This window comes from Triturus cristatus, chromosome 10 (assembly GCF_964204655.1).
Source record: "Triturus cristatus chromosome 10, aTriCri1.1, whole genome shotgun sequence".
In the NCBI taxonomy this organism is placed as follows: Eukaryota; Metazoa; Chordata; class Amphibia; order Caudata; family Salamandridae; genus Triturus; species Triturus cristatus.
In genome coordinates this window covers 1160305002-1160425119 of record NC_140593.1, presented here as the reverse complement: position 1 = coordinate 1160425119, position 120118 = coordinate 1160305002, and the positions used below count along the sequence as shown (strand labels likewise).

The following is a 120118-nucleotide window of genomic DNA, read 5'->3' as shown; positions in this document are numbered from 1 at the left end:
GGCCCGACGCACAATCATATCTTGCTTTTTAACTAACAGGCTGTAATTCACAAATCGACGCCCCCCCCCCAACACCACCACAGCTGAACGTGTGTAAAACCTGTGATGATGCGTGGCCATTCTGACAACGCCTGTGAAAGTTGCTTCGACACGTGGTGCACCCTCTTACACACATGCCGGTGGCAGAAGGTGAGCAGAGATGCTTCTTTCCACAGCAGCGGGCAGTCACGTCCGGGCGGTGTGAGTGGATAGTGTGCAGCAGCCTAGGCGCACAAGAGCGCACAGACACCCTGAGCAGTGGGAGTGGATGGGCTGCAGCAGCCTGAGTGCGCATTGCCGAAACAGAGAATTAGGCGTATGCAGTTGTATGTACTCTGCAATTACTGATTCTATACTATCTTTCAGATGACTAAACTTGAGGGTGCACTATGTCCCGGCATGTGTTTGGAGACACACCGGTGGAGAGCTGCGAAGATTTTCTCCAGTGTCAACATTCCCTCTCCATCTCTTCCTTTCTCTCTCTCACACTTTCTCTCTTTCTCTGTTTCTTCCTCTCTCTCATTCTTTCTTTCTCTCTATTCCTCTCTCTCTCTTCCTCTCTCTCACTCTTTCGCTCTCTCTCTTCCTCTCTCACACTGTTTCTCTCTGTCTCTTTTCCTTGTATCTTACTCTTTCTCTCTTTCTCTCGCTCACTCTTTCTCTCTTTCTCTGTCTTCCTCTCTCTCGCACTCTTTATTTGTCTTCCTCTCTCTCACTCTTTCTGTCTCTCTTACTCTCTCTCTCTTTCTCTCTCTCTCCTTTCTCTCTCTCACTCTTTCTCTCTCTCTCTTCCTCTCTCCCACACTGCTTCTCTCTTTCTATCTTCCTTGTATCTCACTCTTTCTCTCTCTCTCACTCTTTCTTTCTTTGTCTTCCTCTCTCTCTCACTCTTTCTTTGTTTCTCTCTCTCTCTCTCCCTCACTCTTTCTCTCTTTCTCCTTTGCTGGACGCATGACGTACCATCTATGTGGGAAGGGTATGCCCAGACGTGGGTCCGGTGCTCACTAAGACACTGGAGTCAAGCTATCCTGGCTGAAGAGGGGTGAAACTCCGAAACTGGTCCTAGGATGCTTGATTCTGGTCCAGGGAAGACATGGCTTGACAGTTCGGGCTTGACTGTTCCCATGAGGCACAGGGTCAAGATTGATTTGCATATGGCCATGTCTGAACTGGGGTGGCGTGGTGAGCAAAATAACGATGGACTAAAGCCAGATCTGTGACTGGGGGCGAATGTTTTGCCAATGTGCAACATTCCTTCCATCATCTTGTGTGTTTTGCTGTTCGCCCTATGTGGGAAAGGTATGCCCAGACGTGGGTCCCGTGCTCACTACGCCACTGGAGTCAAGCTATCCTGACTTAAGAGGGGTGAAACTCCGAAACCGGTCCTAGGATGCTTGATTCCGGTCCAGGGAAGACATGGCTTGGCAGTTCGGGCTGGACTGTTCCCATGAGGCACAGGGTCAAGACTGATTTGCATATGACCATGTCTAAACTGGGGTGGCATGGTGAGCAAAATAACGATGGATTAAACCCAGATCTGTGACTGGGGGTGAATGTTTTGCCAATGTGCAACATTCCGTCCTTCATCTTGTGTGTTTTGCTGTTTCTGTGGGTGGCACAATCCAGTGCTGCAGCCACTAGCAGCATTTGATTTACAGGCCCTGGCACACTCAGTGCACTTTACTAGGGATTGACACGTAAATCAACTACGCCAATCATGGAAACACCAATCCATAACACAATTCACAACAGGAGCTCTTGCATTTTAACACTGATCATCAGTGTTTTAGCGGCAGAAAACTGCCGCTAAAGCGGCGATAATGGGCTTGATAATATGCCGCAGAGAATTCCCATAGAAGCCCATGTTGACACCAGAACATGGGCTTCTATGGGAATTTTCAAGGGCATATTATCAAGCCCATTATCGCCTCTTTAGCGGCAGTTTTCTGCTACTAAAGCACCGATAATTTTAACGCTGTTTCTTGATAATATGCCCCCAAGTTTTTATAGTGAGCTGAGACTCTATCTCTTTTTAAAGTAATGCCTCTGACCGCAATGCGTGCCGCAGCCTCTCCAAAGGCTCGCCCAATCCTGCCGTCCTGTCTGCGGTGGCATGAGTCCGCGAGTCTGTTGGGCTTAGGCAGCTTGGATTGGTTTGCGGCCTCTCAAACCTCGTACAGACTCGGTCGGATCTCCACGTGGGACAGAGCGAGCGGCCTGCAGCCCTGATGCCCCTCTGCTGCGTTTAGTTTGATTGCGAGGGAGCAGTCAGAGACCCAGTGAGTTGGCGTGCTATGCTGGTTTAAGCTGGCAGGATCCATTGTTTATGGTGCAATTTCTGATATTTATATATTTCCCTCGTCTTCATTGCATAATTTTGCTCATGAGAAAGTGTCACTCATAGTTGTTGAAATGTCACTCATAATTACAGGGAAATTAGGAAAATGTAACATAGCAATCTGAAACCTTGGCAGCTATGTGGAGGCACCTGTTCGACCTCTCGGGAATAATTCCCTTCCAGCAGGTAAAAGGAGACTATGGGGTGCCAGAGTCGGGACGGTTTAGGTACATGCAAATCCGGCACTGGGTGCTTAAACCTGAGGTGTGTCCCCAGGCCGGCCGCCAGTTGAGACGCTACGAGAACACACAACGACAAAGGACTGATATCACACCTCTATGATCTGATCAGACGTCCCCCACACCCTGACAGTGTACCCAGCCAGAAGAGATGGGGAAAAGAGCTAGGGACAGACCTAACGCAGAAAGACTGGGAGGGGATTTACTATAGGGCACAGCACACAGCCCGTAACGTGCCCAGTATCGAAACAGCTATGAAGATAGCCACGTATTGGTATCTTACGCCGGTCCGCCTCCATAGGGGTAACCCGGACAGGAGCCCTCCCTGCTGGAGGGGTTGTGATGAGGATGGAACACTACTACATTTATTATGGGAATGCCCAATATTAACTGCATACTGGGCCAAAATCTAAGACGAGCTAGATCAGTTATACCTCACTTTCTGGCGTATGTGGTCCTAGGTCTTCCCAATCCCATCCGTATCCACTCAAACGCATCAGGGGACGACAGATGGAGTAGGTACTGGGGGCAGCGCCTCAAAATATCCTGACGTATTGGGGGACATCTACCGCTCCCACTTTCGTAGGGTGGCTACATAAGCTGTGGTCTATCCTGGGTATGGAGCGTATCTCGTCCTCCTTGAGCAATTCCGAGGACTCGTTCCGAACAGTTTGGAAACCATACTTAACGCTACTAGCATCGGGGTTCAATGAAATTACCCAGCATAAGTATTTGAGAGTGTTACGCTTGACGTAACTGGGAGGCGATAGCCATCCTCCCGCAAATGCTTGATTTCCCGCCGAACCTGTACCATGTACAACGCTATGACTACAGGGCGGGGGGGGGGGGGTACGTTAATGGTTGTTTTATGAAAATGGTACTGAGATGCGAAGCCGAGCTTCATCTTGCGAGGTTGTCACGAGGTAGACTATTGAATGTAGATTATACTGTAAACAAACAAGTATTCGATTGTATATTGAATGTGTAGCAGATATTAGCTACTGTTTATGATAACGTCTTGCCTTTCATATTGATACTTCTAATAAACAGATTTAAACATAAAATAATAATATATTTGCAAACACTACCTCCCAGCTGAAGTCGGCGCGTGGTGCGGTCCTATGGGTTGCGTTGCCCTAAAAGCTATCTCACATTCTGAGAGATCAGTTTCTGTCTTTGGTTTGATGCTGTCAAGAACGCGGGTACATTATTTTAATTGCATAATTTTTAGCAGGCGCACGTTCTTCACGTTTTGTAATTTGCATCGCAAGAAATGCATAATCACGCCAGTGAGCTTTTAAAAGGACAACCTCACAGAGTTGCAGCTCGATTTGCCTGACTGGGGCTACTTTATTGATCAACCGGGCACGCTTAAAACAATTCTAAGGAAACAAGTAAGAACACTATCATATCAGGACGACATAGCGACTATAAATTCCTCCAGCAGCAATATTAGGATACTAGTGAGTTCTTACAAGGACAAACTAAGGCAGCGTTACCTTGACTCAGCTCTGAACAAACCAATATTAAAGCAAATCCTTTCAGTCAGACTCATGGTCGTGCCAATAAAAGGAATATGTGATGTTACATCACAGTCTTCACACCGCGATACCTTTACAACGCAGGCATTACAATGCAGGTCGTACAACGACCTGCGCTGGAGGGCGCTGGACTTAGGAATAGTATGATTTACTATTCCAGCTCCAGCCTACGTTACAGTAGGGAAGGTGTTGGAGTCGTAAATCATACTATTCCTTAGCTTAGAGCGCCATCCAGTGCAAGTCATTGTAATGACTTGGGTTGTAATGCCTGCGTTGTAAAGGTATTGCGGTGTGAAGACCACGATGTAACCGATGTTTCCCCAATAAAAGACATTAATACTCTCTGGAAATCACAGGAGGCAGTCACTTCCTGTAGACTCTGTCATCAGCTGGAGGAGTCTTTGGTACATCTACTCTGCATTTGCCCTGACCTGAGTCACACACGCCACACTTTATTAAAGCCCTTGTTTTTAAAATACGGCATCCGTACTTGCACAAACGCAATGAGGCTTCTTTTTAATTTAGAGATCCCCATGGAATTGGCCAGATTAGCTAAATTTTCACAAAAACTCACGGAGCTTTAAAGTAAAGATCGAGCCTTGGCTTAACATAAGACTCTCAATCCAAAGCCGTGAGCATATATCCGTATCCATGGTCCTCTATTTTTATTTTTGATACTGCTCAGAAATGTATGAAATTATATTGTTTTATTAATTTTCGATATGGTTCTGAAATGTATAAAATTTATTGAAATTACATTGTTTTTATCAACGGTGGAAGAAGGATCTTGGAAGTACCCATTACGCATGGTCTTTTGTAACAATTTTTATTAATTGAAACAATAAAATGATACATATAAATACTCTTCAGAGTCAAAGACACGCTAAGAAGGTTTTTATCAACTGCGCGTCATCTCTAGGAAGCGCGCACAGTTAGTGACCTACAAAGAGATCCATTCTGGAGTGGTACCGGGTGGTGCACGGACCCCAGGCAGCTTGACATTGGAGTCAATGCCCAGGTTACCTGATGAGCCTCTATGGAGAACCGTCCGGGTCTGTCCTTGAGCACTTCTTGTAATCTTGGGGCAATCACTTCTCTCTGTCTGGATCCCATTTGTTTGCCGAGAGGTGAACATTTAGCAAGCCCTAGATCAGTGACTGCACATTACATTTTATAATTAAACGTACTCTACGTAATCTTGCTGAGTCAACGTGTAAGTCCCCCTTTTAAGACTTTATTTGAAGTGCTCTTTAGAAGTGCACTCTAAGTTAGCAAAACTGTCTGCAACTGTTGCTTTTTTGTCAAGTTGCCAATGTTTTTTGGAATAATTGTGTTTCTAAAGGAAGCCATCAGCATTTGAGTGAGCAGGAGGCGTGTGATGCCCCTGAAAGAGTGCTTGTATTGCACTTTATTCCTGGTTGTAAAGGGAGAGGAGTTGGCCTAACGGCTAGGGCGCTTGACCTAGGAACTGGGTTCGAGTCTCGGCAAGGACGCTGAACTTCCTGTGATTCTGGGCAAATCACTTAATCTCCCCGTGCCCAACAAAAAAAATGAATGTGTCCACATGTAACGCAACTGGTGCTATGTAAAGCGCTCTGATAGCTGATTGGAATCGGGTCAAGTTTGCGCTATATAAAACTCTGCAAAAATAAAAATATATATATGCTCAATGCCTCAGGACCAGTTGACTCTGGTCGCAAGCCAGTGAGCAAGGCCTGCTTTGCTTATTGTGAAAAGTTAACAAATGCTGGCTCATTTACTGTGAAAAGCATTTGTGGATTGTTAGCACACTGTATTACTGGTTGTACACTGGTATTTTGTTACGTGAAATCTTCAAAATACCTGTAGTAAGCGAGGGATTTGCCTCTGACAAACGATTGGTTGGGAGATGGGGTAGACTTTTCCATTGTGATAATTCTCGTTAGGTCCCTTTAATCTTATAAGTGTGCATGATGTTTGCCAGTTTAGGCGCGCTTCAGTAAGCCTGTGTTAGTTCATTGGAAAAAGGTTTGCCAGATTCCTTAGGTTCAATCTGTTTATTATGAAAGCTCATGGCAGCTCCAATTGTGAGAAGCATGTGCTAAAGGCAGTAGGCTTTTAGAGTAAATGATTACACTGTGTTGAAGCCAGTAGGAACGTATTATATTATGTGAAATCTCTCCGATTAAAATAGTAGGCATGGTGGATCAGTGAGCCACTCTCATAAACCGTAGAAATAGATTTGCATTATGATAATCCTTGCTAGAACTCAAGAGGGATTTTATTTTGTTGCATGCACTATGGTTATCCTTACTAGAACTCAAGAGGGGTTTTTATTTTGTTGCATGCACTATGGTAATCCTTACTAGAGCTCAAGAGGGATTTTATTTTGTTGCATGCACTATGGTAATCCTTACTAGAACTCGAGGGATTTTATTTTGTTGCATGCACTATGATAATCCTTACTAGAACTCAAGAGGGATTTTATTTTGTTGCATGCACTATGGTAATCCTTACTAGAACTCGAGGGATTTTATTTTGTTGCATGCACTATGATAATCCTCACTAGAACTCGAGGGATTTTATTTTGTTGTATGCACTATGATAATCCTCACTAGAACTCAAGAGAGATTTTATTTTGTTGTATGCACTATGATAATCCCCACTAGAACTCGAGGGATTTTATTTTGTTGTATGCACTATGATAATCCTCACTAGAACTCAAGAGGGATTTTATTTTGTTGCATGCTCTATGGTAATCATTACTAGAACTCAAGAGGGATTTTATTTTGTTGTGTGCACTATGATAATCCTTACTAGAACTCAAGAGGGATTTAATTTTGTTGTGTGCACTATGATAATCCTCACTAGAACTCGAGGGATTTTATTTTGTTGTATGCACTATGATAATCCTCACTAGAACTCGAGGGATTTTATTTTGTTGTAACTGTAATTTTGAATATTGTAATTTTACTATAGTAAGCCTAATTGTCGCCTTTTGGGAAAGCTTATGCTCCGTAGAGCACAGCTGAGTTGGTTTTGGTGGCAATGATCATGGCTATAGGCTTGATCTGTTAATTATAAAATGATACAAGAAAAGCAGATGGCCTGACATATTTATTGTGAAAAGAATATGTTAAAATCAACAGGCATTCAAGAGTGGATTGTTATTGCTCTGCGTGCATCGAGGTACAGTGTTACATGGAATCTCGCAGATTTTACATGGTAGGTGTTGGTTTTGGTGAAGGTTACCCAACCCCCTAACCCGTCACCAAGATTGAAGATTTATACTGTGACAATCCTTGTTAGACCCTCTTAGTAGAGATTGGATTTTGCTTTGCTAACTGTTATTCTGTATACATTTGCAATATTTGTAATTCTATAAGTGTTTGCCTTATGGCTGCCTTGTAGGAAAGTTTATGCACAATACAGTAGGTCTTAGCTATGGTGACAAGCGAGCGGTGAAGGCTATAAGCTTGACTGCTTCACTGGGAAAAGTTACTTCTGATATCATAGGTCTGAACTTTTTAATATGAAAAATCACAACAAAGTCAGTAGGCCTGATTTATTTATGACATATATGTTACAGCTAATAGGTATTTAAGGGTGAACTGGTACTACACCATGTTAAAGTCTGCAACCATGATTTTCTTACATGAAATCTCACATTTGTAAGCAAGGATTTTGGTTATGATTGTCAAATAGGATAAACACTAGGGGGATAATCTCAATAACGTGTGATAACCATAGCAAAAGTAACCTAACGCAACACTCAACATCACAGTCTATCGCTGGAAAATTACGCCGTATTAACTAAGTATTCACAACATGGCAGTACCATGCGATAGTCTCCAGATAACGTGTCAAATGATGACGATAAAATCAACGCCACGCCGCAAAAATGCGAAACATGAACGCAAATAAAGTTGCGATGAGGCTAATCGTCATACAAAAACCAGCGAAAACCAGCGAAGGCCTGCAAATCCCACGCGTCTGGCACTATAAAAGCTACAAAAAGAACACATCATAAACAATCCAATATGCGTAGCAACATGGATGCACCCTGACCGAGCGCAGAGGCCAACGCGAACCCCAAAAGCCCCATAAACCACTAGCAAGGAACAATGGGGTCGGGGAAGGCCAAGGAGAAGAGGGAGATGAAGACGGGGTGCAGTCCGCAGGAAAACAGAACAGCGTCACGGAGGTGACAGAACACTACCATCAACTGACCCACAATTAGACTACCTTGAATGCAGTTGGGGTGTCGAGGAGGCCAATGGAGGAGGCCAAGAGGCGCTGGCATGATGTGAAAACCCTAACCAGGCACAAAGCCGATGCCAACAGGAAGGCAGCAATGGCGACAGGAGGTTGGAGTCCTGCGCCACAGGAGGAGCTGGAGGAAATGGAGGCCACAGTCATTAGTGTGGAGACGGTGCAAGGAGTTTAGAGTCCGGACACAGCTCGGGAGGACAACAACAACAGTGTGAGTAGCGACCAGGGACTGGGGGGACTAGGGGAGATGGGCACAATGGAACACATGCTCAACGATGTGTAGCACACTGCACACCCACAATTACCCAGGATCATGCCCCTGATCCCCGTGGCACACTTCAGCACACACACATAGCAATCACAGCACATCCCATGACAATGTGGCACAAAGTGCAACACCGACACTGCAGAACAGGGGACACAACTGGGTCCGCTCATGCGCAGAAACAGGCCAATCACATTGGACAGAGCGGGAAACTGTGAGATGCATATGTACGTGTACAACCTCACATCCGTCACGTAGTCCAAATATCCACTGCCCCCCCTCAAATTGCCAGCACCGCCCAAACAGTCACAATATACATTAACACACAGCCTGCATGTCAACAAGAACAATGCGCCAACATAAATGTCAACACAATGTCAACATGCATCTCCCCTTCAGATTGCAGAGGGACAAGCAACACCTCCAGCAGAGCAGACAAGACAACCGATCAGTGACGCTGGAGGCGACCACCACACCTTCGACACCGACGCCCTACAACAGCTCATGGACATCTCAGGCAACCCACCCCCAGGAGCAGGGCAGCCAAGCTACATAGAGGAGACCCCAGCCCCTGCACAGACCACACAGTAGGAAGCACCCGCCACCACAGCTGGCTCCAAACACTTCACCGTGGCACGCATCGCATTCCAATGCCAGGTGTCAGAATGCCAAAGGAGGTATCCAAACAGGTTGCGGGTGGGCTCAGAGCTCATGGAAGCCTAACTACATCACATACGGGGTGTCGAAGTCCAATCAGGGACCACCTACACCCCACAAAGAAGACCCACACTGCGAAAGAGACACATGCATGTGGCACATTTCCTGTACTGAACTATGCCCAGAGCCCCAGAATTACCATCCACACACCCACGCTGGTCCTCTGTACGATGGCCCAGTACACCCCTCTTACGTATCGAGTGGCTGACGACAATGCTACATCTCCAAGCTCTTATCCGCTGCCTGCGATGACATGGTTTGCGTCCGCTGTACACAGAACAATGTAATGTTGTAGTGCCCGGGGCCCACATGCACACATCATGACCACACGGACACACGCAGATAGTTGTTGCAACTGTCTACGGGCACGTGTGCCCGGCCCCTTTATTTGCAGGGTCACATGTACAGTGATGCCTGTGCTGGATGTGTGTGGGGTGAGTGTAAGCCAGCCCTCAGGGAGTTGCTAGTGCTGTCAATAAATACAACAGTGAACACTATGAATACGGAAACAGATAACACCATCATTGCAGAGACAACTGTACTGGGGTGAATGTATGACATTGTTCTGCATTCTGTCCATCAACTGTTGTTTTTGCATTTGTCACCCCGAGTGGGAAGGGTATACCCAGACGTGGGTCCCGTGCTCTCCATGCCACTGGAATCAAGCTATCCTGGCTGAAGAGGGGTGAAACCCCGAAACAGGTCCTAAGATGCTTGTTTCCAGTCCAGGGAGGACCTGGCTTGGCAGTTCGGGCTGGACCGTTCCCATGAGGCACAGGGTCAAGAGTGATTTGCATATGTCTGGGTTCAAACTGGAACGGCATGGTGAGGAAAAAAACGATGGATTTAGGCCCAGATCTCTGTACTGGGGTGAATGTATGACATTATTCTGCATTCTGTCCATCAACTGTTGTTTTTGCGTTTGTCACCCCGAGTGGGAAGGGTATACCCAGACGTGGGTCCCGTGCTCCCCATGCCACTGGAATCAAGCTATTCTGGCTGAAGAGGGGTGAAACTCCGAAACCGGTCCTAAGATGCTTGTTTCCAGTCCAGGGAGGACCTGGCTTGGCAGTTCGGGCTGGACTGTTCCCATGAGGCACAGGGTCAAGACTGATTTGCATATGGCTGGGTTCAAACTGGAACTGCATGGTGAGCAAAAAAACGATGGATTTAGGCCCAGATCTCTGTACTGGGGTGAATGTATGACATTGTTCTGCATTCTGTCCATCAACTGTTGTTTTTGCGTTTGTCACCCCGAGTGGGAAGGGTATACCCAGACGTGGGTCCCATGCTCTCCATGCCACTGGAATCAAGCTATCCTGGCTGAAGAGGGGTGAAACCCCAAAACCGGTCCTAAGATGCTTGTTTCCAGTCCAGGGAGGACCTGGCTTGGCAGTTCGGGCTGGACTGTTCCCATGAGGCACAGGGTCAAGACTGATTTGCATATGACTGGGTTCAAACTGGAACGGCATGGTGAGCAAAAAAACGATGGATTTAGGCCCAGATCTCTGTACTGGGGTGAATGTATGACATTGTTCTGCATTCTGTCCATCAATTGTTGTTTTTGCGTTTGTCACCCCGAGTGGGAAATGTATACCCAGACGTGGGTCCCGTGCTCTCCATGCCACTGGAATAAAGCTATCCTGGCTGAAGAGGGGAGAAACCCCGAAACGGGTCCTAAGATGCTTGTTTCCAGTCCAGGGAGGACCTGGCTTGGCAGTTCGGGCTGGACTGTTCCCATGAGGCACAGGGTCAAGACTGATTTGCATATGGCTGGGTTCAAACTGGAACAGCATGGTGAGCAAAACAATGATGGATTTAGGCCCAGATCTCTGTACTGGGGTGAATGTATGACATTGTTTTGCATTCTGTCCATCAACTGTTGTTTTTGCGTATTCACTGAATGGCACTCCATTTCGCAATTATCGACAGATATGTCTTGAATCCTGACGTATCTGTCAGCGCTAAAGTCACGCATTGCAGCATTTGTGTCACAAGCATGATTCAACTCCAGCAATGCATCAGGTCAGCCTATCCCTTTGGCACTGCATCACCCTTATGCATGGCGTGAGGCAGGCATAAGGTTCTGATGCCGAGGCGTCCTAGAATTGTCGCAGTGAAATCGGGTGGATTCACTGCGCGACTCCTATGAGGCCTGGTTGCTTGCAAATGCCCACCCTGCATACATCATGCCTGAAAAAGGTCACGCATATGCCTAGATGCGTCACTTTTTAAATACAGCGAAACGTGATGCATAATTAACGCTGCAAGTATGTGAAGAAAATGACGCACTAGTGGCTTTAAACTGTCGGACCCTGTATTTTTTTCCGTCATTGACGCACAATGGCTGCCATGCGCCAACGTAGGCACCCTTGCGCCATGGTATTGAGGAGTTGATTGATGTTGTGCAGGAAGGGACACCTACCTGCACAAAACCTATCAATCCAGGGGATTTCGTCTTCCTCTGTGTGGTGTGCTTTGACGATGGATTTCAAGGTTGTGTGAGTTTCAGGGGTATTGTTGTCTTCTCGAGATGTCTGCAGGTGCGTCTGGACTAGTGCAGGGTGGGAGTGAACCACTTGGCCTTCTTGGAGTGTTGTTTGCCTGGTCTTTTCTTGAGGGGTGCTAGGGTGTCCGCGCAGTTGGAGATCCATTGGTGGAGGTTGCGCACTGCGGTGTTGCCGTCTGTAAGCATTGGCGGAGTGGTGGAGCTGAGGGAGTTGACCAGAAGTTCTTCGGGGTCCTTGATCCAGCTGCAACGGTGGGCGGTGATGGCGGTGGTGTACGGTGGGCATGGTGAAGGCGTGATGTATACAATGATGGTTGATCCAGGAGAGTTTGGTGGTGTGGCTGTAGTTTATGTTCCCGCTGGAGGAGAACTAGTGCTCATGCGTGTGTCTGGCTATGTGGGTTGATGTGGCGACTAGCCGAGGGTGCCGCAGAGGGTGGTATTGGTGTTGGTCCGGATCTGGAAGTGGAGGTGTTCCATGGTCACCGCTGGGTCATTCGAGTGCGTGGTCAGTCGGAGTGTGTTTTTGCAGACAATGGCAAAGAGTCCTCCTGGATGGTTGGGGTGGCCTTAAGGGTGATTTTGCAGCCATCAGGGATGGCGATGGTGATGTCCGGTCCAGAGCAGAGGTTGGTCCAGGTTTTGATGAAGAAGGCCATGTCCGAAGAGGTGGCGTCGAGGAGGTCCCAGATGTCTGTGGTGTATTTGTGGAGGGACCGCACATTGAGGAGGAAGCAGCTGAGCCAGTAGGGCGCGCTGTTGGTCGGCTGGGTGACAAGAGGCGCTGGTGTGCTGATGTGGCAGGAGGTGCGTTTGCAGTTTTGACAGGTGCAGGGTGCAAGGGTATTCTTCGGTGATGCTAGGTGGCAGGCGGAGTGGCATCCAGGGTTGAGGGCGAGAAGGGTGCTGGCATTGTAGTGGTGGAATTTCAGAGAGGCAGGGTCCCTGGTGCTGGGCACAGTACAGGGGCGGACGGACGCAGACGGGCTTGCCTTTTGCTTCCCTTCGGCGCACCAGTGGCACGCCCGCTGCGCATGGCCGAACAGCGTCCGCCATTAAGTAGTGCTACAGGGGGGCTGGACAGCTGGGAGGTGGGAAACGCTGGAGAGAACACTGGAGGGGGCGGGGGATCGCAACGGCAACAAGGGAGAGGATAGGGAAAAAGTAAGTGCAAAAAAGCATATGAGAAAAAAAAACCAAACAAAGCAAAGATAAAAAAAAAGACTAAGGTAGAAAGGCAACGGAGAAGAACAGAAATATGAACAGAAACAGCAGAAAAGAGGGACAGGAGGGCAGTCAAGCTGCAGAGCAGTGACACTCTACCACTGGACCACCAGGGATGAGGTGCAGGCAGGAGCCTGCAGGGGGAGTAGGGACTCAAACACTTGGCCTCCGGGTCAGAGGAACCAGCAGCAGCAGATGGGGACAGCAGCAGTAGCAACCAGACGGCCAGCGCTGTGGGAAGAGGAAGTCTGCTAAGTTTAGTCCCCCGTACACCCAAAAGCAAACTATCAGGGGGCAAGGAAATGCAGCACCACCTGGTTGCCTCTTCCGATCTGACAGTGGCTAGCTGTTACTATCGTCATGTAGCAACATATTGTAAATACATCGCTAACAGGGCGATAGTTTTCAGTGATAGGCAGCGTTAAGAAAACTGCTGCTAGCTAACGCTAGTTAGTGGCAGTACTCGTACATATAACCCCCCAGTGTTTTGATATCCTCCCACTTACTCCTTACAGTACACTAATTAGCATTTGCTCTGCCTTCTCTTGAGGGGCATTACCGAGACCCCAATAGGGCGAGTTACTGGCCACAGTGTATGTTATCTTGTGATGTGGTTTCCCTCTATTCGTCACATGTTTATTTGAAGGTGTTGTTTTCATAATGTGTGTTTCACAGTGCTTGTTGCATGTGCACCAGCAGGGGAATGTTATTACAAAGTTGCGCATGCCTCACTTGCAAGGGTTTGTTGCCACTTGTGATACGCAAGTTGCATAACTTATTTTCTCTGTTATAGGTCATTTTTTATCTACATTAAGGTATTACTGTATACCACATATGGGTTACCAGATCATTAGTGACTTTAGTTTGCAAGAAACATGATCTACTGAGCTACCAAAGATCATTGCCTCTATTGATAGGGACCACAATTTTTATGAGACAAGTTGGCTCATTTATTAAAATTCACATGAGGACCATTTAGTCTATTTTAACACACACTTTTCTTTCACACATACACACATTTCTACACTAGTCTACACTACCAGCCCCATAGCCACACTTCACATACAGCATTTCTATACAAAGATCTCAGCCAAAGAGCCCCTTTGTTGGTGCCCATCGGACATTGCAGCATCGGCCTGATGAGGAGAATGCCCGATGATGAAGCATGACACCCTTTTCGGTCTGTAAGGGCTCTTGCTCCTGAGGGATCAGACCCACTTGTCTGATTCCTCAGTTCATAACCATACCTTTTTCCTTTAAACTTAAGGGCCGATTACAATGATGATGAGACCGAGACCAACAGCCTGTCAGTGGCGGTCTCACCGCCATCGTGTGCATGTTTTCCGCCCGCCATATAATAATGGTGGGCGGAATGATGGCGGTTGGAAAGCCCGACTGCCATGCATCTGATGGGCTCAAGGAGCCACTTGGTGCATCAGAAGTAGCCATAATCCCTACAATTGTGGCAGTGCCTGTCAGGCACCGCCGTAGGGATTATGATGTCCGTCCTGAAAAGGCTAACAGAAAGGGACATTGGGGGCTCATAGCGGGCCCCCCTTCCCTCCTGACCCTTGGATGTGGGTGTTGGGGGCAACTACGGTGCCCCCCTACATATCCTTGCACCATGTGGCAGGCACTGCATGGTGCCTGCCCCGTAGTGCAGGGATATGTTTCCTGTCTATTTTTTGTATTGCGGCGTGGGCTGCAGCATGCAGTACCCACCGCAATACAAAAGATAGACAGTTCAACAGCCTTGGAGGTGGTCGCATTGTAATCACACTGACGGGATCGCCGACAGCAAGTCGGGCAGTCCTGTTGTCTGATAGGGTGCGCCATACTAATCAACCCCTTATTCTTTTCTAAAAAGGAACTGCATACCCTTGTTGTGAAATCTTGTATAGTAAGAGCATAAATGCTGAACCTAGAAGTGCTCCTGGTCCCTCCCCTTTTGATATAGTATTAAAACTAGTAGCCAGAAGTTCACTGGCATTAGAGCGTCTGGCTTTAGTGTGTCACAAGATTTATTAGCATGTTTCAGTCTTTAGAAATTGTAAAGCAGTTCTGCATTTTGAATGCAGTTCTACTCAGGCCATTCATAAGCACTTAGAGCATAGCTATCATGATGCATAGTCCAACTAAAAGGGGATTTCAGGTCAAGGCAACCACAGAAAGTGGTGCACAACAAGGAGACTCTAATCTGCCAACTGTCTTTCCGTAGCTGTTCATTTTCATCATAATCTCTGGGGCCATGGCATGAATTCCATGACTGGTGACTAACCTGTGGCTCTGATGTACGATATTCTATCACAATAATGGACACAATTCCCAAGTAAAATGATTGAGCTATTTGATAACTTTCCATAGTACACATTCATGAACAATCCACACAGCATTCACCTATTCTGCCCTGAAGGTAAAAGTAATTTCACAGCACAAATAAAAAACATAATAATGAGTTGTTTAATAACAGGGTGGTGTTTGGGAGTCTGTCTGTCTATCTGTCTGTCTATCTATTTATCTTTCTTTTACCTAATGGAAATCGGCACTTGGTAGTTATAGTTAGGATCATGTTTCCATACGAAATGTATTTATTGTGTTGCTAATAACTTTAGCACCGTTTGATAAATCTCTACAGAACTTTCCAAAAAAGTGCTACTTTTTGATGAGTTGTTGCATGGGAAGTTTTGGGGTGATCCATCAAGCAGCGGCCATGAAAAAGGAGGGGGTGGGGTGTTCCAAATTTGGCAGAAAGGTAGATCTTGGTCCACAATTAATGTTTTTTGCATTTTGGTGTAAATCCATCAAGTAGTTTTGGAGAAATTAAGGTTCACAAAAATTGTATATATAATGCCGTGAAGGATCTGCGGAGACGGTAGGTCTGAAACCGAGATCTGATTGACTGCCACTACGTCAACCAGGACGTGGTGGCAGCCATCTGAAGACTCAGACTGATTCCTGTGTCCTAAATTTTTTTTTTTAAAACGTATTAAAAAACACACAGGGGGTCATGGTACCTATAGCCTGACCACCTACGCCTGCTGATGTAGTCCTAAATATGTCATTTGAGATGTCATCATTGATGCCATAAATTATGTCGAAGAACATGTAATGAGTGATGTAACATGTGAGGTCATAAGCAGTGCATGGGAGGCGCAAGTCATAGTTAGTTCTGCTAACTGTAACTGGTAAATTTCAGGTTTTTTATTTTTGTTCAAAATGTTAATGCTGTCACTGAAAAAATTCACTTAACTATACCGTTACTTTAACCTTTGTTTTTTACGGTGAATTTCTGAGTTTTTTTACAAAAACAGATCTTTTTTTGCACCTAACTATACCCTAACTTTAACCTTTGGGTTTTTCACTGAATTTCAAATTTTTTTCAATATAAAGTAATCTTTTATTACCATAGGTAAAGCCAACCCCCAACCATGCATGGCCTAAGGGTTGGCCACAGGACTCAATATTTTTTATGGTGGGGGGCATGTGGCCCCCCTCCCCAAGCCTAATTAAGACCACTAGGCCGAAGGACTCCAGGGGGGTCAAGTGGTCCCCCTCACCAAGCCTTATTAATCCCTGGGTACCCTATCCCCCAGGACAGCTTCTTTAATTAAAGGGGAGGGTGGCCACATGGCCCCCCTCCTTGAGTCTCTTTAGGGCCTGGAGACCCCATCCCCCATGGCCATACATATAAGTTAAAAGGGGAGGGGGCGGGTGTCCCACCTCCCAGGCCTCTTTAGGCCCTCGGGACCCCATCCCATAAGATGAGTTCTTCTTGGTAAAGAAAAGTCAGTTTTCCCTTCATAATTTTTCGAAAAGCATCATTATTGGAACTTGGTGACTTTGTCCACTTGGAAAAATATGCAAGTGTATCTTTACAAGGGAACCCAGTCCACAGAAGAGCTGCTTCCTCCTCAAAACTTAAACAAGTTGACTTTAGTATTCCAGGACTCCAGCTGACTTGGAATCCATTGGAATCCATCCACACGACCTACTAGCATAGGTTCCCAGTAGAAAAACACATTTTCACCAGGAAACACAGGTCTTGACATCTATGGAGTGCAAGTTATTGCCACTGACAGGTTCCAGCCTTGGGGCCCGAATCACAAAGGGACTTAAAACACTTATTGATATGAGTGCAGAATCTCGGCTCTAGTGGTGGAAATCTCCACACTGAGTCCTGCAGTGTATCGATCCCGCCCTGAGAGCAGAGATTCCACCACAAGTGTGGAGATTCCACCCTGAGTGCGAAGACTCTGCATTCATAAGTTTACGTGTTGTAGCTCCCTTTGTTAACTGGTTCCTGGGTGTCTTTTGCAGCAGACAAACACAGGTGGGCTGGTTTGAGCAATTCAATTCCCAATTGTTTACTCCCAACGTCTAAAGGAATTTCTTCACCTGGACGCCTAGTTTTCAGGTCTTGAATACCTGAAATCTGGCTGTGCCTAAAGATGGCCCAATGATAAGCCATTCCAATTAGTTAGAAACAAGCAAAAACTGCTCTTCATCACAGTGTCCATAAATCAAAGACAAGCTGCAGGAGTAGTATTAGGGCAAAGAGGAGTGGCCCAGCTCAGTCCAGTCACGGACGAGTGGAGACGGGTCCGCTCCTCACCCGGTGGTGGGCCAGGCATGTGTACTAGTGCATTCCGAACCACAGGTTTCGGTGCTAGCATTTGAGCTCCCACTCAGTGGCCCCATCTCTTCCAGGTCAGCTGAATTGTGGGGCATGGAGTCCTTACCCCAGGAGGGTCTCTGAATATGTCCTGTGCCACAGGTTTAGGTGCTGGTATTTGAGCTTCCTACTCAGCGGCCGTTCCTCTTCAAGGCTAGCGTTGTTGTGAGGGATGGAGTCCTCACTCCCTGTCTCTATATGTATCCCGAGCCACAGATTTAGGAACTGGTATTTGAGATCCTGTCCAGCAGCCCCGCCTCTTCCAGGCCAGCAGAGTTGTGGGGGATGGAGTCCTTACCCACAGGAGGGCCTCTGAATCAGTCATTGTGTTATTTATTTAGTCTAAATGAAGAGTTTTCCTATATTAAATTTGCATTCTGAAAGTTATCGGAACATTTCTACTGTATTTTCACTTGCCGGTTTAATTGTATCTGCATTCCTTTTGCAGATGATCACATAACTCACAAAGGCTTGAGTTTTACATTCATGTTGTATGACAATTGGGTACTTAGGGCATCATTTAAGTCACGGCATTGCCATGGCAAGCTATCTAGCTGAGAAGAGGCCCTACATCTGACCTTTAGTGAAGGACCACCCATCATAATAAAGAGCTGTGTCAGCCTGGCGGAGATCTCCTTGCTGAAAGTTCATCCTATAATGAGGGAGATGCAGTTTCAGCAAAACAGAATGTGGAGAGGACCATCGTGTTTTCTCAGCTTACTTGTCACTTGGTTTTCCTTTTCAGAAACACACCCACAAAGAACAAGTTTGTTTCTGAAAAATAACAAAAAAATCAGTTGGTCTGATTTGCAGGAAATGTTTGCCCTGCACATGGGAGCCAGTGAATGTGTTACCCATCTGGGTCCCCATCCTCTTACGGCAGACCCAAGACCTACTAACCTTCAGGAAGCTTCTCAAGACCTGCCTACTCGAGCAGTAGCAGCACCCCCCCCCCCCCCAGCGCCTTGAGACCCTCATGAGTAAGTAGTGCACTCTACAAATGCCCTGAATTATTGATTGATTGAAGGTGGACCGAGGCAGGAAAGTCAGTGGCAGGAGACTGGCATAAATAAGGTGGTGCTAGCACCGCTGTGACCTGCCTGCCTTATGACATATTTGCAGCAAGGCCAAGGACTCCCAGCCTGGTTCCAGCAGACATTCTGCTATTCCAAACCCAGCAGTTCAATGACTCTAAAAGAGGTAAAGGAAAAAGAGTTTGGTGGGATGAGAGCACTGCCAATTTATGATGGTGGTCTTTTCCCATCAAACTCAAAATGAGTCCCTACATTCTTTTATTAGCTACTGTGTTATTAGTGAATGACTTGTGTACATGCAAACACATTATCTTGTCCTTATTTCAATACAGAAGGCCCTTCAAAAAGATATGAGCAGCCATATGCTATTTCCATTTGAAGATTCAGAAGCCTCAGCCACCTTTAGCTGGCAATCTTCACAGAACGGCTACAGATGTCAAATGTCCCCTTCATGCCCACTCTGTGTCTAAAATCTCACTCCCTGATTCTCATTGTTGGTAGGCACATGACTGAAAAGATTAGCCATTGTGTTTAAGTTTTCTACCAGTCACACATCTGTATTGAAACTCATATCCGGGGAGTGAGACAAGCCGCTAACATCGTTTCATGAATCTTTGCATCTGCTTTCAGATGTGTGATTGGCTGGTTAGATATAATAATTTGTTTATGGTTCTTCCTTTTTATAGAAAGAATGGGACTGGATGTATGTTGTGTCGATGACTGAATCCAGCATCTAGTTGGCACCCTAAGCTAACATTATAGGACTTTGATTATATAAAGGAAAATCAAGGTGTGGCTCATTGAAAATTTGTGACTCGTGTTTTGGGTATAAACCTAAAACAATGGAGAGAGATTATTTGATTTCAAATTTATCAGCCATAATGACATCAAAGTGTTTTTGTGATATTTTAATTGGTTTACTAAACACAAGAGTAGCAGTGCTTTAGAGGGCATCCAAAAGTGAAGCCCCCACATATGTCCTTGTACTACAGAGAGGCATCCCAGAGAAATTGAGGATCAGGTCAAAGTCACGGATATGTTAGATAGCAGCCCCTTCACAATAAACATAATTTTCACAACTTAAAAGTGTTTGCAAGTATTTCACTTTTCAAACGAAATGCATGCATTTTGGACATATGTGTTCCGCTTAAGGGTTGGCACCGTTAAATATTTGCTGTGCTTCCCCACAGCCTTTCAACCTAACCTTTATTCTTCGCCTTGCTCGGGTTATTGGAAATCTGGACAATGTTTAGTGCATTTATTCTTCTTCTTTAGTTTTTATCTTATGTATACAAAGCTTATTGTACTCCCCCTATTTAGAAGGTGCTCTGTTACTACAGGTTATATGGCAGCTTTTAGCATGCTGCTCAAAATTAATGACGAAGAGACAATTTTTCATATTGGGGCTTTTATGAGAGCCCCTGTCTGTGCCCGCATTTCAATGAACACTGTATGAATTTGAATTGTCCCAATCACGGTTGCCATGGCCTGAAATCTAATTGTGTGTGTTTTTATGACTGTGTTAAATATTAATATATTTCATTGTCTTTTACCATGTGCTACCATTGTGTGGGTTTGTACTTTTATGGTTGCTTCGTATCCGAATAAAGATGAATTGAATTGATATGTGTAAACATTTTGTTAAATTATAAATAAAAAGGTCATATAACAAAAGTATATACATTAAGTAAAGAAACAAGCAGTATTATTACATATGCTATATGTGTGTGAATTTCTATATTTCCCAGTCAGATCCATATTTATGTGAATGAAAAGTGTGTTGCTGTGAGTCGACACCGCAGGGGATCAATGAGCCGTTGGCTTGCCAGAGGTAAAACAACTGTTGGAGGAATGTCATTTGGCATAATCATAACCAAGGTAATGCAGTTTGCATAGGACAACCGTCTTCCAATGAATGATTTTTCAGGGATTCTTTAAACCAGTAAAATTGTTTTATTTTTTTAGTTTTATTGTGCAAACAGAGTCCCAAACGTTTGTACATATCAACAGGAGAGATTGCCAACAATTGAGGATAGAGAGACATGTATGTTCATCAATTGAGGATTAGAATTCAGAATACAGAAGGGAATACAGAAAGGATCAAAAACAGAGAATGATTCTGTAAAGGACAGAGGCATAGTCCCGTGTTTTTCTGGAACCGTAATTCTCCATCGTCTTCAGAAGGGTTCTCTAAAGTTGGTTATTGAGGGCCCGATCCATGCCAGATTTAACATATCTAAATGTGAATATGCTAAAACTCTGGCATGGAACCAGCCCTCCAGGGCCAACTTTGGAGAACCCTGCACTACAGGCTACACTGCAGGCAACTCTACTTATTTGGTTCAGTAGTTGTCACCCACAGGGTGGATGGCAGAGAAGGGACTCTATTGATCCACTGGTTCTTGTATAGTGAGACTGCTTCTCTACTCAATTTTCTTCCACTTGCAGGTGGTGCTCTTGAAGGGGACACAGACCAGGTTCTTCAGCTGGTTTTCAGCATCACCACCTATATATTCATCTATTGTGCATGTCTTCTGTGCCGTTGAACAAGGCTTGGAAGAGCAGTAGATGATCTGAAGAAGAAAATTAAAAAAAATAAGCTGTTTACCATGAAGATACGGAAATAGCTTCCAGGTGTGTTAATGCTTTCACATGTACATTTCAGCAAAGTGATGCAGAAACTTGCTGAAATGTACTTTCAAAATTGATTTAAGTAAAATAATTGTGAACATTTGTTAAATAAAAATGATAAGTCACTGGGACAATTTAATTACTTTACAATTATTAAATCAATAGACAGTGATGGTTCAGAGTATTTTGAAAATGTAGAATAATGTAGGCCGACTGCATGAAATAAAGCTATTTAAAGGTCAGATGCTCTCATGACCAGTAGTCTTCAGAAGGAGTGCTCCGAAATGATGGCTTTAAACATAATTTAAAATTCCATAAAGATTTGCACAGGAAAAAATGTAATACAGATAGCACCAGCGCACCGCTTTTTCTCTCTCCTGGTTAACTTCCTTGCATGATCTATCCTAGCACGCCATCAGCCCAATCTGAGTCCAGGCTACTGCCCTCCATGGAACCTATCCCACCCAACCCATTCAACTTCTCTTTGCGCACGTCCCATCCCCACACATATGCCACCTCACCCTCCCTCATCCCCAGCTCCTCTCTCCACGCTAATTGGTACTCCACAAAACCTCATTGACTCACTCGCTCCCCCTGACTATTTCAATGCCGCCTCGGACGCTTCAGCTATCCCTCGAGTCCGCACCACTCCGCAGGAACTCTCCCCATAACCCCTAACCAACAACCAACACTCAGACTGGGCTGCTTGACTTGTCGAGAACTTTATCCACCTGCGCCTTCTTACGGATGAACTCCAGGAATTGAAAGCCATCACTATCGAACATCTTCCCCTGCTCAGAACTTTTAGTACCCTAGGGACATGACCCATTGTCCTTACTGGCACAGTTCCTGCTCTTGACACGAACACCTTTCTCCATACCTCAAAAACTTTACCCCTATCTAATGTCTCCTCATGCCCCAGAAGATCTATCGACCAGCTATATCCGTGATCTACTCCTCTCTTGTCTCACCCTTTAGACACAGACAAGACCCTACTGGGTCAAATCCAAGCCATTCACGCTAACCCATACAGAGAACCCTCCCACAACCTCAAAGGTATAAATAGTGACAACCTCAAGCGCGTTAACATCCTTCAGATTCCTACCTCCCACTGGACTGACCAATTGAAAAGTGTACTATGCAACTGCAGATCAGCTAGTAAACACCCCCCCGATATCTATGATCTCATCCTAACTAACGAGCTTAATAACATTATCCTCACGGAAACCTGGCTAAATTGCTCTTCCTCCCCTATCCTTGACCTTCTAGTCTTGCTTAGCCAGGACACAATTCGTCTGGACAGGTTTATGAAACAGGGTAGAGGAATAGCTTGTATACGCCAAAATACAGTCTCGGTTTCACAATCAGAAGCCACCAGTCCGACCTTCAGCAAATAGCTTTACATCAACATTTCTAGCAAAAACTTCCCTGTCTGCAAACTACACACAGTCTACCACCCCCCTGGAGACAATCTTTTCTTCATTGAGCATTTAATGGAAATCATCTCAACCAATGATGACCCTCTAGTGTCCCAAATCTTCATGGAAGACTTCAACCGTATGCCACCGCACACTACGCGCACGCCTCCATGCCGCAGGGATCCGACACAAGGCTCTGGAATTGACCACCTCCTTCCTCTCTGGCAGAAACCAGAGCGTCTGCCTCCCCCCATTCCGTTTCAAAGCCTCCGAGATCATCTGCGGTGTACCCCAGTGATCCTCCCTCAGCCTGACACTGTTCAACATTTACATGGCCCCGCTCGCATACGTCGCCCGACAGCACGACCTCAACATAACCTCCTACGAGGACGACACTCAACTGATCCTCTCCCTCACCAAGGACCCCATCACTGCCAAAGCCAACCTCCATGAAGGAATGAAGGCTGTCGCCGACTGGATGAAGATCAGCCGCCTGAAGCTGAAATTGGACAAGACGGAGGTCCTCATCCTCGGCTCCAACCCCTCAGCCTGGGATGACTCCTTGTGGCCGACGGCACTGGGGCAGCCCCGACACCCACCGACCACGCACACAACCTGGGAATCTCCGCCGACCTCTCACTCGCCACCGTCCCGTGCACCAAGACATGGAGCACCCTCCCACTGAGCCTACGACAGACCCAAGACCTGCTGACCTTCAGGAGGATACTCAAGACCTAGCTGTTCGATCAGTAGCGCCCCCCCCCAGCGCCTTGAGACCCTCGTGGGTATGTAGTGCGCTTTACAAATGTTTGATTTATCGATTGATTGAACCTCCACAAGTCTAACCCAAACGATTACTCAGTGAACTGTCTAAAATCCTTCCTATTGGATCATGAGCTGACACAATTCTGTGACAGCCCAACTCATAACAAGGATGAAACTCTGGACCTCATCATATTCAAAGGAAACACCATCACACTGGATTCCATTATCTATTGTGACTGGTCCGACCACTACTGCATCTTCTTCTTTATTAACAGGGAGGTGTCCCTGAAGAGGGACCAACATAAGAAAACGAAGCAATGGAAAAGGAACCTCAGAAACATTAACACTGAATAGCTAGCAACCAATTGTAAAAATGCCTTGACTTGACAAGCAGACATTAAAGATGTTCATGTCCTCACAGATTTCTATCATTCCTCCTCTGGTATCCTGGGCTCTATGGCCTCTTTACAACCAAAAATGCCTTCTTCAAAATCTCCAAACCTTGGTTCAATGACAACCTAAACTCAGAATACAGTAACCTAAGGGCAGCAGAAAGGTCATGGAGATCCATACCCTCCACCAAACATCTAAACCACCTTAGATCTGTTAGGAACTCTTACAATAAAAATATCAAGATTGCAAAGGCTGAATTCTTCAGAACCCAAATTAATCGAGGCAAAAAATGGCCCAAGAAACATTTTGAAATTGTTAACCAACAATCGGTCATGGCACCCAACTGCCGTGACCTTAGTGACGGCTTTCCAACATGCAACAAATTGGCCGCCTTCTTTGCTGAGAAAACAAAAAGCATCAATATTGACCTAGAATCAAAGAGGGCCCTTCTTCAACGTTACGGGATCGCTGCTCCTCTTGCCCACCAGGAGCGGCAACACCTCTTGGCACACCTTTACTCCTCTCAGTGAAAGCAACATCTACAACACTCTTCTTGCAATCAAAGAATCTAACCACTTCAGCTACCCTCTAACACCTCCCATCTTCAAAGAAATTAAGGCTGCCATTCTCCCCATATGGGCAAAGAATGTCAACGCTTCACTATTGCAAGGCACGATCCCCCACTGCATAAAAGCAGCTCAGGAATCCCCCATTCTAAAAAAGCCTAAAGCAGACAGCTCTGATCTTAATAACTTCCATCTATCTCCAACATCCCCACGCTGGCCAAAGTTCTAGAAAAGTGAGTGCAAACGCAACTTTGCTTACACTTGAGAAATTCCAACTTTTCGATCAACATCAATCTGGCTTTCGGAGAGGTCAAACCAGGGAATCTGCACACATTTTAAAATTGCTAAACCAAAATGAATCATGCCTCCTGATTCTCCCTGACCTATCTTCTGCCTTTGACACTGTTAATCATGACAAACTACTATCCATTCTAGAACATGAGATGGGCCTATCAGGGCCGGCATTGCAATGGTTTGCTTCTTTCCTCCACAAAAGATCCCAAAGAGTCAAGGTGAATCAATCCCTCTCTCAGCCCTCTACAGTAACTATGGGGGTTCCACAAGGGTTCGCCCTTTCACCCATACTCTTCAATTTATTCTTGGAACCATTAGCAAATGCTCTGAACTCCGTGAACGTTCTTTTTCATATGTATGTGGATGACACTCAACTATATTTGAAAGCCACCTCCCCTGAAGACTTCATTTCACTTAACTCCACCCTGTTGAACACAGAAAACTGGCTCACTGAGAACCACCTCATGCTCAACACCTCAAAAACAGAATTCCTTCTCATCGCTCCCCCTAATCACACAGCCAAGATTGACCTCTAGATGGAACATCTTACAGCCTTTAACTGCACTCCCCACATGATTGAGTCACCTAAATCACTCGGAATTGCACTAGACATGCACTTGAGCATGCAGAATCCTATCAGCAATGCAGCCAAGGGAGCTAAACACCAGATGAGTATACTAAGGAATCTCAAACCATACCTTCCACAGGAAGACATTAAGTTAGCGGTACAAGCCCTTTTACTGCCAAGGGTAGACTACGGTAGCTCCACACCCTGTGGTCTTCCCAAACATAACTAGGGCCCCACCAAGGGCTTCCATTAATGCCGCAGCCAGAATGATTACTAGTACAAAAAGAAACATTCACATATCCTCAGCCCTAAAATCCCTAGGGTGCCATACAAAGCAAGAATACAGCTAAAGATTGCCTGCATGACTCACAAAGCCCTACATCTCAAGACCCCCAGTTATCTGTCTCAAAAACTGGAATTCTCAGGGGGTTGCAGACCGTCACGAAGTGCAAGTTCACTGCTCCTGAAACCACAGATTTTCCACAAAAAGAGAACGAGTCACAGAGCTTTCTCAGGCATTGACCCAAATATTTGGAACTCTCTTCCACCGGAAGTCCATCGAATCTCACCCACCGCTTCTTTCAAATGGAAGTGAAAAAAATCCTAATGATCAAGTTTCTGCCCTAAAAGGCCTTGGCTCCACTGCTGAATTACTGCCCTCTATTCTGATGCCCTGATTGTCTACTACATTGTTTTACACCAGGTAATCCCAGTGTTAGCATGCTATGCACATATATGTATCGAATGTTCTTTTCCTACTACTGTATCTGTCGTACCCTAAATGTGAAGGGCTCTGATACCCGCCTGGGCCATGTTCATGCCATGCACATATATGTAACAAATGTTCTTTTCCCACTATTGTATCCTATCTACCGTATTTGTGAAGCGCTCTGATATCCGCCTGGCTCATGTTCGCGCTATACAAAACTTTATCAATAAAAAATTATAAATAAAAATATGGGCCACATGCATCAAGCAGAGGAATTGCGATTCCTTAATAGCGATTATTAAGGAATCGCTATTAAGGAATCACAATTCCTTATGCATGTAGGTTTTGCTGAAAAAATAGCGATTCCTACACATTCCCTAATAGCAAAACGCAAATCGCGATTCGCTGTTAGGGAATGGTGTCCCATTAATTTCCCATTAATTCCTATAGGCCTAGGGCCCCATAGGAATGAATGGGAAAACTTTCACACTTTGCGATTACCAAATAGGTAATCGCAAATTGCAAATGCAATTTCAAGGGTGCTAGGGGACCAAAAGGCCACCCTGATGCACCCCCAAAAATGGTATGCGTGCACATGTGGCACACATATGCGCCGCATGGCACTTAGAAAAAAGCAATTTTGGGCATTTTTGTAAGGAATTGCAAATTACCATCAACTTGAAGTTGATGTTAATTTGTGATTCCTTGATGCAAAGTCGCATTCTGAGAATGCTTCTTGCATTGCATTTAGGGAATCGCAAATTGCGATTCCCTAACTCCATTCGCAAAATAGGTAATCACAAAAATTGCGATTACCTATTTTGCGAATGCCTTTGGGGTTGATGCATGTGCCCCATAGACTGCAAGTGCTATCATAAGAAGATGTTCCCTCGAGGGAAACACTTTGCTCCTTTGCCATTTGAGGGTATAAGTTTAATTTACACAACCACACGGCTTGGACAGGTATTCCGCGGTCTCTCCTGCTAAATTACGATCTGACCGCAGTGGAGGCGGTCGGAAACATGCCTCTTTGCTGTGAGGCTTGTGCTGCGGCCTGGAAAAGGCTGCAGCACAAACCCCAATGCCAAAAGGCGTGTTTGTAAATGTTTGTAAACATCCCTGCCCCCAGTGGCAGACACCATGCGGTGCTTGCCGCAGGATGCAGGGATGTTAGGGGGGTAGCATAGCGGAGGGCCACGGGGGACAGGGGTTCTGTTAGGGACCCCAAAAAAGCCTTTCCGCCAGTCTTTCATGTCAGAAGTACCGACGTGAAGTAACTGGCGGAAAGGGAGATCATACTCCCGACGGAAGTGCATGAGAAGGTACTGCCTACACTGTGGGCAATGGAATTGGACCAACCACCCAACTGGCTCCTTGAGCCCTTCAGAAGCTGCGGGTCGGTCCCTGGGCCAATGCGGTCTGACCGACCGTATCCTAATGCGGCGATCTGACTGTGGTTAGAGATGTCGGTGGGATGGACACCGCCGACACGTCGGTGTCGTACACACCGATATCGTAAATGATCCGCATATGGAAAGCCCTTAGCATTCAAGAACATGGGGATTATTGAGGCATTCTCAGGAGTACCCTGGGAAACCTTCAAATGTTCCAAGTTTCCAGTACTATAAGAACAATTTGTGAATTCCTGATGCTTGTAAATCTGCACTCATGAACGGGTGTAAAGCCATTATTCAGTTCCTCTTGATGTTGTGCCCGCTAGTTTGCCCCACTCCCTGATGACTTCTCTTTCCCCCAGGACCCAGCTCCTCAGGCATACTTACATCACAAGTACATCCTTTGTTGTAGGCCCCTAGGACACCCTTCTTCTGATTAATGGACAGCTTGCTCCATGGGGCAGTGTAGCTGCAACTGCTCACAGAGACACTTCCGTTGTTGTTGGAACCTGCTAATGGACAGTGGAGAAAGAAACACATTCCCATTAGCATGTGTTACCCTACCCTCTCGCACTAAGTGCATCATTTGAAAAACCTTAGTTCTGCACGGTATGTTTTAGATTCAAGGTGGAATTAGGTAGATTAAGACGAATTCCAGGGAAATACCATGATACATTGATTACAAGGATTAGTACTGAACCCCTCCATTATCTGGGAGACTCTCTTCCTGCATGTGTAAGGATGGGCATCTGGATTCCTGGTGGCATCTCCTGAAAGTCCCAGAGGGACTGGCTTAGATTGGTGGCCAATAACTATGGGGGAGACAAGTGCAAGGTCGGTGCTGTCAATGTACCGACTCAACCTCCAACTTGTCAACCTCCAGTGATGGCCAATACTCCTATGAACTCTGACTCTGTAAGCTGGCAGGAGGAAAGAGCAGATTACACTCTATCCAGGCAATGATCACACAAACAAACACACAAGACAATGTTCCTTAAAAAACAACCCTGTTCACAGCAGGTGAATACAATCAGCATAATGTAGCCCACCTCTTGTCCTTTCGGTCTTTAAATTCACTGATGCTCTCCAACTCTATCGTTGGGTCTTGTACAACCTTTCCTCTGATTTGTTGTCATAAGTCATCTCTATTGTTAAGTATCAACTGTCAGACCAAATCCCATGACCTAAAGGCAGAAACTGTGCAAGCAAGTGTGCTAAATTAGTCAAAATTTTGGATTGCAAGCAATCCAAAGTCTACACATGTAGTAGTAGTCTGATAAAGGCTGCTGCAAAGGTGAGGAGAAGGCAGGGCGAGGGGTACATTTACTCAAATGTTGCTCCGTGTTTCAATTGTTTTTTACCTAATTTACTTTCCAGTGCAAAATGTATTTTGCGTTGGAAATTCACTTAAAGGAGCACATAGTGCAGCTTTGCATTTTTTAGCACCAAGGGAGCACAAAACCGGATCTACTAAAAAAGTAGACAGGGTTTTGCGTAAAAAAATTCCACGCCTTTCAAATAGGAGCTATCAAGGAGAAATGCTTTTATTTCTCCTGTCTTGTCTGACTTTGCATGTGTGCTGCACTGTACGGCACACATACAAAGCATAGTATTTTGTACTGGAAGTGTATCCTTCTAGCACAAAATCTACGCTAGACTCAATCCGACACCCTAGGACTATGGTGCAAAGGTGTGCGTGTGGCGCACGGCTACCTGATTGAGCGGCAGCACTATTATAAAGGGGAGCAGCATACCATATCTCTGTAAATATGGTGCCATTCTGCTCTCTTTTTTGGCGGCTACGTTGCGTGACAATGTAGTAATTCTGAATATATGATGTTACAACGCATACATTTACAGCGCATGCCTTTACAGCGCAGTTTTTACATCGTAACATCCTTTACAATGCATTCTTTTACATTGCATGCCATTACATCGCATTTTTAGAAACTACCTTTACAGTGCATCCCATTACATCACATTATACCATTACAACGCATACCATTACAATGCATACCATGACATCGCATTTAAGTTAAGTGTTGGATAGTGTAGGGGTAATAATTACTATATTAACTCCAGTGAGTGCAACAGTAGGGTAAGTGTTGGAAAGTGTAGGGGTAAAAATTACTATTCTAACTCCAGTGAGTGCAACCGTAGGGTAAGTGTCAGATAGTGTAAGGGTACTATGCGTTGTAATGGTATGCATTGTAATGACTTGCGATGTAAGGCCTGCGTTGTAGTGACATGCGTTGTAATGACATGCGTTGTAGTGACATGCGATGTAATGGCTGCGTTGTAATCACATGCGATGTAAAGGATGTTGCGATGTAATGACTGCGTTGTAAAGGTAGTGTGATGTAATGACTGCGTTGTAAAGGTTGTTTCCCAGTAAATCTGGGTCTGAATGTTGCCAGCATCCACCATGAAGTGATAGCTCTTCATAATTGCTGTGGTGATAGATACAGTGGTAAGAAGAGAAACCAAGAATCCATCCGGACTCGAGCACGCCGCAGCTATGGCGGTTGTGCCGGTCTCCTGGGAGACAAGGGGCGGGGCGTGTGCCTCTCGCCCTGATTGGGCGCAACAGGGTTTAACCCGGAAGCACTCACATGCTGCCGGTGGACAAAGGCGGGGCAAGCTAATAGACTTCTGCTTTGAGCGTCTGTGGGGCATGAGTTGTGCATAATGGTGCTAAAGGCACGGAAGGGCAAAAAGCGCTCTCATATGGAGGAATTCATGGAAACGATGCAAAAAATGGAGGATATGAGACAGTCTTTAGCGGATTTGAAGAGCTGAGTGGACGGGCCGGAAGGGGCAGAGGAGAGGCCAGACAGGCAGGAGTGGCCCCTAGGGCCATTCCTTCCGGTGCCAAAGAGGTCTAGAGCCAAACAGGTGAGGGGAAGTACCCTGTTCCCCCCCCGAGGGCTTTAGAGACTGAGGCAGCAGGGCCTTTGGTGCCAGCAGTGGAAGTACCAATGAATGGGGGCACTTATTTCATCAGGAGCCACTGGGGGCAGTCAACCAACTACAGTGGTGTCACAGACCAACCCTGTGGCACCGATTCTGGTAATACCGTTGGTTGGTGAGGGTCCTTTTGGTTATGCACCTGGGCATCCAGTTTGGCAGCGGTACTTCCCTGGTTAGCAAAGGTGGGAACTTGGACCCCAGCAGTGGGCTGTGGGGCTTTGTTGGACGAGGGTAGTGCGCTAGAGAAGGCCAGGAAGTTGGTGGCACTATTTGAAGGGTCAAAATCAGTGGAAGGGCAGAATGTGCCTGTAGGGACTGCAGCAGCTAGTGGTGCAGCAGCTAAGGCGACCGGACAAGATCCTCCCAAAACAAGTCCACCATCGGAGGAGGACAAAGCCAAGAAGCAGGAGGTGGCAGTATCAGGTATGGTGCAGGCATTACCAAGCCTAGGTTTGGGCGAATTGCGCTCCTCCGGGGAACGGTTGGGGAGGCATATCTCACAGGAGGTGAGAGAGAAGATTTGGAAAGGGGAGTATTTAAATATGTTTGCTTTGTTAATTGATAATGCAGATAAACAAGAGGCAAAAAAGAACAAAGAGTGGGTGCACCCCAGGCAATGGGCTAGTTGGTCCCGCAAGAAAAAGATTGAGGTTAACTCTGGTTAACTGGTTCAAAGTTTTCTCGAATTATCAGGCAATAATGGCTAAATGTTTCCTGGGTCTGGGATGGTATGTTACCAAAATATGTGCTCTTGTGCTCATGACAAGTCTGGTGGTGTGGGGTGATAAGAGTACGATAAAGAGTTCAGGAGGGCAAAAGCAACTGACCCTGGTCTCACTTCAGCTCAAATCGACGTCATCATGTGGCTGCGACACATGAAGTCCGTGCAACACGACAACGCATGAGGGCAGTCCATTCGTACAGCTCCCACCAGTTAACATGAGAGGGGGGAAAGAAGGGGGTGTGTTGGGATTTTAACAAGCAAACCTTCACTACAGCAGCAGGCACATACAAATTGAAACATGCCTGCTCATTCTGTGGTCACACCTCACATCCAGAGTCCAAATGTTTAACAAAATCAAAAGACAAAGGAGGTAAGAAGCAGGACTGAGGGTGAAACGCTCACCAAGGCCCACTCCCCAATCATAACAAGTGCTCTAATCCCATAGTTAAATAAGTACAGCTGCCCCAATTCAGGGGAGATCCTATTGGAATGTTTCAGGGACGGCTTTAGAATTTCCGCACCTGGTTATGTAGGGGTTACGCATTGAGGCAACCAATTATCTGTGAGATCCAATAAAGGGATTGCAGCAGCAAAAATAGCAAAAGAATTGAGGCTAGAGAGAGTGACTGGCCCATTTGATGAAATTCCGGTGAAGGGATTTGTCTGCTCACCTTTGGGAGTGATGCCCAAGAAGGAACCGGGGGAGTTCTGTTTAATTCATAACTTGTCCACTCCCAGGGGTCAGTCATTGAAAGACGCCATCGAAGGGGACTTGTGCATGGTCAGATACGCATCTTTTGATCAGGCAATTGAAATGCTGTGAGGGCTGGGACCGGGCGCATTGCTAGCAAAGCTTGACATTGAATCAGCTTTTGGCCGACTACCAGTGCACCCACAGGACTACAGTTTGCTGGGTTTCCAGCTGCAAGGGAGATAATATATGGACAAATGCATGCCCATTGGGTGCACTGTTTCCTGCTCTTACTTTGAGAAATTAAGCTCCTTTCTTGAATGGGTTTTAAGGCAGGTGACGGGGCACCAGTCAGTATTGCATTAACTGGATGACTTCCTTTTCTTGGGAGCGCCAGGCTCTCAGGAATGTGGCAGGGCATTGTAGGGGTTTTGTACACTCGCATTGAGAATTCGGTGCCCCTTTGGCACAAGACAAAACAGTAGGGCCGACCACTGAGATTGAATTCCTGGGCATAGAGCTGGATTCAGTGAACGGGGTGTCATGACTCCCGCGGCAAATAAATGTAGCTTTCACTCTAGCATTGCAGGAACGTTTGAACAAAGTGAAGGTTACCTTGCACCAACTGCAAAAAATCGTGGGACAGAAGAATTTTGCATTAAAAATCGTTCCCATGGCACGCTCATTCTCGCGCACCATCGCACAGTCAATGTGAGGTCTCAAGGAAAAGCATCACCACACCAGGTTGTTCGGCGAGGTCCAACAGGATGTGCGGATTTGGATGGAATTCCTCCGTGATTTCAATGGCAATGTATTGTGGCCCAGACCAGCTAGATCCAGCCCAGAGATGGGCCGAATGACTGATGCTGCAGGTAGCGAGGATTTTGGTGGCATTCTTGGCCCGGCGTGGTTTACTCAGCGTTGGCTAGCATGGTGGGTGTAGTCCGGTCTGACAGGTAACATTGGGTTCTTTGAATTGTCCCCTATCCTATTGGCGTTATCCATTTGGCCGGAACAGCTGTGAAACCAATTTGTGGTCTTGTGTTCTGACATGTCAGTAGTGGAGTGCATTAACCATCAATCAGCTAAATGTAAAATGATGCTGCAGCTGTTAAAAGAAATAATACTCATGTGCATGAAGATGAATGTGCTGTTTAAGGCAAAACATGTCCCAGATGTGTTGAATCATCCTGCTGATGCGCTATCTCGCTTTAAGATACAGGTTTTCAGGTCCCACAACCCTGGAGCAGCAGAGAACTCAACGCCTTTCCCAGACCAGCTTTGGCAACTTGGTGCCCCCAACTTTCGGATCTTGTGGCAGCTAGCCTAGCACCCAGGACCAGGCGGGACTATGAGGGGGCCTTTGGTGCCTATTGCAATTTTTGGGGGGAAGAATGGGAGGTGGCATGGCATGAGTCATCAGCAGTGGTTTCATTTCTGAGTGCAATGAGGGATGGAGGGCGCTCTGTGGCATGCGTGAGGCATACGTGAGGCACCTCAAGTCAGTGGTTTCCTTCTTTGCACAATCCCACCAGCACCTTCATAGTGCAAAGAGCTCTACAGGGGTGGCAGAGCTTGTAAGGTCCCCAACCAGACGTCAGGTGCCCAATTGGCATTGACACCTTGTCAGCATTACTCGGGGCATTGGAGCAGGTTTGTAAATCTTCAGGGGAAGTGCTTCTTTTTAGAGCAGCCTTTACTCTGGCTTTCTACGACGCTTTCAGGGTGGGGGAACTGGTGGCAAGAAATAAGGAAGACTGGCTGCAATTTGACCATGTGAGGGTGCATGGAGGGTCGCTGTTTGTATCTATCCCTAGGTCTAAGACCGATCAGAACTGCAGAGGGGACCAAATGATACTGCAAAAAGCACAGGGGAGTGTTTGCTGTCCCATTAGCAACCTTGAATCGTTCCCCACATACAGACCACGGGCACGTAGGGTCCCCTATTAATCAATGGCGATGGGACCCCGCTCACTAAATTTCAGTGTGGTAGAGTCATGAATTTGGCTCTCAGGGCGGCTGGTTTGGACCCATCAAAGTTTGGTACACACTCTTTTAGGAGCGGGCCACAACTGAGGCCACGGCCAGAGGCCTGTCGGGGCATGCGGTTCAGAGGATTGGTGGGTGGTCCTCAGGCTGTTACAATCTCTTGTGCGTTTACACATGCTTTAAAGGATGCTATTAGTTACTGACAGTGTTTTTGTCATTTTGGTTTGGTTTTGCAGTTTCCATGTCCTGTCCCACAGGGAGGAAGCTCACCACGGTTTATCGGTCGTCTGAGTCAAGCGCAGCCCAGGTACCTGCCTGGGGCGAAGAGAAGTGGAAGTATGGATAGTTGGTCACTCATACATGAACAGATTGAAGCAATTTTTCTTTATAGGCCGTGGGGGGTAATGTTTAGGCCAATTAAGGGATATGTTGGAGATTTTACTGGATAAGACTCACATGCCCCTGCAGCAGTAATTTTGCATCTGGGGGCAATGATTTGGTACACCTTGGGCAAAAGGGCGTGGTGGAGGAGCAGATTACCGAGGTGGGTTGACTGGCAAAGAAATGCCCGCGTGCAGTGTTGACTTGGTCGCACATCATCCCCAGATCCCAATGGTGGGGGGTGAGTCATTATGGGCACTGAACCACTCAGTGAAGAGAATCAATAGGCAGATTGATAAATTGTTTCGATCCCCAAAATTGCAGACTATTGTGCATGGGTGCATCAGGGGGGAAATGTTTTTTCTGCAGGATGGCATTCATCTCTCCAAGATTGGTAATGAAATCTTTCTGGAAAACTTGCTAGCCTGGCTAGAAGAGGGCAGGGAGCAGGGCATGACCTTAGGGTGCAAGGGAGGGGCCAGATAGTCGGTCAACTATGCTGGCTTGTGGCAGTAAGGTCATGATTGGTGGGTATCTTTTACAGCCCTTGATAGACATCACCATTGTCAAAAGAGGATGCCTGGGGGGGGGACAGTTGGTGCAAAAACTTGGCATAACAACACAGCCCCTTGGAGATAATATTGACAGCGTAGGGGGTGCACGGGGGAGATAACCTTCTGGGGAACTGGGCCTCCAGCACAAGATCACTCCGGTAGGAGGGTGGGACCTAGCAGGTTCTTGGACCAGTCATGGCCTTGCCGTAGGCTCGTGTAGCGATACGCAGGAAAGGAATAATGTTGATCATTATGTTTTAGGACAGGAATGGCTATGTATTAGAATCATGTTAAGGTTATCCATCTGGAATACTGTATATATTAATGTAAACGGACGAGACTTTTTCTGCGGATTGTAAATATGAGAATTTAATGTTTTTGTTATGTTATGAATATATTAGGCCAGGATTTTTATGACCCTTAACCCAAGACACGGTGTTGATGTACAATTTATGCCTTGGGGGAACGTGGAAGGGTTTGTGATCCCATAGGGCAACAGGTGTTTGGAAGAATGGAATGCTTCAGGGAGGGGGACACGGCAATGCCTGGCCACATCAGCCTAGTGTTCTGTGTGATTTTTATTACACTCTATAAGCGTCTGAACCTTAATCCTAGCTACAGAACAGAAGCTCAGCCAAAGGACTGTAATTAGACAATTCTACTGTGTCAGATGTGATGGTGACTTCCTTCAGATCTGGGTGACTATCTCCCAGCCACAGAAAATAGTCACTAGTGATTACTAACAAGTGGAGTCGCTGCAGGATCAAGATGATCTCCTTTGAGGCTCTTGATGGACAGCAATCAAGGCAACCCCCTTTGATTTTACTGTCCTGTCTGTGTGAAATGAGAACATGTGGGTCTGACAATCACGTTGTCAGATGAAAAATCAACAGTGTAGAGTTTGTCACACTTCACATTTATTCCAGCATCTATTTTGTCTTAATTTAAGGTGAAAAAGTCAGTAATTTGTCTGCGTGCTGGAATGGATGATTTGATTTACATGACAAGTTCAGAGTTCCTCAAATGTTTTTCAGGATTCTGCCTGGGGGCATGAAACAGAAGCTGAATGGATACCACAAAATCCTACTATCTCCTTAATATTAGGAGGTTTGTGGTAATTGCAGTACAGCCTTTCTGTAAAAGAGCCTTTTTGCTTGATTTAGGGATGGAATATTATGATTGGACTTTGGGAGTTGGACAATGACTAGAAAAGCCCAAAAGGTTTTACCTTTTCCTCATCCCAGTGTGCCAATGGTGCATCCTTTGCGGTGTATACTTTGTGACCATGCGGTGTTCCTGTATGTAAGTCAAGCCTGGGAGGATCTAAGTGGTAGCAGGCCAACCAACTGTCTGGGAACAGGGAGCACATACCTGGGTCAGGCAACCAGGCGCTACTCAAGAGGACAATAGGAAATGAAGAACGAATGCCCAAGAGAATCGTGGGGAAGCTGAGGACCAATTGCAACAAACCAAAACACAATGCAATACCTTTTAAAAAACAGTTTGAATAAGTCTAAGGGAGATGCCTAACAATAACCAGGGTGGAAGGTATGGACATTATTTTTATTTTCTCTGGGGATCCAGCATTAGCTGGTCATGTGGCATTCACATATGTGCATCACAATGCCCTGATACATTTCAATTCTTAAGAGCCATGTCTCATTTACAATGTTTTGATGTATATAGCACAATTAATAAATATATAATCAAAGTTGCTAAATTGTTTGACTCTGTATGCATACAGCTTTTAACTTATTTTGACACAGACCTTTACTTAAGATATTTGGGGTTAAAAACATTTTTGTTATGGTACGAGAAGGCATGGATAAACATTTCAAATCAGCAGGCTATGATACATTTGCAAATGGACATTCTGGAAATGAACATGTGTTCTGAACATCATTCTCTGGTGATCTTCAATTAAAGGGCTCTGAAAAAAGGATCACCTGTGTGGTGTGAAGCCATTTTTCAAGGTGCTGAGAAGTCTGTGGTCAAACCATAGTGAGCACAGAAATTGCTGTTTTCTACTAGTGTACAAGTGACTTAGAAACCATTTCACTCCAGTTCGATATGCGGAATACTACCTTTGTACAACTGGCCCTCCTAGGGTAGTGAGGTTGATCACTGAAGGCTTAATTCAATATTGTAATTGCATATAGTGTTTACTACCACAGAGGAGGCTTTGAAACACTTTTCAATCAGTAGCACGCTACTCCGAAACCAAAGGTCAGAGGTAAGGAACTAGTAAAAGTGTTTCTTTCCTTGTGGATTAGTTGTTGTAAGTGTGTTAAGTTAGTGCTCGCTAACATCTCTGGCATCTACCGTATTGTTTTGAAAAGGGATGAGCTAATTGATGATACATTCGTAGGTTTGTACAACAATCATCATCATCAAATTTAGTAACCAGTTGTAGCTATGTCTTCTAACTACAATATGATTTTGTTTATGTATAAATAAAGACGACCAAGTAAAAATAAGTATACATTAAAAGAACACCTTATGGGACCAATATTTAATAATGTCAAGCACTTATGTGTAAGGGTTCTATAAATCAAAACAACATCTTAGTGTTTGAGCAATACTATCACGTCTGCCATAGATCACAAGTCATGGCCAATCCCAGAAGTCTTCCTATCTCAGTTCTTTACCTGTAACAATATTTCTCAATAACTCCATATGCCCGGAAGAATGTTACAGCTGAATCAAGTGCGTTATGACATGTCCGTGTCCCATTTTATCAATTGGTCTTTCTCAACTTGGTGGGAAGTTGAGTCAGCTGTGCCAAGGCATCTGAGTATTTGCAAGATTGCAAAGAAAATCTCCAAAATCAACACACAAAAGTGAACGGGGATTACTAACCAACAATGATTTGTGTTTGGATATGAAGGCACAGATCTGGTCATGAGCTTGTTGTATAAGCTTTAGTGAACCTGCCTTAAGAACAGAGGGACAGCTCTAGAAGTGAAGACTTTACTTTCCAAATCTTCTCAAATCCTGATGAATTTCTCGATTTCATAAAGGAGTATGCAGTCTTTTCAGAATATTCTATGTATGTATGTATTTGTATGTATATATTTGTATGTATATGGTATTTCTATAGGGTGAACTCAGCTCTGTATGTAGAATATTAAAACCCAATGCTAGTTGGTAAATACATGTATATAGCAGCGCTGGCAAACCATGTATCTTCCCTTCTTTGTTGCATATTCACACGAATAACAGCAAAACAGCTCGTGGAGCTTACCACCTCTAGTCGCCTCTGCGCCCCTTAATGAACTCCACTGGTGCACTCTAGCTCAGAGAATTCAGTTCAAATCATTATTCATTGTTTTCAAGGCCCTTCATGGACTTGGATCATTGCCACTGCAGAAACTATTTGTCTGGCATTCTCTCGTAAGAAATCTTCGATCTTCCACAGCTCATCTGGTCTGTACTGTCAGAATCAGAACCTCTAGGTTTCGAGGGAGAGTGTTTAGCTGTGCGGCCACTCATCTGTCGAACAATCTTCCGCACAACATCAGGCAATTAGAAGAGATCCTTGCGTTTAGGAAGAAGCTTAAAACCTATCTCTTCCCTAGGATGTAGTGCAGGATAATGCAACCGGTGGGTAAATATGTACATGTAGGGGACCCCTTGTTATTATCAGTGCCAGAATACCCGTCGGGTGTTAGTGCGCTTTAGAAATCCTTTTTACAATACATTACATTACAACATTTTTGCAGCTCAGATTCCTACTGTCTCCAGTTCTTGCATCTAATGTCTTTAAATTAGCTAGCTTTGTTGTTTAAAGTGTCTAGAATCCTTGTTGAAAGTTAGCACTATGAAACACATCCCTTGTGATTATCAAAACACATCCCTTATGATTATCAACAACCAAATGTTTTTTCACATGAGAGTGTATGCCATGGGGGAACTGGGTCAGGGGGCTCACATAGTGCATATACAGAGTTTGGGGAAGTAGGATAGGGGGCTGAAGGGGTATATGTGAAAAAGTGGAGGAAGTAGTGCGGAGGCTCACATAGTGCATGTACATATTTGTAGGAAGTGGGGGGCCTCAAATAGTGGATGTACAGATATCACAGTGATTGTCCATGGGCCACAGTGATACTATATCATGATGAATACCCAATATCTCCCACTTGAACTGCATAAAGCTGTCTTCTCCATAAACACCCCCAGAGGTGGCTTACCTGCGATCAAGTAATCCTTGTGGAAGTCGGTAGAAGAATGAAAGTAGCCACAAGAGGATCCAGACATTGTATCGATGAACGTCAGTGACTTCAGTGTCACTTTACCTTTGAATACCTAGCATAAGACGTGAATAATAATGTGTGGCATTAGGAGAGCATCAAGACAAAATAAGCTATTACCTCATGGGTTCAGAGCTGAAGTGCCCTATGGACAGACCTTTACCCTACCCCCTTCTTTCACTGGTATTACAGAGACAGGTGAACAAGTGAAGATCACTTGAGATAAAAGGCAATGTTTGCTAAACTGCTGGTGACTGAACAACAGTATTCTATGCACTTGAGACTATAAATAGGGGAGGGATTTTAAATAAAATGAATTATTTGAACTTAACAGTAAATAAAAACTTCCAGTTCCATCCAATCAGCACTTTTCCTAACAAACAGAATGTAATTTGTTATGTCGTATTTTTTTAGCAACTTCCTTTTCCCTCCCTGCACACCATACATTGCCAATTCTTTCCAGGTTTTTGAGGCCCCTGTGAGGAGGACCTACCTTAGAGTGTGCAGTGAATAGAGGAGAGGACCGTGCTGCCATTGATGGCGCGCTGAGCTCCTTCCCCCTTCTTCGCATGCAGAAGTATGGAGGGCGATTATGGGAGTGCAGGCGTTTCTCAAAGGGCTACAGGAGGCTGCACATGGTGCACTCATGAATTTGTTTGGAAAGTTAAGATCAAGCTTGCCTTTAAAATTGCCAAGCTACAATTTACTGTTCAGCTTTGTCATTCCTTCCTCAAGACTTAGAAGCAACACTACTAACTGGTCTAATGTTCTCACTAGATTTGGCAGTCAGTACCTGACGTACTCTTTAGCGGGAAGGTTCAATCCTCCCATGCATCATGAGGAAACCCTCAATCAAAGCGATGGGGAAAAAGTATCTAAATTCAGAGGTCTTCATGTATATAGCAGATGTTTTTCCACCAAACCGTCTTTCTCACCATGGTAAGAACCCCTCTAGTAGTAGCTAAACATTCAAGATGAATTTCTGACATGAAATGTGTAAAGGAAACGTAACCCAAAAGTGAGGACACATTCTTAGTGGCCACGATATCTGAATGGTATGTAACCTTTACCCAGCAGTGTTTACCCCATGTGAACTCTTCCCTGCATTCTTTGTAGGGTAGAGGTAAGGTAAGGTAAATACCACCAGGTAAGTACCACGCAGGTAAGTGCCACACAGGTAAGCACCACGCAGATATCTATGACATAGGTAAGTGATTCCAATGGATGTTACCCAGCTCTTTCCTACACAGGAAACTTCTTTCTCTCGTCCATTATCAGCAGCCGTTCCTCAAGTATGTGTACGTCATATTTGCATGTCTGTTGTAAATTGGTGCCTGCATGATTCTGGTTTGTGATGCCTGAACCAGTGCACCATGCACTGTGCATCTGCTGAAAGCCATGATGTATGTGCTTCAAACTATGAGAAACTCATTGTCAGCTTATGCAGCGGAGTAAGAAGGGTGCCACGGACCCAGTGGCAAGTAAGGGAAATTGGCCTCCTGTCTGCCTGATGGGCAGTAAACTGTGGCCATCATTGGGGCTCAGTGGGCCCAAAAGCAACTGGGCCCCGGTACAACTGCACCTGCTGCACTATTTGCAGCTGAACACCTGAGTGTATGTGTCTTAATCATACAGCCCCTCCCCCTGATGCATAGATGGCCTGTACTATCCTCAACTGTAAACATTCCATAGCGTCTTATTTATCTATTTTATTATTTGAAGTTCTTCATATTGTGGACCATGGTTTTAAGGCATCTGATGGCTTTTCAGTTCTTATTCAATATTTTCTGCACACGTTGTAAAGAAAGGTTTTACATCATCACTTCTATGCCCTCTGTTGTAGGCCCTTGCATTAATTATTGCGCGTCCATTTAAATCACTATATGCAATTTTAACTACAATTTATCTGCATATATTTTATATTATTGTTTGCCACAGTTTGGCTCTTTATTCTGTAACGGCCCTCTGACATATCAGACTGTGTGATAAACTGATCACAATGGAGCACATGTAACAGTGACACTTTTAGGTCTGGCTAGATGCAGCGTTTTGTGCCTCCAAGACCGTATAGCATTAATACAAGATAGACCGAGATCTAAGTAATGGATCACCCCAATCAGCCATCGCTTGTTGCAAGTGGCATCCATTTTTTTTAAGCAGCCCACACTGCAGGCGTTGGGGGCTGTGACTGTGAACCATGATATATGAAGTTGAGAGTGCTTATGGGAGCTGACCATTCCATGGGAAGAGCAGACGGAAGGGTCTGCACACAAATGCAAGCCCGGGCAAAGGAGTCCCTCCACAACTCACGCAGTGTGTCCACCACAATGTCCTTCTTTGGAGTCATCAAGCTGGTGTGGGCGCGACATGAGGCAGAGACACCAGAAACACACCACAGCTCTCCAACATGGAGGTAAAGCACAGTCTCCCCCATAGAAGGGGACAGAAGGAAAATATGCGCTGCTCTTCAGTGCCAAGTACCACCCGGCCTGTACATGCTATATTCAGTGCATCGCCACCTTGTGATTGGCACTACCAGAGATGCTGTATAAACCTCTTGAATGAAGTCCTCACACACACTTGCCTTCCATGGAGCGTGTTGGCTGATGCGGGGGACATGCAAGGCACATGCATGGAGAGGCTGAGAAGAGCAGTATATAAGGATTTCTCCAGTCAAAAAGCAACAGGGATTGCGGTCCTGTCACACACAGATTTAAAATGTAATCGACACATTTCAGAATGCAAAATGCTGTTTACTTAAAACGACAGGGCTGGCGTGAAGTGTCAGACATGGTATGGGCGACCAGTGCCAGGGTCCATGGCCCAGTGGTACTCCTTCAAATCTATTCATTAGGCTGGGTAGTTGCAATTGTCACTGCAGTGCTTACAGCAAAGAATGCACACCTGAATGAAGTCCGAACTATTGACTTTGTCTTGCTGGGTTTTATATTGTGTTTTATGTTGTGCTTCTATGGTCTTTGTTGGCCGAATAAAGAGCTATTGACTCACTATTGACTTTGTCAGTGCTTGTTGTATGGGCTCTAGATGACAAAAACGTGCCCCAGACTGTGATATATGAACTGTCCTCTCTAAGAACTCAGTGTTACATTCAGTGTCTGTCCAGTCAAGCATGGAGCACATCTACTAGCACTTTAATGTTCCGGAGTGCCTGCTCTTGATAGACGGTCGAAAACCTGGGCTCGGAGCAGACTAGCAGGGCCTCACCGGGATAGCAGCTATTACTACCGGCTTTGTTATGTTTTGTTATGTTATTTCAACTTATAACGCGCGCAGCTACTCCGAGGAGTGTCCCGGCGCGACTCAAGGAAAGACAGATCATAACCAGACTTTAGGTAAAAAGGTGAGTTTTTAACAGTTTTTTAAAAACCGCGATATCTTCCACACAACGCAGTGCCAGGGGAAGCGCATTCCACGCACGGGCCGCAAGGACAGCCAGGGAGGCGCCCCCCCAGGCGGTGCCGCTGGAAACCAGTCTAAGAGGTGAAGAGCACAAAGATCTCCCCGGAACATAAAAGGAAAAGCATTTCATCAGATAGCCAGGGCCAAGTCCATGTAGAGCCTGATGTGCGATCGTGAGAGATTTAAACACCACACGCGCCTTGACTGGAAGCGAGTGCAGGGAACGAAGGAAGCCCCGCACACTCTCCCATGGGGCGATCCCACCCAGAAGATGGGCAGCCGCATTCTGGATAACTTGCAGTTTGTTAAGGGAGTAGGCTGGAATCCCTACATAAAGCGCATTGGCGTAGTCCAAGAGGGACAAGATAAGCGCCCGCACCACACCTTCCCTAGCCACCTGCGGGAGAAGTGGAAGGAACCTTCTCAGGACCCTGAGAAGACCAAAGCAGCAGCCAGTCAGTCGCTTTATTTGACTGGCAAAGGAAAGATTGGCGTCAAAATAGACTCCCAAATTCTTCACGATCTGACTATTGGATGCTGGCGGAGGAAACTCCGCTGGCCAAATCATGTCTCTGAAGCCAGTTGGAAAGTCACTAAACAGCAGGACCTCGAATTTGTCCTCATTGCATTTTAATTGAATTTTAATAAAGCGCATTGGCGTAGTCCAAGAGGGACAAGATAAGCGCCCGCACCACAGCTTCCCTAGCCGCCTGCGGGAGAAGTGGAAGGAACCTTCTCAGGACCCTGAGAAGACCAAAGCAGCAGGCAGTCAGTCGCTTTATTTGACTGGCAAAGGAAAGATTGGCGTCAAAATAGACTCCCAAATTCTTCACGATCTGACTATTGGATGCTGGCGGAGGAAACTCCGCTGGCCAAATCATGTCTCTGAAGCCAGTTGGAAAGTCACTAAACAGCAGGACCTCGGATTTGTCCTCATTGCATTTTAATTGTGCCTTCGCCAGCCACTTAAAGACCGAAGAAAGACACGCTTGCACGAGGGCCACCGTGGACCCCTGCTTGTCCCAGGTTAACAGTAGCTGCGTATCATCAGCATAGGCGATCACCTTAGCCCCCAAACTCTCCGCCAGATAAACTAGAGGGGTAAGATAAATATTAAACAAAAGGGGGCTAAGGGATGAGCCCTGGGAGCCCTTGGCTACCCCTGGTCATGACCTTGATACCCTTGATCTAGAGGGCTCATAATGGGAAGAAAAGTGAAGAAAGCTCCTAGATGCCAATTTAACATTGTTCTGCTTCTGCTCCACCCGTGAGTCTATTAGCAGCTAACATTAGCATCACTAGTCGACTCAACTACGGCAACATGCTCTGTGCAGGGATCCCACGAACCTCCTACAAAGACCTCATAACCAAACAGAATGCCGCCACCAGAATCATCCTCGACCGCCCCTTCAAACACCTATCACCCCCCACCTCAGAAGACTCCACTGGCCCCCTACACAGTGAAGATGTCAATTCAAGCTTCTGATCCACGCATACAAAGCTCTACACAACCAGCAACCCGCCTACATCACCCAATGCCTCTGCTTCCATCACCCCTCAAGACATCTATGTTCTGTGCCCCTCTCCCTCGCCTACACACCACAGCAGAAATGGAGGACCCTCCTTCTCATACCTGGCGGCCAAGACTTGGAACAACCTGCCCCTGCAGCTATGGACCTCCTCTTCTCCACTGGAATTCCGTAGGGCTCTAAAGACCTGGCTACTTAACTGAGCACCCAGCCCCAGCATGCGTCCCGGGTGATTAGCCCCACTATATAAATCCACTGGTAAATTGACTTATTGAGCTGCAAATAGGAGACTGTTGAGAGGCTAAGGTGGGAACAAGAGGCCAACTCCATGATGTGATTGGAGGAAAAATTATCTATGATGTCACCTCCGCTACCCTGGCATTTTATTGATTTAGCATCACTAAGACATCCTATGGGAAGAAACCCACATCTTGCAGGAGAGAGGGCAGGGAGCAACCTGGCCACTAAAGTCCACTGATTCTGTTAGAAGGGGCATAACTTGAGGTGTCAGATCTGCTTCACTTTTGTAAATCCCCCAAGCAAAGCCCTTCTGCCAAAACCACTATTTACCCTTTCAACTTTAACTTTGTAGCCCATTTGCACGTCATGCGAGCCAGAAACATTCCTCGTGGTGGCTTCAAGGAACTTGACTTTGAGGACTGTAAGATAAAACACAGATGATTAGCACCACATGACTGCACCAAAGAAAATGGTTATTCGTTTAAAGAACAGCCTAACCCAAGAGTCTAGTGAATAGAGATGTCACCTAGCTTTGTTTCTGTTTGTGTGTGTCATTGTGGAGCAGTTGTAGAACCTATCCAACATGGATTCAGGATGGTTGGATCCATGCAGATTATTCACATCCCATTTAGCCCAATTCACACAGGTAAAAATGCATGTGTAGATTGACTCATATGTAAATCTAAAACTGCACCTAGGTGTAACTCTACACTTTTTTTATTTTCACCATTTCTGCGTGTAGATTTACACCTTTGTGCACATTTATATTTCTCCGCCCCTCAAGTCAGCGGGGTGGGACATTGAAGACTGTATTTCGAAGTGAGAAGTTACTACTAGCTACATTTCATAAGTAGGATGATACCGTTATCACTAGGGTGGAGATCTCCATATGGTGAAGTGTAGGGAAAAATAATAGAGTTTAAGAAAGAAAAATTTTTAAAAAAGTATATTAAAATAAACTATAAATGCTCTTAAATTTTTAATAATTATTGAATTTGAACTAATAAATTAAAATGTAACAGCTATGGGAAAAAAAGTCTATGGTCTTGGTAAGACTGTTCGCGCTATTAAAAGTTAATCATTTTTGGGTATGATTAACAAGTTTTTGTTTTAAACTATGTTTGCATATGGAGTCTGCTAAGCATGGGCACACACCTCGAAATTCCTCGATTCAAAACCTGCCGTACTCAATGCCAGTCATTTCAAGCCTCCCAAAGCCCCTTCTGAATCTATCTCTTCATAGAAACCTTAGATTGAGCCCCCAACGTGTTCCTTTGCCATGACAGGTACTCACCTGTTTAAATCATGTCTTCCCAATATGTAGCATCCAACCCATTGCAAAGGCCTTATTATTCTGTTGGGTTTGTTGTACTCCCTGAAGCCTGAAGATGTGTCTGATGTTGCATGAGACAGTACTATGGGTCTCACAGTGCAATAATACCAAACATATCCATTCAACAAAGGAGCACAGACATCACAGCCATCAATCGACTCACTTCATCAGGGAAAACCCATATATCTTTACCCCTCTTAGTATGGACAACTCATCACTTCCTGCTTCTCAATTTGATCTCTGACCACACAGGAAAAAGAGGATGTTCTACTGAAGAAGTATGAATCCAACCATAAGAAGGATGGCCTTAGAGTAGTGGCCAGAGACTGGTGCCAATGGCAAGCTATTCAGTCAGTGCCCCACAAGTAATTTTCGTTTTCACTTTTACAGATATATTTTCCCTAAATTTGGTGTGCATGCTTAATTTCAAGTTGCAGGTAACCACCTAGTTTGCCAGAATGCATGGATGGCAATGTATAAGACTTGTGGGCCATTTTCTCCCCTCCCACCTGAATCGCTTCCTATCCTCCCTCCTAGGAACATTCAACATCCCCTAGTGCCTTATTATGACTTTGGCTGTGCGGGAGCGGGCCGCCAAGCCAGCGCCTGCTACTACACCGCCAAAGCCATAATTAGACCGCATGCTGGATCCGACTGGAATCCAAGACGGGAGGTCCTGCAGGCGGCTGGCCCACAGTGGTGCCTGTTTAAAGGGTCATAGGAGAGCCGTAACAGGCAGCATTATGGGAATGCCCTGCAAGAACGGGGGGTGCATGCAGACAGCGGGGCACCCCATATGGCTTCCTGCATGCATCCCCTTGCGCAGAGGCAACACGTTTGTTTCCTCACTGCCACACTTTTCATGGCGGGCTCACAGCCATGAAAACCGTGGAAAAGAGGAAACTCGTATTATGCTTGGCAGGGACGCAGTGGCTCCACCAACCATTAGTGGCCTCACGACCACTGCAACACCACCAGTGTCGTACTTTAGAATTTGGGACCGCGTAGGAGACAGTGCCCTACCCCTGTCTATCTCGGTAATAGTGAACCGCGAATGGTTAATGCGGTATGTACGAGTGCTTTCTGTAACGTTTTAGCTATGAATGCACTGTATATACGCTATTTCACATCACTGCGTGGGTTCCATTTTGTATCGGTGGCCATCTTATGGTTGCCCTCACATAGGCTATATAGCATGAAGCGAAAACGGGCCTTTCAGAGCACATGTGCCTTTCCTTGACTTTTCTGTGACCTGGGCAGCTTGGCTCCGCTGCCCCGGGTCAAACTGGTCTCACGAGTTCCCCGTCCTCTGGCCGCCTGTGATTAGCATCAGGGCTTGACACACCATAAAGTCTTTTCATCCTACACAAGCCTCCAGCTAATCTCTTTCACACCTGGCTGTTCCTGCTTTATGGCTTGTTTCCCAAAACAGGAGATGCTCATGTTTATTGGGGCCTATCGATATTTGATGTGGGATCTGAGCTTTACTGTGTAAATAATTACGGGCTTGTTTAACTGGAATGTGGGATGGTCATCATGACTCTGCTTTTTAGTTTGTAATGTATACTTGTGAATGACCATGCCATAAACCTAGGAATGTATGCCTAAGGCAGGAAAATCTATATTTAAGGAGAAGCCCGTTTCTGTGATTTTCAGCAGTCTCCTGAGAACATACACGCTGTTGTACTTCTAGGATACCTGTAATTGGTCTGCAGCCAATAAACTGATCTTTGACTTCACCCAGAAGACTCTGTGTTTCTGTAGGTCTGAAACAGGAAGAACCCCTTAAGTCATAGGGTGTGTTCCCCTGCACCGCTGGGCTTAAAATACCCAGTACTTCAGTTGGCGCCCAACTCGGCGCGATTTCAGCGGTACCGGTCCAAGCCAGAGGTTCGTGAGGAGCTTCGTGTGGAAATTCTGGAGGAAGGCCGCCACTTCATCGACCCCTGCATGTCGACGTGGTCCGAAGGTCTTTTCTGCGAGGTTCTCCGCGTCCCGACGGCTACGAAGGACTGCAGCCCTGATTAATCGCCCTGTTTTGGACCCTTGACGATTTTGGTAGAGCGAAACAATCGAGAGAGTCTTCTGGTGACGCCATCGATCATCAATATTCAGTTAAGTATAAGTGGAGCGTCTCCTAGTTTGAATTTGGTATCCTTTGGTATCATTTTTGATTTGGTGCTTGCAAGTCCCAAAGCCAGAGGACTCGTGTATTCACGAGACTATCGTATTCGATAATCCTTTGACGTTTGAAACTAGACTAGTGAGCGAAGATGCCTGGTTCTAGTGTATTTTGTAGATTGTTTGATTTGGGTTGTGGAAGGGATTTCCAGTTAGAGGATTCATGTCCGGTTCCTCCAATTGGAACTCCTACTTATGAGCTTTATGTAAAACATGGCGTGGCCCCCATTGCATATAATGAAATATGGATCCGATACACCAGAAAGGACGGTGTTTTAAAATGGCCCCAAAATGGTAGTTTCGATACAGATATCTTAGATAATTTGGAAGTTAAATTGTTTAAAAAGAAAGCCCGGCCGGCGATGTTTGATTCTTTCCGCCTATGGCGAAAGGAAGCCAAACAGAAGGAAATTAAACTAGCGAAAAAAGATAAGAGAGAGAGAGGTATATCAGTGATGCAAGCAGCTGTGCAATTTAAAGATAATGAGGAAGAACAAAGGAATGAGCAATTGCACAGACAGCGCAAATTAGGGATTGATAAATGTTATCCTGTTTTGCCACCCCTTGTGCAAGATGAGACAAAAGAGAAAGAGAAAGATTCCCTAATGTCCCATTTGCTAAGTTCGCCACCCACGTATGCGCAAAATGCCACCGCACCACCGCAGTGTGTAAATGCGCAACCTCCAGTAAATATGCCGCAAGTCTTCCCGCAGCCGCCAGCTCCTCTTCAGCTGGCTCCTATCCCTGCAGTGCAGCCCCCTCAAGGGCCGCCAGTTTTGCTACCTGTTACCCCCGTGCTTCCTGCGACTTTGCCTAGCACACCAGCGGTTTCCTCTGGTGTTCCTTCTTACACTACCCCGGTACCTATATCTGAGTCTGTTTTCCTTCCTTCTGTCTATCCCCCTGTTTTCGCCTCAACTTCTCCTTCAGCGCGACAACGACTAGCTAATGTAGTTACTAGTTTAATGTCGCCTCTCTTTGGGTCATCTAGTGCGACTCCTGGTTTACAGCGTAAGCAATTGCGTAGTCAGCTACCTGGTCCCGAAGAGAAAGAGGTGTTAGATCATCTGGCGCGTAGGTGGATTGGTTTCCCTTCACTCTATGATGTGGAACAGGTTGTTAACGTTTTTCACCAATGGGATGCCCCAAAACAGAGGTATGTCTTTGATAAAATGTGTGAATTCCTCTGTGAGGAATTGGAGGATAAGAGTGCAAACCCAAATCCACAGGAATTGTGTTGAGTGCGATTTGATTTCGAAACAGGTGTAATTGTGGGCCCTGATGTAGATAAAGCTGTTGCGACTTTACTGTCCCTCAGAAATGGCGATTGTCAGCAATCATTGTTCGAACAGGAACTCCCTGGGGGGAAAAAGGTAGAAGCGCGCCAATATCCGATGCGTGAGGTTCCTCCAGTTTGGAGACCTGCTGATCCGAATGCTAATCCAGCTGTCCCAGCACATTTTCAGCGTGTTTGGGTACATGTACCATGGAAGCGATCTGAGGTGTTAGCGCTTAAACAGACATTGCCTGATCCCCGTAAAAACCCTGCAGGATATTATAAGGAGTTGTCACAAACTGCAGAATCATGTGTAATGAATTTAGCCGACATAGATATGCTGTTTGGGAATGTGGTCCCGCAGCCTTTATGGGGATCAATTCGTAATGTAGATCACGCTGCAGAACTAGGTGACACATGGGCTAATATTGTTGCCGCAGACGCTAGACAAGTTGGTGGTGCAAAACCTGAGCCCCTCATAGCAGCGCTCCCTGGTAGAATTATTACGTACATGAAAACTATTATGCCTGCGATGCGCGTAAATTGGGATAAACTATCCGCATGTAAGCAGAAGAAAGATGAGACAGTGTCTGATTTTTTCACCAGGTTTGAAGAAACGTTTATCGACCACAGTGGTCAAGACATGAGCACTGAAGGTGGCCAACGGTTATTTGTTGATAAACTTGTGCAGAATCTACTTCCCGAGTTGTGTAAGAAATTAAAAGACTCAGAAAGTTCCTGGGCTATTTCCTCTTCAGCGCAAATACTGGCTACTGCACAGTATTATGAGAACAGAGACAAAGATGAGAAGGATAGAACAGATAAGAAAACAAAAGAACTAAAGACAAAGGTCCTCTTGCAGCAGGCTTATCCACCACGTGGAGGACAGAGTAATTATAGGCAAACACAAGGTATCTATCAGCAGCCCCAACAGTTTCAGAATAATCAGCAAATGAACGGGTATTATCAACCACGAATCCCTGTAGGTCCCAACCAATGTTCATATTGCAAAGAGGAAGGTCATTTTAAATATAGTTGCCCTAAATTGAGGCAGCGTAACAATAATGCGTATGGCGCAAGAGGTAGAGGGGGTCAGCAAGCTCCTAGAGGCAGGGGGCGTGGAAATATTCCCCAGAACGCGCGTCCTCTTCCGCCTCAAAATACCATAAATAGCTTTGATCAGCAAGCTAATGCGACTGGCAATACAGCTCAGTACTACAATAATGATTATTATGCAGAAGAGGACAATGTAGAAGATAATGATTACTAGGACAGCCGTAGACAGAGAGAGGGAGTTGTTTCAGTGCCAGTGGATCAGAGCGGACTTTATGTTAAGGTAACTACAGCGAATGTAACGGAGCCCTTTCTGCTGGATACTGGTGCTGCAAAGAGTTCAATCATGCATTCAAAACTCCCTGGCGCGCCTTTGTCTGGCGAAATAAATGTCTCAGTAGGTTTTTCTGGCGCCCCAGTAAGGAACCCAATTTCTAGTCCTATGTCACTTTCTGTTGGACCTTGTGAGCTGAAAGCACCCCTCATTCTAACGACAGGTTGTGGTGAAAATTTGCTAGGCTTAGATTTGCTAAAAAGATTGCATGCCACGATGTATTGTTCTCCTTCAGGAGTACAACTTACATTAGGCAGGAAAGTGATTTCCCCGATGTATTTGTCTAAAAATACAATGCCACCTGAATTGTCATCCCTTCCGGATGTCCTCTGGGCCACTGGTCCCAATGATGTGGGTCTCCTGGAAATACCGCCATATGTGGTCACTTTAAAAGCCAATGTCAGATTGCCACGTATTCCCCAGTATAAGATCTCCAATGAAGGTCAGAAAGCATTGTTAGCAATTGTCGGTGATTTGATTAAAAAGGGCGTAATTGAAGAGACAAGAGGCAACGTTTGCAATAGTCCTGTTTTACCTGTTTTAAAACGAACGGACCCTTCACAGCCACCTGTTTACAGGTTTGTGATTGATCTTAGAGAGGTTAATAAGATTGTTGTACCACAGTTTCCAGTTGTCCCTGATATAACTACCTTGTTAACCATGATTCCAGCTTCCGCTGCATGGTTCTCAGTGATCGATCTAAAGAATGCTTTCTTTAGCATCCCAATTGCAGAGGAGAGCAGAGACATCTTCGGCTTTAGTTTAGGAGGTCGCAGCTTCCGCTTTAAACGCTCTCCCCAAGGCTACTGTGAGAGTCCATCAATATACAGTCAGGCTTTGAAAGCGCAGCTTGATGCGCTGGTTTTGCCGAGTAGCGCTATCCTCATTCAGTACGTCGACGATTTACTGATCGCCGCGGATACTGAAAAGATTTGCAAGGACGCTACCTTGTCATTGTTGCGTCATTTATCTGCCTTTCATCACAAAGTGTCTCTCTCAAAGTTGCAATATTGTCGACAAGAAGTGACCTACTTAGGTCATCTCTTATCGAAGGAGGGAAGGAGACTGACCCCAGAAAGAATCCAAGCCATTGCACAGTTGAGTGTGCCAAGAACACAGAGAGAAGTGCGTGCTTTCTTGGGCATTATTTCATACTGTAGGCATTGGATACCAAGTTTTTCTTTGTTGGCAAAACCTTTGTTAGCATTAACATGCAAAGACACACCGAATCCTATCCCATGGGCTGAGGAGTGTCAGAAAAGTTTTTGGGAATTTCGTAATGCATTGTGTTCAGCTCCTGTGTTGGGTACCCCTGACTACAGCAAGCCTTTTACATTGTATGTTCACGAGAAAGATGGTTGTGCATTGTCAGTGTTAACACAGCCTTTTGGCGATAGACCACGTCCATGCGCATACTTTTCATCAACCTTGGACTCTGTAGCGAGGGCATTGCCAAGTTGTCTGAGAGCCACAGCCGCTGCAGCCATGTCTATTCGACAGTCTGCTGGACTAGTAATGGATAATACATTGATTGTCATGGTCCCACATGCCGTGGACACATTGTTAAACAGGACCAAGACACAACACTTGACTAGTGCACGATTATCTGGTTATGAGCTGACACTGTTAGCAAATCACATACACATAAAGAGATGCAACACGTTGAATCCAGCTACATTATTACCAATCCCAGCAGACCTAAATGAGATTGAGCAACATGATTGTCTGTTCAGAACAGAAGAAGAGACGAAAGGGAGAGTAGATCTCAAAGATACTCCCCTGACTGAGTGTGATGGTACTTTATGGGTGGATGGTTCGTGTTTCAAGCTTCCAAATGGTGATACTACTGCTGCATATGCTATCACGACTTTGCACACGATTGTGGAAACTGCGCGTGTGCCACAAAATTTGGCTCAAGCAGCAGAATTGATTGCCCTTACGAGAGCATGCATGTTGTCTGAAGGAATGAGAGTGAATATATATACAGACAGCCAGTACGCCTTTGGCGTAGCTCATAGTTTTGGGCGATTGTGGAAGGAACGTGGGTTCCTGACTTCGCATGGAGCTAAGATTCAGAATGGCAAGTTGGTGAATGATCTCCTTGAGTCACTGACCCTACCGGTACAAGTTGCGATTATGAAATGCAGTGCGCACAAGAAAATCACTGACGATGTTGGTCGTGGTAATGCGTTTGCTGATGAAGTCGCGAAAGAAACAGCAAAAGATGTGAAGACTCGAATGCATGTTGCAGGCCCTGCCAGATGGGTTGGTGATGTTGGAATGTGTGAAAACACAATAGAGAGTGTAAAGTCCCTTCAAGCTGAAGCCACAGAGAAAGAGTTAAGCAAGTGTAGAGAAAGTATGGGTAAGTTGGATGAGAATGGTTGTTGGATTGATTTGTCAGAACATAGGCGATGGTTGTTACCTGATGCATATGTGCTTCCAGTGGTTACTATGGCACATGGAATGGCACACATCAGTACGAAAGGAATCTGTAAGTTGTTGGCTCCAGTATGGCAGAATGCTGGAATTCCTAAGTGTGCAGAGAATGTGGTCAAGAATTGTATGGTATGCTTGAAGTACAACCCTGGTAGGGGAACCCCAACTCCAGCTGGTCATTTTGCGCCTCCATCATATCCATTTGAAGTTTTGCAGCTAGATTTTATCCACATGGAAAGATGCAACAACCTGAAATATGTATTGGTGGTTGTTTGCGCTTTCTCAAAATGGATAGAGGCCTACCCTCTAAAAGATAACACTGCTCTATCCACAGCCAAAGCCCTTGTGAAGGAATTTTTCCCTTGGTTTGGAATGCCAAGAATGGTGTGGAGTGATAATGGAAGTGAGTTTGTGGGTCAAGTGATGAAGAACGTGTGTGAGGGACTAGGTATAAGGCAGAAGTTTCACGCTGCAAACCACCCCCAATCAGCAGGATTAGTAGAGCGCTACAATGGCGCTTTCAAACTTAAACTGGCCAAAATCCAAGCGAGCTCAGGTCTTAAATGGCCTGACGCTCTGCCTCTAGCACTCCTATCCACCAGAATGACCGTACACTCCCGAGTGGGACTTAGAACCTACAAGATCGTTTTTGGCCGCCTGGCCAATGTATGGGGTGTGCCAAGACCGATGAAATTCAGTGAAATCGAGCATCCGGTACTGTTTGATTACTTGCACGAATTGACAGCTAAACTGCGTGTTTTACACCAACAGGTGCATGATACTCTCCCCCCGGCTTCTGAAGCTCCTGGACACCCTATCGAACCAGGCACGTGGATCCTCGTGAAGAATTTTCAGAGGAAGGGCAATGAGGAGCCCCGCTGGATTGGCCCTCACCTCGTGCTGCTGTCGACAAGATCAGCTGTTCGAGTGAAGGGGAAGAAAAACTGGATCCACGGCGCCCACGTGAAGAGGATCCCTTTGCCTCTGCCGTATGACCGGTGGGTCCAGGAGGGTATCGCAGACTCTGAAACAGACACTGTACCTCGTTTTGTGCCGTTCAGTGATGCACGCATAAAAGGCACAACATCAGCGCAGGAAAGTGACGATATTTTGCAAGAAGCTGTGCCACTGTCAGCTCGATTGGACACTACAGAGCCTGAACTTTTGTTCCAAGATCAAACAGTGCCTGGCCGTTTTCGTTACAATTTGAGGCCAAGGCCCACGGACAAATAAATATTCTTTTCCTTTTACCTTTCTATTTTTTTTGATAACCAGAGCTCTCCCATCTGAAGGACTTTCTTGATTTTTGTTTTTCGAACCACCATCCGGGTTCAGCCACAGGGTCGCGGTGCCAAGACTTTGGGGTACAGGCCGAAGACGTTAGGTCGACGGTTCTGGTTGGTCTGGGGTGTTCCCTGGACTGACAGGCATACTCCTTAGCAGAAGATACTCACCCGCCGCGAGCGGCACGATTAGAGGATGGAGTTTTGTAAGATGGAGAGACTCACTGAGGAAATGAACATGAAAACAAGAATGTGTAAAATCATGACACGCAAACGTTTTGTATTATTATGCCTGTTTGTATTATGTAGTATGGTAGTGTTTACTGTAGGATTTGTATTCTTCTCCTCTCAAGAGCCTATTGCACCCACTGTACAGCCTACACCTCCTCCTACTATCTCCTCACACTCTTTTCACCCTCTGCCTGAACATGAACAAGCTAGACGATCAGAGTTTGTGAATAACTCGTTTATTCAGCTCCTGCACCAGCACCAACTAGTCATGAATACAACAAATTGTTGGGTGTGCGGTTTGATGCCGCATACCATTAATAAGGGTATTCCCTATCTGGTGCTGCCGTATAGTTACAATGGATCGTCATGGGCATTCCAGACCATGTTTCTCTATGCACTAGACGCCTACTTCCCCCGACAACCGCGTTCCATCAGACCTAGCACCAATAACAAAGCTTTAGTGAAAGGAGTCGCCGATATGAGTAGAGATATCGATGCATACTCATCCATTCCCAAAGAAGAGTTGAGAGCTTATGTAGGGTGGAACGCGACGGGGTATAGTATTAGTCTGGGTGAAAGACAGCGGATAATCTCATCCCCAATCTGGGTCGTACCCCACATAGGTCGGTTCTGTTTGCAAGGTAATGGTCAGAATCCTAGAGCTCAACTGGGAAGAAGTGACTGTACCAAAACGTACACTTTTCCGTCACAGTTTTCCCCTGCGTTTTTGGCTGCCAAGGGTACATATTTCATCTGCAATGACCGAGCATATACATGGTTGCCCCCTGATTTCTCGGGCACATGTTATATTGCAAATCTGCTACCGCCAACCTTTACTGCCGCCTCCGACTATCACAAGACCAGAGTTGTGAGAGGCGTGATTAGTAAGGAGGATACTGCCGGTCAGGAAGCGGGAGACTTCTTTTTGGGTTTCCTGCCGTTTTGGGGACCTATGGTTAATAGTAGGAACCTGAGACAGCTGACTTGTGTGGTTGAATCCACTGTTAATGTTACGGCCGGTGCCCTTGGTAATTTGACAGCTGAGCTCCAAGCGGATCGCCTCATGACTTTGCAGAACCGCATGGTTCTAGACGTCATACTTGCAGACCGTGGTGGGGTATGTAAGGTTATCCAATCCAGTTGTTGCATTTTCATACCAGACAACGCTCCAACAGTTTATCAAGCCATCTCCAAACTGCATAAAATATCTGAGTCCATACACGTGGATAAAGGAGATTGGTCACTGGTGGGGTGGTTCTGGGAACTGATATCTGCCTGGGGTTGGAAAGTTCTGATGGTCATTGGAATGATCTTAGCCATCCTTTTCCTGTTCTGTCTGTGCATACAGTGTGCTCCTGCGATATGTGGCCTTTGTGCTACATTATGTGTAAGGAAACCTGTGTCGAGGGATGAGCTAAGTAATAGGATGATGCTACAGCAACATCTCCATGACTTCGTGAATATTGACCTAGACTCGGATTGAAATGAGTATAGTTATTGCCTATGTAAGGGCAAAAGGAGGGTCTGTCGTACTTTAGAATTTGGGACCGCGTAGGAGACAGGGCCCTACCCCTGTCTATCTCGGTAATAGTGAACCGCGAATGGTTAATGCGGTATGTACGAGTGCTTTCTGTAACGTTTTAGCTATGAATGCACTGTATATACGCTATTTCACATCACTGCGTGGGTTCCATTTTGTATCGGTGGCCATCTTATGGTTGCCCTCACATAGGCTATATAGCATGAAGCGAAAACGGGCCTTTCAGAGCACATGTGCCTTTCCTTGACTTTTCTGTGACCTGGGCAGCTTGGCTCCGCTGCCCCGGGTCAAACTGGTCTCACGAGTTCCCCGTCCTCTGGCCGCCTGTGATTAGCATCAGGGCTTGACACACCATAAAGTCTTTTCATCCTACACAAGCCTCCAGCTAATCTCTTTCACACCTGGCTGTTCCTGCTTTATGGCTTGTTTCCCAAAACAGGAGATGCTCATGTTTATTGGGGCCTATCGATATTTGATGTGGGATCTGAGCTTTACTGTGTAAATAATTATGGGCTTGTTTAACTGGAATGTGGGATGGTCATCATGACTCTGCTTTTTCGTTTGTAATGTATACTTGTGAATGACCATGCCATAAACCTAGGAATGTATGCCTAAGGCAGGAACATCTATATTTAAGGAGAAGCCCGTTTCTGTGATTTTCAGCAGTCTCCTGAGAACATACACGCTGTTGTACTTCTAGGATACCTGTAATTGGTCTGCAGCCAATAAACTGATCTTTGACTTCACCCAGAAGACTCTGTGTTTCTGTAGGTCTGAAACAGGAAGAACCCCGAAGTCATAGGGTGTGTTCCCCTGCACCGCTGGGCTTAAAATACCCAGTACTTCACCAGTGTAGGAAAGTAGGATCTGCTTTCATGGTTACCCCCAATTTTTGCTGGTGTTATACTGTTTTTCTGACTAGTCTCACTGGGATCCATCTAACCAAGACCCCAGTCTCTGTGCTTCTCCCCTAAATTGGTTATGCTCAGAACTCTGGTATATAAGTCCCTAGTATATGGTACCAAGGGCAAAGGTACACCAGGGGTCTCCCATGGGCTGCAACATGTATTGTGCCACCCATGAGAGACCACTCAAATTGTGACACCAGGCCTGACAATTTAACCTGTGTATGCTGTGCTCACTTGGGTGGTTCCGTGGGTCCACGACTCTCCTACGTCTTCTGGGTCCATTCCCGACTTCGGTCGTGGGACGCATTCCCCTATTTTAGTATATGGTTTGGTCCCCCCCATTGTATTTCTGTGCTACTTACCTGTTTTATTGCTAACGTATTGTATGTATTGTGATTGTATCTCTGGGTAGGAGATACTGAAATGTGTTACTGAATGTCTATAATAAATAACTATTTTTATAAGTACACTGTGTGGTTCCTATTTCACTCAACCTTCACCATAAGACTAAGTACTGGTAAAACAAGCTGCTTTACACTCCTTCTCGAATAAGCCTGAAGGCTGCTCTTCACAGCAACCCCTTAGAGAGCTTTCCAAGGTTGTCTTAGACCACTAAAATCACCATAAGGGTTGTCTAGATTGGTGCAGGGTGCTACACTTACATAAGTGAGCGCCATATACCAAGCCAGCCTCCTACAACCAGGGGTCTCTGATTCCTGCTGGCAGCAGTGGTGCCAATGTGGTCTGACCGCCCAAGTCATTATGGGGCCGTCGGAACGCTGGTGCAGCAGTGCCCACACTGCCACTCTGACTACTGCGGTCCGATGGCCCCCCAAAGTCATAATAAGGCCCTGACCATTCTGTACTTAGAACTGCCTGATAACTGTGACCACTCTTTATGGAAAAGGACTGTAAAAATCTGGTACTGTTGACAAGCAAGCATGAAACCCAAGTCCCTTAGAGACAGCTGACAATTTTTGAGAAAAGGTAGGTAGTGAGTGATCAAATCCCTCTCTTTCTCTTTACTCAATTTTCTTCTCCTGGGACCATCTTTTTCTGACTCAGATTTCAATGTCTAGGTGCTGGGTTTAGTTTAGCTGTTAAGAGCTCCATCCTACAGAAATTTCCTCTAACAGGGTTTTAGAACAATTGCAAGAACATTCCTTGGATATTTAATATCTAGTTAAGTAAATTCTTCAATATAGTTTCTAACTATCAGATTATGGCCAGACCAAAAACTAAAATAGAAAAGGGTTCTAGCCGGACAGTCTACTAAACCCGTAAAAGGTATGCATGCGGGAATTGGCAGGCGAGTCTGCGTCGGGGCACAGTGCGGGTGGAGCATGGGAGGCCATGCTTTTCAAACATGAGTGAAGGGTCTAGCAGGGAAGGGAAACTCCACCGAAGGGCCACTTCAGTTTAGGTTCAATAAGGCGTAAGCAGCCTTTTTAAAATCTTTGGCATTACAAAACCTGAACTTGGAAAAATCCTAAGTGGCAGGGGAAGCTCACGACTTTGCACACCCCTAGCTGAAAGAGCTGTTCTTCACACTAAACACCTATTGCAGATTTTTGTTGAGTACTAAAAGTATATTGCTAAGGAAATTTCTGGTCTGTATATTTTGAAGCAGAGTTCTGCAGGTGAAGAGGAGAATTGAACTACGATGAAGTATAAAATAAAGTTTATCTATCAACTTTTCGAATATTTGTAACAGTGTCTGGAAAATAACCATCCTCCTGGGTCTCGCGAAGACTAGATACCCAGATCATAGACTCTTGCATCCATATTTAAAAGGAGAGGCCAGCCTACGATATCACTAGCCACTGCTGATGTCAGTGGCCCTGGGTCATCCCATGCATTAAAAAAATGCCTGGTGAAACAGTGCATTCCCTTGTGTTGTCAAAACAAAAAAATTATATCAGTAAAAATGAAGCAATGTGGAAACTTACCAGCATTTGAATTGCAATAAGAGCTCTGTAGGTGACTGGGTCTACATCTGCAGGCTTCTGCAGGTAAAGAAGCCCCCAGAAAAAGCACACCTGCCATTAGGGTGACCCACTTCCTGGTGTCCATGGTTTTTCTGAAGGTCAGCAGACGTAGCTCGCCGGGGCAGTTTCTAATTAAAAGAAAAATGAGAACCACATTTAACGTTTTTAGCAAAAGCTGATGTTGGGTATAGCTGGGATACTGGTAGAGTTTCTGTAGTGTGCCATCAAAAAACAAGCATTGGCAAAGTCTAAAAGTCTGGCATTTCGCACAGTGGAGTACTTCAAGTTACTACTGAATGTCACTGTCAAGTCAGAAGCAACAGTTTGAAGTCCTCAGCAAGGCTGCAGCCCCTCAAGACTTTAGTAGATGCACCACTCAAGTGGGAAGCTACTGCTTCAGAATTCGTCCACAAAACTGGAGTACTCGGAAATTTGCATATACATTTTAGCCACTCTAATAATTTGTACATGTTTTCTAAGGGCTAAATAAATATACCAAAACTGTTTCATGGTCTCCATATTGTATCCTTCAACAACTGTCTTGATTACTCTGAAACACTTCAAGTGCCTTAAATTTTTTTCTTAGCAGACTGTTTTTTTAAAAAGAGATAAACGTATGTGCCATCAAACCCACTGTTGTTTATAATGAGCAAAGCCTATTTCTGAATTATACTAAACTAAATATCAGATAGCTAAGAAGCCAATGAATAAAGAAATTTGACTAAAATACTTTCGGGTATATGCATGTATATATTTTCACTTTTTACATTTGGGAAAATCTGAGGCTGGCAAGACATACACAAACCTACAGTATTTTCCTCTTGTGTCAGCTGCAGTACATCAAGTACTAGATGTGCATCTCGACTTAGATCCAACTACGTAGAAGTAAATGTACATTGATATAGTGTCAGGACTGCATCACTTTTGTGGCACAGCCCAACGTAAAATAATTTTTGGTATTTACTAAGCCACAGAAAGCCACTTTGTGTGGTGAAGTAACTGCAAAGCACAGCAATGCTGCGCAACATGCTGCCTTGCGTTTATTTGCATAGGGTAGGTGTTAGATCTGGGGGTCTCTAGTTGGCAGAGGTATACACCTTAGACCAAATAGGGACCCTTGCTTCTAGTCAGGGTACAGGGACACACACGGTAGATAACCCCTGCTCACCCTCTAGGTAGCTTGGCTCGAGCAGACAGGCTTATCCCCAAGGCAATGTGTAAGGTATTTGCACGTAGACACCACAATGATCCCCACTCCGCACACCACAAACTTAGACCACACAGGTGAGTTATATCAAAAATATATCTTTAGCTAGTTTTCGCAGTTGAAATCAAGTATCACAGGTTTACACTATATTCGCTTTCTTGGTTGGTCGGGATCATAAGACGATAGTCTCTAGTCTCTTGTGTGATTCGATACTCACTGAGAATGAATCAGTTTGTAGGCTCTTGATGTTTAGGCAGCTACGTTGCTCCGGCGGTGTCGCTGCACTCGTTGTAAAAGCGCTCCTCGGGCTGTTCAGTGCAAGGTTTCCACAACTCCCTCGACGAGCCCCCAGTGACGATGTCGACGTCACCGGAGTCAGCCACTCACAGCGCGGCTTCGTAGAGCAGGGAAGTACGACCCTCGATCTGCTTCAGGCCTCCGGGTCGCGACAAGGCACGTGCCGATGAGCACGTCGATCTTCTTGATGCGGCAACCGGTGTCAGGCCCGGGTCAGTGCGGCGCTCTCCAGCAAGACAGAGAGCAGCCAGCCCACTTCACAGGCAGATGTTGAGAAGCTTGGTAGAACAGTCCACGGTCCCTGCGGCACACAGCAGCGCAAGGGGGACACAGCAGAGTCTTGAGTTCTTGGCAACCTTTCTATCCCTGGGTTGCGAAACAGGAGGCCAGCTCTTCTCAGGCCCTTGGAGATTCGGTTTAAGACACGGCACACAGCAAAGTCTTGTTTAGTCAAGTGGGTAGGGTCAGCACACAGCAAGACCCCTTCTCCTCCTCAGCTTCAGTTGTACAGCAGAACAGGTCAGCCCTTAGAGCACACAGCAAGGCAATCTTCCTTTAGTTCCTCAGCGGTCCGTCTTTCAGCAGAGGTTCCTCTTGATGGTAGAATCTAAAAATCTGTTGTCAGGGGTCGTGTACTTATACCCCTAAAAGTCTTTGAAGTCTTTGTGCAAGTGGGTCCTGAGCCCGGTCTGATCCAGTTCTGGGTGTTGCTGGAGCACTTTGTTTTCCTGGCCTCTACATTCTTTTCAGAGTGAGGGGCAGAGTCGTCAGCCGCCCAGCAGGAGGTGGAGCCAGCAGTGTGGCAGGCAGGCACAGCCCTATTCAATCCCAGGTGCTATCTCCTCCCTCCACTCTCCTTGCAAATATCGCTATTCAGCAGAGGGCTGACTCAGCCAACCTCCCGGGGGATCCCCAGCCCCTGTCACTCTCAAGCCAGACAGTCAATCCACAAGCACGCCCAGGCACACAGAAGGGTCAGACAAGAGAACAGCTACTCTCTAAAAAGTACTATTCTCCAACTCAGGATTTAAAAACAGCCTCTCCTAAAAGATGTGTTATTAAATGCTGAGCTCAGGGATATCAAACACTCATGCCTTATCTTGTTCCTATGAGAAGATAGGCGTATAGCCATTGGCACCAGCCTCCCCCATGTTAGCCTATGGAGCAAGATAACCTTGCAGCAGTGAACACACAAAATGGCCGTTGTTCACTACCAGAACATGTTACCTGCACTAGTACATGCTCTACCTTTTACATACACTGCACCCTGCCCAGGGGGGTACCTTGGGCCTTCCATAGGGATGACTGACGTGTATAAAAAGGGAAGGGTTAGGCCCGGTCAGTGTGGACACTGGCCAGGAGGACATGGCAGTCCGGGGACTGCAGGCAGGCCTGCGGTGGCAGGCCTGAGACACTGTTTTAGAGCTACACAGGTGGGTGGCGCAATCAGCGCTGCAGACCCACTAGTAGCATCTGTCATCACCAGCCCTGGCACACACAGTGCACTTTACTAGGGACTTCATGGTGATACAGATATGCCAATCAGGTATATCCAATCAATATGATATTTTACACAGGGAGCACTTACACTCTGGCACTGATTAGCAGTGGCAGAGTGTCCAAAGCATCTAAACCAGCAAAACGAAATCCAGCACAGCATCAAAAATCCATGTAGCAGACTTGGGTGGAGCAGGGGCGTTCCCATGCATCCACCCATGTATTTTGATGCAAACCCAGTTTTACAAAGACTTGGGGTTGTGCCAAAATGGTGCTCCATCTTAAAAGAGGTGTAACAATGAGAAATATATTTATTTCTCTTCGTTACTTCCTCTTTCTATGTGTACTGCACACACAGAAAGGGGAATATGCATCTAAGGCTTGTTTTTGTACAGGGATGTATCCCTTCCTGCACAAAAACAATCCTGCATGTAACACAGGCACCCTTGCACCAGGATGCAATGGTTTGCGTTGGCTCTAGGCAGTCTAAAGTGTGCCAGTGCAGGGAGAGAGCCGAAGAGTGTCATATCTTACATTCACTCAACCCGGCCCTACAAAATGACTTGCTGCACTGCTTTGTATGAATTCTAAGTAAATCTGCCCTTTAGCCTTTTAAATGCTTTCAGATGTCCCTCTCAAGGAGATGCAATCTCTTGATTTGTCTCTACTGCCTTTTGGCTATGTTTTCTCTATTGAAATACCATATACATACATACATACATGCATGTCCAACGGGAAACAGCATTTACAACACTGTTAACACAACGTGCTTCCATTACAACGTGGTTGTTACAACGACCGCGTTGTTTCTACGCGATCTATTACATCGCAAGTTGTTTCAATGACTTGCTGTAGGGGGCGCGCTAACATAAGGAATAGTATAATTTACTATTCCAACGCCTTCCCACTGTTGCACACTCTGGAGTTGGAATAGTAAATTATACTATTCCTAAGTCCAGCACACCTCCTACAGCAAGTCGTTGAAATGACTTGTGATGTAATGGATTGTGTAGAAACAACGCGGTCGTTATAACAACCGCGTTGTAATGGAATGCGTTGTGAAAGCATTCGTAGTAAAGGGCCGTGTTCATGTCCTTCAAAGCTGAGGGGGGTGGCGTCAATATATGAATTTACATATAGATTGTTGCTAGATTAATGATTGGTGCTTGTTTTCTATAAGGTAGATGAATATGCTAAATCTGGTTTATGATGATGAGTCAATATTGAAGCTTTCAATACACTGGTTGATTTCTATGGAAGAGGGTGATGACACCCTACCATACACAGCTGCTAGCAGTCACTGGAAAATAGGAGTGACCTTAACTTCGGAACCTTGTGGAACTATATATTGTCTTTGGTGGATGTGTACATGTCCACAAGCAATTTCTCAAAATGAATGCAGCCAATGGCTAAAGTGAGATGGCCCTTTAACGTAGACTATGTATCTTAGCGGGACACAGCATAATTTGAGCGACATGTGAAAAGCCCAATGTATAAAGAGAGTTATTTAAATTTACTCTATGTAGTATTTTTTAAACATGAACCTGATAACACACAAAGCTCTCTTTAGCCCGCACCTAAACCTTGAGCACCTGACTCCTATGTAGGTGAGTTTTCGATTTGTGCTCCTGGTTTTGGCTTCATTTGGGATGGGATTTTAATTGAAACATTCAGATTCACACAGGCCTTTGAAGTCTTACACACAGGACTCCTTGTTGACAGCTCTTTACTAACACAGTGGCCTCTGTGGCCCATGCAGGTTAGAGTGGTGGGGCGGTGGGGCCGGGTGGAGGGCGGATTTCGACAGACGACAACCAAAGAAAATAAATTATTTATTTAATTTTACCTCATCATAGTCTGTCGAAATCACCCCCTACCCGGCCCCAACGCCCCACCGCTCCTACCTGCACGGGCCGCGGCTACACAGAAGGCTGCCCGGCATGAAGTACAATTCCAAGGAGGGCGTGTACATGTGAGAAGGAAGAGAGGCAGAGAAGCATAGGACATCCCCAAATGTTGGAGCTGTGAACATGCATTTGCAAGGGGTGTTTTTGCCGTTTCAAACACATGGCAGCAGTTTCAACCCGGCAGAGCCCAATTCACTAACGGGGCATGTGTGCAGGATGCAGACTGGGCAGAAAGTGTTGATGATGCCCTCACATTCCTGGACCACATTCATATCAAAGCAGCTTGCGTGCCCAGTGCTCTGCTATGCGTTGGCTGCAGTAAACGATCTGGACACGGCGACAGCGGACTGCTGATAGCAGCCCCATGCATAAGTTACCCATGTTAGCAGCCCCATGGCATTTATGGACCTGAAGGGGTTGGTACATGTCAATGATGAGATTCAAATACTGCCTAAAAGATTCCAGAGCATCCCTTGCAAATGCAGAGGTGGGTGGAAACTGCACCTTCCACTACAGCAGCCTTACCCCCTGCTGGTCTGCTGCAGGTGAAGGTGGAATGCAGAAATGTCCTATGCCTGCATTGCAAACCTAGCCCCACACTGCTCATGAAGCACCAGAGGTGGAGTACAGAATGACATGCTTACCCCTAACCAATGAGTGGAAGTGTCAATCAAAGCATGCACGCCTTACAACCTCTGCCTACTACTGCTGACTGCCCAAGGAGAAGGGGTCCCAAGAGAGGGTCTCCCCCTTTGCAAATCAGTTACCACCTCTGTTGATCAAGTGACTTTGCAATGGTCTGTGAGGCCACAGGTCAATGAAACATAAACTACTGAATCACAATTTAACACCCTTCCATCTGTTATGAATAAAAAAAAAAAATGCGATTATAATGATGGATTTCACACTCACAAAAGCAGCAGTTTAGGGCCAGTTGTACGACCGTTTTTTGCGGTCGTAAAGGGGCAGCTGGCCAGTTTGCGACCGCAAAAAATGGATGCACAATGTACTAACCCTATTTTGTGAGTCGCTAATCTATTAGCGACCTGCAAAATAGGGTTAGCGACTCGCTATTAGGAAGAGGCGTGCCAACAGCGTCCATTCCTAATAGCGAGTGCAATTGCTATGTATGAGTGTTTTGCGACCGCATTTGCATCGCAAAAAACTCGCAGATTACCACCTACTTCAAGTAGGTGGTAAACAATTCGCAAACGTAAAGGGGTCCCTAGGGGACACCTTCCCCTTTGTGAATGGGTGTACAAATATTTTTTAAGGGCAGGCAGTGGTCCCAGGGACCACTGCCTGCCCTTAAAAAATGAAACTGAAAAGTTTGATTTTTCTTTTTTAAATGCATCCCATTGTTGAAAACTAAAACAGCGATATGATTAAGCATTCACTAAAGACATGAATTCTCTCTAGTTAAAATGTGTTTCTTGTCTTATGTTGACTAATGTCCGGACTCCATTTTGTATTGTCATGTCTCCACGTGCTTTGCACGAGAAGAGTCCTACCTTTTCGCTAGTTGCTCTTGTAATCTGCCTAGTAACAGTCTATAATTAGCTCCTTTGTCTGTCTGGCGCATGCCCAGACTTGACCACATCTGTTATCAGTTAGTCCTTGTTTGACTATGTTTTTGCGGGCTCAGGAAATTGTTAACTCCGCCCATATATTGATCCTGTATCGAAAATGTCCATAAATGGTAATGAATTTTGCTCTATGTTGTATCCACCCACTTATGAGCCCCTCTGTTGTGTATAAAAGGGGACCGTGTACGCAAGTTCTTTGTGCTACTCTATGCAATACTGAAGAGTGTTGTGTAGGTTGTAGGACCAATCTTAAGGGTTAATAAACTCTGTCTTTGTATTTGCAGTTTCCGTGCCAACTTCCTTCTAGCTTTTGTTACAGGAGAGCGAACCCTTGTATTCTGCAGGCCTAGCTGGGGCCTGTACTCATCACCATTTTCCTTTAAAGAAAACGGAATGCATTTAAAAAAATGCTTTATTGACAAAGCAGTCCCAGACATGGTGGTCTGCTGACCCCAGCAGGCCACCATCCCTGGGAGTGCTAGCTATTCCCAATGGGGTTGCAAATTGCGACAGCCTCATTAATATTCATGAGGCATGCAATTTGTGACCCCATTGGGAATCGCAAACAATGTCAGAGACACTGTTGTACATTGAATTTTGTGACTCGCAAATTGCCTTTTGTGAATCACAGTGTTTGCGACTGCAATATCATTTTGTACATCTAGGGCCAAATGTATGACAGTTTTTAGCGGTTGCAAACAGGAAATCGGCCCATTTGCGACAGCTAAAATGTGTTGTGGTATGTACAAACTCTATTTTGTGAGTTGGTGACCTAGGCAGCGAACATAAGCCAAACAATTACCACCTGATCTCGGCTCACCGCCCTGACCACCTCAGCCATCATGTCTTCCATCCACTCAGTGGGGCCCACCGACCCCTACTCCCATCACCTCTACAACCTCACAATGAACCCAATCAGCACACAACTCACCAGCATCCTCAACAACTCCATCCCCACAACAACCTTCCTGGACAAATGGAAACATGCAGACATCAGACTCCTCCCAAAGAAAGCCTCTGCTGACCCCAGAGATCTAAAAAAACATTATCGCCTTATCTCCCTGCTCCCCTACCCAGCCAAGGTACTCAAGAAAGCCATCAACCAGCAGCTCATCGAATTCCTGGAACAGAACCCCTACTGGATGCCTCGCAATCAGGATTCCATGCCAACCCCGGCACTGAGACCCAGCTGATCTCCACCACAGACGGTATGCCAACACCCCTCGTCTGTGGAGAAACAATGGCCCTGATCCTCCTCGACCTCTCCGCTCCATTCAATACCATCTCCCACAACACCCTCATCAACAGACTCCACAACATATTCATACAGCAAGATGCCCTCAAGTGGATCGCCTCCTTCCTCACTGGATGCACACAGAGCATCCAATTGCCTCCCTTCACCTCCACACTCAAAGACATCATACACGATGTTCCAGAAGGATCATCCCTCAGCCCCTCTCCGATATTGTCAGATGACACAGACTCAACATCATCTCCTACGCAGATGACACTCAACTGATCCTCTCACTCACTGAGGACCCCTCCAACGCCAAACCAAACTTCCACAACCCCATGACCAACACAGCCAAATGGAGGAGAGACAACTGCCTCCAACTTAACTCCGACAAAACTGAAGTGTTGATCTTCGGGAAGAACACTTCAGCATGGGACCGCAGCTGGTGGCCTGCATTACTCAGGTCTACACCTCCACTGACCAACCATGCACGCAACCTCGGCATCATCCACGACAGCCAACTAACCATGAAACGTCAAGTCAATGCAGTTGCATCCTCCTGATTCTACACACTTAGCATGCTCTGCAGAATCTTCAGATGGATCCCACCCAACACCTGAAAGACCATCACTCAGGCCCTTGTCACCAGCCGCCTCGACTATGGCAATCCCTCAATGCCAGCATCTCCACCTAGCTCCACTGCAGACTCCAGATCATACAGAACCAGTGCTTAATTTGTGCTGTTGCTTTCCGGTGCTCAGCACCAGCACTTATGTCACAGGGCTGGGATTATATATTTCTTCACTTGCGGTCGGATTGGCTGATAACTGTTCAGAATAAAAATAATTAGCTGGGTGACTGCCTGGCTGTTGGCGGGGTAGAATTACACTGTTTCATCTTGTGTGACTGGGATATCAGAGAACCACTACGAAAAGGGGAACCCCTGTAGGAATAAAGGTAGAGCAGCAGGGGATAAATCACAAATAAACACAAAAGACTCTGCTGTACCTATATGTTTTGATATCTCGCAATAAAGTCGATTATTGAAAAAGACCACTCTTGCTAGACCATGCCGTTAAATTATAATGCGAATCTGATAATCACATTGATATTTTGTCTTTTCTTTATTTACAAATTAATTGAAACAAATCATAAATGTATCCATCATGTATTGAGAAAAGAGGTTCAAATAGCATGAAAACATCGGAAACCTGCTAAAGCATAATTCCCATGGACAATCTAGGACACAAAACATTCAAACACTTTCTCTTTCATTCAAAACCATTCAAACCAAGAAAACACATTAAACGAACATACATCCTAAAATCTGGAAAGTCATAATTCAGATGCCCAAAAGTAACTGGCATATCTCGTTTAAATCCCTAAAAAAACGAAGAATAATAATATGCTGTTGATAATGATTTATAGTCAAAGTCTATAGAACTGACATCAATATATTGAAATGTTAAATAAACATGTTAATTCGAGACGCCGACGCGCGTTTCGGTGTAACACCCCCTTTCCCCGGGGTAACACCTTCTTCAGGGCGTGAACTTATTTGCGTCCGATGTCCATGGGACCGTAAGCAGAAAGAAGAATGTTAATGGGCCGTGTTAGTAAGCTGAAACAAGCTTGTCGAATGAGCCAGGCAGTGATAATATTTTCATCCACTAGAGGGAGATGTTGATCTGAATCTTTAATGCAATAGTTCGACTATCTCTTTGGAGAGCATTTCCAAACAGTGATAAAAGAGAATTTCATAAATCGAAGTTTCTACAAATCAGCTCTGATCCGGTGACGAAAAGGCTCCAAGTATTAAGCTGGTCTAATGGTTGGTAATACGATCCTAAAGGTCGTTAGAGTTGCTTAATTCCAAAATGGAGAAACACCTCTTCTTCCGACTGGTCTTTCCCTGATGCAAGGAACCTTGGGATATCAGAGAAGTCTTAAGGTCAGAAAGAAAGAACATGTTACTCAAAATGAAGGTCTGTGATATGCAAGCTGATGGAGTGCAACACGGCTGTGCTTCCTACTGGAGAAACGAAAGGTAAAGACGAGTGTGTAGTGTCCTGCGAGACACGTTCTAGTGTCCCGCAGGAAGTTGCACTTCCAGCCACTCCCTTGAGGGCTGGACACACTGCACCCGACACCCATCCATCACGGGTGTCACGAGTGACGTGGCCCCGCCAATAAAAAGGCCCGGGTGCACGTGCTCGGGGCCAATTTCTGTACTGCATACCCAGTGTCAGTGTCCCTCCTTTCAGCACCATGTGGGCCTGAGGCCCAACACCACATTGGCGACGAGGCGGGCAGTGGACCCCGCGGACCGGCTGCTCTGCGCTTCATCGCTCCCCGTGAGGGAGGAAAGGAGCCCGGCGAGTGGCACCCCCAGTGCACCGTTCCCCGCCACCCGTGACAGAGGTGAGAATTATGCCCCTCGCGTCACCGTGTCACCACCTCCTGGTCCTGAGGAGACGAGCGCTGCCTGCACAAAGCCCCGTGCCAACACGTCTGCCGTGACTGCACTGCGAGGGACGAAAGAGCCGGCCGGCCTCGACAGCGTGAAGGTAGTGGACACCCCCCTGCAAACTCTGGAGCGCCCACGGGCAGTTCTCCGCACCTGCACTGAGCGCGAAGAGGGAAGACACTACTCCCAGCTACCGCCCGAGTCCCGGGATAGCGCCGACTCCCTGACAACACTCGGAATGTGCCCGCAAGTGTAGTAAGCAGACCGCAGCGACAAGATGGCTGCCACACAACCTGCAACAGCAGGAGGGCCTGCAAACCTGTTACGGCACAGCGCTTCCCATACCCTGCAGCCCCGCTTGCACCCACCTGCTGAGCCTCCAATTTCCTGCACGCTGGCAGCCTCCATGAATCGGTGCTCGAACGGTGCTGATTTACTGCAGGTCATCTCGCTGGCACCGTGAGAGGGAATGGTGGCCGGATGCACCCGCCGCCACCGCCGAGAACACAGCGTGGCCTGCAGTGAGGAGATGCAAACTGCCACGACCCCAGCTGAAGCACGGAGCAGATCCGTAAGAAGCGGCGGCTGGCCTAAACTGAGCTAGAGGAAAAGAGCCGCAGCGCCACCTGCTGGTCTCACGCCACACCGCTACCCCTACACAACACGAACGCTGCATGACACAGCCCCCGGTCCAGAATGAAAGAGATTCGCCGTCCCAGCCCCTCCAGCGGCAATCCGGAGCGCTGGGCAGCGCAATGGTGAAGCAGCCTGCATGGCCTACCTGCCAGTGAGTGCCTGAACCCGGAGCCGGATACCGCCACTGCTCAGCCCCACGCGCTGAAGGCCAAGAGGAAGGAGCAAGCAACACAACAGCCTGCAACAAGCACCCACCAGCCACGGCATGCGAGAGGACACACAGAGGCAATCCTGAGTAGAAAAAAAACACGAAGTAGACGGCAGCACTCCCTACCTGCCAGTGAGCTTCTCTGCCAACTCCCAGAACACAGCGAGGGTTTTCCTTTCTGCCGCCGGTCAAGAGGCTGCAGCGCCACCTGGTGGCCACAGAGCCACATTGCACCTGAAAGCAGGCAGAACTGACACACGCACCGGCCAGTGGTACAAGGAGGGACATCCTGTGTCTCTGTAGCTCCCTGTCTGTGGCTACCGAGTGGCAGAATGTCGCCAGAGGCCGCTGCCACAGCCAGTGAAGAGGAGAAGCCTGCAGGGTCCAGAGCATACCGCAGCTACTTCAACCGGGCACGAGAGGAAGAAACGAACTGTAGGGCGAAACCATTGGCAGGCCAACCTCATCATACCAGGGAGATCCATGCACATACATCCACAGGTCCGCTGCGACCAGTACACCCCCGGCCCAGGGACAAGGCGAAGCTATAAGGAGTGCCCCAGACCACACACAATGGGAGAGGGCAGCTCACTCCACCTTAGCACCAAGGGCACCACGCAATATTCTCAGCTCCCGCACGGTGGCCACGAACAGTCACCACACCGGCTCCCCCAGCCCCCACCGACTACAGTGTTCACGGCAGCCACCGCGATAACCGCAGCGCCACCTCGTGGCTACCCAGACACCACGCGCTGAGGGACAGACGCACCGCCTGGCCAGAACTGTTAGCCAGCTACTCCCCGCGACCGTCAGCCCAGCAGCACTAAAGACTGAAGGGGAGGTCCTGACACACACTACCCTGCCAGAAGCGGCAGAATCAGCGAGAGGAGTTTGCGAAGGGCTCCGTGCAAGAGGTCTGCGCCAGCACATCAAGAGAGCGGTCCAGCACGCTGACCGCCCGCCGCGACCGACGTCAGCAGATCAGCGTCAAGTGTGGCTACGCTGCCCCGACAGACCAGCAGTACTAGAGCACAGCATAGCGTCCGGTTCACCAGCCAGCAACGACAGCCAACAGAGCCAAGAGTGCGCACCGCCACCACCAGGAGGACTGCCTGCTCACCCCAGTGGCTGACCCGGACTATAACAGGCACAGCAAGAAGTGCCCACAGAGGAGTCTGCGCCTAGAGCGGCCCTTGGTACCCCGCAAATGTGAACAGCCAGGACGTCCCCTGATGACAGCGGAGTCACGGAGAGACTGGCAAGCCTCGCAAAGGGATGCAAGCAACTCAGAGCTAAGCACGGACCGCCTCCGCCAACATGGATGGACAGCCAGCCAAGACAACAACGCCCCACAGGAGCTGCCCCTAGCAACAGCACAAGACGGACCGGTGCAGAGCACGCACCACACATGGCTGCCCAACGTCACTGCCAGGGAAGAGGTCGCACCACCCGCTCCTACTGGTGAACAGGTACAATCGCAAGCTACAACACAGGCACGCAAGCTGCCAGAAGAGGACGGCGAAGGCGGAGCGCACGTGGTCCGACGCGCGCAGAAGGCCACACCAGTGAATCCGACAGCACGGGCAGGCGCCCGGGAGATAGAAGCATCTCCGCAACGAAACACAGCTGAGCGCAGCACAGAGAGTGACCATGTCCCCACTGCACCAGCGAAGCCCCGCAGAGGGCCGAAAGCAACACCGGGTCCTCCTCAACACAGCCTCAAGATGGAGTCGGCGGTGACCCACAACAGGCAAGAGAGGAGTCGTACCCGCAGCGGCCCGAAAGCGTCACTGTGTCCGTGACACAGTGTCCTCCTCAACACAGCCTCAAGATGGAGTCGGCGGTGACCCACGACAGGCAAGGAAGGAGTCGCACACTCCACGTGGCGGCCGCCACAGCAACAGACGCGCCAGCGACACGCGACTGGACATCCTGTTGCCCAGCAAGCAAGGAGCTCGCCGGAGCGAAGGCAGAAGCCGGCGCCCGAACAGCGCCGCCTCGAGGTCCAAGCACAACGCCCTCGAAGAAAGAAGAGTGACAGCCCTGTCACTCTGGAAAACCGGAAGACACAGGTAGACTGAATAGATCAGAAAAAGGAGAAGACCGGGGACTCACAGCAAGCCAAGAACTCACCCTGACACATCTGACAGCCACCAAGGCGGACAACCGTCCCTGGACACAGCCTCACAAGAGAACCGAATGTAAGCCGCAGCAGTCGCAAACCGCGTCTCCCCAACGCGTCTTCAGGTGAATGGCCACTCCCCAAGCGTCGGCTGTCCAAGTCAAGCGGCATCCCTGCTCCTGTCCGCAGATGCCAGGGGTGAAGATCTGCCCTGAGTGTCCGTCCTCACACCGCCTCAAGATGGAGTCGACAGTGGCCCCAAGCCAGGCAAGAGAGGATCAACACACTCTACGTGTTAAGCCACCATGGACACTCAACATCAGCAAGGCGGAGGCACGTGGCTGCCCAGGTCCATCCTAACATCCAAACCCTCCCAGCAAGTCACCAACACCTGTCATTCCGATCTCCACCTAGCTGGTAGCCATCACCACGCCAGTCATCAGCACATGCGTCAAACACCACTTCCCGAGTACCGATGGACTGGAGTCCGAAAACCGTTGCCACACAAGCCGACTAAAGGGAACTAGCAACCGCCTGTGAACTGGGCCTACACCGGAACCGCGGCAGCGAGTGCAAGTCTTGACCAACAATCATCCACCCGTGAGGGTTGTGCGTGCGACCAAGCAACGGCTCCTCGGCGGTCCTGCAGCTGCCACCAGATGGCACCCAAGCAGCGGCTCCAGTGCAGCCTTCCTATAGTCCCGCAGCAACCCCGATGACGGGCCTCCCCAGGCGGGAGAGCGACAAGTGACATTGCCCCACCAACAGGGTACCGGTCACAGCCACGTGGTTCCACAGGGACAGTCGGTCCAGCAACACCTCTGTGAACTCTCACGTTAGACTCCATCCATGGTCATGACGCAGCCCACCAAAGGAACTGTTAGATCTCACCACAGACCATCACTGACGTCAGCCAAGAGGAAGCCATGCAAGACACGTCATTGTCAGCGAACGGACGGTATGCAGCGGACGTCTCCAAGCCGGCGGTCGTGCCCTGAGTCCCTCAGGTTAAATTACGAGTGCCCGCGGAGAAGGTTCTGCTGCAAGCCAAGGTCACCAGCCCTCGTCTGATGTCGTCCGGCCACCTGACTCGAGAAAGCTGATGGACCCTGTGGTATTTCATCAACTGTGTTTTTCCCCACAGGTTGGACTTGACTCCTTGTTTTGTCCTTCAATAAAGTTGGGGAGGAATGTAGTGTCCTGCGAGACACGTTCTAGTGTCCCGCAGGAAGTTGCACTTCCAGCCACTCCCTTGAGGGCTGGACACACTGCATCCGACACCCATCAATCACGGGTGTCACGAGTGACGTGGCCCCGCCAATAAAAAGGCCCGGGTGCACGTGCTCGGGGCCAATTTCTGTACTGCATACCCAGTGTCAGTGTCCCTCCTTTCAGCACCATGTGGGCCTGAGGCCCAACACCACAGAGTGTACAGGACTGGCAGTCTGGCAGCTTACAGAACGGTTGTTCTGAAGCCCACATAGTGCGTGGGTGGGGAAGCTGCGGTGAGCCCTGTAATCCTGAAGGGGGCCCTTTGAGGTGTGTGTAGTTGCGGCATGACTGTCTTACACTGTCTTTTTAATTGACAGTGCTGTGTGCAGTAGACTAGTAGTGCCAAGCTGCTGAAAGGCTGAAAATAAAAAAATAAAAAAGCATATTGAACGAAATGGGAGGATGCCCCTTCAGTGACTGAATAGAACCGTCCTGTCACTGTGCTCATATTAAGAGTTACGTGGATGGTCAGTCAGTGGCAGAGGAAACACCCCTTATTTAAAATACCAGCCCCCTTGGGACCACCTGTCACCCGCCATCACCTGTTGGTTCTGCAAGGACCCATTTTTCTTGTTTGACCAGGGCCTCTGGAATCCATACCATGCCTCTGGATGTGAACTGTTAAGTGATATCAGTACTTATTTTGAGCCGGTGTCTGCAGGTGGGGCCACCAGCACTTATTTTTGGGCACTAGCACTTATTGTTCCTATCACACTTTGATTCAAGATAAGAGAGAGAAAAACACAAAAGGGGTGACAAAGAAAAAGATGGAACAGTGATAAAGGGTGGAAGCAGAGACGACAAAGAACGTGCAAGAGTGAGAGAGAGGGGCACGGAGTGTCTGGTGGTGGTTTAAATCTGCATGAAGGGATCTCAAGCCTACCCGGTCTTAGTCTTTGGCACCACAACGTTCTGCAGTAATGGTAGCGGCTTCTGAGCAAAACTTTGTTCCCCGGCACTTAATATTTTACAAATTAAGCACTGTACAGTATGCTGCAACCAGAATCATTCTGGACCTCCCCAAACAAACCCACACCACCCTCCACCTGAGAGACCTCTACTGGCCCCCATCCAGAAGAGATGCAGTTCTAGATCTTCACGCATGCCTACAAAACCCTCCATGACCTAAGACCTGCCTATATCAACCATTAACTCAACTTCCACCAAAGCTCAGACACCTGCGCTCCTCTTCACTCACCCTCGCACACACCCCATCATCTGTCGCTGCCGCAGCAGTGGCCGCTCCTTCTCTCACATCGCAGCCAAGACCAGGAACAACCTACCACTCCAGCTCCGCACAACCCTCTTTCTGGCAGACTTCAGAAAGAGACTTAAGACCTGGCTCTTCGATGGAGACACAGCGCCCAGATACCCCTAGGGGGGGGCAGTGTTGCACTTTGCAAATGCTGCTTGATTGATTGAGATGCCCCACAATAGGTACAGAACGCAGCTGCCGCACAATAGTTGAAAATCACAGCTGCCCACAATACCTAAGGAATGCAGCTGCCCACAATACGTAAAGAACACAGCTGCCCACAATACCTAAGGAATGCAGCTGCCCACAATACGTAAAGAACACAGCTGCCCACAATACGTAAAGAACACAGCTGCCCACAATACGTAAAGAATGCAGCTGCCCACAATATGTAAAGAACATAGCTGCTCACAATCCGTAAAGAAAGCAGCTGCCCCACAATAGGTAAAAGCTGCAGCTGCAGCACTTGAGATAAAGAGCAAAGCTGCCCCACAATAGGTAAAGAACGCAACTGCCCGACAAAAGGGAATGAACTCAGCTGTTGCACAATAAGTAAAGAACGCAGCTCTAAAATAGGTAAATAACACAGCTGCCCCACAATAGGTAAAGGAAACAGCTGCCCCACAATAGGTAAAGAATGCAGCCGCCCACAATATGTAAGGAGCGCAGCTGCCCCACAAAAGGCAAAGGAAACAGCTGCCCCACAATAGGTAAAGAATGCAGCCGCCCACAATATGTAAGGAGCGCAGCTGCCCCACAAAAAGAAAAGGAAACAGCTGCCCCACAATAGGTAAAGAATGCAGCCGCCCACAATATGTAAGGAGCGCAGCTGCCCCACAAAAGGCAAAGGAAACAGCTGCCCCACAATAGGTAAAGAATGCAGCTGCCCCACAATAGGTAAAGAATGCAGCTGCCCCACAATAGGTAAAGAATGCAGCTGCCCCACAATAGGTAAAGAATGCAGCCGCCCACAATATGTAAGGAGCGCAGCTGCCCTACAAAAGGTAAAGGAAACAGCTACCCCACAATAGGTAAAGGAAACTGCTGCCCCACATTACGTAAAGAGCGCAGCTGCCCCACAATAGGTAAACACACTACTGCCAAACAATACCATCTGAAAGGAGAATGTCAAATGACTAGGGAAGGTAGTTTTAACTTGGTTTGCTGCTGCTTTGAGTTCAGTTGTCACAATTGGACGGAAAAATAAACGTAACCATTTATTAAATAGAGGTGAACATCATTTTACTAACATCTTGGAATCTTGTGTAGTTCTAGTGCATCCTTGAACACTGTGATGCCAGAGGGTTTATTTCAGCCTAATGTATAATTCACTATTGTTAGGCAATATAGGGCTTGCATTACCAAAAAATGGGTAATACAATTCAATGTTATTCCAAACAGGGGCCCCTGAAATTTTTCTAGACCTGGGCCCCCAAAACCATTAGAATGACACTGATGGACCTGGCACCTTGCATACATTTACATTGTGCTCATTGGTCCCTCAAATCCCACATTAGTTCCCTTCGAACATTACAACGGGATGAACATTGCGAACATTGGAAATCCTTGAGATGTCATCAGTACATCCCAAGCCACAGCATGGCTCAACAAAAGTGTTTTAATTACTGTTTAAAATCTCTGTTCCTATCACACAGTGCTGTTTATGGACTTAATGCCCAATACCCTTCAGAGAGCTCCCTATTTGTGGTCTTTGTTAGTCAGGCTGATGGTGAGACTAGGAAGTTATCTCTCAGGAAAGCTCCGAATTGTAGATGCCATTGTAAAAAATACATATACAGACCTTCCTCACCTGTGGTTTCAAGCTCAGTTCTTCGAGGTGCAACAACGAGAGACCTTCCAAGACTTCTTTGGAATTTAAAGGCTGCTCATGTCCTTTTATAAGACAGACAGTGATGAGCAGGGAGGGTAAATGTCTTTCTGTGGGCGAGGTTTCCTAGAAGCACCCGGAATAGTAAAACATTGTATTCCACCGGTGTGACACATCGCCAAGGAATGAAATAGGTCAGGAAAACAACAGTGAAGAAAAAAGGGGATGAACATTTGCATATAAAGAGATACACATGTCAAAGGATGACAAAGACAGAAAACTTGAAGGAAATTCAAAATGAGTAGGGAAACTAAGTAAGATTAAGTGGAACACTGCATGGAGAAATTAAGTTTGAAAGAACATGAATTTAAATATAGAGAAGAAAGAAAAAGAAACATAGAAAGAAACTAAGAAATTCAAGCAAATCAGATATATTGTTAGAATGCAAGTCTGGGAGAATGTTTATTGTGGATGGCGGTAAAATCCTTCACATGGGGTCTTCGTGTAATGAAAAGCTGCTTTCTGCCTAATAAATTCACTTTAAAAAGTTCCAAAATAAAAAAATGCCTAAAATACTTAAACAGTGCTTGAGAGTGTAGGGAGAGATCATTTACGTATAGTAATTTTACCATGTACTATAGTGGCTTTATAGAACACCTGAAAGGAACTGGACAATTGTGTACATTTGGTGCTACACACCTTTTATAGATCTAAATCCACTACAATGATTTAGAGCCTAAATCCACGGGTCGTGATATAATATCTGAGTATTTGAGGAGAACCAGCTTAATACGCTATTGTCTTTGTTACCTCCTCATGTCCTGTTTTATTTCCAGGTCCTATTTGCATTAAAACATACACATTCATTAACATCCTGAAAATAACATATCTTCCCGGGCGATAAGAAGTTCAGATAAATATGATTAAAAAAAGTATTTTGCACGAGTATTATTCGAGACATCCAAGGTAGATAGACCTGGAATTAAAAAGAGTAAATCTAAACTTAGCTTTCTATACTTGGTTTCACAATATTATAGCACTCAATATTTTTATCATGCTAAATGTGTAAAGTATTTTTGGTACGTGATATTGTCATACAAACCTTTCCGCAGAAAGGCTGAGGCCTTTCATTGAATTATTATTTGTGGCAGGGTTCCCAAATTACTGCCTCTGTCATCTTTTGAATAGAGTCCTGGAGGCCTCATAATATAATTTTTTCCAGTTAGTGAGGGTGTGCGAGCACTCAATTGGCCCCAATGCATTATGGTAATTGCAGTGCATGATAATTATTACTTCAGTGGTAGTCTTTAATTTGTCACCCTTGTTGGTGCAACCACTGCTGTATATCTCTAGATACGTGTTTCTGGATTTAGTCCTCCATCAGTAGAGAGTGGCACATCTTTTGGGGGGGTGCTGAAAATGCTGCCCAAAGTCTTCTCAGGTCTCTGTGCCACTCACTGGGCGCAGGTGCATCAACCAGAGCTCGCCAGCTCATTAGCTCAAGGGAGCTTTTTCAAACAAGAGGAGTGTGGAAGCACACTGCCTCACGTCCCACTGTTTTCCCCAATGCATTATGGTACATGCAGAGCATGATAATGCTTTCTTCAGTGGTAGCCATTTGTTTTGCACCCTTGTTGGTGCAGCCTGGGCTGTATATCTCTGAACATGTGTTTCTGGGTTTATTTCTTCATCAGTAGAGAGCAGCAAGTCTTTGGAGGGGCTGCTGGTAATGCTGTCCAAAGTCTTCTCAGATCTCTGTACCACTCACTGGGTGCAAGAGCATCAACCACAGCTTCTCAGCTATGCCAACTGCCAAGATGGCTCAGTGCATTAAATGCTGGCTGCTGACATCTTCCTTTATCTAAGGGAGTTGCATGGGTGAAGGCATTAATGATGCTTCATATTATTCTGAGCTAATTTGTACTCACCAACATGTAAGAGTGGTGAGGGTCGGAACTCGGGTACACAGGTGAGTATTCTAAGTGATTATTTCTGGGGTGAATATTCAGAACAACTTTTAATGCTCACTTCTAATGATCCAACGCCCAAAGGTCATCTGACAAAGATTCAATGTATATAGACAATTATTATAATTTTCTCCACAAATAGTTCCATGCTAATCTTCTCTGTTTCGTTCAAATTTTAGTATGTGTGCCGCCGAAGCGAGCGAGATTAGCATGGAACTATTTGTGGAGAAAATTATAATAATTGTATGCTCCTTCTGTATACATTGAATAATTTGTACTCACTTTCAGGCCTCTAATGCCATACTAGTTTATAGAGTAATGTTTACAAAAGATGCTTGCTTGATGTCTTCAGGAATGTCATTAATGACGTCAGTTAAGATGCCAACAGTAATGTCATAAATTATGTTAGAAATGGGGATCTCTAGTTGGCAGAGGTAGATACCTTTGTCCAAGTAGGACCCTTCTTCCTAGTCAGGGTAAGGGAGTAACACTACTAAAATAACCCCTGCTCACCCCCTCGGTTGCTTGGCACGAGCAGTCAGGTATATCTCAGAGGCAGTGTGTAAAGCATTTGCACATAACCAACAGTAAAACAGTGAGAACACTACAAGAGCACACCACACCAGTTTAGAAAAATATCCAATACTTTTATATATACAAAACAAGACCAAAACGATAAGAATCCAACATACAATACTTAAAAATGTATATTTTGAAAGATATCCTTAAAATTACAGAACCTTAAGGCTGGTAGCTCTGGCTGGTGCTCCCGCAATACCGAAAACAACAGAATCCAACAGTTCCTGCTGACTGCGTCGTCAGGTGCGTCAACAGACTAATAAACAGTACCTTTCGTGTTGCAGCCAAGATGTTGGTGCGGCCGGTCGTGGCAACTATCGCAGTGGTGATGTGAAATGTAGCTGTGCAGCGTGCGGTGCCCTCATGTCGCTTTGCAGGCAGTGGCTCGATTCTTCAGAGTAGCAACCCATCCAATCATTTTAGCGACCCGTTGCCACCTTCCGCCTTCAAAGAAATCAAGGAAGTCGTCATCCCCCTTTGGACAAAGATTATCAATGCTTCATTGACTCAACGTAGGATCCCTGATTGCCTAAAAGCAGCTCAGGTTTCACCTAAACTAAAAAAACCTAATGCTGATAGTACCAACCTTAACAACTTCTGTCCTATCTCCAACATCACTACTCTGGCCAAACTCCATGAAAAAGGCATCCAATCACAACTCTGCGCTCACGTTGAGAATTTCCAACTCCTAGACCAACACCAATCTGGCTTTCAGAGTGGGCACAGCGCCGAATCGGCTCTCATTCAGGTTATGGATGACATTTTAAAAATGCTCGACCAAAATGCATCTTGCCTCCTAATCCTCCTTGACCTTTCCGCTGCGTTTGACACTGTAAATCACGACAACCTCTTATCTATTTTGGAGCACAGGAAGGGCCTCTCTGGTCTGGTGTTGCAATGGTGCTTGTCCTTTTTCCATCACAGATCCCAAAGACTAAAAGTGAACCACTCTCTATCCGAGCCCACGCCAGTATCCATGGGGGTCCAACAAGGGTCCGCCTTATCTCCCATACTCTTCGACTTATTCTTGGAACCACTAGCTAATGCACTCAATTCATCAAACATTCTCTTCCATATGTTCGTGGATAACACGCAACTCTACCTGAAAATCTCCTCCCCGGAAAATCTTATATCACTTAACACTACTCTCACGAATACTTAAAATTGGTTAAACGAGAATCACCTACTCAACACTTCCAAAACTGAATTCCTTCTCATTTCTCCTCCAAATCACACCCCCAAGTTAGACCTCTGGATGAACCCTCTCACTGCCTTCAACTGCTCCCCCCACATTATTGACTCAGACAAATCTCTCGGAATCACCCTGGACAAGCATCTAAATATGAAGAATCATATTAGCAAGGTGTGCAAGGGAGTGAATCACTTGATGAGGTTACGCAGGAACCTCAAACCATTCCTTCCAGAAGCTATCTTCAAACAGGTGGTCCAAGTGCTTGTTTTGCCGAGGCTAGACTATGGCAGTGCTACGCTCTGTGGCCTCCCTGAATATCTCTTGGCCCCACTAAGGGCTTCATTTAATGCTGCGGCCAGACTGACTTCAGGCAGAAACATAAATGCGCACATTTCCCCAGTCTTAAAATCCCTAAATTGGCTGCCTTTTGAAGCAACAATACAGCTAAAGATTACCTGCCTGTCTCACAAAGCCCTCCATTTCAAGACCCCCAGGTATCTAGTGTAAAAGCTACAACTATCTGGAGGTGGTAGACCCTCAAGAAGTGCTAACTCCTTCCTCCTGAAACCACAGATCTTTCGCAAAAATAGAACATGTCAAAGAGCTGTCTCTGGCTCTGCCCCGAGGATCTGGAACTCTCTCCCACCTGACGTACGCAGAATCTCCTCCACGGTTGCTTTCAAATTGAAAGTAAAAAGATTCCTTATGAACAAGTTCTTACCTTAAATGGGGTTGTATCGTCTGCTTTAAGATACTGGTCTTACACCTTCAAGCCCTTAGTGGATTTGCTATATTTCCTTAATTGATCATTCCTTCCCCTCCCAGTTTCGCTATTCATTAGCTTTTTGGATGTTCTTTGATGCACCCTTTTGTAACAGTTTCGTTTGATATGTTTATTGACGCCTGTACATCCATGATTACCTTCCCTCCCTTACTTGTGAAGCGCTCTGCTATCCCTCGGGATGTTGTTCACGCTATATACAACTTTATAAATAAATAAAATAAAGGAAACACCAATCCATAATAACAATTTACAACAGGAGAGCATATGCACTTTAGCAGCACTGAATAGCAGTGGTAAAGTGCCCAGAATCCTAAAATCAACAAAAGCAGGGTAAAAAACAGGTGGCCAAGAAGCAAAAAGTCTGGGGGTAAACCCGCTGAAAAAGCCAAGTCTAACAAGTGATGTCACAGAACATATAATGAGTGATGTAATATGTGAAGTCATAAACAGTGCAGGGTAGAGGCACAAAATATAGTTAGCTCTGCCTAATGTAACTGGTGAATTTCTGTGTTTTTTTTGTAAAATCTTTATGTCGTCACTGACATATTCACCTAACTATAACGTTACTTTAACCTTTGTTTTTTTCAGTGAATTGCTAAGGTTTTTTTTAAAACAAAAACAGATCTTTTTTTTACACCTAACTATAATGGAACGTTAATCTTTGTTTTTTTCCCCAGTGAAATGTTATGCTTATTTTAACATACGGTAATATTTTACTACCATACGTAAAGACAACCCTCCGTCGCACACTGCCTTGGGTCGCGCAGGGCAGATGGTTGTCCCCAGGGCCAGACCTGCACCCAAGCCCTGTGGCAAATCCCCACAGGCAGCCAAGTCGCACACTGAGCATGGGCTTTGATTGTGCACAGCAGGGGGTTAGCAACTTGTGGCCAACTAACCCAGAGGCAGCACTGTTGCTTACTACTAATGTGTAAGGGACAGGCCAAACAGCCGAAGCTTCTAGAGAATTTAGCACCTTTGCAAATACAGTAGCAATTAAAAGGGAGAATAGTGAACTGTGCAGTCAGACCAGGAGATGACAAGGAAGAACCCACTTGGACAGTCACTGCAGAAATTATTGGGTGCAATAAATCAACGATGCATTCTCCTCCATCAAGGGTTTCAGATCATTTTTCAATGTACAATTGTAGAGACACACTGTCCATCATTGAAAGGAGAGGGGGCCACACTGCTGTTTTCGTACTCCTTCCCCTGGTGGACTCTATCTTACAAATCTGACAATGGCCTCTCGTAATATTACGTCCAGACAAAAAATCCAGAAACCAATATTGGCCAGGAAAAACGGCTATCAATTAAAATGGTCTCAAACCGATAAATCCAAATTAATTCTGATAATTATACCAACAGTAAGGATAATATATTAAATTGCCTGGACCCTGATAGTTCTCCTGACATAATTATACCCTATTTTTTAACCTCCTGGGTGAAGTAAAAAAGGCCCTGATTTGTCCCAAACAAAAGATGAAGCTCCCTTAATTCATTGGTTTGATCACTCGTGTACACAATCTTTAAAAGCACTGCCTATAGCACTTAAAGCAAGACCCCGAAATAGCGCCCTTATTTCTTCCCTATGGAAAATTTACCTAGAAGCAAGAAAGCCAAGGGAAAGAGCTTTGAGGGAAGAAGCATGGGAAAACTTAGAAATTGCAGAATCCAGCAAAAACAGTGGTGACTTCTGGAAGGTAATTAACACCCCTTTAAAAAAAATATTAGGCAGATCCCATGTTGGATACTCAAGAAGCGTGGGTGGCCCATATTGAACAGGTATTTGGATCGACAGACACCATACCCACAGAAAATGCCACAATGATTCTTCTCTTAACGGAGCATCTAATCTTCACTCTCGATGGGATAAAATCTGGGCTAGGGAAATACAATGGCGGAGGGCCCAGGGCCCCGATGGGGTCCCCATCGATCTTTCCTTAACACGTCTCGACACAATTCAGAAAGCACAATCCAAAATGCGCACACATGCACAGCACACTATAGACCAGTGACCACACGCCACAGACATACAATGACACACTACAGATAACTCACATAACACATATCACAAGAAAGTTATACGGGCAACAGGCATCACAGATCGCACGGATCACCCACAACTCCTGCATTTCAGCTAACGCGTGCCACTGAAAGCACAGCACACTACATACCATTCATAGCCCGTGAAACCACAGAAGTGAGCTTGAAGCGCTATATCAAACCAAGATATTGTTTATGGTAGCTGATTCGGGGTCACCCTACACGATTATCCAGAGGAAAATATGGGAGAAGGAGTTCGTAATGAGAACAAGTTATCACCTAAGGCCCACAGACATCAACCCAGTGCCATTCCTGGCAAAGGCAGGCGAACCCGAGATGCCGTGGGAGGACTGGAAACAGTACTTCCTGAATTACCTCTCGGCGCTGGAAGAGGAGGGAGAAGCAGAGTTTTCGAGTGCCCAGCGGAAGAAAATCCTCCTCCATCATTTGGGCCCGGCGGAACAAAGAGTGTACCGAAACCTGGTGAAGAAGGACAGAATAGCGACGGATATAGACGTGTTCCAACACACACTTGAAGACCTTGAAGCCCACTACCGCCTGGTGGTATGCACAGCGATAGATCGGTATAACTTCTACCACAGGAAGCAAGACAAAGGGGAATCAGTCGATGAGTACGTGGCGGCGTTACAAAAATTAGCCATAACGTGCAAATTTGGAACCTTACAGGAAGAATTGATAAGGGATCAAATTATCATGCACACGGTGAATTCCTCCATACAAGAGAAGCTGTGGATCAATGGTGATGCACCCTTGAAGGAAGTGGTGGCCTTAGTAAAAAAGGCGGAGTTGACCAAGAGGTGCGCGGAAGCTGCTAAGCACGAAAGCAGTCAAGGGCAAGCAGTGTGCAAAGTAGCGGACAGGAAGACACATGACAATAAACAACCACCAGGACAGCAAGGGGCGCGGAACTACAAAAAGTACAATACAAGAACCTCAAGACCACAAGGACAACAGAATTGGAGTAGGAATACCTGCTATAGATGCGGCAGCGGCACTCATGCCGCCAACGACAACGATTGCCCCGCATTTGGAGCCAAATGCTCATACTGTGGACTATTAGGACACTATGAGAAAGTGTGCAGGAGGAAGTCCCCTAGAAGCGAAGTAAAGTATGTGGCACAAGAGCTGCACAAGGAGGACAAAGAAGAGGACAAGGAAGATGAAGACGGGATCTTGATAGTGGAAGAGCAGGTCCTCAGCATATAGTGTACCACCGACAAGAAGCCAAAATGTGAGATGACGATTGGAGGAGTACAGGTGACCATGGTAGCTGATTCGGGGTCACCCTACATGATTATCCAGAGGAAAATATGGGAGAAGGAGTTTGTAACGAGATCAAGTTATCACCTAAGGCCCACAGACATCCACCCAGTGACATTTACTGGAGAGCCTATCCCCATGGTGGGATTTTGTCCCTTGTTCTTTGAGTTCAAGGCCAGAACATGCGATGGAAAACTATATGTGGCCGAAAAAGGACCTTCGGTACTGGGATGGAAAGATCAAGGAGCCCTGGGAATGAAGTTAAACCCAGGAGGATACACGCAAGTCCTCATGACTGAAGAGGGACCAGAATATGAAGCACAGCGATGGAAAGAAGAGTTTCCGGAAGTCTTCAGAGACTCCATAGGTCGCATGGCAAAGTTCCCGCATAGAATTCATCTGAGAGAGGGGGCACGATCGGTGTCCCACAAAGCACGTAACATCCCGTTCCGGACCAGGACAGTGGTCCAGGAAGAGTTGCAGAGACTGGAAGATAACGGAGTGATAGAGGCGATCGACAATGAGGAATGGTTGGCGCCCTTGGTGGTAGCGCAGAAACCTAATGGGAAGGTGAGGTTGTGTGTCGACCTAAGAGAACTTAACAAAAACATCGTGGTGGACAAGTTCCCGCTTCCCAGGATCAACGAAATGCTAGCCAAAACCCAGGGAGCAAAATGGTTCGCCACCATCGATCTGACATCTGCTTACCACCAGATTGCATTACATAGATCCTGCAACCACATTACCTCGTTTATCACACCGTTCGGTTGCTACAAATCCGCTGTTTTTCAAAAACTGATGCACCGGTTGTTCCACAAGAAAGAAGGCATCCAATATTTCCAGGATGACATATTGGTGATGGGAACATCCAAGGCGGACCACAACATGAAGTTAAAGGAGGTACTAACCATATTGATGCAAAACGGGCTCACCGCCCAATGGGACAAATGTAAGTTTGGAGTGAACAGGGTCACGTATTTGGGGCACGAGATAAGGCAGCACGGTATCGAGCCGAAAGCATCCAATGTCGCAGCGATCAGGGACGCCCCTACACCTAAGACCAGGGAGGACATCAGAACTTTCCTGGGGATGGCAGAGTTTTATAGTAAATTCGTTCCACACTTTGCATCCAAGACCCATAATATGCGATTACTACTGAAGGACAAATCTACGTTCCAATGGTCGGAAAGGGATCAACAGGAATTTGTGGACATGAAACGTACCTATACACAGGTTCGACCCAGATGCGCAGACCGTGTTAACCACTGATGCTAGTGACCGAGGATTAGGGGCAGTGCTCACACAACAGTCCACAGAAGGGGTAATCACCACGATAAGCTTCGCTTCCAGAGCATTGGCCCCCAACGAACAAAAATTCAGTGTCATAGAGAAGGAGATGCTAGCGGCAGTGTGGGCAATGGAGAGATTCCGGCAATGCCTGTGGGGTGGAAAGTTCCTTCTGCGCACAGAACATAAACCCTTGGTGAAATCCTCACATCATGCGGGCACGAGCATGCTACACCGTGGATTGCCAAAATGACACTGAGGCTACTGGATTATGTATATGACGTGGAGTACCTACCAGGACACAAGAACAAAGTAGCGGACTTCCTGAGTAGGGCTGCATCCAAAGAAAATGCTGAGGACCAAGAAGAAGGAGGATGGGTGGAGTACGCAGTTGCTTTCACAGGAGACCCAGAAAGAGCCATAAGCGCCCAGGAGTGGGAATCCGAATACGACAAGGACGCAAAACTAAGTGCAGTAAAAGCATATGTGACTAACGGATGGCCGGACAAGAGGTTGTTGGAGGAAGAATTGAAACAGTACTGGGAAGTCCGAGAAGAGCTGTCAATAGGGGACAAACCATGGTTCTTGTTAAGGGGCACCAAAGTCGTCCCTCCTTACTCCCTGAGAAACCGTATCGTATCCATCACGCACGAAGGACACTTGGGGATCGTAAAAACAAAATGGAGAGCTAAGGAAGACTACTGGTGGCCCGGGATGGACATGATGATAGAGAGATATGTAAGGGCGTGCGAACAGTGCAGCAATGCGGACAAGACCCAGAAATTATTACGCCCGCCCCTAGGAAGATACGACTGTCCGGAAAACCCGTGGGAAGAGATTTCCATTGACATCCTGGGACCCATACAAGACCTGCAGGGCACTCAGAAATATATCACGGTTGTCATAGATCGCTACTCCAAGTGGCCAGAGATTGACGTGGCTGACAACACCGAAACCGAAACAGTACTGGCATTCTTAACAGACATCTTTATAAGAGAAGGGATCCCCAAAGGGATTTTGAGTGACAAGGGCCCGCAATTCACATCAAGTAAATGGGAAACCTTCATGGAAAGGAACGGCATCGCTGTACGACATACACCTACATACCACCCGGCAGGAAACGGATTAGAGGAGAGATTTAACTGGGTGATCATGGGATCTGTCCAGGCGGCGATCAGACAAGGCATAAACTGGGAGAAAGAACTGAAACGACTGATGTGGGCCTATCGGATAACACCTACCACCACGGGGTACAGTCCATTCAGAATCCTAAGAGGAAGGGAACCATTCACTAAGGATATTGTGGCATGGAAACGTCTCACGGTGCAGAGCCACTGGTCCCCAGCAGTGGTACGCAAGAATTTAGAGAAAGCCCAAACAGTGTACTCAGAGCACTACGATGCTAAGCACAACACCAAAGATGTCACACTCGAGAAGAGCGAATGGGTGAGAATCAAGTTACCTACACAGAGGAAGAAAGGAGATAGTAAATTCACACCCCCTCTTCGAGTGATGGAACCATATTCCAGGTCAGCTCTCCTCAGCGACGGGAGCATATGGTCACAAGATTGAATGGCAAGATGTACTCCAGCAAGTGGGAGTAACACCATAGAAAAGACAGCTAACACCTTGACAGTTAACACCTTGCCGAGGAAAGAAGGGAACACGGAGAGTCCCAAGGAGGTCGGGAGCAGTCCACCACCGGGACCATCGCAAGGAGCGAGAGAGGAGATGAGAGAACAGGCGTTCAGCACCCAAGAGAGAATAGATCTGGAAGGAGGGGTGGAAGCAGGACGCATGGACGGTGGAGAAGCACCCGATCTGGGACATAATGTTTCCACTCCGAGTACTGGCGGTCTCAGTAGTCGGACACGGTGTGGCAGAAGAGTCAATCTGCCCAGGAGGTTTGGAGATTTTGTTATGGACAGCAAGTAAGACTGTACAATTTCTTTGGGGTTGTTGTTAAGGGGGGGAGATGTGGTGTAGCGGTCTAGTTCGTTGACGCACACTGCGTGTGACGTCAACGGAATTCCAGCGGCGGCCATGTTCTAGCATTGGCGCGCTGACTCCCGAGAGAAGCAGAGCACCGCTCCGGCGCTCCCGGTGGCAATGATCTAAATAAAGTTAACCCTTGCAACGTACAAGGCGTGAGAGAGTATTCTTACAACACAGCTCCTGCCAAGAATATGCCCAACTTTACAATCACATGCACCGCACGTAACACATGCACTAAACCAGAGAAAACAGACAACATGAAGCTTATGGTGGGTAAAGCACAGTTCAAACACACAAATTAGACTCTGGGGTGGATGTTCCAGACACCATAAATGGCACACAAAACACATTCCACACACAACAAATCACCGCGCAGCTTACACTACAGATGCCACATACTCATACAAATAACAAATATACAGGCAGAGGTCACCCACAGCACAGATCATATGCAACAAAAAGGATACACAAACGACCGATTGACTGATCACACACAAAATAAACAGAACAGCTCTCGCCTGAAACCCGCGAAGCACCATAGTTATACCTACCACAAATCACACTGATAACAAGCAGGCTAGAACCCTCACACTTAACACAACACAGGTACAGGGATACACCTAAATAGATGTCTCGATGATTACCAACTCCGATCGCGCACAGCAGACCAGGCAGACACTATACACAAACAACCCCATTCCGAGCCCATGCGCTACACCCTGCTCGCGCTCCATCTCTGCACACGCAGCTCAGCTATGGGGCTATGAAAGGCTCGGCTCTTTACCATCACTTTTATGTTACCCTAATAAAAGGCAAGAAAACAAGCCTTGTTTGCACTAGCAATAACCCTCCCACCCACCCCCTTCTACTCACCAGAGCTTTCTCTTGGATACCCATGCAGGTGCTAAGAGAGGGTCCAACAAACCTTTGTGGTCTTTTTCTAACTGAGGTTTTGAGTTCTACGTCAAGCAAACATCTCATAACTACGCTCGTTATGTGTTTTTTTTTCTTTTACATTTTGTAAATCTTTATTTCGATCAGTATGATCATAAAAGCATTTTAAACAGAATCCAACATCTCATGTAAGTTAAGAACAATTAAAAAGGGTATACAGACATCAAGTAACATTATACCTAAATACATAGTGTTGCCTACACAGATCTAATTTTCGGTCAGTCCTGATATCACAATCTGCAGTTACCTATATATACAATACTTAGGTTCAGATTATAATGACAAGATGTTTGTCTGCACTTAATGTAACACATATCAACTCACAATCGATAATGCATGTAATTATATACAATACTTGTATTAATCATTAAGGCAATTATTAGCAGCATAACTGGTTACTTTAAAGTGCTTGTGCAAAAATATAATGAAAGATTTGCAGAACCTTAAATATGGATAAAAGAGTCATATAATTACAGTTTACTTTAGGGAGAGAGATAAAAAACCATTATTGTAGACCGTTAAACACCAGGCCTGGTTCTTGATTGTCTTAAAACCTAAGATTGTATACCTTAAACATGATACAAGATTAAAATACTGTTAAGATAGGCATAAAATCCATCTAAAATTCCATCAGTTAAAAAGCGGGACAAGGTATACACCTATTTAATCACCATCTTTGGGGGGCATTTTTAAAAAAGCTCGTTCAGTACACAACATGGAAAATAAGAAGCCTGCCACCGAGTAAGCTATGAGGAGGCTGGCATTGTATTTCAGTCGCCTAAAGACCTCTGAGCATTGCCTGGTTCCTAGATTTCTGCATATCTGGACCAGCCATCGTTTTCTTGCTTTTTTATAGCCAGTACAGACAAAGAACACATGGCTTTCATATTCTTCTGCACAGTTGCATGCCGGGCAACCCAACATTTGTTGGCCCACCCATTTATTCGTAAAAGCACGCAGTGGCAGTACCACGTGCCTGAACTGAAGATAGAGCTTTCTTGCGGCAGCCGGCTTGATATAATTAAGTGCCGGCTCTAATATGTACTGATCTTTAATTTCCATAAACGCCGCAGTGAGTTTCCCCATTGAATGGTTCCCCTGTAGCTGGGTCAATTTATGCTCCCAGTAACGACCCTTTAGCTCTTCCCTTGAGACTGTAAGGCATTTAATTTCTGTATTATCCCAAAGATTACCCAGACCCATGAGTGTAAGGGTATTCCTGACATATGTAAACCATGGTAGTCTCCATGCCCCTGGTAGATTCAACACCTCTCTGAGTTCTTCCCTGTACTCAAACAATTCTGGAGTAACCCACAGGCGCCTCCAGAATAGAAGGGGTCTCAGAGATACTTCATCCGCAGTTGACCTAACCCCCAGGTCTAATCATAGTGGGATAAGTGGGGTGCTGCGGGGAAGACCAAACAATTGTCTAACAAAAAGATGTTGTGTTTGTGTTAGGTTATCAGTGCGGTTGTGCCCCCAAATTTCAGCTCCATATAGGGCAGCACCTCTAGCTTGGGCCCTATATAGCTCTACTGCTGGGCCCACAGGTTTGTGGCTAGAGTTGCAAAACACCTTGGACAAACCCCTGTTGTTTGCACTAACTTCATGCTTGTTTTTTTAATCTGTGCTCCCAAGTCCATTTTTTCAGTAATAGTAATACCAGGGTAATCAAAGACCCTCTCTCATGGTCTACCTGCAAAAACATGGGTTTGGTCGGGTACTTTTTTTTTAGTTAAATACCATACATTTGTTTTTTTCAGATTAATCTCAAGCCCCCTTTCTTTACAGAAGGCATTACAATTTATTTAAAACCCTCTGTATACCCATTGGGGTTCTAGATAATAACAGGGTATCATCAGCAAACATCATGGCCGGGATATTAAGTGCTGCCAACTTCGGTGCGTCTAGATCTTTCTCAGAGTTTAAAAATTCAACAAACCCATTGATAAAAAGACTAAAAAGGGTTGGGGCGAGGACGAAGCCCTGGCGTACTCCTCTGTCTACAGGGATAGGTGTAGTGAGTTCCCCAAGTTTGCCAAGTTTTATCTGTGCATAATTTCCTTTGTGCAGCCGATTTATTACTTGACAAAAATATGGTGGAACCCCCATCTCTAGCAGGACTGCCCACAACTTTTCTCTTGGGACCAGGTCGAATGCAGATTTCAGGTCTACAAAAATTAAATAGAGGCTGCCTCCCTCTATTCACACGGTCTTCCAGTGTAATAATTGCAGCCTGAAAATCTGGTCTAGAGTGGACATTTTTTCTCTGAACCCTGCTTGGAAAGGGCTGAGGACTTTATGTTCCTCCATCCAGCTCTGCAAACAATATAACAATATGCGTGCAAAGATTTTTTGACTACTGTCAATAAGGCTTATGCATTATGGGCCTATAATTTGTAGGCAGCATCAGGGAACACTTTTTAAAAAATGGAATCATTTCGGCCCCAACCCAACTGGTAGGAATTGCCATACCTTGCATAACAGCATTAAGCCCTTCAGTGCGGCGCGGATTACCGCGCCGTGCTGAAGGTGCCGTGCGCGGGCGGGGCCGTGACGGAGCGGTTCCGTCATGCGCACAGCGCAACCGACGCGCATGACGGAACCGCTCCGTCACTCGTATCGAAGGGGTTAAATAAAACCCCAAAACACGGAGCCCAAATAGTTGGTTCACTTCAGAACAAATCCCTGGGGATCTTGTCTAGCCCTGGTGCCTTACCAGGCGCAATTTGGCTTAGGGCGCCAGTTACCCCTGTGAGGGTTATCATCGGGGTATAATTCACCGCTCTAGGGCTATTCTTGTTTACATTAGAGCAGTCTGCCTGCAGATGGTGACATATAGCATTTATTGCACTAGCCCCTGGCTTAGCTCTTGAGTAGAGGAACTCAAAGTGATCCCTCCACATGTTTGCCCCTAGGTTTGGCTCTATTGTCGATTTACCTTCAGGGCTACCCTTGTTCACCACATTCCAAAAGATTTTCATGTCATGGGTTCCCAGAGAGCTTCTGAGGGTTTCCCACTTTTACCTTTCACACTGTTTTTTTGCATCCACAGTACTTGTTCGGTAGGCCATTCTGCGGATTTTAATCAATGATCTATTTTTAGTCTTAATGGCAGAGACCAAAGCTTTTTTGGCCTTTCGACAGTTTCCATTAAACCATGGATGACGGGGTATTCTTTTATTAGTAGCTTTTTTATTGGAAAGAAAAAGTCAGCCATAATGGCTGTTAGCTTTGTATGGTTCAGGGCAACCTTCGGTAGTTCGGAATGGGTATTATCTGCAGACACAGATTGAATAGAGTTCATGAGAAAGGGGATGACAGTTTGGTACAGGGCGCCTAGCTTTTCTTCAGATTTACTCGTCTGCCCATCGGACTCTCCTCCTACAGTTGGTAATGATCAGTCTGCCATCAGCAGATGTAGCCAAATTGCTAGTACTCTCAGAGGTTAGTATGAGTAGTTCTAAAATTAGCACATTATGGTCACTATCATGACGAAGCACAATCTTAAAATCAGCAACCCTATGCCATGAGGTTATACTGACCAAAAAATAATCAATTAAGGTGTCGTGGCCAATTCTGTTAAAAGTATGCTTACCAGGGGTGTCAGACTTAGTTCTCCAATTACATGCTCTCAATGAATATTTTAGTGCCAGAGAATTCATCTGGAGTACCAAGGGAGTCCATGCTTTTACTAACGGACAGGTTGAGTCTGGAACAGCCCAATGCATATCTTCTTCACATGGGGTGTCCCTATTCAAACCATCTAGGGGCTCATACTGACAGTTGAAATCCCCCCCTACAATCAACAGGTAGTGGTCAGGGATGGTAGCAAGGAATGTCGTTAGCTCGTCAATGATCTTCGACTCTTGACTGCGGCTAACTGGTCTAGAATAGATGTTTATTAGGGCAACAGTAGTCCTTGGGGGGAAATTAAGGAGGACACACAGTATGTCATTTGAGACTGTTTCTAGCTGGGTAGATGTATAACCCAGGTGTGTCCCTACCCAAGTGCACAGCCCCCCCGATGGCCTCCCCTTTCCTCCTGATGTCGCTGGAATGGTATATATGGCATCACCTAGTTTGAGTAGATCCCCACGTTTCTTGGAACATGCTGATTTTGTGTTGTTCAATGAAGCTCCCCTAGTCAGGACTGTCCATCTTGGGGGCAAGGCCAGCCACGTTCCAAGAGATAACTTGCAGCCTTGATAAATCCTGCCATCTATCATTGGTCATACATTCTGGGGAAAGGGGGGCATAATCTCGCCTATACACAAACCTAACTTCTGGGAGGACCCACAGTTGGAGACGTGGGGTTGGCTGTTAATTATAGCCCCTTCGGGTTCTAACTTATTACCTGCTTCTGTCCCTTTCTGCCTCCCACTGGACTCACCCTCTTCTTCTATCATCCACTGTTCTGTGGTCACCCCTACTTGATGTTTATTATCCTTTACCCTGCACCCCTTAGATACAAGTGAACCCACTCCTTCAAGGGCCCCAAACCTATTAGTTGTGGGAATGGAGAAGAGTGGTTGCCTCGGTGGTTGGAATCCTAAAATATCTGTTTGCAATTTTGATTTAGAGGCCTCCCCTGGCATCCATTTCCAGAATGCTGTGGACCTCGTGGGGGATAAAAATAACCCAGCGGGATGGCTCTTATTGTCCCTTCCTGTCTCCAGTCGTCCATTGTTAGGATTGTTCGGGCGACTGATGGATTTCTGAAATTAATGACTGCACAGTCTCCCCGTAAAGCCCTTAGGTCTCCAGCCCAACCAAACTACTCGACGGGTTGTTAACATTTCTCCAGGCATCCTCATAGCGGAATTGCTTGTTATTAACTAAGCTAAACATACATTTATTTTTTAAGTCCTAGTGTGATTCCTTTTGCCCCCTTCGGAGCTCGGGGATGCCTGACAAAATTACAACATAGGGGGTTGACGCTGGCGGTAGATTAATACACTGCGGTGGGTTATTTTCTTTAAGAGTTTCGATATTTTTTGTGAGACCTACCCTCTCCCATTGTCGACTTTCTTGCTGTCGGCCACTGTTCTGTGGAGGGACGGATGTTGATTTTGTCCTGCTAGGGGTTGCGGTACACTGCCTTTTTGAACATTAACAGTGCTGGGTAGGGGGCTATTCTGGGATGGGATTGGGGCAGCCTTACTAATATTGTGTGTAGCCTGTATTACTTGTCCGCTTCCAATCCCTTATCTTTCATTTGTGACCCCTGCCCTAGTCCCTAGCAGCATCGTCAACTTATCAATCCATTCTATCAACATTTTCAGTTCGTCCTTTACAATGGCCCTTACTTGAAAATGTATATCCACCACTAAATCTATAACCCATGCCGGTTGTTCCTTATCCCTTTCAGATCTGCTAAAAAAACACCCCTCCCTGCTATCTTTATCGCCCATAGGTTCTTCTAGTACTTTCTTCTTTTTTGTCCCTGTCTTGATTTGAGCTTTATGTTTTCCTGGCACAGGGGAATCGCCTCCGTTTGTATTTCAGCATTAGGCACGTCATCGGTGGAGATCAGGGCCCTAGGGGTATTGCTAGACAATGGGCTGTTTCCAGATCTATCAATGTAGGGTCCAAATTTGGAGTGAGTGATAGTCGTCTCTCAGTCCTCTCAATTTCAGTTGCCACCACTCCTATTGCTCTCATGAGCATCCTATCGATGGAGGTGGGTTGGATTTTAGGTTTTGGTATCAGTGGAACTGGTTGTTTTTTATCAGTACAGTTTCGCTTACCCATTTTTAAAGATTTTTCCAACTGCTTAATTGCTACCGTTACTGTGAGATCACTGTAAATGCTCCAGAGAGATAATCCAATAATACCCCAACTTTTATCTTAGGCCGTGTACCAACTGGTCCCGGAATAATTCAAATACAGCCCAGTGGGTGGAATGAGCGCACCAATACTGTATGTATATAAAGGATTAACAAGTCACTGACCTGAAGCCAAGTAGTGTCCTGAAGCCGGATTTACTTAGATTTCCAACCAGAGCCAAGATGAGTGGCCCAGCCCAGCCTCTGACAGGCGCAGATGGGCCCGCCCTTGGACTGGGCACGCCTGCGTGTGTCACGCACTGTGGGAGTCCTCGCCCGGTTTTGAAGCGCCTCCTGGTGCTCTGATTGGCAGGAGATGCGGCGTCAGCGGCTCTGGCGGCGAGAGAGAGCCAGCAGGGAGCAATCACCAGCAGAACCCGGGCTGCGGTAGCCCGCACCCGGTTATGAAGCGCCTCCTGGCGCTCTGATTGGCAGGAGATGCGGCGTCAGCAGCTCCGGCCGCGAGAGAGAGCCAGCAAGGAGGAATCACCAGCGGGATTGTTTTGAATCAATGACTTCACAGAATAAAGAAAATACATTTGTTAGTTTCCCTTCGAATTAACGACTACGTGGGCAGATCTTGCCTGGTTACCTTGGAAAGGGGCGATTATGAAGAAGGTGTTTGGAGGGGGGATGAACATGTTTTAGTTGTGGTATGAACAAACAATATAATATTTTTATTGGCAACATCCAATACGATTTGGAAAAAAAACACTTTCAATCTCATAGACTTCAAATAAACAGTTATTAATAATTAGATATGCCCGCAACGGCAGTGGACAATGGCTACATGAAGAATTTATTAAAAATAAAATATAAAATCAAACATATTTTCTTTTCACTTACCTAGAGCAGGTTTAGCGTTTTTGTGGAGGGGCTGAAGGGGAGGAGGAATGCTTGCCAGGCCATTCAGAGGACTGGCGAGAAAGTAACCTTGGGCCATGGAACACAAATACAAAGATTCTTCCCATGAGGCACAGGGTCAAGACTCATTTGCATATGGCTGGGCTCAAAATGGAATGGCATGGTGAGCAAAAAAACGATGGATTTAGGCCCAGATCTCGGTACTGGGGTGAATGTATGACATTGATCTGCATTCTGTCCATCAACTGTTGTTTTTGCATTTGTCAGCCCGAGTGGGAAGGGTATGCCCAGACGTGGGTCCCGTGCTCTCCATGCCACTGGAATCAAGCTATCCTGGCTGAAGAGGGGTGAAACTCCGAAACCAGGCCTAGGATGCTTGTTTCCAGTCCAGGGAGGACTGGGCTTGACAGTTCGGGCTGGACTGTTCACATGAGGCACACGGTCAAGACTGATTTGCATATGGCTGGGTTCAAAGTGGAATGGCATGGTGTGCATAAAAACAATGGATTTAAGCCCATATCTCTGTACTGGGGTGAATGTATGAAATTGTTCTGCATTCTGTCCATCAACTGTTGTTTTTGCATTTGTCACCCTGAGTGGGAAGGGTATGCCCAGACGTGGGTCCTGTGCTCTCCATACCACTGGAATCAAGCTATCCTGGCTGAAGAGGGGTGAAACCCCGAAACCGGTCCTAGGATGCTTGTTTCCAGTCCAGGGAGGACCTGGCTTGGCAGTTCAGGCTGGACTGTTCCCATGAGGCACAGGGACAAGACTAATTTGCATATGGCTGGGTTCAAAGTGGAATGGCATGGTGAGTAAAAAAACAATGGATTTAGGCCCAGATCTCTGTACTGGGGATAATGTATGACATTGTTCTGCATTCTGTCCATCAACTGTTGTTTTTGCATTCGTCACCCCGAGTGGGAAGGGTATGCCCAGACGTGGGTCCTGTGCTCTCCATGCCACTGGAATCAATCTATCCTGGTTGAAGAGGGGTGAAACCCCGAAACCGGTCCTAGGATGCTTGTTTCCAGTCCAGTTCGGGCTGGAGTGTTCCCATTGGGCACAGGGTCAAGACTGACATGCATATGGCTGGGTCCAAACTGGAATGGTATGGTGCGCAAAAAAACGATGGATTTAGGCCCAGATCTCTGTATTAGGGTGAATGTATGACATTGTTCTGCATTCTGTCCATCAACTGTTGTTTTTGCATTTGTCACCCTGAGTGGGCAGGGTATGCCCAGACATGGGTCCTGTGCTCTCCATGCCACTGGAATCAATCTATCCTGGCTGAAGAGGGGTGAAACCCCGAAACCGGTCCTAGGATGGCAGTTCGGGCTGGAGTGTTCCCATTGGGCACAGGGTCAAGACTGATTTGCATATGGCTGGGTCCAAACTGGAATGGCATGGTGAGCAAAAAAACGATGGATTTAGGCCCAGATCTCTGTATTGAGGTGAATGTATGACATTGTTCTGCATTCTGTCCATCAATAGTTATTTTTGCAGTACTCACCACAACGGCACAGCAGCATGTGTTTCCAAGCCTCGTAGGCGGACGAGGCTGGAACAGATACTGTGATTGATGTAACCGGTCACACAATGCGCCACTCGTGTGTCTGACAGCAGCTCTGGCAGGTGTGGCAGGCGGCGCGCACATACTCTCACATTTAATCGCCAGCCAGCGCACATGCAGCACGGGAAGCCGGGGAGATACACACCCGGACGGCGCCTGGTAGAAGGGGTACTCCAGCAGAGGAGCCGAGTTGCAGTGGTTGGACTGGCCCCACATCTTGTCACTGTAGTGTGTCCAGTTTTAAGACCTCTTTCACGTCCCACGTGCCGGTGCGGTGCAGAAGAGCCCAGCGCCGCGGGATGGGCATGGAGCCTTTGTGAAGCAGGCTGAAGAGGAACCCTTTATGCAAAGTGGAGGACATTCAGATGAACCTGTGCGCTTTGTGTCTCATGGGGGAAGGCACTCCACGAGGACAACAACCCCCGGCCGTGACCCGACACAGGATCACATGCAGCTGCCGCTCCCCAGCACCAGATGCACTATCCCTCCCGGGCCGCCAAGACAATGCGCGTGTGTGCCACTGCCTGCACAACAGACGCAAGAGATCTGCTGCCTGCAAGCGCAGCCTCAGAATGGCAGCCAGCCCGCTGGCGGCGCAACTTACTGCCAGTGCTGCAGACCCCTCCAACCTGCCGATGATGAGCCCGACTGCAGGTTAAGCGATATTTAACCCCTTGAAATCCAATGAAAATGAGCTGATACTTCGCCCAGTTACTGCCCACGCTGGCCATGCCTAGCGCCGGCCCTCCTGGTTAGCTGTGTTTTGCAGGCGGCTCGTCTAATGCTAGGAGTTATTATTTTACATTAATATTTTCCAGATTCATAGTAGAAGATTGTACAATGTACAGCATGGATATGAGAAAAACATGGTTTAATTTAATATTTTTGCAGTCTTTCTTTAAGAGTAACCACATATTAGCGATATCACACGTAATGAAACCATGAAATACCCACTGGCTAGGCATCAATTAATCTTGCTTCAGAGTTCATTTTGTCATTCTCAGTTATAATTTAACATTTCTGCATATGTTTGCAATGCTTATATTTTCTAGCCTTATTTAACACACCTTCTACTGTCCTAAACTAACCAAGGCATGCTTACATAACCTCCTACATTTTCTGACAAAACGTCTGAAAGACGACCAGATGCTCCAGAAAAACCTATCGACAACACCCAACAGTTCCCAAGACTTCATCCAAATAAACAACAATAACAATCACAATAACAGTGCAGGAAGTGGCAGAACCCAGGCGGGTGTGAAGAACTTCCAAGAGTTTAACAAAACACTTGACAAATGATCAGGGTGAGAGAAACAGGCAAGGCAGGAAATAATAAGCAACAATACCAATCACAATAACAGTACAGAAAGTAGCGGCACCCAGACTGGGTGAAGAACTCCCTCTAGTCCAACAGAGAGATCAACAGAACAGGCCAAAGTGTCTGGAGATAGAAGAGGAAGGCGGGGCCAGCATCGGCCCCGCCGCCATTATGGTGGTCGGCCGTGCCCCCACCGGAACTGTGCCCCCCAATCCTGGTCTCTCGCTGGCGGTCATGCCCCGGAAGTGATTGAATCACTTCCGGGTCACGTGAGGCTCTCCCGCGCCCCAGAAGTGATCTGATCACTTCCGGGGGCGTGGGCGACCCTTGGGTCCTTAAAACCGGGGGGAGCTCAGGAATCATTCTCTTTTTCTCCCCCTGGTAGCACATCGGGTGCATGTGCGTCACCTCCCTCGGGAGGCTCTTTAACCGTTTTCCCTGAGGAGGCACCGGCGATGGCATGCTACATGTCTAGGATTTCAACGGCGCAGGCAACAAAAGGGGGCTCGGGGTGGTTGGAGTATGACAAGAAGTTCAGGCGTATCAGGGCTTCTGATCCTACGTTAAAGTGGAATCAGGTAGAGGGTATCTCATGGTTGGATCATGTGGGCGGCCTTTCAGCGGAGACTGTCAGTGACTCGCCAAAACCTCAGCCCTTTCGGGCGTTCCCCCCAGCTGCGCAGGGCGGGGGGGGCAGAAAGAAGGCATGTTGCTGGGATTACAATAGACGCTCCTGCGTTAGGGCACCAGGGACATGCAGGTTTAGGCATGCATGCAGTTTCTGTGGCAACGCAGGGCACGGCGAGGCAAAGTGCCTTAAGAAGCAGGAAGATAGGGGGGGGAAGAAACCAGACGGTAGGGGTTTCCACCAGAGCTAGGACTCCCATCCTCCTCCACGCCATGATGCCCTGGTTAAATCGATATAGGTGCGCAACCTTGGCTAAAACCTTAATTGGGGGTTTCAGAGACGGTTTTAGAATTCCGGTGGAGAATTTTATGGGTCCCTCTTTCTGCAGGAATCAAGTATCGGTCACCCAAAATGCCGGGGTGGCAGAGGCCAAGATTGGAAAGGAATGTAGATTGGGTAGAGTGGCAGGGCCTTTTGACAGCATTCCTGTGCATAACTTCGTGTGTTCCCCCCTGGGGGTAGTCCCGAAGAAGGAACCTGGAGAGTTCAGGCTGATTCATAATTTGTCGGCGCCACGGGGGCAGTCTGTGAACGACTCCATTGATGATGATTGCTGCTCTGTGCGTTATGCATCTATTGATCAGGCGATTGAGATGCTGAGGGGTCTGGGGCCGGGCGCACTAATGGCGAAATCAGACATAGAGTCTGACTTCAGGCTCCTGCCCGTACACCCGAGCAATTTTCACCTCTTGGGCTTTCAGTTTGGGGGCAAGTTTTTCATGGACATGTGCATGCCAATGGGGTGTTCGGTGTCATGTGCATACTTTGAAATGTTTAGTACGTTCTTGGAGTGGGCTTTTAGACAGGTGACAGGTCATGGGCATGTGCTGCATTACCTTGATGACTTTCTCTTCCTGGGGCCTCCAGGGGGCGCAGGGTGTGGGCAGGCACTGGAGCAGTTCTGCGCATTAATGAAGAGCTTTGGGGTACCCCTGGCGCAGGGAAAAACCGTGGGCCCCTCCCCGGTAATAGAGTTCTTAGGGATTGAACTGGACTCAGTCGCGGGGTGCTCACGGCTTCCCGCTGACAAAGTGGCTAGGTTTGGGGAGACACTGAGGCAATGTTTGGAAGCAAAAAGGGTAACGTTGCACCAGCTACAACAGATGGTAGGGCAGTTGAACTTTGCACTATGCATTATACCTATGGCACGCCCCTTTTCTAGGTCCATTGCACAGGCGATGTCAGGCCTTAAACACAAACACCACCACACCAGATTGAGCGGCGAGGTTAAGCAGGATATGTGGATTTGGCTAGCATTCCTGCGGGATTTCAATGGCTCTGTCCTGTGGCCCGGCCCTGTCACTTCTTGCAAGGAGTTGGGTTTAATGACGGACTCCGCGGGCAGTGAGGGGTTTGGTGCCATTCTGGGCGTTCGGTGGGTGGCGCAGCGTTGGCCAACATGGTGGGTGGACAATGGACTAACGGCTAACATTGGTTTCCTGGAATTGTTCCCCATTTGGGTGGCATTGTGTGTCTGGCCGGAACAACTACGCAATAAAGCCGTGGTGTTCCGGTCTGATAACATGACAGTAGTGGAGTGTATAAATAACCAGGCGGCAAAATGTAAAATGATCTTGCGTTTGATTAAGGAAATAGTGTTGAAATGCCTCCAGCTGAATTTACTTTTTAGAGCGAAACATGTCCCGGGGGTGTTGTATCATGCTGCTGACACTCTGTCTCGTTTCAAGATGCAGGTGTTCAGAGCACATCTCCCGGGAGCAGCACCATGCCCAACGCCGTTTCCAGAGCAGCTCTGGCAGATTGGTGCCCACACTTACCAGACTTGGTGGCAGCGAGTCTAGCACCAGGAACGCGCAAGGCATACGAAGGGGCGTTTGGTGCGTATTGTAATTTCCTACAGAGTCAGGGTGGCACACATTGGGCAGATTCTGGCGGGGTTTGCTGCTTCTTGCAAGCCCTGCGGGACAATGGGAAGTCGGTTGGGGTAGCTAGGAGACACATAGCTGCAATTTCATTCTTTGCACAGCTGGGCGGCGGTCGGGACCCTACGCAATCATTCATAGTGCGTAAGGCATTGAAGGGCTGGCAGCGTTTGCAGGGGACTGCGCCGGATACTAGACGCCCTATAGGTTTGAATACCCTGACTGCAGTCTTGACAGCGCTAGAGCAGATCTGCAACGGCGTTTTTGAATGCTTATTGTTCAGGGCAGCCTTTACGTTGGCTTTCTATGGGGCCTTTAGAGTAGGGGAATTAGTGGCTAACAACAAAAGGGACCTGGAGGGTGGTTTACAGGTGGGTGACATTCATTTCCATAACGGTGCTTTGCAAGTTACAATCCGGCGTTCAAAGACCGATCAGCAGGGGAGAGGTCAGGTAGTGTTTCTCAGCCGGGCGCCGGGCAATCCCTGCTGCCCGGTTTATCATGTGGAGGCTTTCCTGTCACACAGGCCGGGTGATAGGGGGGGGGCATTGCTAATACACATGGGGGGGGATCCACTGACAAGGTTCCAATTTAGGCGGGTTTTAGACAAGGCAATAGACAGGGCGGGTCTGGACCCCGGTAGTTTTGGGACACATTCGTTCAGGATTGGTGCCGCCACCGAGGCGGTTGCGCAGGGTCTCGGGGAAGAGGCGGTGCGCAGGATTGGGTGGTGGGCTTCCAATTGCTTCAGGCGTTACGTGCGTGTGGATATGTTGTGACTTCATATGTTAACGGTACTGACGGCATTCTTTTCTTGTCTACCACCAGTTCCCTTTGCCTGCCACGCGGGTAGAGTGACGGCGACGTCCCACCAAGACAGCAACACAGTCAAGTCCACGAGGATTTCCCCGAAGGCACAGCGGGAGCGTCATGCATGTGTTTTTGGCCATTCTTATGTGTCCCGGTTGGGCAGTTTTTTCAGGGCAAGCAATGGGGCAGCACGTGCACAGCGTTTAGGCTTCAGGGTTTCCTTTTTCGGCCATGGGGGCTTACGTTTTGACAGGTTCAGGGAACGGGTAGGTCACATGCTCACCTCTTTGGATGCCCCTCCCGACGCCATAATTTTGCATTTGGGAGGCAATGATTTGGTACACCTCAACAGGAGGGTCCTGATAGAGACGGTGCTGTCGGAGTCGGCATGGCTGGCAAAGCAGTGCCCTGAGACGGTTATCGTGTGGTCACACATGATACCAAGACTTGAATGCCGTGGGGGGTATCAGTGAAGGTGCTCAACCGCTCGGTGCAGAGGGTCAATAACAAAATAGACAGGCTGTTTAGGACCCCTAGATTACAGGTGATTGCTCACGGATGCATTAAGGGGGACATGTGCTATGTGCAAGACGGAGTCCACCTCTCTCGGTTGGGTAACAAGTTCTTTCTGGGCAATATTTTAGCTTGGTTGGAGGGTTTCCATTGGTAAGTATGACCTTGGGTTTGTGGGGGGGGCCTGATAGTCGGTCTACTATGCAGGCCTGTGCGGTAAGGTCATAGGTTGGACAGACTAAATTGACTCATCTTTTGGGGCGTCTCATTACGTGGGCCGCCCAGAGGGGAGGGACATTTGGTTCTCACCAGACTCCAGGGGCAGTTACAACCGGTTGGTTGGAACGGTGCGGGGACAAAGGGGGGGGTTACGCTTTCCATTGGCTGGTTAGCCACCCCGCACGCGGGCGTAAGTAAGCTGCACTGTCTGCATGGCCCCTTTATGGAGTAAGTCCTGAACGTTTGGGGGTTGCCTGGGGGTAAGTACTTCCGGGTCAGCTGGGCCTCCGGCGCATGCGCATCCCGGTTGGGGTGCGCGGGACAGTTTCGGTGTAAGGGGGAGGGGCCAGCGTTTTGACCTTGCCGTAGGCTCAGAGGAATACGCAGAAATGAGAACAGCAATGTGTTAGACTAGGATAGGAACATTTATGTATTAGAGTTTTGTTAAAGCTAGGATCTAAGCAAATGTACCGAATCCTGTCTTGTCATTTCTGCGTTATGGTATTTTTATGAATATAACTTGTTTTGTATGTTAATAAATATGATCGGGGGTCAACGACCCCCTATTCCAAAAACAAGAACGTCTTCTTGGTTTTTGTCACCGTCAGGGGAGGGGGGGGCGTTAGGCCGTACCAGACCATAGAGGAAGGCTGGGCCGCCATTATGGTGGTCGGCCGTGCCCCCACCGGAACTGTGCCCTCCAATCCTGGTCTCTCGCTGGTCATGTACCGAATCCTGTCTTGTCATTTCTGCGTTATGGTATTTTTATGAATATAACTTGTTTTGTATGTTAATAAATACGATCGGGGGTCAACGACCCCCTATTCCAAAAACAAGAACGTCTTCATGGTTTTTGTCACCGTCAGGGGAGGGGGGGGGCGTTAGGCCGTACCAGACCATATACCAGTGGGGACACTGTGCATTACCGGTGCCATGAGTCGAGATCATGCGAGATATAGCAAGAACTTGTTCATCAATAGCACTTTCACCTGTTTTTGAAAGATGCAGGCGAAGGGTTAACTCAGATTTCAGATGGTAGGGAATTCCAGATTCTCAGAGCAATGCCAGAGAAGGCTCAAATGTAGATTTACTTCTTCTTGAATTCCTGCGGTTTTCAACAGTAACGACAAGGTGCTTCTTGAGGATCAGTAGGTAGTTATAATTAGGACCTAGTTTCCATAGATGAAGCATTTTTTGTTTTTGTAATAACTTTGACAAATCTTCACTAAAGTTTCAAAACTAGTACACCAATCACTTCAGCTGCAGCGACTGCCCACATTGAGCAATCTAGTCCTTGTTTCTTCTGGCAGAGTTCTTGCCAAACTCCTCGCTAGTTTACAGCCTATACCACAAATCTACTTTCTCTTTAGGGCATTGCATATATTACATACATTTGCCCCCGTTTATCCTATTAAAGTCCATAACTGGTAGCTTTATTTGGGGGGTCATAAGGGCAAGATGCTCACTGAAATTGAGATACTTGCAGTATTATTTGCAATGCTAGGAATTGGGCTTCTGGTTGGCAGAAGTATGTAGCCTGTCCAAGCAGGAACTACAATCCTAGTCAGGGTGAGTCAGATACACACCCAAAATTAACCTGCGCTCACCCCCGTTGTAGCTTGGCACAGAGCAGTCAGGCAGCAGAGGCAATGTTTACAGTATTTGTGCAACACTTCAAACTATAACACAGTGAAAACACCAAACAAAAAGATACAACACCTAGTTAGAAAAATAGAGCTTAACTTAATGAAAAAACTGAAGACCAAAACGACTAAAATCCAATAAGCAGAATCGGAAGAATGAATTTTTAAAGAATAAACTGAAATGTAGTTCTTAACAGAATAAACTGCCTACCGGGGCTATCTGGTTGCACTAGACTGGGTGAAATCCAAAAGTTCAAGTCAACCCCAATGGAGCATGGGTCGGATACTGGAACCAGCCTTGACCCTCTGCATAGTAAATTTTTTGCGTCAAAGACGAGAAGCAAAGGTGGCGATGCTTCGTTACTGATCCTTAGGATGAAGGCGAAGTGTCGCCATCGAACCCCAGAGCCCAGAATGCATGTGATTTATCAGCTCCAAGCCACACAAAGTCGCAGATGGATCAGAAATGGAGGAAACGCCTTGTGCCGTCGGCGATGCAATGTTCTCGATCCTCGCAGCAGCAGTGACGAATCGCCGTTGATGGAGACGTCCCGGTTCCGAGCCGAGCAATGGTGTCAAAGCTTGGATTTCTGCTGAAGCAGCACTTTACACCAACTTCCAAGGGTCCAGGACGGGGTTGATACCACTTGGCAGAGCAAGCCTTTCAAATGGCAGAGAGCAGGTGTTGAAGCAGGGTGAGTTGTAAGTCTTTGATGTCCCTGAGACTTCAAGGCAGGAGGCAAACCAGCAAGCCCTTGGAGTCACTTTGGTTCTGGATCCGAGAGATGCAGGTCCAGTCCTTCTCACTCCCAGGCAAGGAAGGCAGCAAAGCAGGAGTCCAGCAGAATAGCAGACCAGCAGAGTGGCAGTCTTTCCAGTAGCACAGTAGTCTGTCTTCCTGGCATAGTATTTACAGGAGTAACTTTAAACACAACAAAATATCCACGGGTGTAGCGAGCCTGAACAGACCCTAGGCACAAGCACAGACCTTTAAACTGTAATCACAGATAATTATTAAAAAGGAACATCCTTTGTAAAGGACGGATTCCCATCACTCATCGAAGTGACATGCTTCATCATCTGGGATCTCCTCCTGGTTGCAAAGCCTAGTGCAGCCAAGGGCTGCAACCCACTCACTGAGAGGGAGGAGCTCAGGGATGTTTTCAAAGAAATGTTGCATTGCTAAAATCCAACAGATGTAAAGAATTATGATGGATATGAGTGATAGGCGCAGTGCATGTGTGTGAAAAGTGAAGTGAAGAATAAAATTGGTAAACAAGAGAAAAAAGTTTTATTCGTTATCTCTTGATATCCAAATTAAAATCAGTGCAAATGCAGTTCTGAAATAATAACTGCATAAGTCCAGAAACAATGTCTACATATTTCAGCCATATGAATTATGTGTAATCCTGGCCTTCCTCAAGACCTAAATGTATAATTGCTACTGTGTAGTGAATAAGTGAGACAAACTTAACACAAGGTTGGAACAAATACAACCTTCTGACCTGATGTCTAGGTCCTCAGTGGAGTACAGAATGCTGTTGGCACCTAAAAAGGAAAAGGTGACATTTCAAAAACAGAAAAAGGTAAAATGCTAATGCCTAATGCTAATGCAGAGTGTGGATCAGAACTATCCAGCGTTGCAAGTACCTAAACAGTATACAGCTTGCTGCCACATACTGCCACGAGAAAACATCCTCACCTCACGTGGCGCCAGCTCAGGAAATGAGGCCCGCTCTATAAAAAAAGGTGGAAAGGGCATAGATAATAAACAGACATAAGACTCATCATGCAGTCTGTAGTGCCCATAATTCCTCCAAAATTAATGATCAATACCAAAAATAGTGCGACTCTGGACAGAAAAAAAACAACATGACGCAATATAAGTCACAGATGATGAAGCATGTCACTTCAGTGAGTGATGGGAATCCGTCCTTTACAAAGGATTTTCTTTTTTAAGAATTATCTGTGATTACAGTTTAAAGGTCTGTGCTTGTGCCTAGGGTCTGTTCAGGCTCGCTAGACCCTTGGATATTTTGTTGTGTTATAGTTATTCTTGGGGAAAATATCCCTGCATGGTTTTTAAACGTTCCCTATCACCTTGTGTTTCTTTTTGTTGTTGTTTTTTTTATAGCATCCACAGGGCCAGAAGTGTACTGATGTGGTGGAGTCTGAGGTCCAGTACTTTTAATCAGTTGTGTCTTTGAAGTAGGGTAGATTTCAAAGGGATGCCTTTGAAGTGCAAAGAGTTCCTGCCCTTCCTGCCCTGTCTCCTGACAGGGCAGGACTACAGGAGGTATGCAGCCCTTTGTGTGGGGACAAGACACTACCTATTCAGGTGTAAGTATCAGCTCCTTCCTCCCACCCTGCCCAGGACGGCCCATTAGGAGGTGGATGGCCCATCAGTCACACCTAAGCTCCATTTGTGTGTTGCTGTCTAGAGGGAATGCACAAAGCCCAGCTGTCACCCCCCCCCCAAAAGGTTAAAGTAAGAAAATGAGAATTTTCTAAAAGTGGCATTTCCTTGATTACAATTTAAAATCCAACTTTACTATAAGTTGTGATTTTAAATTGTGTTTTCAGAAACACTGACCATGGGGGTCCCATCTCTACCTAATTAGAAATGACACATATACAATGTAATAAGGGAATCCCAACATTATCCAATGTGAGAGGTCGGTCTTGCAGTAGTGAAAAACAAATTTAAGAGTTTTACATTACCAAGACATGTAAAACTTAACAGTACATGTCCTACTTTATAAATACACTGCATCCTGCCATTAAGCTGTCCAGGATCTACCTTAGGGGTAGCTTATTTGTATTGAATAGGAAGGTTTGGGCCTGGCAAGAGGATTAACTTGCCAGGTCGACATGGCAGTTTAATACAGCACATACAGGCTCTGCAATGGCAGGCCTGAGATGTATTTAAAGGGTTTCGAAAGTGGGTGGCACAATCAGTGCTGCAGACCAACAAGTAGCATTTAATTTACAGGCTGGGCCACATGTATTGCACTTTGCTAGGGACTCAGAAGTAAATTAGATATGCCAATTGTGGATAAGCCAATGTTGCCATGTTTTAAGCAAAGAGAACATTTAGTTTAGCACTGGTTAGCAGTGGTAAAGTGCCCAGAGTCCTAAAGCCAGCAAAGTAAGCAAAAACAGGAAACAGGTGTGCCAGGGGCAAACAGGGTAAGTGCGACTTATTTAATTGAATATGCTGCCCTAAGGGCAACCGCAAAGTCGAACTGCCCTGGAGTAGTGCATTCAAGTAAAATACTTGGCAGTTTTAAGCAGCCGCTCCATGTTTCACTGTGCAGGCGGCAACCCGCTTGCACATTTAAGAGGTATTAGAGAGCCCGTTGCAGGTGTGTACAGTGAGTGACTGCACCTGCCTGCAAAGGGGGGTCTGGGGAGTCCATAGGACTCCACTTTCCTCTCCAAAGCGCTGCCATCAGGGAGCACAATTACAGTGCACCACCTTTTTATGTGGTGCACTGTCAGTGCGCCTCCTGACAGCTTCTTTGCCTCTGCGCCCGTGTCTTTAATACGGGGCAGGCACAGACGCAAATAGATTTCCTCATTTGCATGTGGCCACACCCCTATGCAAATGAGGGAACTCCCTCTGGTAATACCACTGGAGATATATATGTGTGCCAGTGCTATCTGTATTACAAAAAGATATGCACAAGAGTCTCTGGCCCCTTCTGTAATACCAACATACCCTGGGTGCGCATAAAGCGGGCACACATGCCCGTTGTGCCCCCGGGGTACATTTCTATAATACAGCCTTTGAAGTATCTTTGTGATATTGTAATCCCATTTTATAGTTTATCGAGCAAAGCTACTTGGTGTTAACTGTATGTAATAGGAAACCGTGTTCTGAGCAAGTCATTGGTAAGATCTGTGTTTGTATTTGATTTGCTCATTATTTAGGTACTATAGTTAAGTACATTTTTAAATGCAGAGAATAAAAGTGTTGGAGGGTACAGATTCTCAGTGTTGAAGTAGTGTTTATTGCTTTAGTGATCATAAACTGGGCTACCAAATCTTGAGACTTTTGGAGAGTTAGGAATATGGCAAGTTAGCTAAGCCCTGCGAATCAACAGGCTGATGAGATGCTGAGAGTGTCTAGAACCTCCAGAGGTGAGGGGCTGAGGAGCAGAAGAGCAGCGGGCCACACAGCAGGATTCTGGCGATCCTTAGAGGCCCGAATGCGAGCAAATGTTAGCTCAAACGGGGGGACGAGAGGTAGCTTCAGTGTAGGCATTGGGCCTGGGTTTAGCGGTACCCCAAACAGGTGCTTGCAGAAGACGCCAGCTTAGGTACTAGTGCCGCTTGCGTCCCTGGACCAAGTGGTTCCCAGCCTCATACGCCACTAAAGCCTCCTTCAAGATCCCTAAGAGAATCATAACCGTACGCGAGTGAACGTTGACAGGCACAGGCCTGAGAGACTCTAGATTTTGGATTACCAAGACCTTTAAGACCTTCAAGACTACTCGACTTTAAGGCACTATGGCTCTTCTAATCAAGGATGGAATAGAGTGAGAGACAGCATCAGAAATAGCACCAGAAAGCCCATAACAAATTAAGCGATCAAGCAGTCCAGCATTGCTCACAATCTCTAACAAGCGAAGGCTCTGAAACTTTTTAACTCCTCTCACTGGAAACTATTCAAGTCTACTTAAGCTCCCCTTTCTGCTTTAGGTGCCTCATACAGCAGTATGAGACAAACCAGATCACGGGCCAAGCTTCAAAGAGTAGGGACCTTGTCCTCAAGACCTAACGCCGCAAAATGATCTCCGAAAAGTTCTTGGGAGCACACTTCTATAACATCTAACAGTACAGCCAGCACAATCAGGGATTAACGGCCCACATAAAATCAAGGAAGGCATTTTAAAGTGATGGTGATGTAGCTGGCATATATCTGCCCGATCCATCATAAGTAACAAAGTCTGTGGCATCTGACAATTTGCAGCTGGAGACTACAAATAAATCGCCCGCTCCCGCCACCTTCGGGAAACACAGAACTTTCAAGGCCAAGATACATAGGGACAGTTCACAATCAATCTCTAATCTTAGCTTTCTCGTTCAAACGTCATCTGACATGGACCCAATAGCTTCTGAAAACATTGAGTGTAAAGCAGACCAATCAAGCACTATTCTGGGAACTAAGTCACCCAATACCACCTACAAGATGCCACGAGGAAGTGAAACTAATTCCATTGCTCATCAATCCTCCCAACCATGAACAGACTAAGCAAATTGGCGAAAAACTAATTGTCTGTAACAAGGGCAACGTTAATTCATCTCACTGCACGCACCCGGCTAGGATTGTCAAACCTAAAGCATCATCCTCCCAAAGAAGAACATCCACCAATGAGCGAAACAACCGCACCCAAAAAGATTGGGCAATCATCTTGAAAGTGGACTGACCAGAGTTACGCAACCTAAACTTGAAACCAAGTCAAACAACTCAATTAACAGCAACACCTAGTCAAACAAGCATTGGCATAGCTAATAGATCTCGCCTTTGGGACCTTATAAGTGTTTAGCCAGAGTTATTGGCTTTGCAAATGCATTTAAGTTATGTTCTAGAGCATTGCGGCTGCTATGCAGCATGTTGAAAAGTTATAATAAAAAAGTGATATAAGCATTTTTGTTACCTTATATATAACCAAGAAGACATTATGTACAACTGAACAACCCAATTAAAAAATAATAAATATAAAAAAAAGGCACACAAAACAAGCCATGCCATCTCAGTGAAGAAATATGAATATGCAATCTCAGATGAGGGCATACCAGAGAGGGCAAACTAGACAGCCCAAGCATGTTATCATTCTAGATCCAATTCAGTGTTGAATGGGAAGACACATACATTTTCTGTTATTCAGTGGACCAATCGTAGCCTAGTGGGCATAATGGTTGCATTTTTAAAATGCAGTAGTGGCCTTATACTCAAATTGTATCGAACAGAGACACTAAACCTGGATTCTGAATTAGAATAATCACTTTACCTCTCACAAGACGTTTGAATTTTAGAATGTTCATTATGGTGAAAAACCATTTAATTTTGGCTCACATTTAAGTACTCCTAATTATTTGGCTCATTCTCCAACAACAAAGTAGTTGGAAGATACACCTTACATAAAGCAGCTGGCATTCAAGCCATAATAATGAATTCAGTATTCACTGCTGTAACCTGCTAATAAGAAATGAATGCGATATTAATGTGTGTGAAATGTGGTCAACCACAAAGCCTCTCCCGTATCTTGACAATAATTGATTCTCCAGTACGTGAAATGTCAATGTAATATATACTATAATATCTGAGTCAAAAATGTAAAAAATGTGAATTGCTTGAAGTGTTTCACTTTTGCACAACCCTCTTGGAGAGGAAATGATGGTGTGTTGAAAATTCAGTTGCAGTTTCATGTGAACTAGTAATTAAGTTAAAATACGTCCCTGTATTGAGTTTATGACTGTCACCCATAACGCCCGCCTAAAGCCCACAACACGCCAGTCTCCTAACTCAAGTCACATGTTCTGGTTCTTTGACACCTTTGCCACCAAAACAGTCATCTTCCAGGGAAAATTAGCGAATCCAGCAGCGTCCGCATTCTGCTAAATCTGCCATTCTGAGTTCATTAGAAAATAACGGCTGCAATGCTGACATTTACTGTGAGCCCTTTGTTTCACTCCATATACTTATATGCATGTGTGCCTGTCAACTGTTGCAAAGTGTGCTTGCTCACATCTCACGCCGGAGCAGTATTGTATGTATTTACATCTCATTTCACTGAACAATCAGTGGTGTAGTTAGCCCTCTGGCCGCTCGTGGCGGTCCCTGCATTTGCCGCCCCACGGCCGCCGTAGTGAAGAGAGGGGGTGCTGGCGAGAGTTTTCTCCGTCTGCTGCCCCAAGGCAAATGCATGAGTGGCAGCAGGAAGGGGGGAAGGACAAGAGTGGGTGCGGTGCAAGAGAGGAAGTGAGCAGGGGCTGGAAAGATTAAGAAGACCAAACATGGAGGTGGAACAGCAACAAAGAGCTAAAGGGAGGTGGGGGCAGCTGAGGAGACTAAACATTTTTTGCGTCGGTTCAACAGCATGTGATTCTGGCCAAAGCATTTTTTAACGTCCCTGTGCCTAAACATGAATCTGACATTATGTAATCTAACTGGTGCTCATGTTAAGGCTCTAAAGCCACTGTGCCCAATTCGCGCTAAATAAAGTGCAAAAAACAGAGAGTGACGGGGGCCGAGAAATACATGGAAGAGAAGGAGCAATTTGGGTATGGGGGATAAGCACTCATGTAAAGCGTTCCAGTATCTTTGTCGCGAGTTCACGCTATATAACATTCAAATATAAACAAGCAATGGCCGCGCGGCCATGAAAGTGACATGCCCGCATGGCGCGAAAGTGAAAAGAAAATAAAGCTGACGAGGATGGAGTGGGAGAAGGGAGGGGGTTGGGGAGGGGATTCACGAACGCGCTGTAAGGCTTAATGAGCCATTACAGAAAGTCAGATGACAGCTGTGCACGTCGCGCGCGCTTGTGCGCGTAACAGCAAGCTGGTGGCCGGCAAAAGCCTGTGGGTAGCACTTTTAAAATCCAGCTACTAAATGTCTCACCAGGGAAGCACATGCGCTGGCTCAGGCGATACCTAAAAAATGATGTGCCTGCTGTGGAGGCATCAACCCAGCCTTAGATCAGAGCTACAGCCTCAGCAGTGACCACTTTTGACTACAGTTGTGGAAGCATTAGGCATGCCGTCACTAAAGATGGAGATACAAATTGATATCCTCAGAAGAATCGCAACACAGCTGCAAGCACTTTACGAAAAGGTATCAAGCCACTTGTTCTCTCCATTCCTGAGGCCGGTTGTTTTTGCAGTGACATAATAGAGAAACTGGGGAGATTACCCAGCATCTTGCAAACAATGATCATAGACAGGTTTCACATCGAAAAGGTCATCAGACTGCATGCTATGGATCATCTTCCAAAAAACCATCGACCTGGTAAATACGCCCCAAATTCACATGATAATCTTACTGATAAATCATCTGACAGTCTACCGAGCACACTTGACAGCATGGAGCCAAGCACATCAATCAAATAACTGGAAGATTACCCTGCTACAAATCTGAACCTTCAAATAATAACCAACACTGTAAGCACCCCGGAAGTCAGGCTTTATTCAAAAGAACCAGTTGTCCTCTCAACAGAATCTTTGGATGATAAACCTGTCCCTCAATACCGGGGTCTCGCACAAAAAAAGCTTTGGCAAATTATCAAGAAAGAGCAACAAAAGACTAAAAAACCTGTAAAGAAAAAACAAAATCAAATCTCTCAGTAATATAGCAACTTTTTTCAATAGCAAAACTTACCAGCCAAAACAACCCGGAGAAGAAATCTTGCCAGAGGACATTAATGGGACCTGGAAGGGAAGATCAAATTCCCAGCCAAACCCAAAAGCACACACCAGGTCTAATGTCAACCTAGAGGGGTTTCCACCAGCTGTGCATTCTATCACTCATCCAGCAGCTCCACTGCCGAGTCCTTACCCAGCTGCTGAAAATGTAGAAACAAACCTCAAAAGTGGAAACCTCCAGCAAATGGAAAATCCAAATTGAAACATTACCTCAATCATTGGCTGTAAGATCTCAGGCAAAGCCAACCACCCTCCAGACAGGAGGCAATGTAACCTAGGACAAGTAAAGGGGAGGCATTAGCGCTATCTGGCAGCAGTCCAGATAAGACGGAGAAAGTATATAGTACCACCACTCCTTTAAATTATGACTCTGCCCTGGCCACAAAGAGGTTCGGCACTGGAATTTCGGGTCAACTGCAGCAATCAGAACTCGGCCCAGTCTCAATCTTTTTTTATATAAATGCAATAACCAGCAGCAACTGCAGGAAGTTCCCCTTAACTTTTCTGACCTCTATATAACAGTGAGAGCCCTCACCACATACTAAATCAGGTAACGATCCTATGTCCATTTGCTGCCGTTCCGGCTCTTTGACAAATTAAATCACGTGACATCAACTGTGTTGTCTTTGGGAGGAGCCAAAAATGTTGGAAACCCAAACTTATGCTTAACAAAAATCACTTGCCGTAAGGAAGGCAGAGCCTCCCTTATTAAGGCTCACTGATCAATACTCCTTGAGTGGGGTATTGATATTCACAGGAGGCTGAGGCTGAATACCCACTGCTCTTCAGGTGAGTCAGTCTGAATGGATTCAGCCCCTCTCAGGTGACAAAATTCAAACTTGTAAGCATTTTGCGATGTGCACAGGGTCCACCCAGAACCCCTGAGTCAAGAGGATACATATCAGTCGTGGTAACCAAAACAGTAAATGCACCAGCTGGCCATTATAATATGAATCACAAAGTGACTCTTGGAGAGGCCTTCAAGGAGTGGAGTTGACTGCCTGGATTCTTTCTGACTCTAGCAACTCCTAACTAAGTATCGAAAAGGAAGGAACCGATGTAACAAATCATTGCCTCTCATTGTTTTCCTGGAACCTGTCAGGGGCGCATAAACTCACAAAAGACGCAAAACTGATTGGCTGGTTCAAGAGAGTCTCAGACATCTGCCTGCAAGAAACTTGCATCAAGGAAGAGTTTGCTCTTCCTGGTTTCTTCTCAGTAGGAAGGCCAGCAACACAACTATCAACGCATGGTCATCTATCAGGAGGTCTGGCCACCTACCTTTCATAAGATCTTAAATTTGCCTGGTCTGTAGTTACGATTCCATCAAACTATATCTTGCATTCTGAAAATATCTTTGACAACAATACTGGAATTCTCCTTTGCAATGTTTACATTCCCCTGACCCCTTAAGAAAATGTTTCACTCAGAGTTCATTATTACACTATCTTGGAGACAATCAATTTATATTCCTGGGCTATGAAGTACTCATCACTGGGGATTTAAGTCCTGAAGCACTACAATCTGTGGTCTCTGTAAAGGCCACAAGAGAGTAAGAGGCAAGTTAAGCTGACTCTATTGTGGTACAAAGCCCAGACACCAAGGGGTGTCCGATAAGCAAGCATACAGCTCTCCAACTGCCCTACAACCGCCACTCTCGCCCAAGATTCCACTATAGAACTAAGGAATGTCATAGAACCATGAGCGAGGGCTCGCGACCAAGGTACAGCGCAAGGCAGGTCGTGAGACCCATGAAAGGCAGTGGAGCACATGCCAATATACAAGGTACAATAGTAACCACAACACATCTCCTTAACAATTTGGAAGGAAAAGCAACCAGGGGTGGGAAAAGTAAGGGGGGGAAGGGGAGGTAAGCAAGGGTACGCATAAGCTAACCAAGGGGGTATAGAAGAGAAGGGGGGGTTAATCACATACAAAATCCTGTAACTTTCTAGGTAGCAATATTTCTCTGCCATGTCTGCTCACAACGGTTTCCTTGACCATAGTCCCGTCAGCGTGAGAACCTTGGAGAGGTATACAATCTTGTGTAATGTCAGAAGTTTCAGTAAGAGGTGTGTCTCTTACTCTGTCTGTGATAGGGTCACGTGGAGCGCTAATGAGGGTTTCCTCAATAGGAGAGTCGTTCCTGAGGTCATCTTGGGAAAGCTCGCTCCTAGGGACACTTATGTCAATGGGAAGTCTAGCATCACTCTATTCAGGGTTAAAACTCTTACTAGTGTCATAATCCAGAAGCCAATTGTATCTAGAGGAGGTAGGGGTACTACTGCACCCCTAACTGGGCTGCTGAAGATCCATGGTCCCATCCCCCCTGCACATAGAAAATTATGAAAAGTGCCACACTTTCTCGTCACTTAGGAGTGCGGAATTGCAGAAGATTTTTCTGACCGTCAGGGGTTGTGAATAACGGTTAAGTCCTTTCATAATAAAACCACTTCTTTTCACTCTGACCAAGTCACCTCCGTGGATGTTGACAAGTATGCAGGCGTGTTTGGAATCGTACTATTTCTTACTAGTTTGTTGGGAGTGGGAAAGTCTGCCTTTAACCCTTTCCATGGACCAGTCCACTTTCTTGGGGGTCAACCACTCAACAATATCTTTTGTGATAGGTGTTCTACCTCTCAACAGCACAAATGGGCTAGAACTAGTGGATTTGCAGGGTGTAACACAGAAGGCCCATAGGTTATGTACTAATTCCTTCCTCCAAGAAAGGTCACTATGGTTAGCAAGTTGTAAAATGCCTTTTATGACGCGATTGAATCTCTCTACTGCACCATTACCAGTGGGGTGGTACAGAGAGGTAGTTTTGTGAGAAACGCCATTATCATTGACACATTTTTTTTAAACGTCAGACACAAATTGTGGGCCATTGTCGGTCACAATGCATTTTGGCAAACATTCTCTCAAGAACAGTTTTTGTAAGAAATTAACAATGGCTTTAACATCTGCATTACGTACGATTTCTACCTTGGGCCATTTAGAGAAATGGTCCACCAGAACAATGAAAAAGGTTTGTTCACCGTTCTCCCAAAAGGGACCACAAATGTCCATACCTAATCTGGTCCAGGGCATACTAGGATTGGACAACAGTTTCAGGGGTGGTCTGAAAGTACGCTGGGACTTGACAGAGTTCTCACAAGCAGGGCAGATCCTCACTTTCCTCTCGATTTCCAGGTCTAACCCAGGCCACCAATAGGAATTTTTAACTCTACTTTTGGTCTTGCCAATACCTAGATGCCCTTCATGGCAAATGTCAAGGAGTTTGGACCGGAGTGAGGCTGGGGGTGTCACTTTACCATTTCTGAGGATAAGGCCTCCTTCACACGACAATTCATGCCTTAACACCCAGAAATTGCATAAATGGTAGGGTAGATCTCTTTTAATGGGCCACCCATCTTTGATATACTTTCCCACTTGACACAAAATGGCATCATTCTCTTGGGCTGACAACCAATCAGCTTGTGAAATATAGGGTATATCTTCTAGTATGTTCACTACGCAGAAGGATTCAATGTCTAAGGTAGATTCACCCATATCAGGTAGAGGTAAATGGCTCAAACAGTAGTCAACCACATTCTTGAAACCTGGGACATATTGTACGTCGTAATTGAAGTCCATCATTCTGACTGATAAGCGTACAACGCGGAGAGAGGCACTTTGTAACCCTTTAGTAGTCAGGACTTTGACCAGGGGTTTCTGATCACTTCTTAGAGTAACGTGAAACCCCCATATGTACTGCCTAAAGTGATCTAAGCCCCATGCGCATAACAAAGCCTCACGTTCTATTATGGATTATCTCTTCTCAGTGGGTGTGATGGAGCGTGAGTCAAATGCGATGGTCTTTTCGTTGCCTATGTTATCGACCTTTGGTGGACGCTTCACTCGTCCCCGTGGATTCATTTCTTTTACGAGCCCCATCGTCTTACTGGGACACGTATGCGGCATCCCGCCACGCGACCCCAAAGCCCACTTTGCTGACTGGGATCTCCTTCCATTTCGGGCAGCAATCATACAGCGCCCAGACGCTCAACTCATCTACTGAACTATTGCAGACCCTCCGTCAAGCTTAACCGCGATCGACTTTGCCCGTCGCTGCTATTCCCAACCGTGATTGATTCCCCTCGCTGCAATTACCATATCGTGATTGACACTCCTTGTGCCACCAGCACTACCTAAGGAATTTGTAACCATCGTCCTGATGATGACCTTAATCTGAATAGGTCGAAACGCCGTCGACTTTGCAGCATCATCCACGGCTTCTACGGGGTCATTTAGAAATTAACAAAAACAAACTACTTTTGCATTTATCTAAGTTATACTTTTTGACCCTGAGCTATTGTTTGTTTTTACTGTTTTTCGTCATCTCACGCTGTTCCTATATCACTTGTGTCACTGCACCTGTCACTTACACAAGCACGTTCAGTGCACATTTGGTTGTTATGGTTACCTCAATCTAATTGTAATGTAGTGCTGATACAACTATCTGCTAAATAACAACCTTTACGCCCTACCTTGGTCTCCCGTTTCCCTCCTTCAGTGATTTATGCACTCTCTGTAACAGTCTCTTTATTAATGATTACCGGTTGCGACATTGTTGTTTTTTGTTATATAACTTTACCCAGTCTCAGCTGGGTCAACGGGTTTACTCCTGTTCCACGTTCCATGTTATTGACCTGGCTCAAGACAGCTCCAAAACCTGTACCGCTGGCATCTGTGTTGACTACACTGTGTAAAGAGGGGTTGAATCCTTGTAAGGGTGGGGCATTGCAAATGTCATTTTGATTTTGGTGAATGCTTCTTCACAACTGTTAGACCACACCAATGTGTTCCCCTGTTTTATAAGTTGTCCCAGGAAGAAGGTTTTGGAAGAAAATTCTTGAGCAAATTTTGCGTATAATTCTGGTAAACCCAGAAAGGCTTTCACTTCGTCCTTGTTTTTCGGGGAGGGGGATTCTCTTATAGCAGATAACAATTATTTTTTAGGTTTGATGCATTCCCCACAAATTTTGTGTCCTAAATACGTGACACTGGTCTCTACAAATTTGCATTTGCGAATGTCAGCGGTGAGACCGTAATTCTCCAAGATCCCTAGTACTCTAGCTCGACTAGCGTCATGCTTTACATTTGCGAATGTCAGCGGTGAGACCATAATTCTCCAAGATCCCTAGCACTCTAGCTAGACTAGCGTCATGCTCCTCTCTGTTAACTCCCATGACCATTATATCATCCTGGAAAATTAGTAGGTTGGGCTCATCTTTAAACAGTATGTGCATTAGTCTCTGGAACATGGCCGCAGCAGAGGCCAGTCCAAAGGGAACCCTTTTAAAACTGAAGCACCCAAATGGTGTCATGAAAGTAGTGAGACTCCTGCTGTCGTGGTGTAGTGCGACTTGATGGTATGCCGCAGTGAGGTCAATTGTGGAAAACCACCTAATGCCATTTGTATGTGACAACATCTTGCTAATCTTGGTTAAGGGGAACTGATCAATGAGGATGTTTGTATTCAGGTCGCAGAGGTCCACACATAAACGGAGTTTACCGTTAGACTTTCTGGCACAAACTAAAGGTGCGACCCATTCGGCTGACTCAACAGGTTCAATAATGCCAGACCTCTGTAGTCTAAGGAGTTCAGATTTGACTTCCTCTCTGATGGAGAAGGGAATATTTCTGAATTTGTGCATGCATGGAATAGCATCATTTTTTAGTTAAATTTTACGGTGGAAGCCTTTCAGTTTTCCAATTTTCTCTGTAAATACAGAGGGAAATCTTTTAATAATGACATTTTTATACTCGTTCTCGGATTATAAGGAAAGTACAGGATCTGGGCTATTGGGGTCTAGAATTATGCCAAGTTTTCCCTGGTCCATCCACCCTAGTACTGAGGGACTGATAGCAGATATATACAATTTGCTCAGAGTGTGTCGGTCTTTGAATAGGAAAGTTAGTTCTCTGTAACCCAAGACATCAATAGGTTCCCCCGTGAATGTTTTGGGGGAAATGTCGGAATTAACCAGATTTTGTCCTAACACAGGTACAAACTTTTCTTCCCAGACACTCTTATTAACAATAGTATTGGGTGACCCTGAATCTGCTACAATGGAAATGTTCACCCCGCCAATATTGTGATCACACATGGGTTTCTTACTCTTGCCCTTTACATTAGGTATGTCGTCATCGACTAGTAATACAAAGAGATTCATATCCTCATCATCAGAAGAGTATAAATCATCATGTTCTTCAGGTACAATGAACTTTACATTAGAGTTCCTTTTCTGTTTGCTTTGGGACATTTTAACAAAATTACCTATAACGCCACATTTGGTAAATTTCTGCTTAAGGGCGGGGCATGTTTTATCTTTAGCCAAGTGAAATCTGCTGCCGCATCTAAAACATTTCCTGTTCCCCGTCAACTTGGCTCTGGGAGTAAAATCTTTCCTTTGGGAAGAATCAGGAATAGGTTTTTATACAGTGTTTTTAAAGTTCTTGACCCTAGCACCTATGGGTTGTTCCTCTCCTTCGGGTTTGTGCTTGTCATCCGAAAGGACAGCTTAAGCACACCTCTCAGTCAGTTCTGCACTCTTGACAATGTCAATGACTTCTTGAAGGGAGGACTCGCCTTTAGCCCACAATTGCTCTTGGATGTTGCGATTGGCAGCTCGCATTACTATTTGGTTGCAAATTAATTCATCATGCAACTCACCAAATTGACAGGACAAGGCCAAGTTCTTGAGTGCAGCCACAAAGTCTTCAATTGACTCATCCAAACTTTGTTTGCGATGGAAAAATTAGAATCTGTGGACTGACATACAGACAGTGAGTTTAAAATAATTTGTTAAATCCTCAAGAGCATAGGTGTAAACATTGCCTTGACTTGCTGGTCTTGGTTTTTTATCGATACAGTTTTATGTTGTCATAGTTTGTGCGCCCCAACAGTTCAGTAGAATTTTCTTTTTTCTTTCTGGAGTTAGCTCCTCACCGTCCTCCTCGCATGTGGAGATGTAGTTCTCGAAGTATTCGCACCAGTCTTCCCATTTAAGAGATGAATCGCCTGATGCGGGCATGAAAGGATGAGGAGGAGAAAGGTTCCAAACATTATCTGATGCCATGGAGTGAGCTGGGTAAGAAGAGAAAAGAGAGTGAGGGTAAGATAAGCAATAACAAGTAAGAAAAGAGCAAAACTGAACTAGAAAGGTGGATAGTGTGGACAAGGAATAGTGAGTGGGAGATGAGATACGGTATAGAAAAAGAGAATAAAATGATGAATCAATTGCAAGAGTGGTGTACAACAGATGCACAAGGCAGTGTGTGCATCACTGAAAGCGTTGAAGTATACAAAGTGTGCGTGTCACTGATGAAGAGACGCACTTGTTAGTGTGTGCATCACTAGAAAGATGCTGACACACAATTAGCCCAAAAGAAAGTGTGTGCATCAATGTCGAATGGTTGGTAATTAAATACAAATGTAGTAAAAACAAAGTGTGCGTAGTGAGGAAATCTGAATTTTGTGATCAGTTATGTCCCCTATCGTAGACCCCAACGGCTCCATGTGCATGCTATAAGTACATGTAAGTTCCCTCCTGCTCCAGTTTTGAAGACGCAAATATATGTGCGTCCACCGTCAACATGTCCTCTTTCAGATCCGCCATGAATGGGTCAGATATTACTTTCCTAAGTATGAAAGGCCACCGACTTTATGTGGTTCACTTTCCACATTTTACAGATTCAGGCGAGTAGGCCCGAATTCTGTCATCAAGCCTTTTCCTGCCTTTTGCCTCTGAAAGCTCCAGTCTGAGCCTGCATCTGTATCCATGAACTTTGCCCTACTCCCTGCGCGGCTAACGGTGCCTGA

At 46.2% G+C, this 120118-nt stretch overlaps 1 protein-coding gene across 3 annotated transcripts; it reads right to left on the bottom strand.

The window, feature by feature from the left end:
• Positions 1 to 20759: 20759 nt before the first annotated feature.
• On the bottom strand, positions 20760 to 76447 carry LOC146796825 (metalloproteinase inhibitor 1-like). Of its 3 annotated transcripts, none has more exons than XM_085629562.1 (6): positions 76380 to 76447; positions 58843 to 59009; positions 44646 to 44734; positions 39067 to 39181; positions 27955 to 28079; positions 20760 to 21402 (listed from the first exon to the last, which is right to left on the bottom strand). In XM_085629562.1, the coding sequence occupies exons 2-6, from the start codon at positions 58964 to 58966 to the stop codon at positions 21253 to 21255; spliced, it is 603 nt and encodes a 200-aa protein (XP_085485688.1). In that variant the 5' UTR covers positions 58967 to 59009; positions 76380 to 76447; the 3' UTR covers positions 20760 to 21252. The 3 variants fall into 3 exon arrangements, with proteins under 3 accessions (XP_085485688.1, XP_085485690.1, XP_085485689.1); XM_085629564.1 differs by having other exon boundaries at positions 27955 to 28076; XM_085629563.1 differs by having other exon boundaries at positions 76371 to 76442.
• Between the last annotated feature and the right edge of the window lie 43671 nt (positions 76448 to 120118).

Excerpts from the sequence above, each read along its gene's own strand:
- LOC146796825 (XM_085629562.1), bottom strand. The coding sequence starts at position 58,966 with ATGGACACCAGGAAGTGGGTCACCCTAATGGCAGGTGTGCTTTTTCTG. Across the intron at positions 39,182-44,645 it reads ACAAAGTTAAAGTTGAAAGG|GTATTCAAAGGTAAAGTGAC; the intron begins GTAAATAGTGGT and ends GTCTTATGCTAG. Across the intron at positions 28,080-39,066 it reads CAAGGATTACTTGATCGCAG|CAGGTTCCAACAACAACGGA; the intron begins GTAAGCCACCTC and ends ACTGTCCATTAG.